The sequence below is a fragment of the Seriola dumerili genome, unplaced genomic scaffold, assembly GCF_002260705.1.
Source record: "Seriola dumerili isolate Sdu_G_001 unplaced genomic scaffold, Sdu_1.0 BDQW01000478.1, whole genome shotgun sequence".
Classification (NCBI taxonomy): domain Eukaryota; kingdom Metazoa; phylum Chordata; class Actinopteri; order Carangiformes; family Carangidae; genus Seriola; species Seriola dumerili.
The window spans coordinates 1,449,784-1,591,215 of NW_019174733.1; the positions used below are offsets into that span (position 1 = coordinate 1,449,784).

The 141,432-nt window shown below is 41.3% G+C and overlaps 11 protein-coding genes across 13 annotated transcripts; 4 read left to right on the forward strand and 7 right to left on the reverse strand.

The window, feature by feature from the left end:
- Positions 1–233: 233 nt before the first annotated feature.
- Positions 234–5,071, reverse strand: wnt8b (Wnt family member 8B). Its single transcript, XM_022763619.1, has 6 exons — positions 5,001–5,071; positions 4,260–4,293; positions 3,051–3,189; positions 2,279–2,404; positions 2,025–2,167; positions 234–803 (listed from the first exon to the last, which is right to left on the reverse strand). The coding sequence occupies exons 1-6, from the start codon at positions 5,069–5,071 to the stop codon at positions 234–236; spliced, it is 1,083 nt and encodes a 360-aa protein (XP_022619340.1).
- A 2,880-nt stretch (positions 5,072–7,951) lies between these two features.
- Positions 7,952–16,006, reverse strand: LOC111235227 (acyl-CoA desaturase-like). Its single transcript, XM_022763618.1, has 6 exons — positions 15,658–16,006; positions 13,926–14,178; positions 12,928–13,058; positions 12,320–12,525; positions 10,852–11,084; positions 7,952–9,544 (listed from the first exon to the last, which is right to left on the reverse strand). The coding sequence occupies exons 2-6, from the start codon at positions 14,158–14,160 to the stop codon at positions 9,345–9,347; spliced, it is 1,005 nt and encodes a 334-aa protein (XP_022619339.1). The 5' UTR covers positions 14,161–14,178; positions 15,658–16,006; the 3' UTR covers positions 7,952–9,344.
- An 874-nt stretch (positions 16,007–16,880) lies between these two features.
- Positions 16,881–19,153, reverse strand: trmt2b (tRNA methyltransferase 2 homolog B). Its single transcript, XM_022763729.1, has 2 exons — positions 18,183–19,153; positions 16,881–17,760 (listed from the first exon to the last, which is right to left on the reverse strand). Exons 1-2 carry the CDS (start codon positions 19,047–19,049, stop codon positions 17,140–17,142), a joined length of 1,488 nt encoding a protein of 495 aa, XP_022619450.1. The 5' UTR covers positions 19,050–19,153; the 3' UTR covers positions 16,881–17,139.
- An 86-nt stretch (positions 19,154–19,239) lies between these two features.
- On the forward strand, positions 19,240–25,149 carry LOC111235253 (dnaJ homolog subfamily B member 12-like). The gene is made up of 9 exons (XM_022763653.1): positions 19,240–19,391; positions 20,440–20,617; positions 21,395–21,540; positions 21,636–21,806; positions 22,574–22,653; positions 22,761–22,870; positions 22,967–23,139; positions 23,699–23,841; positions 24,515–25,149. Exons 1-8 carry the CDS (start codon positions 19,259–19,261, stop codon positions 23,818–23,820), a joined length of 1,113 nt encoding a protein of 370 aa, XP_022619374.1. The 5' UTR covers positions 19,240–19,258; the 3' UTR covers positions 23,821–23,841; positions 24,515–25,149.
- A 525-nt stretch (positions 25,150–25,674) lies between these two features.
- On the reverse strand, positions 25,675–26,960 carry LOC111235348 (DNA damage-inducible transcript 4 protein-like). Its single transcript, XM_022763779.1, has 2 exons — positions 26,692–26,960; positions 25,675–26,439 (listed from the first exon to the last, which is right to left on the reverse strand). The coding sequence occupies exons 1-2, from the start codon at positions 26,855–26,857 to the stop codon at positions 25,940–25,942; spliced, it is 666 nt and encodes a 221-aa protein (XP_022619500.1). The 5' UTR covers positions 26,858–26,960; the 3' UTR covers positions 25,675–25,939.
- Positions 26,961–34,430: 7,470 nt separating this feature from the next.
- LOC111235267 (testican-2-like) lies at positions 34,431–62,267 on the forward strand. 2 transcript variants are annotated; one of them, XM_022763668.1, is made up of 11 exons: positions 34,431–34,692; positions 48,282–48,290; positions 48,857–48,902; positions 55,552–55,666; positions 56,015–56,120; positions 57,840–57,948; positions 58,157–58,291; positions 58,813–59,031; positions 59,561–59,623; positions 60,580–60,711; positions 61,253–62,267. In XM_022763668.1, the coding sequence occupies exons 1-11, from the start codon at positions 34,504–34,506 to the stop codon at positions 61,396–61,398; spliced, it is 1,269 nt and encodes a 422-aa protein (XP_022619389.1). In that variant the 5' UTR covers positions 34,431–34,503; the 3' UTR covers positions 61,399–62,267. The 2 variants fall into 2 exon arrangements, with proteins under 2 accessions (XP_022619389.1, XP_022619390.1); XM_022763669.1 differs by lacking the exon at positions 48,282–48,290.
- Positions 62,268–64,044: 1,777 nt separating this feature from the next.
- tysnd1 (trypsin domain containing 1) lies at positions 64,045–67,767 on the reverse strand. Its single transcript, XM_022763728.1, has 4 exons — positions 66,457–67,767; positions 65,085–65,215; positions 64,748–64,933; positions 64,045–64,569 (listed from the first exon to the last, which is right to left on the reverse strand). The coding sequence occupies exons 1-4, from the start codon at positions 67,536–67,538 to the stop codon at positions 64,367–64,369; spliced, it is 1,602 nt and encodes a 533-aa protein (XP_022619449.1). The 5' UTR covers positions 67,539–67,767; the 3' UTR covers positions 64,045–64,366.
- A 747-nt stretch (positions 67,768–68,514) lies between these two features.
- LOC111235254 (GTP-binding protein SAR1b-like) lies at positions 68,515–73,081 on the reverse strand. The gene is made up of 7 exons (XM_022763654.1): positions 73,001–73,081; positions 71,792–71,857; positions 70,870–70,989; positions 70,704–70,769; positions 70,509–70,612; positions 70,270–70,401; positions 68,515–69,844 (listed from the first exon to the last, which is right to left on the reverse strand). Exons 2-7 carry the CDS (start codon positions 71,847–71,849, stop codon positions 69,728–69,730), a joined length of 597 nt encoding a protein of 198 aa, XP_022619375.1. The 5' UTR covers positions 71,850–71,857; positions 73,001–73,081; the 3' UTR covers positions 68,515–69,727.
- A 684-nt stretch (positions 73,082–73,765) lies between these two features.
- On the reverse strand, positions 73,766–78,337 carry LOC111235219 (inorganic pyrophosphatase-like). Its single transcript, XM_022763594.1, has 11 exons — positions 78,178–78,337; positions 77,092–77,156; positions 76,632–76,685; positions 76,206–76,325; positions 76,000–76,086; positions 75,732–75,858; positions 75,491–75,618; positions 74,976–75,061; positions 74,778–74,850; positions 74,607–74,646; positions 73,766–74,497 (listed from the first exon to the last, which is right to left on the reverse strand). Exons 1-11 carry the CDS (start codon positions 78,329–78,331, stop codon positions 74,466–74,468), a joined length of 966 nt encoding a protein of 321 aa, XP_022619315.1. The 5' UTR covers positions 78,332–78,337; the 3' UTR covers positions 73,766–74,465.
- A 1,177-nt stretch (positions 78,338–79,514) lies between these two features.
- On the forward strand, positions 79,515–82,836 carry eif4ebp2 (eukaryotic translation initiation factor 4E binding protein 2). Its single transcript, XM_022763727.1, has 3 exons — positions 79,515–79,856; positions 81,315–81,494; positions 81,703–82,836. The coding sequence occupies exons 1-3, from the start codon at positions 79,724–79,726 to the stop codon at positions 81,732–81,734; spliced, it is 345 nt and encodes a 114-aa protein (XP_022619448.1). The 5' UTR covers positions 79,515–79,723; the 3' UTR covers positions 81,735–82,836.
- Positions 82,837–86,687: 3,851 nt separating this feature from the next.
- On the forward strand, positions 86,688–90,437 carry rps24 (ribosomal protein S24). Of its 2 annotated transcripts, XM_022763712.1 has the most exons (7): positions 86,688–86,761; positions 87,453–87,518; positions 87,609–87,818; positions 88,576–88,689; positions 89,006–89,008; positions 89,708–89,728; positions 90,353–90,437. In XM_022763712.1, exons 1-6 carry the CDS (start codon positions 86,759–86,761, stop codon positions 89,711–89,713), a joined length of 402 nt encoding a protein of 133 aa, XP_022619433.1. In that variant the 5' UTR covers positions 86,688–86,758; the 3' UTR covers positions 89,714–89,728; positions 90,353–90,437. The 2 variants fall into 2 exon arrangements, with proteins under 2 accessions (XP_022619433.1, XP_022619434.1); XM_022763713.1 differs by lacking the exons at positions 89,006–89,008; positions 89,708–89,728.
- Positions 90,438–141,432: the final 50,995 nt, after the last annotated feature.

Sequence of the window (141,432 nt, forward strand, 5' to 3'; positions counted from 1 at the left end):
AAGTATAAAAAAATATATCTTAAATACATTTATACCAAAAGTACCCTTCTCATCTTCTCTATCATGTGGCTTTGTGCACATCCCACTGTCTTTAATGTTTAATACAAAATTTAAAATGAAGATGGTCTGAAATAGCTACGTTTTTGTCCAAAACACACTATCTGAACATGCCATGCAGTCTGGGTGCTGAGAGGAGCTGCAGTGGTACAGCAGGGGAGAGGTGATGAAGATGCTCAGTGCTTCTTCCTCAGCCTGAGGGTCTTTCGGCGGCTGCCGGCACTCTCATTCCTTCCCCTCTGACCTCCTTTCTTTACGCAGAAGTACTTGGTCACTGTCTTTCTGCACTGCTCACACTTCACCGCGCAGCACCAGTGGAATTTACAGTTACAGCTGGACACCATCTCGGCTTTGCGCTCCTCCACAGCCAGCCCGCACTCTCCGCACAGCCTCTTGCAGCTCCGCTTCTCCCATTTGCTCAGGTTCTTGCCCTTCTTGAGGCACTCGCGGCCCTCTGTGCCTGGCAAGCCCAGAGTGCGGTTTTCCAGGCAGTAGTCAGGGGAGTCTTCGAGGTGGACCAGCTCCTTCCGAGAGATGGAGCTAAAGGTCTCAGCGATAGCCCCCCGGCTGGCCGCGCTGTTCCCCGCTCCCCGGAGGAGATCCACTTTCAAAGCCCTGTGGTACTTCTCCTTCAAGTAGTTGCCCACCTCCCTGAACTCTGGGAGCTGCAGCCAGCAGGTCTGAGTGGTGCAGCTTCCTGACACGCCGTGGCACTTACATGTCCTCTGCATGGTCCCCTTCACAGCCTGGAGAGGCAAAGAGAGAAGATTCACTTTACTTTACAACAATGTTGAAGAATTTTATGTTTTTCTCCTGGTTTCATATGAAAAACAGGGGCAAAATATAAAGAAATAGATGCTGTGGCTGTGAGTATGCACGCGTACATATGTCTATAGGTATAAATGTGTGTGTAAAAGACAGGATGTCCATTGTCTCTTGACTGATGTGTTGTCAAATTAACCGATTGTATTCTCAAAGTTTTCCAGTTTAGTAAAAAAAAAGGGATGAATACACTGAAAGGAAGAAATGATAGCTTCAAGGTCCATTGCTGAGTTTCTTTGTCGTCCTCAGTGTTTCCTGACTTTACCCGACACAAAACAGCTGTCGGTTGAAAAGGAACGTTTTCTTTTCGTGAGGGAGGGGATGAACTCTCTGTTGAGGTGAGGCTGAATCAAAGTTTCACATTGAGTCCTATTGTCCCCTCAGAAGAAATAGGAGTATTTATTTAGCATGTTCATTATCAACATGTTTTCTAGTGTGAGAAGACCCAATGGAGAGTCCCATTGAGTGGAGAAATGAAAAAGGAGTTTTTCTCTCTTTCTGTCCCCATTTTTTTCTGTTACAATGATGCTCCAGGTGCCATGGGGATCCTAGGGCCCAACAGGAGGGAGCAAAGGCACCGTAAACAAAGAGCACTTCAGCTGCACGCCTGTGGTCCCCTCAGACTCCCTCAGGGCCAAACAAAGACCAACATAAATGTGGGATCCTTATTGCAAGAATAAAACTAAACACTTATTTTAAAAAGCAGTATAATACAGAATGCTGTGCAATGTCTGGCTCCCCAGGATCTCTAATTAAGCTTGCACCAGTGATCCTGAGATTCTTGAGTTGAGGTATTGTCATTAGGGGCATTCAGCACTGGTAAATAGGCCCTTCTGGTACACCGAACACACTGTTATTATTGGGGACGAGTGGCACCTCACTTACAGCGAAGTGAAAGGGATGCTTGGGTGGCACACTCAGTGTAATTCTGAGCAGAGAAAAATTATTCAAAAGGTGCTTTACACAGTGTAATCAGTTGGAGGGCCGGGAGAGATTCCCAAAAATTTCAACCAAGGCGCCAACCAGTTTCAATACTGTATGGTTTAAATCAAGGCATTAACATGTCATAATTGTCCTACATCTTGTTCTAGGGGTCCATCTCTCACTGCCAAGTTGATGGAGTGATTTAAAAGCACCTACTGTACCTTGCGCCCAGCCTCGTTATTGTGGAGATTCATGGCTGCTCGTGCATCCTGCCCAGTCTCCAAGGCATCGACAAACTGTTTGGAGATGGCCTCTCCAAAGCCAACGTTGTCACTGCAGCCGCCCCAGAGCCAACCGTGACCCCCTAGGAGAAAGTAAAAGAATATGATCATCTGCGCTATTTCAGTGCAATTCAAAAACTGACGCGTCAGCTCTGCTGTGGGTATTTGTGTACAGATCTGCGCATATCTCGTACCTCGTTGTCCGTTTCTGCTGTCGTCACAGCCACAGTTGTCAAAGTCTCCGAGGCTGCAGTTCCTGGTTAAAGTGTACATGACTCCAGCGGAGCTGATGGCGTGAACAAATGCTGTCTCCCGATTTGCTGTCAACAGAGAGACTCATTAACTACCACACAGAACACTCATCGTAGGTTAGAAATGTTGTACATCATATTACAATCTCCTCCTCTCAGTAAGTTGAATTACCTGCACTGGGGCTTTTCTCGTATAAAATGGCTCGAAAAATGTTTAATTGATCAGTCAATTTCCTATATTCTGTTCAAGATCTGTAAAACCAGACTCAGCAGTATCTACACTTCTAAACTGTGTCTAAATCAAGCTGACTTTCTATTGCCTAACACATTTGACTCCTTGTCTGGTGAATCTCAGTATATTCTTTCATTAGCTGCAAACAGAGGCAGTGATTCTGGGGGGATGTTGTGAAATGGATTAGTGTGTTTGTTTTGCCTCTAGCGACCATGGCCACTGTAACTATCCCAAAGGGTGATGAATGTTTTAACTAAGCAAACATCTCCATTTCACAAAAGAAAAGAAACCTCCCCTTTCTCCCCAGAGAGATATCACAGAACTTGATACAAACAGAAGCATGCAGTTACAAAATACTTTATTTAAAACATCTTTGGAAATCTATTAGCCACATTTCCCCTCCAGGGCAGGAGTCTGTCTCAGCCTCGCTGCTGTGTGGAGATGTTTGAGCTCGTGTTAGGGCAGTTGGTCGTCTGGACTCACCACTGCGCAGGCTGCTGTGCGTGGACAGCTGCAGAGCTCTCTCGGGGCAGTTCCAGCGGTCCCATGCAAACTGGTATTTGCACTCCTCTATGCCACTCTGAGCTCCTGCTGCCACACTGCTGGAGTAGATCAGGTATGCCTGCAGCAGCAGCAGCAGAGAAAGGGCAAATATTAAACTCAAACCCACATCATGCTTTAAAAAAGGAAATGGTTCTGAAGCATCTGGCATGATTTTATACCCAGATATATCGACCTTAGAAACTGGAAATTATCTTCAGCGAAGATTTACCTGATGCAAAACATGGCAGACAGACTACACACTCACAAATGATGAGAGCACTTCTGGCATTTCTACACTGACTCTGGGTTCACACAATCAAAATTAGGAACCATGATATGAATCAGTGTCAGTCTCTTTTACATTTATATCTTTGCACTAGTGTCACATGTTTTACTCTTCACCTGGAGATAATTCTTTGTCACGTGATTTTCTTGACCAGGATAAAAAGGCCACACTGAAATACTCTCAGTGGATAAAATATAAAAGTCTCTCAACGTTTTAGAGATTGAAATGAAATTTATTGTCATTGTTGTGACGAAAACAATCTGAACTGATTCAAACTGAGCTCTAACTTTATTATACTTTTTTTAAACTCTAGGGAATACAATGAATTGTAGAGCTCTCTTCAACCAGTACGCTCTGTCCTTGGCTTTCGCTCGCCGCTCTGCTGCTTGTTCAGACTGTGTGAATGATAATATAACTAATATGTCTCAAGTGGCCTTTGGGGAGATGGAGTACCACCTCTTTCACAGGGGTCTCGCTCACTAATGATGACCACCCACTACAGCCATGCCTGCCTTCGCCTCTTAACACATTCAACCCGCAGATACACAGAGCTTCTGAATAAGGTCAAGTGTACGGAGGGGGAAAGAAAATCACAAAGGGCCAAGAATATCACTGATATATCATTAGTGCTATTGTTGCATACAACAGGTACCAGAGCTTGTCTGTACACTTGAGTTAACATATCACAAGGACTGAACAGGCCTGCACTGAAGAAGAAGAAGAAGAAGAAGAAGAAGAAGAAGAAGAAGAAGAAGAAGAAGAAGAAGAAAAAAAAAAACACACACACACAGAAACCATGTTTTCTCTCCCTGGCTCTTTTGGGAAAAGGACAGGGAGACAAGATCAAAAGAAAGTTGGCTTACCTTGGGTCCAGTCATCAAGAAATTATTCACTGACCTGGAAAAGGAGACAGCTTATTCACTCAGGGAAGCTCAGTGTCCTTCACAAATTCCTCATTAGTGCGCTTCGTAACATGTTAAACCGTGACACCAGTGGGCATCCAAACCTTAGTGAACAATACTGCTGAGTTTGTTTTAAAAAAAAGTTTCCAGAAATGTAACAGTTGAAGGCCACTGTGGGCAACCTGTGTTTCATTAATTATAATTCTGGGTTGCCAGGTTGTGAAAAATCCCACTGGCTGGTCTCAATCCTTTATCTTTGGAAATAATGCAGTTACAAATGTTGGTAGTCCATTTCTAAATGCTCATGGGTTTCTCATTTTCTAATAAGCCATCCAATCCACTGTTATAACTATTAATGAGTAATTAGTCAATATTTTTAAACCATCCAGTCTGCAGTTATGAGTGTTAATAGGTTGTTCATAAATGAATTTTGGTCCAAATTGTCTGCAGCCCTTCTTTAGAAATAAAAAAACTGAATTTTAACAATCTGGCAACTACTAATGGCTAAAACTGATCTGTAACACATTAGTAAATGATTTTGTAACCATGAATATAGCCATTTGTTACAGCTTATAAACCCTTTATAAAGGCTGCCTTATTAAATTGTGGTACTGGTGTAATTGATTAAACAATCCAGTTGCCAAAGTGTGCACTTAAAAAAGAAAGGAAATTATATAGTATTTCATAATAAATCAAACTTACCAGCAGCAGCACGACCTCATGTGAGCCAGGAGAATGAAAATGTAATAAAAAACCTCCAAATGCATGAACATCCTGACAGGTGAGGGGGGGTGACGGTAACTGTGAGCCCGTCCAAAGCCTGCAGACAGTCTGGAGATGGAGAGGAAACTGAGCTACCAGAGCATCAAACTTCACCAGGGCTTCCAAGATTCAAGGAGGGGGCTCTGAAATGGAGCTGCTCTCGTCCCAACAAGAGATTATCTGCTTAATTAAAGATTTTCCCCCTTCTTACTCTCTTGGCCAATCAGAAGTATTGCACCAAGGAGAGACTGAAATGATCAAAAGGGCACCCTGGGCCTTCAGGGCCGGGCAACGGTAGGTTCCCTGCCTCCATTCAAGAGCGGAGGAAGATCTGTTTAATCCTATAGGGAAAGTGTAACACTGATCCCTTGAATTTCTGCTCAGAGTAAAAAGTTTATTTAAGATATCTAACGCGCAGATGAGTGTTGGGGATTAGTGGAGGATCGTCCTCTGGAGAAGGAATTGTTAGTTTGATAGGAGTGAGAGACAAAAAATAGGCCCATACTGTTTGTTCAAGAGGAAGTAATTCACGGTTGAACAAAAAGTGTGATTGAATCAGTGTTTATCATCCTGAATCTGAATCACAGGGACTGTTACTCAGTCGGAAGACGACAGGCAATAATAATAAACTCCAAAGTGTCATTTGACCATTTCATTTGAAATGGGGTCAAAGTGCTGCATTAAATTTACAAAATCAGCGACATAAACAGTAGCCTACAATTTAAGAGTAATTTATTTCCGCAAAGGAATCAACTGCGTGTGGATACGTGACTGTTTCTCAGCAATATCATCAGGGATTCAGTTTCCATTTTGCGCAACTATTGCATGATGATGCGATGATGTTTTTAGTTTACTAGGCTATTTCATTATATCTGCAGATAAGAAAAAGACACAAAACAGCCTCATTTTCTTTGGTATATGATTTCAAAGGTCTTTGATACACTTATGAGGACATAATAATGAGTCAATAAGTAGTCCTATAGTCCGTAGTGGGTGCGAGTGTTTTGTGGATTTTACTGGAGACATATTAGAGGGTTTCATTTTCTCATTCCCCTGCAACATTTTAATCATCTAAAATTTACCATAAGATGATTTACATTTGTTCAGGTGCGTCTGAGGAGTTAAAAAGACAGAAAATCCTCCCCGTCAGAAAATAAAATGGATTGGCCTGTAGCTATTGATCAGATGTGTGACATTTGCATCACTAATCCAGACGGTCCCTACCTAACACTGGATGAAGGGTTATTCCCCAGTAACCCCGTCTGACCCGTAGGTCCCTTTCCTTTGGCACTGGCAGCCCTTTAGCAATCTTCTTGTGTGCAAATTAGGATTAGAGAAAAGGTGATTTGGAGAGGGGGGTGGGGGGGGGACTTCTGAGGGATGTTTTTGGATTAAGATATAAAGAGGAATGCAAAGTATAAGATGAGACCAAAGAGGGATCCATGCTGTTGTTTTAGCTCTTTTTTTTATTATTATTATCTTAAATAGCTAGACTACGTGCTCTAGATGTGAAAAAAAAAAATAGCGGCACTGGACGGGAGGGAATTGATCAATAATAACAAAGTGGCAGCACAAGTTTGCAAGAGTCAGGCTAAAACTGTCTGACTGAGCACAGCCAAGTGTCTGAGCTCTAACCGGCAGTGTGACCACACTGAGGTGTTACATGCGTGAAGAGGATGGCCTGACAGGCAGCAGCCAATAGACAGAGGGCTGATGTCACTGTCGGGGGCCACAGAGATCAGCACTGGTGGGACCACTTACAGTACATTTGGACCGGCCACAGACTGGTGGCCGCTCTCTGTAGCAGTCTGCAGAGATTTTCTGCCAAAACCACCAACTGCAACAAACAAAAACACATTTACCACTTTCCCACAGAACAAAAGGACGATGCACTGCGTTGGCTGTGTTGACTTGCCATAAAGTGTTTCTCCAGCAGAGGGAGCAAAGTGCACAGAGCTTTCAAATGGTAAAAAAGATGTGTTGATAACAAACACTGAAGTCTTTTTATAGGGGATTCTGTTTTTTTGCTCACCCACCTCTGACCAAATCAGGCTCATATAGTGGGAGTTAGCAGAAATTTGCACAAGGGCAGTTCAAGAGGCCTCGCACACTGTGACGGTCCATCTGACCACCTCGCTGCCACCATCAGGACGTGACCACAGTGATAACTAAAAAAGATTTCAAGGGCCTCCTGTTTCTACATTTAAGTCTGCAGAAGTGGACACACAAAGCTGCAAGTACTGTACTGTATCTGCCCTCTAGGAATCCTCAAGGAATGTATCTGCAAATATTTTAAATATGTACATTGCTTTCACAAGTTCAACCATCTCACAGCATTGTTAGATGGAGGTGAGACAAGTAAGCAAAGCATGAAGAGCAGTGGCAGATCCCAATCAGGACAGGCATGTAGACAAGAGGCTGTCAATTAACAAGTACAAGATATCCAAAAAGGAATTGGAGATGCTGGAGTTGCTGTGGCTCCACATACGTCAGCAGTAAGATGAAGATAATAACATCCAGATTATTAAACCCTGGTTGGACCAGCTCATTAGGGAATCAGTATAGAAATCCATGTTGTACAGACAGACGGACATTAGCTATCAGTAAATGTCAAATACCATTTGTCACTATGCAGCGCTATGGGCAAACAGCTTTTCAGATGATGAATTTAGCTTTTTTTTTTTTGGACATTTCACATATGAAATATATTTTTCATACGGATCTTTATTTTCTTTGTGCTGTCACATAATTTCTGAAAATACTGTACATCACAGTTTAGTTTGTCAATATAGGTTTCTTTATAGTATAGTTAGTATAATAATAGTTCATTATCATTAGTGGTGTTATTAATGTTGTATCTAGAAGCCACTGATGAAGAATGTAACAAAAGGTACGATCATATTTTTTATTCAGCATACGAATAAGGAGTATTACAGAATTTCAACAAAAACAGCAAAACATACTTTGTCACAAGTAGAAAATTTGGTTTATTTACGGTACATACTGTGGGCAAAAACATTCTTTGAAAAAATGTGCCATTTTTTAAGGCATTCAAAATTCAAGAAGTTAACACTGTAAAAAATTGTTGCTCTGTAAAAGAGGAAGTGTGACAGATATTACAACAGCATCATTAATGATATTATTACAAGTCTGGATCTTGTTTTTCAGAGCAAAAGTATTTGTTTGATTACACAAAAGTTAAATTATATTAAATCTTTTTTTTTTTTTTAGGATTTGTTGAATGGTCCCTCTTTGTCATTATAAATAAGGGAATATAGTTTTTCAAGTTTACCTTAAAAAACAGACACCACACAACTGTGATTAGACAGAAAATTTAAGCCCTAATTTATTTCCATGACTTGCACTTTTTATTATATATATATTTTTTTTTTTTTTAAACAGGTGTGCAACCCCCATAAGGCATTTGGGCAAGAGTCCTGGCGTACGTTTCAATAATATCACACAGCACAAAAGGTAAATGCACCTCCTACACATGCCTTGTTGGCCTTATCTGAGGGAGAGGGAGAGTTTATTTCAAATGAATACAAAATAAATGCAAATAATTCTCTCTTCATATTAAGAGTGAGACATCTGGGTTCTGTGTTCCAGTCCAGAGGCTTCTACATGGGCCTTGAACACAGCAGCATCTGGTTTAGTAAGACTACTAGCTTACCAAAAATAAAGAAAACCTTAGCTTAAAACAGACAAACAAATACCAAGATTAAACTCCACTCCCTGTGGAATGAAACAAAGCACTACTGACAGAAGTTAGAGCGAAAGGCCCTCAGTCTTGCTTGTAGGAAAACCTCACTGTTACGGGTTTCAATAAAGCTTTTAAAGTGCCAAAGACTATTAATAAATAGCACATTAATAAATAAGAGATACAGTAAATTATTCTGTAATTACTGCTTTTACACACCACTCACACAGACCTGTTTGGCTGTCCTACTGCTGCCAAAAAGAGACTTAAATCCCAATTTGCCTTTTCATTGTCTTTGTGCCCGTTTGGTATTATGGTGAAAAAGCTGTGCTTGCACATGTAGCCAAGTCGCTGGCTGTGGCTAATAGTCAGTGAGGACACTTCAAAACTTATAAGAGACCCACACGATTTATGGAAAGGTCTATAACTCTGTAAAGCCAGTATTAATCTCAGGAAGAGGTTTAACTTATAATCAGAAGCTTGGTAATCACCACCCCACCACTGAAATGCTGCTATACCTGTTGCTACGTTCGGTCTTGGTTCGACACGTCGGTATCCCTTGCAGAGTTTGTAGCTAGTGTGACTCAGCCACTTTTGTCGCTGCCGTCACCCGTTCGCTGAATGCGAGCCATGATCAACTCCTTCGACACCTTCTTGCAGTCCTTGGCTAAACCCAGGAAGCACATGAGATCTATAAAGGCAGTGGTGATATTGAACTTCCAGCCAAACTCACTGGTGGCGTAGTCAAAGGGGAATGTGTGATGGTAGTTGTGGAAACCTTCCCCTGAAAGCAGAAAGAAAAAAGAAAAAAATATATGAATACTTGAGAGTTTTGCAGAATGTCAACAAGTTCACAGGCATAACTTGAATGTACAGTAGATATGCATGGCAGAGTGACAAACCAGCTACAGCATGTGACAGATGTTAACTGGAGACTTATTTTTGGATCTGAAAATCTTAAAAAGCTGACTGTCGCATGATGTAATTTAAAAGCTACCAGAATTAGATTTGCTAAATTAGCCCATGTAATCATCATGGCGCTGTGTATTTACAGGTTTTTGTTTTTTTGTTTTTTTTTTCCCCACAATAGAGTGAAAAAAATAATAAAATAAAATTGTGGTTCATGAAAGACACAACAGCTCCAGGAGATACGACAACCATGAATCCCACAAAGAACTGCAGTAACAAACATCCAATCAACATGTTTAAATCTGTAGCCCACACAGTTAATACTGCCGGTAAAGTAACAGGCAGATCTGTAGACGTTGTTGGATAAATTTTGATTTTTTTTCCCCCCAGGGCTTTTTGGGAGAAATTCTAAAACTGCAGTGCAGTGTCTTCTTCCAAAATTACAATGACAAAGCATTCTGAATATGAATGACTTTTGACGTCAACATCAGAAACTTTAAAATGGGAATTCAATTGAAAAATGCTTCTAAAAACAAGCTACAGTTTTTACTTCTCCATTTACTGTTTGTTTACTCCACCTCCTACTATGAACGAGGGAGTAACAACAAAACCAAGTAACATGACACAATAAATGAGAATTAAAAAAGGTGAAAAGAACTTCAGAACAAAATTGTTTCCAGTACCCCCCTTTGTTCTCACCATGCATTCTTATGCAATCTTTAGTTAGCTTGTGAATTTCGCTCTGTTTTGCAGCCAACAATGCTCAGTGCTGTTTGCAGCATCACACCCCCGTGGTGTCAGCCACCACAAATAAAGTCTTGACTCATCAGAAACAAATCTACCAAAAATAACAACAACATCCAACTCTAAAAACAGTGGCTAAATACACAGCTTCAGTACGGACCACCTCTTAATTTAAAAGCTAAAACTGTCACAGCCGGGACAAAACAAACATCAGGATTAGCAGGCTGCCCCACTACACATGCCAGGATAAAAATCAGCTTTGAGAGAGGCCCCACTGTGGTTGACTTGACAAGACGAGCTTTCAACAAGTGATGAAAAGATAATTGAAATATCCCTCAGGCGCACAAAGACACAAAAATGCTTATGTGGTCACAGGACAATATAGGCACATTACTGTAGGACAAATGATAGTGAATAATCAACATGGCATTTCCTTACCTATGGCACTGAAAGCAACCATTGGGTTTTCCCTCGGGTTAATGGTCTTGTCATAAGGCCTGTTGCCCCATATATGTGCAGCGCTGTTGACCAGCCAGGTGGCGTTGAGCACCACGGCGTATCTCAGGAGCCCGGGGACGAAGTATGCTACAGCCAAGGATTCACCCCAGAAGTACCAGGGCACCAAGGTGGGCACGAGGAAGCAAAGGATCAAGACAGAGAGCTTGTAGTGCCTGAAAATGAAAGAACAAAGATCCACTCTCACTTAATTCAATCTGAGACTAAATCAGAGTTAGATTTACCACCGAAGCCACTGTTATTCCTGCAACAACCAGTCAAGTTGCAGGAAATATGGTCACAATCTCCCCTTTCTGGTCCTCAGTTACAGTGCTGATAATGGCCAGAAAAGTGTTTTTGCTGAACATTATGATGTCACTGTGGAGGTTGCCCTTTGACCTTTTGGATGTAGAATGTCATCATTTTATCCTGTTGAACATTTGTGGGGAATTTTGTCAAAATTAGCATATGAACTCTTTAGTTGTGGGCAAAATTGTGTTTTGCGAGATCACAGTGAAATTGACCTTTGACCACCAAATTCTACTCAGTTCATACTTAAGTCCAAGTGAACGTTTGTGCAAAGTTTGAAGCAATTCCCTCCAGGCGTTCCTGAGATATCACGTTCACAAGAGTTGGACGGACGGAGAGCGATTATCTCCAGACAATTTGCACATGAGTTCACTGTACACAGTTGGCGGGGCCTTCTGATTGGCTCGCTCTTTGCCAGTGTTAATCCCCTTTTGCCTGAGACCACAAACGAAAATCTGGGACTACTTCCAGAAGAGTAGAAACCCTGCATGGGCACGCTGTGATTCAGCTCTTGAGTGAAAAAAACCCTTATCAGTAGATCTGTCACTAAGTGTTGTCATGGTCACTGCGACCCAGACTACCACATCCTGTACAGCTTGAGCCTGTGGGGAAGTGGCTTTTAATGATGAGACAGAGAGCTACAAACAAACGGAACTATTCTGCATTACCAATAATCAGCGGCAACAAGTGGTTTTATTTTCATAACTTAAACCACAAATGAGTTATTAAATATTAAAAAGGAGTGTCCACATGAAAAATCCCGGCAGTTTTTGCACACGTTTGTGTAAGTGTTTTTAAAAAATAAAATTAAAAAATGTATACTACCTATATGATGCCTTTCTTCAATAGGCATAATATAGGAGGTATTAATTTTTGAGTTCAATAAAAATGTCAACATAATCCAGATGGCCAAAAAAAACAAAAAAAAACAAAAAAAAACATTTATCTTACGCAAAGTAGCTGCACAGGATGCAAGATTATTGTGAAACAATAATGAAGTACCAGACCTTGTGAATCCAGTACATCTCAGCAATGACAGCATCTGATTACATGTGGACTCTCACTGTGTCTGACTAGGATGTTTAATGTAATGTTTGCTCACCGTCTCTGAAACATAACCACTTTATCTGCCCTCAGGTCCGCCAGCTCCAGTTTCTTTCCCTTTTCGATGACGTCGGGGTGTTTGCGAACCAGCAGCCAACCGATGTGGGCGAAGAAGAACCCCCGTGTGGCATTGTGGGGGTCTGCGTCTGTCTCGGAGTACTTGTGGTGGACACGGTGGTCCCTCGCCCACTCATATACGTCGTTCTGCTCACGCAGAGACAGGCAGAGAAAGAGAGGATTACCCATAGAAATGCATGGAAGTTCGAGATCATCAGATTAAGGTCAGGCATCATGTGGTAACAAAACAATAGATGCACATCACTCAGATTACATAATTTTACTGAAATCATACAGTTGTCTGAAAACTATACCTTGTCACTTTATTTTTTGATAGTTAATCTGATGAATATTAAGCATTAAGATAGCTGTAAGATCCCTTCCTGGCATGTTTTATGACATGTAAAACTGTATGTTTAAATTAGTGAAACTTTCACTCCCTTCAAAAGATGAATGTAAAACAGCCTTCTGGTGTCAAAAACCTGCACATACATCAATCTGCAAGATAAAACTGATGGAATATTTCCTCTTTTTTTCCCCCTGTGTTACCTGAAAGGCCATTGAGTTGGCGAGAGCAAGGAAGACTCGCAGGGGAAAAGAAGCCTTATAGGATCTGTGGCTCCATAATCTGTGTGCACCAGCAGTCACACCGAGGGCACTGATGAGGTAGCACACTGCAGCTGGAAGGAAGAGAGGTGGAAAGGACAGACATCTTAGGGGAAACTGTCACACCTACACTGAGATTAATTTTACACCCCTGAGAGCGGAGTCACTGGGACACCGTGTTCTTTCCATTACACCCAGGCCTCTTTGTTCAGAGAAAAGTCATCTATGTTGGGAGATGGGACGGTGGGAGCACGCAGGTCTGCCCTCACAATTTTGTTGTTCTAAAACTGCTGAATGTGTTTCTATGTGAAGCCCAGACAAGACTACCCAGGATTTGAGAACCGGGGGCTTCTGACTGGCAAAGAGCATTCTGTTGTGGTGCCACACAGCTCACAATGGGATGTCTATGGGAATGGTGATTGTGCTTTGTCTTCCCCAGTGAAATAATATGCAGCTCAGCATTGCAAAGAGAGGGGAAAATTATGCAGTGCCAGAGTGGAAACAAAGTTGAGACTGTTCAGGAATTCGAGTCATGCCTCAATAGTCTATATAAACATATATCTATAGGCCACAAATACTAATTATTCAGCAAACAGTATGGCTACTACCACTGAAATTCAAATACTTATGATTTGGGACAGTCCAACAAGTCCAAATAGTTCACAATCAGCCACAGGTTTGAGCTCATAAAAGTAGGGACAAAATAGATCTGGAGGCTTATACAAGCATGGATGTGTGTAACAAATTACAGACCATAGTGACTCATTCTCCATTATTCCCATTGGCATGACCCCTCAGGCTGCATGTACAGTAGTTAGCAACGATCACACAACATCAGCACATTCTGTTCTCTGACTGTGGCATTTGCAAGCAGGAAAAAAAAACCAACCAACTGCCGCAGGGACCCTGCCTGCCACACAGTGTTTACCAAAAATACTTACTCCATGCAAGAGTTAAAGCCGATGCGCAGGGAATGACAATCAGTCCATAAAGCGCACCGGTATGTAGGAGGGTCATCAGTATGATATTTCTCCACACCAGCATCCTCGGCGGTTTGGGACCTTCTTTCTCTTTATAAGTGTCGTCAAAAACATCCTCCACCGTCGATGTTTCTGACATGGCATCGCCATTCTGTTGCTTGTCGGCGCGATGACTCCTGGTTTCCGTTTCGGTCATTTTGCTGTGAGGGGGTTTCTGTAACAGCAGTGCGCAGCAGGGAAAAAAAAAAAAAAAGAAAAAAAAAAGAGGAGAAGTTGCTCAGTTGAATGCGCACGGCGGGATGCAGAGAGAGAGAGAGAGAAAGAGAGAGAGAGAGAGAGGGAGAGAGAGAGATACGGCGGCTGGCTGCGTAGTACATGCAGCAGTTCGCGGTTTAACATCACAGCTGAAGCGTCGTGATCGAAATAGTGTTAAAGACATGCCAGTCTTGTTCTAATGGCATATCGAGCTGGTTGATAATTCCACAGGCCTATAAGCTCTTAATGTCTTACTGTTTCTAAACAGTACACAGTAGTAGTTATACAACTTCCCACTATACTGATTCTTATCGTCATATCCCATGGTCATGATGTGCCGCTGTAGTGTGGGACTCTGTCACTTAAGTTTGACTAGATACAACATTTCACCACCAACACTTGTTATACTGTCGTGCTGATTCTCAGTGGTCAAGGCTAGATTACAAACTGGGCTAGTGGGGCATCTGTCCAGGGCCAGCAGATCCTCTGTGGCCCCTCACTCTTTATCATTGGTTCTCATAATGTAATCAGCTGCAACTTCATTAGAAATTTGCATTACTATGTTACCACTTCTTTGTCCTCCATCTTGTAGAGGGACCCAAAGTATACTTTTCAGATCTTAACTGTTTTAGATTATTTTGTTTTTTGTTGTATTTGTTGAAAAGTGTTAAATTGCTTCCATTCATTTCTGTCAGTAGTAATTTACACACAGAAATCTGACCGTTGTAAGGCTGCAAGCGACAATTATTTTCATTATCCATACTATTATTTTTTTTTTCTTTAATAAGCAATGTTTAGCCTATAAAATGTCAGAAAAGAGATTAAATGCCTTTTATTATTCCCTGAAACATTAAGTTGGCATATTCAAACAGCTTTTATTGACCAACCAACAGTCAAAAAAAAAACCTAAAGCTGCTGAATTTACTATCATATAAAACGTGGAAAACTAGACAATATTAATCTATGAGAAGCTGGTACTGGTGATCTTTTTGGCGTTTTTGCTTAGAAAAAAATGCAAACTATGTCATAAAGATTGTTGCCACTTCATTTCCTGTCCCTGGTTGGTTTCTGTGTGCTTGAGGAAATAATGAAACTACTACTACTCTAGGGTTCAATAGGGGCCCAACTGATTTTTTTCACCGAGGCCCGCTAGGCGGTTAATCCGGCCATGTTAGCATCCACAGGTACTGTGCAAAACGGTGATGTATGTAGCATGTAGGCTAGCTACCTCACAGCAGCTGTATACTAACACACACAGCACGACTCGACATTAATCGGTATGTGGCAGCGGCAGAGCAGTTTTTCATGTGCCATACACCGGCAGAACAGCAGGGACGCCACTTTATAATTCGTATACGACACTCGGCGTCTCTCTAAAAATGTCCATTCAGATTCTTTTGATTTGAAACAGCTGCTTACCATGGCTGAGCCTACTCACCGTGTGCTCTCCGACCGCGTTTCCTTACAGAGGAAGCTACCAAAGCTCCAGGGGATCCGGGTGCATGTGAGCTGTAGATAAAGATGAAAAAAGAAGGGAAGACGCGGCGTGCCGATCCCCGGTTTCTGGAGTCCTCTTAATGTCTCTTCCGATGCCGTTTTAAAGCAGCTGGTCGATGGGGAAATTGATGCCACCGTCTCTGAATGCCCCATTGGCTGTTTCCTTAACTGATGTTTACCGCCCTCCCTTTTTTTCAAACATCAGAAAGTCTGATCTGTATGCGATTCTTAATCTGATGAAACATTGCAGAAGGTAGTAAACACACAGATCACCTCTCATGACACCATGATGTCATGCGGCACTGACAGTCTCAGTCTAACATGAGGCTGTCAAGATATTTGCATTCATATGACTGCGCCCTTTACCCTGACTGGCATGAAACTCATCTCCAAACAAGTGCAGACAATGTGGAGTTCAAATCCAAATCTGCTGTTCTACAATCTTCAATTACCAATTTCAAGACAAGTCTAGTCTGGCATGGTTGTGAACAGCTGCCAAAATATCCCAACTGTGTTCAGTTAGAGTGCAACTTTCCAGTAGAATACATTAAAATTATTTTCCTCAAATGTTGAAACCAGCAACCACAATAGGTGGGAGTTTATGTGAAACTTTTTTGTTATGATGTGATAGCTAAATATAACAATTTTGATTTCACTGTCTCAAGCACATGATACCACAGAGATGTACCGCTGACTGATATGAACCCCAGCACAGTTGTTGGCAGTTGTTGTGGGGATAAAAAAGTTCATTTCCCTGTTTCACTGCTTCTAGCAAAGCCTAGATGATCTTGTGCATAAAGCATGATCATCCCATTACTTCACTCAGGAGATAAAACAACATCCGATCTTTGACCCATGTCCCAATATATGACCCCACATAAACGGTGGTAACCTCTCAGCAACAAAACTGTACCACTCATACTGTACAAAGATTATTTTATGACCTTTAGTGAACTGGAATGAATGGGATGACTGCACAGAGGTTGTGCAACAGCTGTTTTAGGGCCAATGTTTCCGAGAATGATGGAGCCAAAGAAGTTGTAATGGCACCACCTACTGCACAAGTACGGCTACTGCAGGGCAGACAAAGAAGTAGGGCAACAGGGGATGGGTACAATAAAATGACCAAGCTTAAAGTGTACAAAGACTGTGTAGCAGACTTTATAGACCAAATGATTAATCAAAAAAAAAAATTGACAGACAATAAAAATAATAATTTGTTGCAGCGTTACCACAGAGGAGGTGTAATCATGAAACTAAGTGAAAACATCTGTGTGGGTGTAAGATTATTGTAGGTGGTTACAATCATTTCCATTATCATCTAACATATGTACATCATTATTCAACTTTGTTGCTTAGCTTTCCTAAGCAACTAGCATTGTTGGTGAAGGGTTAAAGCATACCTCTAAACACAAAACATCTGCTACCTCTCAAAAAGTAGCACCAGTTCACAGTGAGGAGTATGTGGGAACATGTCCACAGGCACAGCCAGCGTTGGAGAGAATGCCTCTCCTGAGAGTTTTTTCGGCAGGTCGGGTTCACAACAAAGCTGTCTGAAGTTTCTCATAGCCTCTCCATCTGGTTTACAGGAAACATAGACCAGCCGGCGGATAGAAGGTTGGTTTCGTAAAGCTCGGACCACTCTGTAGTGCAGGCCAGCCCGAGCAGGGTTTACCACAGCTGTAAGGCCTCCAGCTGCAGAGCTCAGCTGAGACATGAGGCCAGGAAGCACCACCTCTGCCTTCCCAGGGATAAACTCGCAATTCAGTACATTGTTGAGTGCTGCATTGTGTCTTGCATCTTCCACTGCTTGTTCTATGAGCTCTATACCAATAATTCTGTCCACTCTGGGGGATATAGTAATGCCAATAGCACCAGTCCCGCAGCATACATCTAGAAGAGTACCACCGACTCTTGCTTGTCCATCACCTTTCTCAGCGTTTGGGACACAAAGGTCTCTCACTGTGCCATAGAGCACCTCAGCAGCAGCCTGGTTCACCTGGAAAAAGGAATCAGCAGAGATGCGGAACTTGAAGCCCAGGACCTGTGAATGACAAAACAACTTAGGAACAGACACTGAAAGACAAACATAATGTAGGCATACATGGATTTTGTGCTACCTGCTCCTCTCTGTCTATTATCATCATAAATTCAACACTAATAGGGACAATAAACAATTTTACATTAAGAAGTCATGTGAAACAGACTGAAATGGGCATATGTAAGTACTGCTGACATTTTACAATCTAAATTACCACATTTTTTTCTGTATATCAGATGATATAAGCTACAAAAAAATGTCATATTGTTCCAGTTTATTTTTAACTGCTGATAATTGACTGATTTTGATTAAACTTTCTTCCAATCTCAATTTCTAGGATTAGGAAGTACAATGCCAAAATGTCAAGGCTGTATAGTATGCTATGTGAAGTCCTTTAGAGATTCTCTGTAATTTTACCCCATTACCTCCTCGTATATATGTGGCTGACCATGCAGGAGCTGGTAGGGGGATTCCTCATGACTGCAGCGAGTCATGCTGCTCTCCTGGAAGAACAGTGAGTCCAACTGACAAACTGATCCAGGACCCCGTATGAAGTAATCCACCAGGTCAGCCTTATGGATGGCCACCTCATCTGGGGTTAGTGTCTGTGGATGAAAGTACACTATAGCCATGGTGCGGCCCTCTGTGTTGGTCCTCACTGTGACCTCTCTCCAGTGACCCCCAGTGTGGAACAGCAGGCAGGGCTCCAGGGAAGAGCGGCGGATGAAGTCCTGATAGCATCTGGCCACCAGTTTGTGCTTCTCCGGCATGTTGAGCAGGTGGTCTCCGTTGACGCAGACAATGTTTCTTCCCTTGCCAGTGCCCACGTAAAATCCAACTGTCTTTGGATTTCCATCTACTCCTTTGTTGACAGAAAACGTAGACTTGTTGCGGTAGCCATCCCTAACTGGGGATGGCAGAATAGGAAGGACAGGGAAGCTGAGTTTACCTTTCACAGGTGATGAGGATTGTGATTGGTAGCCACCTGCAAGATGCCCAGAGAGCTGAGACAGTATCCTTTCCTGATGATTTTGCTTGAGCTCAAGTTGCTCATCATAGCTCAGCCTACACAGAGGGGTTACTGCATCAACTAGCCTTTCCTCCCATGGCAGATGATCAGTCCAGGCAGGTTTCTTGTGACTTTTTCCCCACCGTTTCTTGGACGGTGGTTTCCCTTGGTCCGCTAAAATAGTGTCATTAGTTGAAAACAACAGACAGGTTTTCCTAAAAGAATCCCAAATCTTGCGTTTGACAAACAGGACTGACCTACTGCATGTAGTTGCCAAAGCCATTTAGACTGCCAAAGAAGTGGCTAAAAATGTATAATTAACCGCACTGACTTTAAATATCAGAGTTTACAGCGTATTTTTCAGTCTGGTGTTAATGGAGCGCATGCTGAAGGTTCAAGTCAACTGTTATGACGTATAATTAATAAGTCAGCCGTCTTCTCTACGTCATCTCCGTGCGTCCCGGGGCAAGTAAACATTTCCGCTGTATCGCGATGGACTCAAACAAGGACGAAGCGGAGCGGTGCATTAAAATAGCCCTAAATGCGATCAGCAGCGACCAGCCAGACAAAGCCAGGAAGTTTCTGGAGAAGGCACAGCGCCTGTTTCCGACAGACCGAGCCAAAAGTACGTCGAATAAACCTCTGTTTCGTCGGTGGTTGTATGTGTAACGGTGGGCCATCGCTGTGAAACCCAATCAGCTAACGTTAGCATAACCATGTTAACGTTACACCAGCTGCTCCTAGCTGACACTGGTACTTGTAGTCTTTTCCGCCCGCAGCCGCAATCTATCTGATATATTTGGTTACCCATTGTCTTAAATTTGTGCTTATTTATTCGCAGTTAGCATTTAAATTCTCTTCGTTCTTTTTAGCCGTTGCAGTGCTAACCGTTAGCTCACCGTGCTAGTGAATTAACTGACTGGTAATTATTTTTGCGGTTGGCATCCTGGTATAATATGGCCCCAGATGTGTGTTCGTATTACTTGGCTTACAGTCAGATACAGACAATCGTGGAACAGAAAATTGTCTCCGATTCCCTTTGGTATCGCCCTAAATATCATAAGCGCATCAAAAGCCATTCAACTCTGTTCACATGCGAAGTGGTTAAAGTATTACATAAATGTCTCAGATCAGAGTGAAGCTATATTGAGTCTTTCAAACTATCTCTTGCACTGTGTGAGGTTTAAAGTTACCCAGAGGAATTTGTTTAGGTTAGGTTGTTAAGGGTTTAAATCAACCCACACAAACTGTTGTAATGTTTTACATATATGAGTGTAAGGCTTTGGCAATGCCCACAGGTAAAAAGGTTTTGAGTAAATGTGAGAGATTTTTTGTGTAAAATATTGGATAAAATTTTATATCTACCCGTGGGTCTACTGGCAAGTAAGATGGATGGAGAAAGCAATTGCAGCACTTGATTGAATTAGCCCTTCTCTTAGTGAAACTGACAACTCTTATCAAATGGAGGGTCAGTTATTGAAGACAGCTGTGTTGCAGATTATTTGGATGTAGTATCTATGGAGCAAGCAGCATCCATGTTTTTTTGGAAACATGCTTTCAAATGGCTTTAACATAGGTATCATGAACCAAGCCATCACCATTGTCTATTTGCTTCTTTGTTATATCTTAAATCTGGGGAAAAAAAGAATAATATAGCATCACTTTCTTTACAGACTTACTGGAGTCGTTAGCACAGAATGGAAAGCCTCCAGAGGAGAATGGCAATCCCGTGAACGGAGATGGACCCTCTATGAGGCACCGCAGCCACAGAGAGGAGACTGAGGGGTCAGCACAGGCGGCCACAGACTCGGCCAAATCCTACACCGCAGAGCAGCTGGATGCTGTCAGAAAGTCAGTGCACATGTGGATCTGTCGTTAGTGTCAGTAGAGCTGGGCGATGCTGACAAAATTAAATGTCACTGTGTGTTTACTGTGACAGTCCATTAGTCACACAGGTGATCTACAGAAAATTTATCGACAAATCAAGTAAAAACACAGAACATGGTCAAGGGGTTGGGGATATGAAATAGTATATTTATATTATTGTGTTGACCAATCAGCGTCAAGCACAGATTGTTCATGGCACTCAGCTGGAACAGTCAGATAACTTCATTTTAGTTCGGCTTTTATCATAAAAGAAAATGCTTCTTTTGTGGTCTGATTATATGAAAACTACAATCCACCGTGATGTTTTAGACAGTAAATGTAGTTGAATGTATTGTATATCATTTTTCTAGAAGGCATTAAAGCCCAATTAAAATCAGTCTAGACAGTGTAAAAATGTTTTTGATCAGAGTATTTGAAAATGCCAAAATCATGTACACAAGATTCATCCAGATTAGTGTTTTTTCTTTTTGCTGACCGTTCACTGTGAAACTGCCCCTGTCCACTGTCTATAGAGAATAGACAACATTCTCAGAAATAAGTTAAAGGTGCAGATGAATTATGTGGTTAGCTCATACATTTAGAAGTGTCTGTTTATGTCAATACTTATAGCTTAATGTGGAGGTATCTGTGCGTTGAGGTTCCATTGTTTTAGTTGGTTTGTTTTTTCCGCAATCTGCTAACCATCTCTGGTGGGTGTTTTTCTTTTTTTTGTTGGTTTTGTTTTGTTTTTTTTTACTGCAGGATTAAGAGCTGTAAAGATTACTACCAAATTCTGGGAGTTGAAAAGACCGCCTCTGAGGAGGATCTTAAAAAGGCTTACAGAAAACTGGCTTTGAAATTTCACCCAGATAAAAATCACGCACCTGGAGCCACAGAGGCATTTAAAGGTAAATTAAAAGTATTCTCCACTGCTTTTCTATGGAGAATATGTAAATGTAAGTTAACTACATGCAAGCATATTTTTCGTGTATGTGTCTTTCAGCTATTGGTAATGCCTATGCTGTTCTGAGTAATGCTGAGAAACGAAGGCAGTATGACCAGTATGGAGAGGAAAGATCACACCCAACCAGACACAGACACCATCGTGATTTTGAAGCAGACATCTCACCAGAGGACCTCTTCAACATGTTCTTTGGTGGAGGCTTCCCGTCAAGTAAGTAGAGACCAGATGAATGAAGTCTCAGTCAGGAAGTTGTACTAATGCAGCACTATGGAGGCTCAAGAGTATTTCGTTTTTCATGTTTGGAATAACGTGTATGGCTGATTAAACCACTTGATATGACAGCAAGCCACACAAAGCCACCAGTTAGCCATCAGCAGTCTTTAGAGCTTGTTTCACCTTTACTGGTAGTTTTTGCACTTTGTCTGGAACTGCTGGTTTTACTCAGCCCTTATCAGTGATCATTCTCAGGTCGGGTCTGAGAGAGCTGTCTGACTGGCTGTTCAGCCTTGTGAATCTCCCTCCTTTTCAGTCACGCCTTTCCTTTTCTATTTGCACAAGCAAAAAGCCACGGGCTGATGCTAAGCACAAGTTCATAGTGCCGTCATCTTATCGTTAACATCTTATGAGCATATGACAAGACTGTTTTATCAGATTAACAGCAGCATGCAAATGGTTTGCTGTTTGTTTTGTTTGCCTTTCTGTGATGTTCACTCGAGTGAAAATACAGACTCTTGTTATTTCTTCTGTAATGACTACATCAGTTCTTCTGCTGTATGTCATAAATACTCTCTACTCTGGACCAGCCTAGTTAAAAATCGCCTGTAAACATTCATCCTAAATACTCGAGTCTCTCTGGTTGACGATGTGATATTTAGTGAGTTCAGTAACTGATTGGACTGAAAACCTGCGTTCTCTTAGAGTCGCAGCGATGCTGAGTGCCACATCTTATTTTTTTTATTATCTAAAATTCTTTTTAGGTAACGTACATGTTTACAGGAATGGAAGAATGCACTTTGCACATCATAATAGGCAAGAACGACGAGAACAACAGAGAGATGTAAGTCCTGTCTGTAACACTTGAATACTAATACACTTGAATTTCATACCAGCTGATGTATCGTCTGTAATAAACAGTAATCAAATGTATTTTTTCTTTCTGGACAGGGAGGTCTGGCTCTGTTTGTCCAGCTGATGCCCATCTTAATCCTCATCATTGTTTCTGCCCTCAGCCAGATGATGGTCACCCAGCCTCCCTACAGCCTTAGCTACCGCCCGTAAGTGGTTCAAACAATGTGGAGATCTTACTGGGTTTGTGTGAAAATGTCTCAACATCTGTCTCACTCTGTTGTTATACATTCTCTATGCATCAGGTCAGCTGGACATATTCACAAAAGGCATACATCCAACCTGAAGGTGCCTTTCTATGTGGGAGACCGTTTCAACGAAGAATATTCAGGGAATAACCTGAAGAATGTTGAGAGAAGTGTAGAACAGGACTACATCTCCAACCTCAGAAACAACTGTTGGAAAGAGAAGCAGCAGAGTAAGTTTTACAGTAGGGCTGCTCATAGCAATCTTAATTAGCAATTAATCACATGGTTATTTTCATGTTTAACCACTCAATTATTTGCTCTGTAAAATGGCAGAAAAGCTGCACACCAGGTGTACATATTTCAGTTGTTTGTTTTCTTTGGCCAGCGGTCGCAAACCCAAAGCATTCCGTTTTATTATCATAAAAGACCTAGGAAACCAGCAAATATTTACATTTGTAAGGCTTTAAAAGTTACATAAACAATAAATCTATTATCAACTTTGTCGCAGATTCCTTTTCCATTGATTGATTAATTATTGAACCAAAGCATTTCATTTGCTTTAGTTTACAGTACTGCAACTGCACAGTATCCCACCTGGATTTCAGCTGGTTTTCTTTTCTTAGTTTGGTGTGTTCTTATTTCCTTTTTGAAATGCAATGTCAACACTTTTTGAATTGATTCCAACAGCTTCCAAAGGAATAATGTAAAGCTTGGATTGTGTGCCTTAATGTTCATAGAGTAGTTGACTGAACCCTAGTGTGCTGACCTACTCTCCTCTTGTACTTTCAGAGGAAGGCTTACTGTATCGTGCCCGTTACTTTGGGGATTCTGAGTTATACCAAAGGGCACAGAGAATGGGCACACCCAGCTGCTCCAGACTATCTGAGATTCAGGTTATATTGGATGGATAGAAACCACTTGCACATATATGGGTAAGTTGCACAAACATCACACTACATCACACACACTTTTCAGAGCATGTTTTTGGATAGATTGCCAACCTTCCAGGCTGCTGTTGCCATTCGTTTTAATCCATTACAGCGCACATTTAGTCAGCTTTATTTTTGTCTTTTCAACTGACATCTCAAGAGTCAGATGTTGAGGTTTCCCATACGCATTTTACTGCACCAATGAGAAGAGCATTCAAAACTGGCCCGCATAACCATGTGATGACAGAACGTTGACCAATAAAAAGGCATCAGTAAAGGCCACTAATGGGTCAATGTGATAGATTATCTATATCGAGCAAGGGTCAAGTCTCTGCAAGTTGGGTTTTATACCATTCTGCAATGAACAAAAACATATGGCTCTCTGGAAGGAAGGAAATATATTTTAAAAACATGCAACAAAAAAATTAAGTGTGAATGTTTTGATTGTAGTAGTTAATTGGCTATAACATGCAAAATTGTGTATAATTAATTTTTCTGCAGTTGTTCCACTGATACTGAGTATTGCACAAGTAACAATAAGTAATAAATGATTTATGTAGATGTTTTCATGAATTTTTTTTGGTTGTATGCACATGTGAAGGAATCTAGAAAAAGTTTGTCCCATGTAAAGTAATTGCTGCACAACTGTCACTGATTCTTTTTTTTTTTTCCTTAGGTTCATCGGTACTTGAATCTAATTAGAAGAAATCGGTCGGAGCCCACTCAAATTGGAGCATATTTCTGCAGCAAACCAAGAGAATCAAAAATGCCTTACGCGCAGTGGGCAGCAGACCTCATCAGGGAACCTCTCTGCAACTCGGTGTAGATTGACTTCCTGTAGAACTGTGAGAAGCTTTGAGTTGACTGCTGACATTTTCTTACTCTAGTGTCTTCAAGTGGGTGGGAGTCCGCAGGGCATCACGGTGGAAAGTAAGAGCATATTTGAACGGTAACAAAGCTGCTAAGATTAGCTTTCTCTGTCCCAGTTTTTTTTTTTTTTTTTTTTTTTTTTTTTTTTTTTTTTTTTTTTTTTTTTTGTTTTCCTTAAATATTTTGAGAAACCTCATGGCCTTCTCATAGACAGATGTCTGAGCCACTCACAAGGAAAGTGTGTAATTTTTATAGTTCTTACCAATGTAAATATTCATTTTACTTTTAACAGTGCAGGGTTTATTGAAGTTAATATCATATACTATAATGTTATTATGTGGATTCGCTTGTAGTCTGTTGGATCATAAGTATTGAAAATGATTGCACAAATAAAAGTAAACCATATTTATTAAATTAACATGCTAAAATTGTATAGAAGTTTCTTGGAATTAAATTTGTCCAATGATTGATGGATGCATTTTTTTTCTTTTAAGACACAGAGGCACACATACACACACTATCTCTCTCTCTCTCTCTGTCTTGTGCTTTTATAACAAGTTGATCTGTGTGTCCCAAATCCATAATGCCTGCTTCTCCCTCAGTGCAGTGCACAAAGAAAATGGATGAGCTGCTCACAGCTAAAAAGCATTAAAATAAATTGTGGGTGGTGGTGAGACGGCTCCAGAGAGATAAATATTAACTTTTCAGAAAAAGCCAGTGTCACTGATATTCCAAAGTTGCAGTGAGATTGACATTGCATGTATTGTTGCATTTTTTATTTGTATCAAATGGTATGTTCATTTATTTTGTATATGCTAACTGCTAAAAGAGTATACTATGATAATTAGGATGTAGTACTTGCTGTATATGAGTATGGAAATGGGACAGTTATTGATTAATAGAAAGTTAGAAGAAAACCATGATGAAATATAATAGAAAATAATTTATTTTTATGTTATTCAAGTAGTTCAAAATACAAGACACAAGTTTCAGATGATGATTTGACTATCAAATACATAAGCCATTCCCGTAAGGGTGTGACTTTACATTCATAGGAAACAAACTTATCCATGTTCAAACATGAGTCTTCATTGTTGAGTCACCTGTTACCAGGTGAGTAGCTGCCATGAGACTGGTTCCAGGGAAACCTTGTTATTGCCATTTGACATGTTACTTCTTCTCACAGTGCACATGAATTTTATTCAGATTATGAGGGGAGAGGAGTGCTTGGTCAGCAGCACTCCTCAATCAGCAGCTCCCCTGAACAGTACAGTTTCCTTTTAATAGCCCTGAAGCTCGTACTCAGCCTCTGAGCGTGTCGGTGCCCCGGAGATGTTGCAGATGTCTGCGGAGACTTGAAGAGCTTCTGAACCTTTGGCCACAATCCATTTGACTCAAACCTCAACACCAGGGTCACATGGAAGGTTGGGACCAAGGTGGCATCCACTGCTATCTGGTCCACAGTACAGAGAGAGCCCTGTTCTCCCCTGTCTACACACAAGTCGATGAGTGCGCCCCTGAGGCCGCAGGGCTCACACACAGCCAGGTGGAGCAGCTCCTGGCTGATACTGTGCAGCAGACAGTCTGGTAAAATGAGTTTGGAGCAGCCCAGGATGTGGGACGCGTTGTTGAGACTTTGTGTGATGGTTGCTACAAGTTCTGCAGCTAAGGTTTCCTCCAGGGGATCACAGAATAAATCTGACTCTGACAGGGACATGTCTGCCACAGATCCTAAAACAAAAGAATACATATTGAGTCTTGTTTGGTGGTGCAGTATTCACCCTAAACTTTTGATTCTGTTTTCTGATTAAAAATAGGTGTAGGTTATCAGTAACAGTAAATCCCTTTGTACTTTGTGAATTCATTTTCTTTCTTTTTCCATGTTCAAGTAAACAAAACAACAACAAAAAATACTAAAATGTTATTCGTCAACCAAAACAAGAGACAATGGGGTTTGCTCAGACAAAAGCCAGCAACACTCACCAGTTTCACTCCTGCAGCACCGATCTGCTGTGACCCTCTGATTGATCCCCTTCAGCTCAGTCAGCCTATGCAGCAGGCTGCCCCAGGACAGCCGCTTTGAACCCCTGTCCTCTGCTGGGGAGGGAGGAAAGCTGCCATCCAGGGACTGATTGCAAGAAAAAGACATATTCTACAAACCAACAGAAAAGGATTGTAAAATAATAAAAAAAAAAAAATAAAGAATAAAAAAGAAGTGCAGTGGTATCCTCAAACAGCGAGTGCCCCCACCTCCAGAGCCAGACCAGCTGGAAAACACACGATAACAATGGAACAAAGCATTAAATACCCAAACCAGAACACCCCGCCCACTGCCTTTGTCAACCAATGAGGTTTCAGATCACGTCCTCAGCTCTCTACCCTGCCTGGTAACATTTCTGGTCCCTTTGATGAAGCAAAGGCCAGGACCCCCACCCCAGACCTCGCAGTCGCCTGACCTCCAGCCAAACTTAAACACAAGTTTTTGTTTTTCTAAAATAATTTGACCCTCAGATATTAAGTTAAACAGTCAAACCGACAGGCCGATAAACGACCGTCGGTTAAAACGACAAAAAGAAAACCCCCACCCTCCCACTTTCTGGAGAAATGAGACATGATGAAAGCTGTGGAAAAACTCATTCCTGTGAATGGCTGTAGGGCCCGACACGTATCGCACGTAGGCCTCGTGTGTTTTTCATTAGATGATCAGAAATGCTGAGCATGCATTCTGGAGCTTTTTTGAACCAATGCATTCAAATTAGGATTCTGTTTATAAATGCTTATAACAGTGTGCCTTTACTATCCTGGCAGAAACTCAGCTCCAGATGCTATCATGGACTATAATTGTGATCATACTTAAACACAGGTTATCATAGAATTGTAGTCATCCACCTTCAAAATAAAATTTAAAAAATGATAAAGAGCTTGATTTTCTTAAAAGAGGTTGTTGTGTTTATAGGTGTGTATTCAGATATTTAGACTGCATGTGTTAATTGTTTCACACAGAGTTAATCATTTTGTTAAATGTGTGTTTATCTTGTGTGTGAGGATGGTGGTGTTGGTGCATGTGGCCACTGTGCTCATTTAAATACGTTTAATAAAATAACCATCAACTCTGTTCTTATTATTCTTATTCGAGGAACTGAATCCCAGAGGTTTAGAGTAGCAGCCTTGCCTCTGTCCCAACTTTGGGAACAACTCCTTTGACTCCTAACATTACTCACACCATCCCCCACCCCTGAGAAACACTGCACTCTTGCTTAGTTCACATCAGAGTTGGCCCCCATGTATTTACAGTGTGTGGTTTTTGTCTTTGCATTTAAAGGTTATTTTTGAATTTATAATGTTTGTGTCTCAAGTTTGATTTACATGGGAGTATATAAGCCTATTATATGCAATTTAATGGGATGCAGGTCAAACGTAGGTGGTATAGAATGTCCAAAATGAAAGAGGATTGCTGCACACTAAAGCTCAGCTCCAGACCCTTTGAGCAAAACAAATTTATTTGATCATTTTTGTACAGAAAACTACATCCGAAACCTGTACAAAATGTTCTTTCTATAGACCTACTTAACACAACTTGTTTATGCTGGAAAAACAGGTTTACAGTAATGGGAGAATATGACATCTAGGATTTTTGGATTTAGGCCTTTACCTACTTGCTATGGTGGAACAGTCCTCTGCTGGGCCTGTCCCAAATGGTGTAATACACTGCATCTCCACATCATGGCGCCACTTCATCACCTATAAATTATATACAACGACAACACTGTGGTGTGGTGTGTGAGCATGGAAAAATGTCTATGCCTGAGTGCACCTATTATTTTGAGTGGATGTAACCATGAACACTCTTTTTGACATGCATTCATTCATGTGCAAGTGCACTTTAAAGGTGTTTCTTTTCTTTTCTTTTTTTTCTTTATGTGTGTCTTCACTCAGCATATGCACGCAAAGTTTATAATTTAACTCAGCTTCAGCTTCAACACCAAACTGTTTGGGGTAAAAGATTATTTGTGACATGTCATGGAAAAAAAGTAAACTGGAGAAGAGGAAATAAAGCATGACAGGCTCTGTGTTTTACAATTCAAACAGGCCTGAGAGAGCTGTTAGGCTGGCCAGCCTCGGGCTATGTAATTCATGTATAATAAATCTACTACCAAATGGATTGTTAAGAATTAATTCTTTTTTTTTCCTGGAACAATTTGCTTTAATCTGAGGTACATTAGATGGAATCACAAAGAAAAACCTTTGCCTTCTTATATTTTTCATTCCAAAGAACTATCTGTTACAGTAATTGGTGTGAAAATAAGTGAAGCAATTATAAGGCACTTACAAGTGGAGAATGCAATATATTAACACCTGAGCTAGCTCAGATACAACCTTCTTCTTCAGGCTTTTTTGAATATGTTCTTGTTGTTAATTAATTCAGAAACGGGTAAGATCCCCAGATTTTGTTTGCCAGGCTGTAGCTATAGCAACAACATACTGTTGAGAGCAGGATCCACCTCACTGATGCTGATCTGTTTTGCTGAAGCTATAGTGTAAAAATCTTGGATGCTTCATTGTTTTTAATCATTGTTCATGACATGAAAAATGAGTGTTAGCCAGCATGATTCTAATTAAAGAAGAAATAGAGTATCACTGCATATCACTGGTAAATATCCCTACATATAGTCTTTCATTCCTCTGTCATCTGAGCCCTGTGTTTATCTGGAAACCCTTTAGTTCTGAGCACAGGGCTCTCTGTTTGGCTCTATGTGCCTGCCTCACCTGAAGTCGGAGCTGGGACATTGTTCCATTTAGGTTTTGATTTATTGCTGGAGGAAGCAGAAGCAGACCTGCACTCTCAAGGGGCAGGCAGGAGAAACTGTGATGTTTGGCAAGTTTTGCTGAGATGCACTCTTCTTTATCAAAGCATTAACACTTTGTACACCAATTTCAAATAACCTATGATTTGAATATTAGCTTAATGGAGCGTTGGACTCTTCATTTTTGGCAGACCTTGAATTAAAAGTAAAGTCTGTGGGTTTCTTTAAGTTTTTAAAACATTTGGGAACGATCAAAAAGTGAACGATCAAAAAAAAAGAAAAAGAAAGAAAAACATGACTTAGCTTAAACCAGTTGAAATAGGCCTTTAATCCACATTATCTTTTTTTTTTTAAACAATATTTCCCAAATGATCTAATACAAACAAATTACCTATTTCACACTGTAAGCATGGGCCCACTAGAGCAAACAGCATTTGACTACAATCTGAGAAACATTATAGTCAACTGATGGTACGGAAAGTATGACATTGCCCATTGCTTTCAAAGGTACAAGCGTTATCTAAGACTATGTCTTATTTGTTTAACTTGATTCACAGAAAGTTAGCAGGGGTGCAGTGTAGCTCAGGCAAAATCTATAATAACCACACAATTAAAGAAGCTGCACAGTCATGCTACATGAATGTGAATTACATGAAATCCATATATTTTTGCACTTTCTATACACTCTTCTTCTTCTTTTGTACATATTTCAGGAGATTCATATAACGTACTTTATTTTTACATGTACTTTATTCAGTATTTAAATCTGGCTCAGTGGGGTTTTCATCATTGATTTATTCTTGTTGTCAGTCGCAGAATCCGAGCACTGAATGCAAATGTATTTCCCCTGGAAAAGGTATGATTGTTGTTTCCGTTCACCGACTTGACGCAGAACACCCAAAGGAACTGGATTATTTGTAGTTTGTATGGTCGTGCCTGTGAATGAGCCTTATTATTGATATTGATTGAACGTCATTAGGCAGAGAGGCTGCATTGCTAAGTGATAGGCACAGGAGTAAGAAAGTCAATGAATACATGATGGACTGTGACCACATGACATCAGACAGAGAAAAATATCCTGATCATTATTTATAAGTACTCTTACCGTGATCTGTCCCTGAGTGAAGCTATCTCTCATTTTAGAACTATGTGCATTATTTATCAATGCTGCCAATGTTATGCTTTTTGTGTCTGGTTTTGAATTAAACAGGACTTGTTGTTGCTGTTATGACTGTTCTTGAATCTTGTTCTTGAATTCGTGCTTATTGTTTCTATTCTTTTAGCTTAAAAGAATAGTTTGACATTTAGAAAAATATGCCTATTCACTTCTTTTTCTCATTGTCTAGTAACCACGAATGTACAAAATTTTGTGCAATCCATTCAGTGGATGTGGAGATATTTCAATGGATTAGTGAAAACTTTGCTAGTGTCATTAGATAAAAAGTCAGGGCATCAAAGTAATTACAGTTCATCCTCTGAACATCATTAATATCTATACCATGTCATAGTACAAAATCCATCCAACAACCAACTGACCAACAACCACACCACCATTCCTAACACCATGCTGCTAGTGAGGCTAAAATACAATAGAATAAAAGAAAATAAATAATACTGTAATATAAAACTTTTTCAATTGTATCAAATCTTGAAAATGTGTTTATCCATATGAACTGTAGTTATTACTCAGTTTGGATTTCTAAACACAAAGCATTTTTCTTAATTAAATGTAATATTCTTGAGGATTGCAAACTTTAATAAAAAAGTACTTGTACAAGTAAATAAAACATTTAATAGATAAAGAACTTTCTCAGACACCATGAGTGGCCCTTGGGTACAGAGCATTATCTCATGTCTATGGTGTCTGCTTTTGATGACAGTATGTTTTGTTAATGAGCATCATCTGATCTTTACATGTCTCCGTCCTGCAGCTATTCCATTAGATTCCCTCCCTTTCCTTCACAAAGCATCAGACCTGGGGAAACCACTCTCACATGACTGACAGCAGAGTGTATTTTTCTAGCTTTTATAAGGAGATTACCTGAAACCCCCTATGGCTCTGTGACTCTAGGATTACTCAGCCTTTTTTTTTCTTTAACTGGCTCCAATAAATGAGATGATCATTGTTGGCCTGTCATGTTCTGCCCTCCTCTCTCTGGAGCCCAGCTCTTTGACTGTCACATTTCATCTGTCTGTGGGTTCATGATGGGGTCTGTGTCTGACTCCCAGTGTAACATGTGCCTTGAAGGATGTGTAATTTTGATCACACACTGCTGTTTTCGCTTCATTTGACTCATTGCTCTTACTTTGATTAATGTCACTGAGAATGAAGCAGGCTGATGAGCAGTGTGTTAAAACACTTCAGTATAACCACACCTAGCATTAGTTACAAACGAAGGACAGTCCGGTTCAAACTAACTGCAGATCTGCTGTTTGCACAAATGGATATTTTTCAGTGTATAGCTGCATAAAAAAGAGTGTGCTTGGTGTATGTATCAATTTACAGGTATGTGGATTAAGACATGCTCTGTTGCTTCCAGACGCGGATTTTATCACATTCCAATTTTTGCATTATACTACGTGTACTCAGTTCAAACAACTTCCCCTCTCCCTATCTTTCCCCATAAACTTGATTGCGTTCAGCTGAGAAATTACATGACACCCCCGTCTCATGCCTGCCTTCATTAAAGACACTCTTTTCAGTATGAAATAAAGATGGCATCAGTTAACTTCAATTACAAGCTGTCATTCAGTGCATCTCTCTGGGGACTGGCTGAGTGAGACTGCAGCAGGGAGATATGCAGCAGACAGGGCAGATACAGTCAGGTGCTATAGCCATGGCACAATGCAAATGCCCTGCTTCTCAGTAATATATCAGAAACTGCCATTATCTGTGGGCCATCTGAACACAGCAGAACAGAGATCAACAGCATTTGTGTTGTCTTATTACTTTAATCAATTATGATAATAATTCTGAGGCAGGGCGGCAGCGCAGAGCTCACTTTTCAAGCTTTATGAAGCCTTATTATCCACTTCTAGTCAGGTATATTTTACTGTTATAGTGGCAGTAAGGGCAAAAGGATAAGTTTGCCAAGTGACTCTCTTTTTTATGCAGAGATAGACAGACTGTGATCAAAGTAATATGTTTAATCAATCACTCCATTAAGAATCCATTTACTTTATTCCAGACCATAGGTTCATTGTGATATCACAAGCCAATACAACAGCCCTGCAGTTAATACTAATTAATTTGTGACTCATTAATGTTCAGTTTTTGTTGATTCAGCTCAATGATATTAGACCCTTTTCACAGCACGTGAAAAACATTAATTATGGCTGCATTGCATTTAGGTGTCCCAGTTCCTGGACCCTGATATTATGTTTTCTGACTCCCTGACGTAGTTTACCAGGGCACTTAAACGAACAGACCCATTGGTGTTGGTATGAATAGCACCTGTGCTTTTCCTGCTATGACAGGTCAAAATGTCTGCTGTGCAAAATGCCTACTTCAGAGGCCATACAAAGGTCAATGATTTTGAAGTGGCCAGGGTCTGTTTGGACAGCAAATATGACATTTCAAATGTAAAGTTCTATAAATTATGTTAACATACAAAAAAGAAATATTGGACACTTTCTGTTTCTTTAATGTACAACTTTAATTATTGTGTCACTAAAAATACTAGGCTACTAGGAACCCTAAAATACATTTTAAATACATCTGCTTTTTTTTTTAACTTTCCGTCAGTTTCCTTACCTGCCTCATCAGTGTCATTTGTGCAGCCGGTCCCATTTTCTTTCCCAGTTCAATGGAACCATTACTGGTCTAGCTTTACTGCGATGGAGAGCCAAACTCCAAACCTGCTGGGGAAAAAATGGCAACCTGTAGGGCTAAACAATTACACGAACATGGAAGTATCAAAAAGTTGCAGTTCTTGGAATGGCCACTTGAGGCTCGCTCTAAAAGCAAGTCAATTTCAATAGACTCCTATGTTAAAATGCTTTACAGCAGAAATAAGTTGATAGCGTGGTACACAAAATGGTTTTGGTCTCTATAGCCTAGCTAATTTCCCCTTTCATGACAGATGTAGGCAGGGTTTATATAACTCACCCATTTAAATTAAGCCTTAAAGTTATGCATAGTTATAATTGAGGACGTGCCACCTCGAGTGACATTTGGGCGATCTTATGTTTGCCACCAACCAACATGCCCATTTTTGGATTAGCCGGGGGTCAGGTGCAGCCAGGTACTACCAAGATGGCGTCGGCGGAGCGGCTAAATCTGAGCTCCAAAACCGCTCTTCATAAACCTACCGGTTACTTAGGCTACTTCCATCTTTATTTACAGTTTATGCCCAAACCAGCTTGTCTTCTCCTCCATGTGTAAGTAACTTGACGGCTACATAATGTTACATGTCTGTTTTCAACAGTGACCGGCCATGGCAAGGGTATGATAACGTTAGCTAACTTGCTGTTACACATATTATGAATATGTTCAGCAAATGTTGCTAGCTGGCTTACTGCCTTACTGCTTTGGTCTGAGGTGCTGGTGGTCTAGCCAACATCTAGTGGCAGTGGCGACCTTATATAGAACATTCAAGTAATATGCTTCAGTACAGTTTTGAGGTACTTGTACTTTACTTGAGTAATTCCATTTCGTGCTGCTTTGTACTTCCACTCAGATATTTATGTGCTAAGTTTTGAATGCAATTCAAAGGTGCTTTATTTGCACGGAAGTTTTAGAAAAACAACGTTGCCAAAGAATTAAGATACGTACAATTTCCAAAATGTAAAATTCTCTCTCTCTCTCTCCTTCTGTTTCTCTCCCTCTCTCTCTCCTTCGTTCTCCCTCTCCCTCTCTCTCCCCCCAGCAGCAGAAGGAGCATCCTATAGGCTAATCAGTTGGTAGTTTCAATCCAGCCTCAGCATCCTCCTCCTCTCAGAAGAGAAAAGCCGACAGCCGACAGTGTGCGAGGTGTTTTTGTCCGCTACCATGGTGGAAATTACGGATATCGTGTGCCTTCTCGTCCCGCTGGTGATGCTCACGGGGTCTACCTTCCAGACCGACGTGAAGAGCGTCAAAGAGGCGGAAAAAACGGGGAATTTCATGGAGGACGAGCAGTGGCTGTCCACCATTTCACAGTACAGCCGCAAGATCAAGCACTGGAATCGCTTCAGAGACGTAAGTCCGCCGTGTTGATCGAGAGATGCGCTGTAATGCAGTAGAAGAAACACGCACGCGGCCATTTAGAAACAGTAAAAATAGTTATCACAGACTTTCTTTGCCTGATAAATAATGCACACAAACTTGGTGCTGTTGTTAAAACATGGCCCACACTGGAGAAACACACACACTTTAAATGAAGTGTTTCAGGATAAGAAATTATTGCGTGGCCAAAATATATATATTTATTCATAGAATGTAATAAGATGGAGATGTATGAGGGATTGTGTTTATACTATCCACATTGTCACCTCCATGTCCATGTTTAGCCTGATTTTGTTTTTGTTTATTGGTTATTCAAAAATATGGTGCACATTATGAGGGAAATGTATAGTTTGTGGAGATGGCAAAGGCAACTAGCTGCCACTGACTGGACATAGACTATTACTTTCTAAATGCTTTCCACAAATTAAGGTTGTCCAAAGTGATTTTTAAATGGAGAGCTTCGATGAGTGGAAACTAGCTTTACCAGGAAAGCTGGGTCAAAGTTGCACACAATCCATATGTAGGCTACTATTCTTCTTTTAGTGTATGGGCCCTTGGTTAATTATAAGCAATTAATGTCTTAGTCCCACTTGCACAGCAGGAGCAGTATAGACCTATTCCATCATACTGCCCCTAATATGGGTTACCTCAGATGTGTTTTCCAGATGTGCCCCAAGAGATTTCACAAACAAGAGAATTAAGCAATTAAAGCAGAGGGGTGGTGATTGATTGATGTGCATATTCACCTACTGAGCAGACTGAACTGGGTTGCAGGGATTGATTAAAGCCTGCAGGGTATGCACGGTGATATATTGCTGTGTCTGTGAATGTATAGACGTAGTTTTGCCTCCAGCTCTGTGCAATGATTACTAATGATCCCAACAGGATTTGGACAATAGTGCAGTTGGATTATGTTCCACATGACTCCTGTTAATTGGGTTTTAATTGATCCGGGGTGGTCACTGCAGCACGTGATAGGTATCATTATTGGATTTGAAATTTGAGCAGTTGGCTTGAGCATCTACATGAGAGCAATGCCTTGTCTTCTCAGGAGGAGAAGGCGAGCCTTTCTAAATAATAACATCACAGAGAAGCTGTGGTGTCATTTTTTGATCCACATTCATACACCTCCTTAAATTACAGGTCATGGCTCGTAATGTTTGTGAAAATTGGCAACCACCCCTCCTGGGGACGGATTAGTTTGACTGTGATTACTTAAAGAGAATGTCCTCTGGAATTGTACTTAGGGAGGTAATGAAATTGTGGGCATGGAAAGATTAAGTCAGAATTATTGTGGGATTATAACTCACTGGATGCTGCTCCATATTTACACAGCTTTGATCCAAAATGTTACTTAGAGCAGCAGCTTCACTCTCAATTCAGCACTTCATGATTGGCTTCGCTAAAAGAAAAAAAAACCCTCCTTCCAAGAGTGAACAAAAACACACCTGGAATATGTAAATATCCCGAGATTTTATCAGTTCAGGTTAAGTGGGATCATCTTCTTTACAACGCTTAAGGGTTTGCCAGTATGAAGATGTCACTTGCTCTGCTTTCCTTTTTTTCCTCGGTTTAACATCCAAGCTGCTGTGTGACACAACCAACCCCTACAGTTGTACACTGCATCTCTTTCATGATCATTATTCCCAGGAGCAATTTTCTTAATGTGTGTACGTGCGCATTTGTTTGATTGTGTCTATACTTGTGTAAGTGCTTAAGCGAGATTTTTGTTAAGGCTGTTGCGCGTGTGTGTGTTTGTGCGTTTGCGAACACATTAAAGGGCAGGAGCACTGGTGTCTCTGGTGATGATGATGATGACAGGAGAAACATCACAGAAGCAAACCACTGAACCTCCCGGGGGAATCACCGATAGAAACCTCTCTGATTTCTGCTTGCTGCCGTAGCAACAGCAGTCTGTGTGTTATGGTGCTGAAATGGAGCCTGTATCACTGGGAGTTTGATGACTCTATCCCCTCAGCAGTCCTGCTTCAGGGTGGAGGAATAAGTGGAAACATCCTTTACTAGGATTTTTTTTTCTTCTATATCATTAACACTGTAAGCCCCTTCAACTGAAATATAATTGTGCACCGTTTAGTATTTTCTTGATGATTCTTAATGAGAGTTGCTGAATATTGAATATAATGAACATTTAATTGCCGTTGCTTCATGTTGGTCTTTGATCGAGAAAAAAAAAATCGGAACTAGAAAATGAGCATTTCAGTTTCTGGGAATCATTTGGTTGATATATAAAAAAATGCCAGTGACACACTTATAGGTATTCAGATTGCATAAATTGATGTTGACTTGCACAGTCCTCTGAGAGTTGAATGTTGAATATTAACCCAACACTGGAAAGCAATAATCAAAGCTGCGCAACATGAAAGACGAGCTCTTTCAATCTCCTTCCTGCACAAACACACACACACAGATGCACACAAACCTTCACACACATAAACACACACAATACATAGGCAGCAGAATGCGCACTGTAAATATTTCATATTTATTCTCTTACGAAATGTAAAAGCAGATTCAGGATAAGAGCCTCTTTCACTTCCAATAAAAATAGCTCCCTCACTTCAATTCAATCTATTTCACAGGAAGAGAAGGCGATTAGGTTTAACAGTTACAGTCAACAAATAACAGAATGGGATACCTTCAATCCTTTAATCTGACAGGTGCACTCAACATTTCATTCCAGTAATGCACCAAATCCAGGAAAAATAAATAAATAAATAGATAAGTGAAAGAAAAAGTGGGGAACAAAGAGGGTTATTAATGGTAACTGAATGCAGAAAGACTGACATCCTTGCTTAATTCTTATAAGTGAGTCACTTTTAGTTTAAATTAAAACCGTGAACTTACTAATAATGAATCTTCAATATGGAGGTCTAAATAGAATAAGAGAGCTCTTATGGCTAAAAGTGGAGACACACAATAGCTCATATCGTAAAAATACATCTCATTGTTCATCACATGGACTCATTTTCATTTTAAGCACCATTTTTAACAGTCTCTGAATAAAGTTTGTTCAGCACACAGAAATTCAGAGACTCAATTATAGGGACAATTAGATGTCAACTGGGATCATCTCACCAGCCAAGTCGATCTTAATTTCACTATGAAATTAAATGGCTGGAGACTACAGCATTTTATGCATAGCAGATCCAATCTGGTGTGTCTACTAAAGGCAAATCAACAGTAAATTAAATTTTTTGCTCAACTTCCCTTGTAAGGACGACACTGTCCATGAAATCACCAAGCCATGAAATTGTTCTGATGTTTTATTCCTGTTGATTTAAGACAAACTCAGATATGTGCCTTAAACAGATGATTATTGTGGGCAAGCAATGCAAATTTCGCCCAGAGGAAGGATGTTTATTGTCAGCATACATCACAGAAAGAGGTCGGTGATGTGATTTTTGTTTAGTATTTTTTCTCTGCTTTCCCCTGTCCTGTTTGTGCCTTGTAAATCCTTATCTGAAAAACGCATGCCTCTACAGTCAGGCAGCTCTGGACCACCCAGCACCAATCCTGCCTGCACCTGTTATCCAGTCACTTCATTTTTAATGAGCAGAAAGCACAAAAACATCACATCCCTTGTCGATGCCAGTGGATTAAATATGCAGAATGCGCTTGCTGCAGGTTCTGGCAGTCATTATTATGATGTTCTTTTGCACCACACTGATAATCTTTAGAGAACATTTGAGGGCAGGTTTACCTGAGATACCTCTACTCGCCTGCCTGATTTTAGCCTCTCGTCTCTTAAACTGGCTACAATCCAGCAGAACTTTAACACTTTCTGATCGTGGGTGCACTTGTCACTGACGCTTTTTTTTATCATTTCATCATACTAGCATAGGAAATATAATTGTGGATAATGGCATCTGTAACACTGGAGCCAAATACTCAATTTAAGACTATCCAGACAGTAAATTATCATCACTAGCCCTGCGCTCAGTCTGGCTTCCCTATCACAGAGCCGCTCCACTGCCCTGTGCTCTCTGATATTAGAAAAGGCTGCTGCTGATGCATTAATGCTATGAATGATGATAACAGCTAATCAGAAATCCATTAGTCTATCTAATCATGCTTTGTTCTGGCATGAGTCGTTCCTTATCGTGCTCCAGTTTCTCTATGAAGCTGCAAATGTCCAAAACTCCACTGGCAATGCAGATGGAGTGGATCTCGATCACCTCCGACAGGTCAGGGAGAGGTGGTCTGGTTGTTCGGGATTTGGACGCGATACTGGCGTGCTGTGGGGTGTGTTGGCTGGTTACCAGAGGCTTAGGTGGGCTGTAATTGAGTAGAAGAAAAAAAGAACCAGCCTTTTATCATGCCCTGCTTGCACAGCTACAGCTGCTTCCCACTGCAGTACAATAGCCACAGCTGAAGGGCACAGGTGCCGCAGAGAGACAGGGAGAGGATTTGACAAGTAGCAAGGAAAAGCGATAAATATCAATTTTCTTAGCAGATGCAATTGTGTATAAAATTCAATAAATGTATCTTCACCCAGAACTCTTCATACAGGTGTGACTAATAGTTGCAGACATATACATGGGTCTTTAAGGCATCTTTTTGTACAGCATTCCCCCTTACAGGTGCCAGAAGCCCTTGTGAGCATTTCAGATGCATGACATGTTGCAGTGACCTGCTTCTGTGTTGGCTACACCTGGGAGTTGCAGTGCCAAATAGGTTGCTGGCTGCAAAACACACCTAAGATTCAGGAATCTCTATGTCAGATGCTTCAATGTCCTGCTGTAGTTACAAAACCTGTATATACAGTAAACAGCTCAGATATTAGCAGTGGTAAACAGCCCAAGATACTTTTTCTTTGAAGAGTTGTGCATCGTGATGTTAGTTTATATAAATTCAGATGTAAAACAGGACCGTTTGAAACTTAAGAGATTTGTTTCATAATTAACTCTCTTTTGCAAATGCACTACACCTCTTAAATTATTATGAGACTGTGTATGGCTTTTGAGATTCTGCAAGACAGGTTCAATAAAACAGACCTTTTTCCCCCTGTTAAAACTAACAATAACTCTAAGTGGCAGTGGTTGTCTGTACAGTAAATGCCACCCAAGTGTTATTACCTTTGGGCTTGAGCCAGTTCCAGTCACAGCCAGTGACTGTGTGTGAGATGAGCTTCTGTAGACACAGTAGCAGATGCAAGAGAATTTGATTAGAAAATATAGAGGTGGTTGAAAATAATAGAGCAAATCCATATGTTTAAGCACTAAGGAACACCAGAAAATGTTGACCGTAAAAAAGAACATGTACACATACGTACAGATATATGCACACATAAAAACCCACAGTGTATTGTGTTGAGAAGCTTGTTTTGAAAGGAGCCGGTAGCTAAGAAGATCTCATGGTCAGACTCAAGATGTAACATGACTAGAGGGATTTCATTCATTGTCCATTCATAGCTGAGCAACTGTAACTAGGCATGGCAGGTATGCCAAGCTTGTATTTCAACACATGTTGAAGCAGTGTGCAAAAGGCTGTAGAAAGAGAGATACTACACTGAAAAAAACTGCAGTGGTGGTTTCTTATTTTACCCTCTCCAAAAACCAAAACTAGATAGCTAGAGGAGCAATTTTTTTTAATGTGTGGTATCTCTATGTAAATTAGGCTTAGATTGTTTGGATGTAATCAGGTCGGTCAGTGTTTGTTTATGTTGGACAGCACAGGGAAATAATGTTCATCCTATCCTGAAAACAGTGGGCAGTCCCTGCTCTTCCTCACTTATCTCCATCTCCATCACCTTCATTCTTTATTTTATTTTTCTCTCTGTCTCCTCATCTTGTCCCGCATCTCGTCCCCTCCCAAAGCTGAGCTGTGACTGATGCAGTCTTTTAATTTTCGTCTGTGTCCGTGAAGAGAGTAAATACGGGGTCAACTGATATTTAAATGCAAATGTTCCCCCTGCAAGGATAATCTTGCAGTGAATTAAAAAACATATATAGGGTTACCCCATTTTAACATACATTTCAATGCTTTACACAAACTGAATTGAAATGGATGGATGTTTACTAGCTAGCTAGCTAATTCACTCAAGTGAAACTAAATCGCCGGCATTATAATGGACAGTCTGTCTGACTGTCCGGTTTGTTGACATAAATAAAGAACCACCATGTTGTTATTGTGATTTTTGTTATTTTGTTGTGAGGACAAGATCATTCATTCCACCCACACACAAACATTGACGCCGGTGATCAAATGAGAAAGTCTATTATCTTACAGTATCTTTGTAGCACCAAAGCAGAGTTATTTTAGACTTTTATTATACACCTTCAGAAAAAATACCAGACCTCTGTGACATCAGTGGTGGGTACGGAGATGATTCGAGGAAGCCAAGGTGGAAAGTTAGCGTGAGATCGTGTTATCTGTCAATTGCGTGAATTGGCAGCCCTCAACTAGTTTATTACATACAGTAGTAGCCTAATCTGGTCCAGAAGCATTTACACTACATTATTTTGTGGGGTTAAGCATTACGAACATTCCCCACTCTGTAGAAGCTGGTCTTGGATGCTGCTTTATCAGACACTTTTGCTCTTTATTGGTTTTGGGAAAGTTTACACTTAAGCAACCCCAGCTAAACTTATTATCGCTGCATTCAGCAAACAGGTAGTCCCCAATATAAAACCCCTTTTTCGTGTTATATTGAAACTGAAACAAAATGTTTGAAAATACAAGCAATACAGCATAACTTTCTCTCTTGCTTGTGCCTGCATTTAAGCTAAGCAGTCAAACATGGTTATGTTAGAATAAAACAATCTGATCTTACATGTTTTCTTGTAGTTATCATACATGGACTAATGAGCTCTGCTCACTGTAATACACAAACAGTGCTGTTTTTTGATGTCCATGTCTTCAATGTATTATCTGGTATGGATGCTGCCCGGGACATGCAGCTTAAGTCTCAGTCTTTTAGCACAATACCATGTAATGAAGCATTTCAACCAACTCACAGAGCTAACCTAGCTTGCTGCAACTGTAAAATCTGCCAGTGGTAGTTATCATGTCAGTCAGCAAGTAATTGTGATTTGCCAGAATGGAAAGATTGACAGGTGTAGCAACAGAAGGCTAAGGGAGTATACAATAGCATTGTGTATTCTCCAAATTTAGAAAATCAATCAGCGTTCAAAAGAATTTGTAGCTGACAAATGATAGAGAAAGAAACACAGCAACCCTGGGAATCTGTTTTTAAGAAATTTTAGCAGTATTAGATATGAGTAAGCCAAATCACTGGACTTGTTAGGCACCAGAAATTACAGCCAGTCTGCCTTTTCTACAAGACGAGCCAGGTTTTAGTCTGCTGTTGCCTCTGAACTGGTTGCGATTCTCTTATTCGATTACATTGTTCTAGAGTCCCCTGTCTCAAATCATTGGCTGATTCTTATCCTTCTTTTAGCCCCTACCAAGGAAACTTCATCGATTTTCCATTGTTGTACACGTCTGTTTTTGAGTTGAGCCCTGTGTTTTCAGTGAAGTGTGAAGGTTCTCACTGTTTGTACCAGATTCTCCAGTGAGTTGCAGACTGTTTTCTTATTCCCTCCAGGGCCCCGAGAGGCACAAGGACTGATTTTATTTATAGATAGTGAGTACAGGGCTGGCATGAGTGCACAGAGACTTTGTGGACTAAGTGTGATTTTTATAGCTGTATCTGTGTGCGTGTGTTGTATGTGTATGTTGTGTGTATTGTGAAGTGATAACAATGAAGTAAGAAGGTTTAAGAACCCAGAACCCATCAATATTTCTGCCTAATTCAATGAAAACAGCCCTTTTTTGTCCTGTACCCTTGAATATGTATGTAGTGAAATGGAAAAGGCAAGTCACTGTTTACATACTTGAGTGCAATTTTCAGCCAGGCTTTTGAATTTCATTTTTTATCAATCCTTTCCTGTCACACTATATCTGACGTCACTCGTATCTACTTGAGTGTGCAGAGTGATATAGAGCCCGTCTTGCACGAGGCAAGGAATTATTATGTATAAAGCACAATATGTATAGTCGTCACAGTAAGTGTCTTGCCATTGAGTGCAGACATAAATTAATACCTTTCGTCCACCACCTTCAGTGTGAAAGAGATTACTCATGTATGAACCGGTATTGTGAAGTGCAATGAAAACAGTGCCTATTCATCTGTCAAAGTATGTTTTGAGGTACAAATGGAAATCTCTGCAAACTGAAGTATAAGAAATATGTAAATTATTCATTCTAAATTTGATTTTCAACACTGGGTAGGTTGTAATTGCTTTTTTTTAATGAAACCTGGTGCATCTATTGTATCACACATACAAAGTACATTTGGAAGTGTTGGACGTGTGGATTGAGCATGATTGTCTGCACCCCCCTGTTAAAATGATCCCATGAGGCACACAGTGAAGAAACATGCAGGAAAACCAGCTGAGACTTTCCTGCCATGAGGTCCACAATCATTCTGTGTGTAGTGTGTTTTATTTGTGTCCTCTGGTTTAATGGCCTCATGTTCTGAAATACTATGGAAAAACCACAGGAAATACGTGTGTGTACTTCTCTTTCTGCCCTAGGAAGCCTACTTAAAGACTTGCTCTACAAATGTAAATAAGGCCTTTTCTGCCACTTTAACTTCATTATTTAATCCTTTGTTAACAGAGGTAACCTCAAACACACAATTTACATACAAATATGCACATACAAAAATATATATAGTGATTTCATATGAAAGAAAACAGCTATGAGTAGCATTCAAAATGTTTGCATATCATGTTTTTAAAGGTCCAGAAGAAATGAGAGGTTTAAATTTCTAAACTTTTTGTTACAACTTGTCAGGAGAATATTTAAAACCAGTTTGACTGTTCCCTCTGTTTGAACTGAGGGATTATTAGAAAAAGGAGCTCTGTAATAATGAAGCCAAGCTCGCAGTCACTAGACCTCGAGTGTCAGACAAATGTCAAAGCATATAATGACATAAAAAAGAGCTCATCCAGTACAGGTAGTCATGGAAAAACGAAGTTCAGAACTGTAAACCCCAGAGTCAAAATATATCAGTGGTGTACAGATACTGTATATTACAAAAAACAGGACAAATCAATACAAAAATCTATCAGAGTAATTATTCTGAAATCAAATCAAAGTCTTATGTTTAAACCCACAGGGTTTAGAGAATCTAATGTAGCACAGGGCTCTTTTTTTCTCTGTGTCTGTCTTCTTGGCAACACATGTTCAAGACCCTGCGGAGAAAGGAAACACTGAAGGTTTATTAAAATTTCAGTGTCAGTTCAATTTTATTTTAATCATTTTTAGCATTAAGAGGTAAAATATCCAGTACAACAGGAAAGAAATGAAAACAGAAAAATAAGCATAATTTGGGTTATAGAAATAATAATTTTCTGCGGGTCAACACCTCGGATTTATTTTGAGCCTACTAGTGGGGAACCACTGGTCTGTATCATTGCTCCATCCCCACCCTTATTTTGTCCATCGATCTGCTTCCCAAAAGTCCTCCCAGCTCTCTTACATAAGCTTTGTACTTGACTCCGTCCTGTAAGGGAAGCAGACCAGACTTTCAGCATTTGATGCTCCGCCTCTGCTCTGCAATCCTCAAGCATCAGCTCAGAGCCCTGTGTGCTTGCAGAAATGCAGGACTCGGTGGGCTTGCTTCCCGTGCCCTGAAGCTTAATGTGCATGAAGATAAGTGGAGGACATACAGGATGAGAATATTGTTGTGGCTGTTTTGTTTCATCTCAGGCATGTCTCATGTGATCTGTAAACCAAAGCCGAGATGCTGTGAGTCTTTATGTTAGTCTCTAGGTGGGAGGAAGCAATATGATGCTGTATGTAGCATCCCTGTTAAAGAGAACCTCAGGGAGATATCTTTTTTTTTTATCAGCTTTATTTCATCAGATTTTGGGGTTATATTTTGTACAACAGTATCCAGCAGAGTGTATTTCAGTAGTGTGCTTCCACAAGATTATCCCTGGTGTATCTATAATAAAAAATCAGTACATGAATATGTCTTGTAAAGAAACACTATTTAAAAAAAAAAAAAAAAAGAAACTGCACTTTTTGAATGCTGAACCCACTGCAAGGCTTTTTTTTCACAAATTATAAAATGAAATTAATCTTAGTGCCAGGATGATCAAGCATCCCCATACACAGGCTGCAAGCCTCAGTCACTACTTGCACTCTGTTTGTAATTCTTCAATTTACATGACTGGCAGTTAGTTTGATAATATACAAAAGGTGATCAGGTGGGAGAAGGCAAAAGCTTCTGTCAGTGTACAGCTATTTCCTGGAGGCAGTACGTTCCAGTGTAAACTCGATTTGTATCAAAGTCAGAAAAATACCAATACAAAATATCTGATCATTCATTTTGGGCCAGCATTAATCAGGATGTTTTGTTGCTTACTGATGAGCTACTTGATGCTTTCCATATCCTGATTGTACAGGGTCATCTTCCTTGTGCCCTCATCTGTCAGTGGCTCTCCTCTTTGAAGGGGTTCTTGTATTTGCATAAGGACCTTTTGGTGTCGACAGAGTTGACTGGGAAGAGAATGAAAAAGGGGACTTTAAAACCAGAAGTGGTGGGCATGCAGCCCGGTCCTCAATGAAAGTCTGGAGGGAGATTATAGGAAGCTGGACCTTCTGTGTAGAGTCTCATTGTGCAAAGCAGGTGACGGTCTGATCAAACCCTCGAACGTCAGCATCAGTCATTACAGCAAGTACCAAAAAACAACATATGTATACACTCAAGTGACAAAGCCCTCTAGAGACTGTAGTAATTGGGACTCTTGCCCGTTGGGAGCAAAGGAGGAAACACTATGACGTTCTTATGTAGCCGCAAAGTCTGGAGAGGGAGGAGATTGGGGTGGATGGATGAGTCAACAACATGTCAGAGTTTAGCACAGGAGATCGCTATCAGTTTCCTGTTTACTACCAACATTGACGATGAAGGTGTCCCAACGGTAACAAAAAAGTCCTTTGAACCCAAACCACAATGACGTATATTGTGCTTTAATTGGTTGATATTTTTACACGATCTTTGTTTAAAAAGACGAGTTTTGAGATTTCATTCTGTAGGAAACTACACACTCGGCTGCCCTCCTTTGATTGAACCAGAACCACAGTTTGGTTTCTCATCCGGGAACAGGTACACAGAAATCACTTTTTTTCAATTCAAATCACTTTGAAATATAATTTTGGAACTGGCTTACATTTACTGACCGGGATCTCCCTTGATGCTTGCATTTACTTTGCAGCAGCTCTGAGGCTTTTTCACCTCACTCATAAAAAGCTTTTGGCCAGGAAAACACTGTTATACATGAAAACCGGAGTCTGGGGTGTGTGTGGGCTGAAATCGGTTATTGCGTGAATTTCATGACCCTTGGTGCTTTTTTTTTTTTTTTTTTGCTTTTTTTTTTGATGCAGAGTACATCGTGGCTGTCTGCTGTTCTGCATGGGTTGACGAATCCACTGAAGGCAGATATTAACAGTAATTGTGAGAAAAGGTCAAGTATAAACCTTCATCCGGCAGACGAGTCGCACAGATCTCCACATGAGTGTTATTACTGTGTCCTTTGTTACTGACAAACACAGAGTGCGTCTGACAGCTGACATTTACCCAGAAACACCTGTCAGACACACACACGACCTGTCAGATAGATACACACACACCTGTACATTCATTTCAACAAGTTTTCTGTTTGTTCTTCTTTTTCTCTCCACCCCGTGAACACGACCTCTCGTCCTTCACATATTTTGTTTTTAGAGATCTCTGTGACACTGCTCAGTTCCTCTGGAGTTGAGTCCAATTCTATAGTGAAGAGTCTCATCGGGTGCACAGATATGAGGGATTGTGATCTGTCAATCAGTACTGTGGAGCTCGGCAGCAGGGTGAACAGTCTGCCTTGTTTGATGCAGATGGTAAGCTTCCTCGTTTAACAAGAGGAGATCTGATCTGATGTTATCAGGTAAATCACAGAGCTCTTGGACGCGGCTGAGCGTTTTCATCCTCTCATCCCGCTTCCTTTAATCACTCCTGTGTAAAAACCAGCAGCCTTTTCAGAACTTTGGTCTGTGAGTCATATTTTAAAGCTATGTATCTTCTTTGCTGTGTGCTAAACTTGTCACCGTGCTCCTGCGTTTCATGCTCAATTTCACTGTACACTCAGGAGAATTTATTTTCCCCGAATACATTTTCTGCAGCCTTTCTTTTATGAAATCATTGATTTCCAGTCCTGTCAGCGCAGCAGGACACGTTCCTCATCGGTCCTGGCAGAAACACAAATACAGAAAGGCTGCTAAATAATGCAGGAGCTGAAGCATCAATAAAGGAGACATGGGAGGCGTTAGATTAATGGCCAGGTCGTAAACTCTTTGAGGTCTTACCCTGCTAATGCGTGACTCCATTAGGCCCAAACAAGGTTAAACTGCATAACTGACAATCATTCATGAAGCTCAACTGGGGGGTGTTGAGTTAAAATCCAGACACGAGCCACTTTACTGGAAGTGATTTTTCTGTCATTGAGGAGGGGAAATGAGCTTGGTGCTGCAGCGAGCAGAGGATGATCAGAGCGACAGTGGTGCAGCTTGGTGAATTTCTACGCTTGAGCGAAGTGCTTGCCAGCGATGAAAATATTTACCTCTGTGAAATAAAACTGTGAGGGTCAAAGAAGAAGGTCCCAGCTTTCATGAGGGCTGCTTATTTCACGTGTTGTGTCAGGATTTATCGCCTTCCAGGGAGCTGTTTGGCACACGCTTCCAGGACAGTAAATGTTTACGGTGATGAGTAAGTCATCGCTAAGGGGGGATGCGGGGGAGGGGCTCGATTGTAAATATCTTGAAATGACTCATGTTTATTATTTCAGACCCAGCAATATGCTCAAAAAGCTTTACATCTGTATTGTCTGGTGTGGAATCCCTGTACGTTAAAAGAAAACACAATCAGAAATGTGTCAAATTTAATGCACTTACCCCTTTATGAGTTTTGGGGTTCATTAAGGATGTTCTCAGTTTCAGCATTAAAGGTCCATACTCATTGTATGATTTGTCTTCATTTTCTCTATTTTTGTTTGATATTAAAGGCCCTGGTAACATATTTCTTTATCAGCTTCTCGCTATGAGTGGTGGGATCTGATAAGAATATGCAAAAATCTGCTAAAGCTAAAAAAGTTCATCTTGTTTTTATTCTGTTTTATTTTTTGAACTTGCATTTCTCACTGATTGACATTGATGTCATGTATTTCCATGCACCAAATAAGAGTTTAGCAACATTTGAACAAAATGTGATAACAGTTGTGGGGTTGTTTTCTTATGTTACCAGGCTACTGTCAGTCAAATCTTGACAACTTCCACAAAATCATGATGAAGCACATAATCTGACATTTTTCAGAATTTGTGACTGTTGCTTAATTAGTCATGAATATTTAAGGTTGTGAAGAAGCTTTATTTAAAATGAACATAAAAGTCCTTCTTGTGTCCTTGAACGCAGCTCAATGCCCTGTATCTAAATTTACATTTTTCTTCTTCACTAATACTGGCTCTTTTCTCTCCTTTTGCTGTCATTTCACCAGGAGGTAGAGGTCAGTTCTCTCTGTTTTTTCTTCAACGCTCCTCCAGCTGCCTTTGTACAATGTCTTTTTCATTCTTGACTCATTTCCTTTTCTTTTTATGTGACTTTATCTCTACTTCTCCATCCATCTTCTCTCTTTTTCTTTTTTACAACATCTCCTTCAAGTTGGCCATTTTAATTAGAACGATTAATGTTCTAATTAAGTGTGTGTTTGGGAGGGGGGGGGCGGCAGAGCACTTAAAAGGCAGCTCACCCCCCCGATGCCATATGTCTCACATATAGGCACTGGGTGCAGATTTGTCAGACTCATTTCCATACAGATGTACAGCCACAGTTTATCCCCCCCATCTCCAATGTGTCTCACTTAGCTAATTATCATGCTGTAAGACTAATGTACACATTATAGTCAGTGTGCAATGATAATGTAAACTACTTCACTTCTCCTCTATGGAGATGACAGAGTGTTAATGTGTTATGCTATCAACAACACTATGCGCTCAGGCCTGCATTGTGAATTACCTGGATCCTCATTCCCCGAGTTGCTGATCAATTATTGTTTTCTTCATGTTTCTGCAGGATGATTATGTTCGTACCTGGGATGAAAATCAAGGTTCTAATGACAGTAAGTCTCACATCACCATCTCATCTCTTTCTCACTGTGTGGTTAGTTAAGTCCCTGAATGCCATTTAATATAAGTGTTTTGTTGAGATTTGCTAGATTAACAGGCTCATATATATGGGATTACAATTTAGCCTCAATCCTGTAACATTTCAAGCACAAAAAGAGTTTTTTTTTTTTGCAACCACATTAATTATATAATATATAATCTGTACTCCATAAAATCCAGTTTAGTTTCTTAATCTAGTTTTATTAAACATAATGAACATGCAAATAATTGGGCACAAAATCGATTTTTGTTTGCTCAGATTAGTCAGATTATTCTGTCTGCTTGATAAGAATTTCTCTGTACAAAATATACCATATTGGCCCAAGTATAAGTAACAGTGATTATAAGAAACAAAAGAGACATATTATTTGTCTTAGAATAAGATTGTCATCCTCATGACGTTTTTTTGTTTAAACAAGCCATGACGCAACACAAAAAACAAGGCCAGTGAGTTATGCTAAATCGAGAACACAAATTATGATATTGTGGCCAAGATTTATTTTTGTTCTGTTTATGTTTTCTGTCCATTCTGCCCACTTCCCCTGTATAAAACAGTAATTTATGTGATTTCAAAATGTTTCATCACATGCTCAGGATTGAGGCACAACTATAATTTCACACACAGTGGCCAAATACGAAAAAGAGCAGACTTTGGTTTAATTGCTTGGGATGCATGCTGAGGCAGTGAAAGCAAAGCCACATGATTTATTGAAACAGAGTGTCATTAGCCTGTACTGTAGCATGGAGACAGAATCTGTGGCCTGTATTTGAACTGTGATGCCTCCCAGACCGTCACTGGTTCGTCCTATTAGACGGCGTTATTCTCTGTTTATATTCTGGGGTCAGACGCTTGCTGTCCACAGTTGTAGTGGTTCCCCAGCAAAAAGGTTGAAAGATGATAGCGCTCTGTTTTATCTGCTTTCGTGGATCTGATGTGCCTCCCCCAGGAGATGCTAAACACTGGCTCAGCTTCAACCCGTCACCACGTTCTTCTGCTTCCTCCTTTTTTCCTTTCTTTCCCTGCTGCGCTTGAGCAGGAGCCATGCGAAAAGGCTGACTGTCTGAGGTCTGCAACTCCAGCCTTAATTGAGCCGCTGCAAGATGAAGTCATGACACAGAGTCGTGTCCTCAACCATTGTCGCTTGATTTGCAGCTTAAATGAAGTCAGCTGAATGGCAGAGTCGATTAGCGCAGTTTCCAAGGGCTTAATGAAGGACTAATTATGGCTTCCAATGAAAGGACCAGGGAGAGAAGTAAAAGCATGAGAAGAGAGTGAGACAGGGTTGGGGGGCTAATATGCAGCGATTTAGTGTAAAGCAACTGACATCAACATTATTCCTGCCAATTCTAAGTGATATTGTGGACTGGACGGAGAAAGCGAGCTGACTGGTGTAGGAGTGTATCATAGGATGAAAATGGAAAAAAGTGAAAGGATGTCTTTGTGCTCTGTTCATCTGTAAAGAGGTTTGTTCACTAGGAAGAATACAAAGCGGACGTCATTAGGCGAGACAAGATACAGACTCAGAAACAAGGCCACTGCACACTCAGGTGATTAATTTATATCAAACATAAATGAGCTGTGTAATCTCTGAATATGTGAGACTGTATTTTGATCTTCATTTATATTTTTGAATATAAAACAAAACAGTCTTTCAAGAACATATTCAGCCTGAAACTGTGATTTTCTGTATTTGCAATACAGAAATACTCCCTTCAGTCTAACTACACTATAAATTCCTGGTAAAAGAAATTGCATTTAAGGCAATGCTGGAATTTCAAGCTCTAAGTAGTCATTTGTTGTAAGGAGAAGTGTAAGGTGTCTTAGTAAGAGCCATGAGCCTCCAGAGCAACTTCAGTGCCCTTTGGCATAGATTCTACAAGTGTCTGAAAATATACTAGGATTAAACATTCTTCTTTCTGATTTGGTGTTTTGATGATGGTGGCATAGTATGCTTTCTAAACATCCATCTAAAAATATTAATAATGCTTTCAAATAACCACCGACCTTTATTATCCTAGGAATTAAGTCAGTATTGGACAATTCTGCACCAGATGATTAACTTCCAATGGCAACATTCCTGCTCATGTAACATAATGCTATCTGTGTGCAAATATCACAGAATTAAAAAAAGCATATTGGCATTGGATGATAAAAAATGTTTACATTGATCGTAAGCCTGGGTTTTGCAGTCTTACAATACTGACGGCAATAGAGTTGAAATAATACACCAGCTCAAGCTAACTCACATAGATTAACTTCATAAGTGGCATCTCTATAATGTAGGGGTTCAACAGTGTGTGCTCAGCTTTTATGAAACTTTACCAAAGTTTTATAGGCTTGCCTCAGGTTGTCAGATGAATGGTACTTCATTACTTTCATTTCACACAGCATAAAGCTCTTCATCTATCTATATCCCTTTCTCTCGTTTTGACATGAGGGTGCTATCTCCCGCCATTGATCTGCCTTCCTTTATGAGAGGCCTAATGAAGCGAAGGAGGAAAAAGAGGAAATTTGTCCCTCTGAGACAACACTAAATCAGTGTGATATCTTCACTCCCGAGCTTAGGCGAGCCTACAGGCCTCATTTCTCATCCCCGCCATGTAGAGCAAGACGGAGCTTTTGAACTGTCAACGCTCCTTACACACAGACAGTCAACGGCAACAACAGACTGAGGTGGAAATTTGCATTCATACACCGGAGTGGCTGACTCCACTTCAGCCAGCGCTGTTCTGTGCTAAGTGTAGAGAGAGGTCAGGTAATTTCCAATGGATCTCTACGGTCAATTCATCAGTCCACCGGCTGATTCAATCACCTCACTCTTAAGACAGTAAACACTGCAGGAGAGCATCTGTAATTTGCACTTGTAAGAACAAACAGGTGTACATGCACGGCCACACATGAACAACCGTACCAACACTACAAGCACTTGTGTAATGCACTCACAGAGGACCTGATCTTTTTTAAACATGCACTTTTAAAGAGTATCTTGGCTTTCTAGAAGCTTATCTCAGCCAGAGAGCCCCGGTGAATAGTGAATGGACACTTTCTGGCAAATCAATGGTTTGAGATCAATGGCAGATACTAAGGGGATAGGAAAACACGCTGAGTCCACACTCAGCAAGGTCTGGAGTTTAATACCTCTTGACGCTATTGATAGATATTGGTGCTAAGGCGGCCCACACACACATATGGTAGATTGCCATCAAACACCTTGTTCAAAGCTCCAGCTGGATGTCTGCCCCCCCGCCTCAATAGAACCTCAAGACGATGGTGCAGCTTTTATTTTGTGGAAGAATCCAACCCTCTGTAAGACATCTCCGAATTTATTACACGTTTTTTACTCAACAATAATCCAATAAAGCAGACTCTTCCCCCACCAGGGAGTCTGCCCAGTTCTTCTTTCACACTGTACACATCTTGTGTCTGTACATAACTCTCAACCTCCAAAAACAGCCACTTTTATCCTCCAGGGACTACTGCTGCCCTTACTCACCTTCACACACTGCAAATTCTTCCAGTGTCACCCCTTCCCGCTCTCCCTCATCTAGCCACCTGGGGCTGTGTCTATCAAATTCAAAACTCCACATATGAGGCTGTGAAGGGCTCAGTGTGTTACTCCAGTTCCAGTGCAAAGACATAAATGTAAAAGTGACAAGTTGCCAAGTCGCCTGCTGGTTCTAGCTTCATGTTTAGCTGTATTGATTTACTCATCTAACTCACAGTGAATTTGCCAATATATGGAACCATTCCTTTAACAGTGAAACCAGTTGTTGTGTGTAATGTTTTGAAAGGTTTCACTCATGGTGACACAAACACGGACAGCTATCACCTAACTCCACATTTCCTTTCAGCTTTACAGAGCTTAGCATCTTTAACCTTGTTTTGGCTTTGAAGCCCACAACTCTCATCATCCTTGTTTCCAGAAACAGTAGGCAGCTACTGTGACTTTTTGGTCAACCCACTGTATGCTACTGTAACCTGCTCAGCATCAAATTGCGTGCAGAAAAACGTTAGCAGCTAGCAGGTAAACATAGCGGAGCATTTAGCAACTAAAGAGCCAGATATTTTTCTCAGGAGTTGATGGAGACAAAAAAACAGAGTGAATATTAGACTTATGATTCACTAGGTGGCCAGAGACATGACTCCAAATGGATGCTAAATTTGTTGCGCTGTGTCTGCTGGATGTGTTAATTAACAATTTTCACCACAAGAGGTGATAATATACCAGTGTTGCGTTTTCAGCTTGTTGCACTGCCCATAAGTAGCCAAAGAATCAATTTATGCAGGTTTAAGTTTAGACCTTTACTCTCCTTTTCTTGACTTGCTGATCTTTTTTTTTTTTTTTTGTTTGTGGCTGTGAAGATTCAATCATGGACTCACATTTCCAGATTACAGAGACATGACTGGCTTCACTGCTACCTAGAAGACAAGATAGTGCTGATGATATTAGAGTCTGAGTGTGTAAATAGAAGATAAGAGGGTTGATGATGAGGATGTGGCCTAAGCTCTGCTTCCGTTATCCCCAATCTGCAGGGATAAACCTCATGCAAATCTGGATTGGATTAGACCAAAGCACAGGGAGCCTAATTAGGAGAGGTTTACTGCTGCGGGCATTAGTTTAATACCAAAGGAGAGACTTTCGAAAAGTAAAAATGGAAGTAGGTGAGTGAATAGAGGTTTGAATAGAGAAAGAGAGAATGGGATGAGGGAAATAGTCAACATGCAGTCAGAGCAAGGATGAGCATACAGAGTGGAGCTATCTGAGACCAGGAGAAGACAAAGGAAGGTAAAAAGAAGGAAGGAGGGTAGATTGATAGACATGATTGCACAACAGGGGTTTCAGAAACAGAGAGGGAGAGACTTCTCAGAAACACCAGATTGAGCTGCAAATCACAGTCAACCCAGAAATGATTCCCGGACCACGGAGAGTCTGTTGCTATGGAAACGTCATCATCTCAGGCACTGCTTTAATCTGTGGAAGCCTGTTAAATTAACATGAGGCTCAGGCAGCCACCTTATGTTTCTGTGCTCACAACACAACACTGTGCCAGCATTGTAGCCACTCACTACCGACAAGATTTATTTACAAATGTTTTGCTATTAGAAGGCAGGATTATCTACTCTGTGTTTGTATTCTGCTTCTTTTGATTTCTTTGATGCAAGTGTTGGTTAAATCTTCATAGAATGGATTGCAAAATAGATACATACTGTGCTGTATCCCCGTTACTACCTCAATCTCCTTGTTCTGTCAGAAGGTGTCCTAAGGATTGAACATGCTACTGCACCCTGATTCTGCTGATGCACTGATGTGAAGTACACAGGGAGTGAAACATCAAACCTGCGAGAAAGAAAGAGAGGCGGTGACAAAGAGGACAGAGTTGAAAAAGAGCAGGAGCAAGAAAGGCAGAGACAGGCAGAGAGAAACGCTGCGAGATGTGTGTGATACTGTACACTGAGATACACAATCAGTGCCAACTGGGATACGAGGCGACCAGAGAATAAGGCTCCACTGTTGACAGTCTAAATGGATGAGGAGTCTGCATGTGGGCATTAATGCCTCAGAGCTTCACTGTTTCTCTCCGGCAGCAGAGCAGTCAGTCAGTCAGTTATACAACCAGCTCAGCCATGACAGGGGGGTGTATTGTTTTGGATTTGCTTCTCAAATCAGATATCTGTCGGTTCGCTTTGATAATCCCATGATGTAGGCAGCATTAATGTATTCAGCCACTGGAGAGGACAAGAGAGGAGAACCTAAGCCTCCATGCTAAATGATTATAGTGCCATAAAACAGGATACAGTAAGAGCACCTCTGTCATATAGATGAAACCTGCAGTAGTAGTCTGTGGATAAGCCATATTCAGGTGTACTGTACTGATGGATAGTGTAGGTGAATAAAGGCCGGGGGAGCTGAAGAGAATAGAGTGTGGCATCCAGATCGGGCTCCAGGAGGCCTGCTAGGAACAGACAGCTGTGACATATGAGTGTGTTCGAGGTGCTGACACACGATCTAGCATTAGCTGCTAGCACAGAGTGTGATGGATGGGGTAGGGTGAGCTAGCCATGTAGGCTTTAGCCTACATTGCAAAAAAGTATTTGTCTTATCAGGTCACTTAAAGTGTATTATTAAAATCAAATTTTAGATAAGTAAATCTGCACGTGAGGTGTCACAAAAGCACTTTCCTCCAGCACAAATCAACTTTTTTATTGAATGGAATAAGATGATCTTGGGACAAGCTCCTCATTAACCCAAAGATGATTTTAAACAAACTCAAAACTCAAAAACGTGCAACTGCATTAGAAACAAACTAATCTGCTTCATTCTGTGAGAAGGTCTATTGATTTTTATGTTCAGAAATAAGATTTTTCTTTCTACCCTCAATAAGGCACAGAATGCCTCAAGATGCACATTGGTTAAGTGCAAGGCCAACAGTTCTGCACCGCTCTAATTATAGACAGACTCTCAGGTTATTCTGAGCAAATAGAGGGCAGAGATTTGGGATTTGAGTCTGGGAGCGAAAAGAAGGGTGATGGGCAGAGAAAGACAGAGAAAAGGCTAAAAAGTGAAGAACTGAATGAATCTCATTTTCTTATTTTTTTCCCAGATGTAGATACCACTAAGGATCCCTGTCAAAAGGTTAAGTGCAGCCGGCACAAGGTGTGTATTGCCCAGGGCTACCAGAGAGCTGTGTGCGTCAACCGCAAGAAACTTGAGCACAGGTGAGTGTGTAGCCCCCTCTAACTCCTAAAACACATACTAACAAATCCCCTTCATGCACAGTAACATGAGGTCAACGCAGCCAAGTTTACAGTCCGTGGCTTGTGCTGGTCTGGGATGTGTGTCCCTGTCGGCCACAGCAGTAATAACAAAGCTTGTTTGTACACCAGTGCAATACGACTGCCTGCTGTTTAATGATAAGCTAATACATTCAGACAACATGGATGAGGGCTGTTTGCTTCGTGTTCAGGTTGGTGCTGTGCGTCTGTACTCTGAGTTAGCACAGCAGTTGCTGTCTCAGCTGGAATTAGTGAGGCTGAAGTGTTTGTGTGTCCTCTGTCCTGCTGCAGGCTGAAGCAGCCTGCTCTCAGGTCTCCTGATGGAAACTGTCAGCCCTGTCCCATCTCCTCCACTGGACCTGTGTGTGGATCAGACGGACACAACTACGCCTCAAAGGTACCCTGAAACAAATATGTACCCATAGGCCTGGGATTTAATTCAGTATTATAGTTTTATGTACCACTTTCAGTGGTTTCATGTCTCAATGATACATTCTTTTCAAAATTCAGCTTTATGGTCATTTTAGAGGCTGTAGTTTGTGGTGCTGTTTTTATTATGTTGAATCATACTGAGAGGTGTTATATTATATTACGTCCTACCCATTTATATTAATGTCAACAATCCAACAGCACTACAAGCTGCAGCCTCCAAAATGACCAATAAACTGAATCAACACCTCCACACCTCCTAAAACACCTCCCTATTGCAGGACTGTTGTATTAGACTGCATTTATTTTATCTAGCTGTGTCTAATAAACTGTCAACTGAGTGTATATTGATAACATTATTAAAATTGCAATATTGATTTCAGTCATATCACCCCTTCTTACAAACATACCCACCTCATATATCTGTTTCTTTAAATCATAAAGGCTACAGCACTAGAAGTGATGGTTACACGTCACTATGTTTTCTTTGGAACAATATATTGGGAGACACTAAATCAAACCTCCCATCCCAAAATAGTAAAAAAAAAAACATAATTGTAAAAAATAATTGCATCAAACTATCTGCATGATATTTTTGATTCACTCAGCTCTATAGTTCACCTCAGCTCTGAGAAGCATTTTAATGTCTTTCAGGTCTTTTAATTCTGTTTTGATTCACTGTCACACACACTGTCTGCTCCGTCTGTTTCCAGACAGGGAATCTCTAAACCCACTCTACACCACCTGCCCAGCACCAAACAACAGACAGACAGAGTTAGCAACTAGCTGGTGGAGCATTTGGTAGCTAAACAACCAGCTATTTCCCTCAGGAGTTGATGGAGAGCAAAACAGAGCTAAGAGGAGAGTGAATATTTGACCTACATTCTCCAGGTGGCCAGGAACTCCAAATGAAAAACAATTAGTGCCGGTTAAAGTTTAAATATCTTTTCTGGGGTTTAATCAGTGTAATGAACGTGCATTTTCTCACGAAAGAAAAGAAATTAAGGTAGAAATAATGGCTGGGTGTGCTTGGAGGGTGAGAATCATTGGCAGTGGAACTATACAACATCCCCCTCAGTAAAGAAGTGATCTCAGACGTGTTCTGCACAGATTTCTTTGTACTAACATATGTGGTGCTGATAAAAATGACTAAAATAGCCTTGACACCTATTACCAACGTAGGTTTTACAAAAAGATACGAGTCAGAGTTAATACATATGTGTGCTGCCACGTGCTGGTGAATTTATTCGCATCTTAAAATTTGTGTTGTGTATGTGTTAGCATAATGTACTATGCATTGTGGGGTAAATAGTAACATACGCCTTGCACATTCAGAGCCGAGCGGTGTGAAGAGACTCTCAGGGGAAAAACTGAGAGAAAGACTCTTGATATATGGCCTCAGGAGGACCAGTTGGTGGCTCGTGCTGACTGAATCCGATGTGTTTATTGATTTATGCTTTGTCTTTTGGATCACTATTCCTGACCTTGTGTGCACGCAGAGGTTGGAAAAGTGCATTCAGGAGCAAGTCTTAGATTTGAATTAAGCCGTACAGTCGGTTATCTCATGAATATTTGATTGGTGGTGCAGCAATAAGTCATTTTACTTCACCTTTGTGTCCCCTTGTCAATGTCGCCGGCGTGTGTGTGTATGTGTATGTTAATGCATGTACGTGTGATTGCATTGTAGTGTAAGCTGGAGCAGCAGGCGTGTCTCACAGGGAAGGAGCTTACCCTGAAGTGTTCAGGTCTGTGTCCTTGTCCAACTGCAGCCCCTACACCCAAGGAGAGTAAACATGGTAAGATCAAACACACAACAGCCACTGCAAGAAGTAATCAAGCCAAATATATTTAATAAGAATTCACTGCAGCACAGTGCTTCCCGTATCTCTTTTTTTTTTTACTCCTTATCTCTGTCTCTCACACACAATAAGTACAACAATCATCATAACAACATGAATGGGTGCAACAAATATCATATTCTTCCTCTCCCTCTGGCCTCCGCAGAGAGCTGTACCGGACAGGATCTGGCTGATCTTGGGGAGCGTCTGAGGGACTGGTTCCAGCTGCTGCAGAGCAATGCCAAGCAGAACAACAACAGCAAGCCCGGGGCCAGAACCACTGCAGCAAGCAGCACATCAGGTTAGAGCTACAACTTAACGAATTCCTATCATATTCAGGGTAAGTTACAATAGTTAAATTACAGATATCATACTATAGAAATGTCTGAACAGGACTCATATCTCAGTGAAGACAATGGTTGTTGCCGCTCAGGTGCTACTGCTAACATAACAGTTGATGCTACAATTGGAAATCAAAAAGAACTCCAACAGGGAGAGTAAAATCCTCACAAATTCAGCATTATGGTTCTGCTGGTGCTGCTTCCACTTTCATGTTTTCTCCTGCTCTCTCTGGATAGATCTCCCTGGGTATCATAAGTTTTAAAATAGGTACAAGGGCAGCAACAGCAAATAAGCCTCAGGATCTAGTCGGCCACAAGTTAGTGCCTGACAAGAGACGTTTTTTTTTGGTTGAAACCTGTGCATTGGAAGCAGGAGATATTTCTGAGCACACTGGCATTGTTTCATTCTCCATTTGTGCAGCTGTCCCCTGATTTAGGAAAAAAAAAATGATTGTTTGTTTGTCTGTCTTTGTGTTTGCAGTGCTGGACAGGAGCCTGGTAGCCAGCTGTAAGGACTCCATTGGCTGGATGTTTTCCAAGCTGGACACCAATAGTGATCTGTACCTGGACCAGGCTGAGCTGGCTGCCATCAACCTGGACAAGTACGAGGTCTGCATCCGGCCTTTCTTCAACTCCTGTGACTCCTACAGGGACGGCAAAGTCTCCACTGCCGAGTGGTGCCTCTGCTTCTGGAGAGAGAGTGAGTACTCTGGGGGAGGATGTGCGTCGTGATAGGTTGTGCATACACACCGTCATGTGCCTGTGTGCTGACATATTCCCCTTGGCACATGCATTCAAACTTCAAGGCGCACAACTGTCCTCAGATGAATCCACCTCTGTGTCATGTGCTGGTCCGTCATTATTTGTCTTCCTGCTCACCCTCCTGTTCCCCTTATGGGTGAAACGGTCACTGTAAGGCACTACAAACATTCCTGCTGCTTTTTGGCGGCCTGGTTCTCCCACAGCTCTCGTAGATGGTGCCTGTCAGCCAACCAGCCAAGCAGAAACTACCACTAGGTCTCAAGCTGATACGGTTCTTTCTTTGGGAAGGAATTGATTTTAAAATTGCAAGAGGTCATTAGGAAACATTGATTACAAGAGAATTCACTGCTGATTGTTGTGGTCAGATTTTAGGTAGTCTATATCTCTGTTCCATGTCTAATTGTGCTTAGGGGTGTGCTTTTTTCCTTTATTTTTTCCCCTAAAAATCATTTTCTGTTGTTTTTTAGAGCCCCCCTGCCTGGCTGAACTCGAGAGGATTCAAGTACTAGACGGTGGCAAGAGAAAATTTGGTAGGTATCTGACTTCTGATGAAAGCGTTTCAACCCAATTGGATCTGTCTTTCTTGGTCGAGGGGCTTCATCGAGCAGATGACAAGCAGGAGGCGGGGATTAGTCCCTGATCAGTCTCGTGGATTAGAACGTTATACTGACAGACGGCAAAGGAAAGCAGCCATCAGTGTCTCTTACATCTATGTGTATGCGGCTGAATATGCGAGTGTGTGTGGAGTTGTGTGTGTGTGTGTGTGTGTGTGTGTGTGTGTGTGTGTGTGTGTGTGTACGCATGTCCACACTGCAGATTTTGGCTGGCTGACTGGGCTCTGAGTCAGGACTCTCCAAGGACACAGAGCAGTGAGCAGGGGGCAGCCTGCCAGCCCGACGCTCAGATGTTCCCTTGAAAGACTGGACAGACAGTTCTCATTTGTGTTAGACCTCTTTCCCTTCTTTTACAATATTATGAAAATAGCCTCTGAAATATTTAACGTCATAACAGATACATCCATCTCTGAAGAGTATGACAGCTTACTCTCCTTAAGCGAAGGTTACATTTTGCCTCAGTGCCCTTTTCCTGGCTTTCTCCACCCTTATGTGACAAACGTTTCATATTCATGTAACCGCTCAAAAAATGAAAACTTTCCAATCTTGTGTCCTCCCTTATTCCATGATGATTAGCCAGCCACCCTCCACACCACCCCAATATGCTGCAATATGCTGACTTGATACTTATTCACCCCCATCTTGCTCCGTGAACATATTTGTATTCATGGAATATGGAATTGGCTGCCACGTATGCTGCATGCATTACATTCTCACTTGGGCTGGGTGCCATGTGTGATGAGGCGTGATGCAGGATGTGTTTATCTGCTTTTGCCTTCGTGGGGTTTGGAGAGATTATACTGTACTGTGGGATCAGGTCACTTTACCACACCTGACTCTTGTTTGTTTCTATGTGTGCGTGTCAATGCCAGGTCGATTCATCCCCAGCTGCGACGAAGACGGCTACTACAGGAAGCAGCAGTGTGACAGGGGAGAGTGCTGGTGTGTTGACCAGAACGGAGGAGAAGTAGCTGGATCTAGGATTCGTGGCAAGCCAGACTGCGGTAAGTCCAATAGGTGTCAGCTGTCGATATATTAATAGAATTTGAACCTGAAAGCTGAATGTAGAAAGAGAAGAAAACTCTGCTGTGGATCAGCCCACTTCACCCCCACATGCCTTTCGCACAAGGCTTCCTTTATGTTAAAGGACTGAGGCCCACTGCAACATCACTCACGCAGGGACCAGTGCCACATTCATGTGTCCAAAGTCATTTGCATTCTAAAGCGCTGCTTGTCGCTGTGAGAAAAGTCTTTCAAGATAAATGAGGACTGGTTGGACTGAACCTGCGCCTGATAAGAATGGGTCCCCTGGCAAGGTTTAGAAATAGCTATTAAAATCCAGACAAAGTCAAACACATGCCCCCTTTTTGCTACTGCAGTCCTGGTTTTTAAATTGATTTCAGTATTTCTCTTTGGTATATAAGGGACTCCATCAAAGTTGAGAGGAAGATACGCCGAACAGAATTTATTGCAATATACAAGATGACCACATTGGATAATTCAATCTCTATGTGCCCCCCACCCTTGCTCTACATCTTTCTACAGATGATGAAATGGTGTATTCAGGTGATTTTGGCAGCGGGGTCGGATGGGAGGACGAGGAAGAGAAAGAAGCCGAGGAGACTGCAGAGGAGGCTGAGGAGGAAGAGGGAGAGGTGGGAGAGGTGGATGATGGGGGATATATCTGGTAAAGGGCCAACGATTAGTCCAACCTCTCTACGGGAGCATCTTGATGGTTCCAAACACAGACACACACACACACAGATCCTGCTAAGAGATGGACATGGTGAAGCTCTCACACTCAGAACAACACTGGCTTGTGAAAAAGCGAGGGAGAGGGTTGCGCGGGTTGGGAGAGGGAAGATGCATATGCTATGGGAGTATTTAATGTTACAGAATGTTCTTAAAATGGGCAAGGGAAGGGAAAATATCACTATTCAGAAATTATGGGTCTGGAGTCAAGAATTTTGTCCCTCATATTTGTGAATCTTTGTTCTCTTATGTTGTATGTCCTTTGAACTATCTTTGAGCAGTTTTAAGCTGATGCATAATGGAGCTGCAGGTGCTTCTCATGTGCTTGCATAAAAAAATGGAGAAAGATTTGGTGCATTTCAGTCGTCTAAATTGGCCTCTTTCATCTTTTCTTTTTGCAGATTAACACAATTTAGATTACCAGTTTTGGTTTGAGGCAGGAAACAGGCGATAAAGAGAGGAAGCCACATTAGAATACTGAAAAGCACCCGTCGACTTTACTGTTTACATGTCATACGCTTTGGCTCATATGTGACAGTAGTGCTCTGTCTCATTCATGACATATTAAAAAAAAAAAAAAAAAAAAAAAAAAAATTTCTCACGCATCACTCTTTAGCTTGTATATAATGTGTGTATCAGAAGAGAGATTGTCACCTATTAGTCCCGTTATCAATGCCTTGAAAGACTAGCAGAATGTACTGCTTAGTTGACAAGTGTACATCATATCATAATGTGGCTCAAATATTGTGTTTAATAAAAAAAAAATAGATTAAATAAACTGGTCTATGTGGCCCAGCAGGCCACCATACATCTGCGTCTGTGCTCTCCTTCACTCTTTGTTCCTTGTCAAGTGTTGGCAGCAATGTGATCCTCAAGCAGTGGGGTTGTGCACAGAATGGGCAAGTACATGTATATACCATATAGCTATTTTTTTTTCAGGAAGCACTAACCATTCTTAGTGGGCTGCACCAAATCGTTAAAAGAAAAATGAAGGACTCCACATTCAAAGCACACCCACTAAAGCTCAGCTGGTATTGGGTTTTTGAGACTGATACTGTGTTTGAGTTTAAACAAGACTAAGAGTGTACGGCCATGTTAGTGACTGTGAGGCTGTGTCTAGGCCCAGCAGTGGTTTGAGTTAAATCCTAATGTCAGCCTGCTAACATGCCCATGCACTTAACACAAATTCATCTGAGATTAAAAGTAATGTCATTCCTGCCATTATTTCTTGTTACATATTAACCAACATGTATACGCCATTACCAATATGTCTGTGATAAGCTAAAATTGTCAGATAATATCAGCCTAGCAGTATATTAGCTGGACTTTAATTATCAGATCTTTATCATCACTACACCACTGCCCCTGGGCAAATATTTTCCTCAAGCAATTTCTGTGATTCATGATGCACAAAGTAGGTCAGAGTTTTGTCAATACAAGTAAAATATTTATGTTTCTTTATATCTGTATTTTCTCAAAACACTGATTTTTAAATATCATGCACTTCTTATTGTTAATGAAATTAGGTAGTTGGGTGATAAGGTGGATATTTAGGTGATTATAATTTGGTTACAAACTAATCCACATAATTTCCGGACGTCAGTGTAAGAAAACTTCTCAGATTAAATAACTTCAGTTCCGTTTTTAAATTTATTTTCTGAAAACGTGTAATAAATAACATTTTATAATACACATTTTAGCAGCCTGTCTTCTAAGGCTTGTTTTAATTCTCATGAGGTACAATTTCAAAGACATAAATCTCTGTGACTTTTTCTCAGAGGAGCAGACCTTATTGTTGGCTCACTTCTCTTGCCTCACCTCATTCTGCTGTGGTGTGTAGCTTATAGCTATGGGAAACCAGCAGAAATGAGATACAGACCCAGGTCTGCATATCAGCACTAAAAGCACAATGCCTATAGAAAACTCTCTCCTCATCCTCCTCGGGACATTGCTCAAGCCTCTCCACTGTCAACTATTCAGTCTGGGAACTGTGAAATAGAAACCTTACAGTACGTTACAGTGTATGCACGTCCTCTGGAGCTCAGGCCATGAAAGCTTGTCTTAGCATTGTAAAAACTGACAGTAACCAATCCTCTGAAATGTCATTTCTCAGTTTCACATTTCTGTGATAATGGAAATCAGTAACAGCAATGTCCCAGTGGGTGAAACCTTAAATGTGTTTGCTGGGAGTGGGTATGCCTGCCAACAGATGTCTGAATACCTGATACCAACAGCCAGTCCTCTGGCTACCCAAAGGGACCAATCATTTTCAGCAACCTGTCAGCTTATTATATTGAATATTCCTCCTGCTTGGTAAAAACAAGCCATATGTATGAGAACCAGGTGTAAATCCTAACACATGCTTCCAGGAAGCGTCCACCGTCCTGCTGTAACTGTAAAATAACTAAGGCTCAGATGTGTTCGATCTGCCATCGTTTCATTTGATGCTGCTCCTTTGGTATTGTAGTTGCCATAATGTGGGTAATTTGTAACAATTGTGTACAGAAATATACACAGGTACTGAATATCACCAGAATAAACAACTTTATTCATTTTATTACAACTAAACAATCACTACATGTATTAAAGTAACTTTAATTTGGCTGTTAATATAAAGTGTTTTTTTATTTAAATATATTTCACATTATTTATTGTATGATTCTGGGTGAGAGTATCAACAAATGGAATCCATGATTCTTGTTTTACTTGCATTTACTCCATCAGCTCTGTGCCTGTGTTTGTAACTAATCGAAGTATAAAACATTAAATTACATAATTAAAAATATCAGTTTTGTTTAAAAAAGATAAGCATAATCTTAATATTATTATGTAAAGATATTTTGATTAATTCATTTCAATGTAATCATCCAACTGTTTTCTCTAACACACTGTTGCAGGGGTCCTCAGTTATAGTTTGCTTTGAGCACCTTGTAGTCTCCACACCCTTCTGACTTCTTTTTCTGTGGTGTTCAATATCTTGAATACATTAACGTCCTTTGTCTGGTGAAAGCGCTGCAACAATCTCTGGAAAACAGTCACTGGGATGCTGAAGTTGAGGTGTGGATAGGTCACTTTGGCAGCCAAGTCCCTTGTGTTGCTGGACACGATACCTGCAAAACAGGAAATAATTGTTAAAACCGCAGATACAGCAGTGCAGAAAGAGCAATCTGGAGTGTGTAGCTGCTTTTTCCTTCCTCACATATGGCGCATTGTTAGTTTTCTGTGGTCATCATATGCCCCCCACTGATCAAAAAGAGTATGTGATTTTGTAGTTGCAGGGTTTCTTACCAAGCAACTCTCCTGAGCATGCCCGCACCACAGCACCCCCGCTGGCCCCAGCTTGTACTGCACAAGTGGTCTGAAGCATGATGGGCTGGTAATTCAAACTAATGGCTTTGGAGAGGACACCACTGGTCAGGGACGGACCACAGCTCCGACCCAAACCACCATATCCCACCACAACTACAGATTCACCTGTAGGAACAGAAACCAAGCTGAACCGTCAATCTCATAACCGTTTAATTGGTGTAAAGAAACAGAGATCTCTTCTGGCACTGAATATGAAGGTGTTATTCAAAAAAAAAAAAAAAGTTATACTGTTTCCACTAAGCAAATGCAATCAAACCTGGATTGAAACTTTGAGCGATCTGAGGGACTACAGCCTCTGGGACAGAACCTCTCAGCTGCACCAAAGCCAGGTCATAGGGAGAAGACGCTTCAGTGGAAAACAGCACACCACCCACAAAATTATGGACTCTGTAAAACAGAAATTTGTTCTAAATCAGTACACCCTATGTGTAGTAAAGATCCCTATTTTCTTTCATTTACCAATTCCTTTCTTCACCTGCCTCACTTCCTTTCCTTATCACTGATTGGCTCTTTTTTTCACCCTTCGCCCCTCATTTACCTGATAGAGATCACCTGTGCATTAGAAGCTTATTTAAGGGCTTCACTCCACTCATTCACTCTTTTAGACCTTCACATGGGGTGACAGTTACTCTTTAGGTCCTATAATTTGTCTGTTAATCTCAGGGAACCTTCCTTATCCTTATTTCTTTAATTACATAATGAGACTATTTTGATTTTGTTGTGTTGAATTTACTCTTTATTGTCCTTTCAGAACCTTCAGCCCATGTGCGTCTTCCCTTTCATGTTTTAATTATTTGAGAATACCTTTGTTGGATTGGATGGATGTTTCATGACCTTCTATCTTTCATCCTGCATCCTGACCCAATGCCCATAGTGATAGTGAACCTTTTCTGAACTTCCTACTTAACACTATGATCAGAAATATTATAGCATGCTAAAAGGCCCTGAACCCAAACAGATGTTTTCAATTATTCTTTAAACCTCTGTTCAGGTTGAAGTTGGAGGATATTGCTTTTAATCAACGTGAGGTCACCTAGGTCCATGTACTAATAAAAATGGTCAATATGTAAAACCACAAGTTTTACAGACCCCCTTAAATTTTCTGGTGTGGCAGATCTTGGTCCTAATTGCACAAAATCTTAAGATTGAGGGAGGTGTGTATGTACACAGAGTCTGGAGAAGAGGCAAAATAAGTGAAAACACCTGTGGAGGTGAATCATGGGTGTGTAGCCCCTTTTTAGTGGCTAAAGCAACCAAATGAGGTTTGAGTTTTGAGGTTTACAGAAAATATCTCAAGATTTTTTTCAAAAGTCATAGCAGGAAGAATACATTAATATTAGTGATAGCTGAATTCATTCAGGTGTTCCAGTGCTAGGCCCCTGGTGCAGTCCACAATGGCTTACCCGCATGATTTACTGGGACACTGACAATAGAACAGACCCTTTATTAATATTAGTTCCACCTGTGCTTTTCCTGCTAGGAATAGTCAGTGTTTGTTGTGGAAATTATCTATTAAATATGTTTTAACATGGTTTTTTGATTTTAATTTTCATTATCCCTTCCTTTCAAATCAAATCCCTTCCTGTTCAGAAAAGGATGGACATGAAAACCATGTGTCATGTTGTCACCTGTCCCTGTGATGGAACTTCAGGGTGACTGTAGACTTCCCGTTGACAACATGCCGGCAGGTTAAAATGAGCTGAGAGGCAATAACAACCCCTGAGCCCCAGAACAGCCCACTGTCCACAAAGCACACAGTGGGGTATTTAACAGCTTTTGACTCATGGGCTGTGGAGGACATGTGGAGGCCTGCCTCTTCCGGATGTAGCCAAACATCCCGGAGTGGATCTTGAGTGCTCATGCAGCGGATGACATTCCTGAAGATCAAGTGGACTGAGCAGACTAGAGTGAGGCCTATCCACTCGTTCGCCTTCCAACCAAATGGAGACACGATGAGCCCAGTAAGACGCACACTGTCTGCCCCTTCCACCACAAACAACCCTCCACCCTCTGTGCCTGGCAGACAGCGGGCATCTGTGAGGATGACAGCGTTGTCCTCTCCGGCAAGGTTACTGATGATACCTTTGCTGAGGGTGCTGATGAAGAGGTCTAAGCAAAGGGAGCCGAAAGGTGAACCACATGCAACAACTGGGCAGCCCTTCCGGAGAGATGAGCTCCTCTGCCACGGGATGCTCCCTGAATCTGTGCCTCTTTCGACCACCACACGTGTCTTGAGCACAGCGAACCAGCTGAGGAATTGGGCATCTCTCAATAGCTCCTCATCCTCTTCATCACCATGGAAACGCCACTGGTCAGCCTCCTGGAAAACTGCCTTGAAAGCCTCTTTGAACTCCAGGCAGTTCACCAGCATCAGCAACTGGGCTGCAACTTCCCGCTGCCGTGTTGTTTTGGCTCTGGAGGGTGTGAATGCTTCTCCCCGTGCAGGCCGGCTTCTGTCCAGATCTCGCTGAGTAGAAAAGCTGACGCGGATTTTAAGTTTTTCACTGAAGCTGCGCGGTGGCAGGAACTCACGGTCCGAGGAGAAGGGCTCATTATCGGTAATAAAACGTGAAAACGGAAGGCCGGTACATATCACTGTTCCAGTTTGAGGATGAACGATGACTCCGCTGCAGCTCACGGGTTTCTTTGTTGAAAAAGCCTCTGACACCTTGACTACACAGCAGCACCTCTCTACCTCCTTTACCTCCATGCTTAGCAATGCACATTCAGTTTAGCCATATGTCGATAACGGTTTAGCGAATTGAAGACACGGATAAACTACTGAAAAGCATTACATTTCAAACAGCTAGAGAGCGGCAGTGAAACAAGAAAACAAACTTCCACACTGGGCTGACGCAGTAAACCAATACCGACGACTTTAAACTACAGTATTCCTCGTTTAATCAGCGTTTTTTAAGAACTTAAATTTTGTTTCTAGCTTCCTGGTTGTGTCTCATTGGTCCACGAAAAGACACGACACGTACCGATTAGTATGATTGGTCAGAGTAAACATACGAACCTCTCCCAGCCAATGGGAAACGAGAAGGTGGGACTATCGTTTGTTTTCCTTCACAGCGTCTCCAATAGGACTTTAGTTTCCACAGGTTCCTTGTGATATTCCTTGTGACAATTAAATGTCAGTGTTTATTTTTTACCTTAACGTACACTTGTTATGTCAGTACAATACATCCATGGCTACACTTTTCAGGATCTGACTCACCTGCCCTCTGATTGGACTTTGTGAGTGGATGTCATTGTCCAATCAAATTCATGTGTAAAACAGGGTCAAAATCTGGTCAAAATCCATCCTTGTAACTTCACTGTCACATACATTGTGGAAACTGTGAGTGCTGAGTTTTACTCGCAGATTTCTGCTCTGTATTTCTACACAGATCACAGCATCTTTGTGTAACCTCACCACTATCATTTGTTCCTCTACAAAGCACAGCTTTCATGCACAAACTTCAAATTTGTCATGCAGATTTATTTTTATAAATTTACAGATTGATTTACAACTACAAACCTTTGTAATTATTTATGAACATCACTTTACAGGTTCAAACTTGTTTTGTCTGTGGCTAAGTCTAGAACTAATAATGTGTGTAATTGCTTGTATTAAACCTTCTCCCATTGAAAAATAAAATGAAAATGAGTCAGACAAGAAAGATTTAAAGGTTTGTCAAAAATATTTATTATGCTCAAACTGCACACGTTTAATAACAATATGACCTACTTTTTGTAACAGGTATATTACTTCAGAGCTCAGTGCTTGATGTAACAAGGCAAGCCAATCTTAATGCAAAATATAAATAACAGTTTATATACAAAATAATGTATAATATTGCACTAACGGGTAATTTCATGCATATATTTGCATGCCATTTTTTAAAGCACCACTCAAGTACTCTCATAATATCACTGCATTGTGAGCAGCGACTAATCACAAAGTACTCAAGTCATTTCACAGCAAGTAACCATCATGAAAACAGGTAGTTTAGCATCCTCACTCTGGACAAGTACGAGCTTGTTACATCACCTGGCTGTGCTGATGCAGTTAACATGTACTGCAATTATTTAACACGGTTCTGTGGTATTAAATAAAACTCCTCACAGCAAAATGTAAGTTAATGCACTTGTGGTCACATTCATGTAATTGGCCTGTAGTGGTAAACCCTTCATTGATTAAAAAAAAACAAAAAAAAAAACATGCAATCAGAAAAAATGTCAGTATCCTTGGAGGTAGCACTCTACTGTGTTAATGCTTTTCCCATTAAAAAAATATGGCACTAAATCACTGCAGCACTTTCTAGAAAAAACTGTTTTGTTCTTGGAAAAAAATTGATGGAACTTCAAATTTCCCACTCATTTGAAAGAAATTGTATAAATATACAGATATAATGTCTTATCTGTGCCAACAGAGTTTTGTTCATCCTCAGTCAAGGAAGAGTAATTCCAAGCACAGAATGTTAACCCAAATGACCTTCACTGTAAGTCAACACCAACACCTAAAAATAAACCCGGGTCAGAAACTGGTTCACAGCGATGACATGTTCTATATGGCAGACAGAATTTCCTTCAGGCTTTAAGTGAAGGTAGAAACCACAACATGAAGATTATTCCTCCAAACTCAATCTGAATAATACAGTCTGTTGATTAATAACTTATGTCTGACTCGCTGTAGTATGATTGATATGACATTGAGATTTCTTTGAGCGCATGAAGAAGACACAGGATATATTAACACAAAACAACTACCTGAAACACATTTCCTACTGGCACAGTCAAAGTCCTAAATACAGTATATTCTATCTCCCTATGGCAGGTAGCTTTGTGTGGAACATGTTTCTGTGTACACAGACAGCATGGTAAATCTGGTTACGGTTACTAAAAGAACGTGAATCAGTCAATATACTGAGAGAGCCAGCGGAAACCGTCTCCATATCCTTGTCTCTTCAGCACGCTACACATGAAAACCTCCATTGGCCTCAAATTCAGCTCCTTCAGTGACACTTTGCCCTGAAAAGAAACACAACCACAAATGTTAAAGTCCCGACTTTAATTCACAAACAAAACATTTAATCATCCTTTCCCATGGACCCTGAATGTGTGCGATTATCATCTTAAACCTGTAACTCTCTGCGTGTTGTACAACAGAGGGCGGAGCATAGTGTGACATCTGTAGAGCTGTGGTCTGTCTATCTAATGGCTCACTATTTACACCCTGCTTCTTCTGTGTTGAGAAGTAGGTAGGTCTGGCTTTGTGAGATTTGTGAAGCTCACTGTTGCTGTTATGCAGTGAAAATATCCTTGAACAACAAGGCAACACGGACAAAAATGTACTATTTATTAGTCTTAGAAAGGAGACTGTCTCGAACTATAGCAGTGCACAGAATAAAAAAAATTACAGACTTCAGCTTTCAATGACGTCGTGTGTGCAGTACCTTTCCAGTTGTATTCCCATGAAGACCAAACATTCCCCTCAGTGCATCCTCACTGATGGCCTCTGGACGGTCTATCTTATTCCCCAGGATGAGAACAGGTACGTTGGAGATGGTTTCATCTGTTAACAGGGCCTACACACAAGAGGTCCGATATGTTCGGCAAACAGATCATTCCTATCAGTGAAAGCTTCGAACAAGTCTGATGTGTGTCGATATCTAAGTAAAATCAATATACTTACATCCAGTTCAATCTTAGCCTCCACCAGTCGCTCATGATCAGCGCAGTCCACCATGTAGACTATACCGTTTATGGCTGGGAGGTAGTTCTTCCAGATCCTTCGTGCTGTGAGAGCAACACAGTTTCAGGATTTATGTAACACACAAGTTGTAAAGTAGCTGCCAGTGCCTCGAAAAAACATTTGCCTCAGTGCTACCTTGTGTATGACCTCCGAGGTCAAACGTCGTAAATGTCATTCCAGCTATGGTCAGCTCCTCGGATGCTGAGGACAAAAGGGAAGCACCGAGTTTAGATAAGTAATGAAGCAAGAAACACACAAGGCTGATTGCTGAACCGACAACATGTCAAATGGCAGGATGTACTCGGATGTAGTGTTGGCACGTGCTGTCCTAGTCTGTCATCTCTGAGCATGTGCAGGAGTGTTGTTTTCCCAGCATTGTCTAGTCCAAGGAACACCAGCTTGCCAGTCTTCTTGTACAACCCTGATGAGAAAAAGACAAGAAAATGAAATGATGAGAATTTAATATAAGCTAACTGTAAACTTGTATTCCTTCTCTGTTTACCCTATAGTCATCACAAACACCAAAGATTTTTATTTTTTCATATTCAGGAATGTCAGTGAACTTATAATAAATCTGTATTATTACACAGTATACACATTGATAGGTATATAGTATAATACCAAATTCAAATAGAAAATCTGCACAGTTGTGATTATTTGGGCTGGAATTGGTAAATGTACCAAAATGTAAACAGAAATACACAACATTTGGCTTTTGTCCATGTAGAGCCTCCAAGTGTCCTTTCTGGAGATGCCTAGACTTATTTGTAAAAAAAAAAAACATTGCATACATGTTCAGTCAGGTATTGATCAGTAGTTTGTCTGTAGCCCTATAGTGTCCTTTTGCCTGCACTGAAAAAGATTCCGATTTTTGTTTGTGGCAGACCATAAATTTACATTTTTACAGATTCAAAGGCCTCCACCTTTGTTTCTGTAACACATATAGTGTTTGTACATGTATGTAACAAACTTCAGGGGTTTCCTCTCTGGCAACAAGTTATTTATGCATAAAATCAGTGTGGTTTGTGAGCTACATCCATCTTAATTTGGGTATGTCATTTTAGGTAGTTTTGTTCCAAAACTGGGGTGGAGTCGGGAAAGATAATGTCAAATAGCACACTGTTGTTAGGACGGACTGTATGCCAAATTGAAATTTATGTCGGATTTTAAAAAAGTTGTGGTGGTTAAGGTTGTACAGTGCTGATGATAATTATGTGCATTACCTAATAGTTGTAAGACGCTGCTGAAGCTCCTGTAGATCCAGTCAAATATAAAAGACATGTCTCTGCCTGAAATACAGAAAACGTAAAGTTCCAGATAACAACACAGCACATACTGGCAAAGAAAGTATAGAATTTAATATACTATTGCAAAAGGACATGGTTGCAATACAGCATCTAGCACTGAAGCCCATTGTTGATCATTATTCCTGACCCGGGATTACTCTGCTGGTATGTGTAAGCTCTGTGTAATCACACAAGCTTTAAAGCATGAAAGAAAGGAGGGCAGACTAAGCAACAAACAGGCTTTAGATGATTTTTTTGATGCTAGTTTGTTCTGCCAGCTGCCTCACTGAGTCACACTGATCTATCGTCTGACTATTTTTATGACAGGTTGTGGCAAGGACACTTGATCTGGGCAGTCACCCCCTGCTTCCCTCTCTCTCTCTCTCTTAAACACAGACAGACAGACACACACACACACACACACACACACACACACACACACACACACACACACACACACACACACACACACACACACACACACACACACACACACACACACACACACACACACACACACACACACACACACGCCTGTCACTCTCTGTGGAACTTGATGTGCTTGTTACAGTGAATAGTGAGGCCTATCGGTGACTAAGGCTTCGGGAAATTAATCAGTTGCTGAGTACTTTATCATACATTTGTTTCACCTGGGTCATTTGTTAACACCAAACTCCATGTATAAAGTACGGCATTTAATTCATATTTAGTGTATGAGTTAAATGCTATGACACAACAGACACTGTGTGCTCGGTGTGCCCTCAAAAATGTCTGTAGTCATGTAGTAAGTAGCAGCAGGTTTCCATGCAAATCTCAAACCAGTACTCCAAAACAAATATACATGAATAAGACCAGAAAACTCGCCAGGCCGCTGAACTCATGACCGAGCTCCTCAGAAACGACTATTCCTGTGATTTCATGATTACTGCCGCACCTCGGCTTGTATCACATGTATCTGGTGGTAACGACATCAGCTGTCACAGAGCAAACCATGACCAATTTAGTAAACAACATGCGCAGAGAGGTCCACAGTGACAACTACACCTGTAACTTTATAATGTCGGGGAGGTGGGGTCCACAAGCAGAAAACAAGACAGGAACACCAAAGTGGAAACTGGAAACTTAATACATAATTTGTTGTATTACCTTGTTCTGCTGAACTTGTGAACCGCCGTCCGTTGGTTTTTGGTCCAAGCTTGTCCCGTCGACTGACATGTAGCCTGCAACTTTGACAGTTAACCGGAAACCACGTCACTCTGGCTAATAACGCGGGAGGAGCCGGGGCACATGCCAGTAATGTTTTTATTAAAAATGAATGTAAGCTCGCTCTGATCTGTTTTATATATGTAGTTTTATATGTAATTTATATTTTGAAAAATACATATACAATAATATATTTATATATATATATATATACATATGTAAAAATAATAACGTTCAAGTCATGAGGGAAAATTATTGGCTCAAGAGAAAAACCTTTAGACTTTTGAATTTTCTTCTCGCCCCTATTATCCCACACTATACGTTTATTTCTAGCACTAGGCATCCACAAACTCACAAATAAGCTAAACTAGAGCTAAAGATTTTTTTTCTAAATCACCTTTATTAGCTTAAATGTGACAATTTGTTTATTTTCTATAACACAGTATATATTTAATTCAACCATAAATGAAACTGGTCACTGTTTATCCTGTATGGATAACTCATTACTTTTGCTTTGAAGTTGCATAAAACAGAATTAAATGTTAGAGCTCAATAAAAATCTAAAATTTAATTAATTAATTAAACTTTTTCCCTTTTTTCCCCCCTCTATTGCTCTTTTTTCTTTGTCTCTATATAAACTTTGATTGTCCTTCCCATTTTTACTGTTTACTTATATTATTATAGGAAAGTAAAAGAAGCCACACACACTCGATAGTCCACATTTATGGAAAACAGTCAAGACAAAGGAATGACCTAACAACAGTCATGTGAAAACACTGGGCATTTATGTGAACATGTTAAATTGCAAATAGAAAGGTAATGTAGAACACTGGCCACTAGGCAGCAGTATTGTAACTATGAGAAGTTAGTTCAAAGCCTGGGATAAAAAAATCTCAGCTTGTTTCTCATACCTCTTATTAACTGCTCCGCTCATTAAACTTGTGACTCACATGGACAGGGAAACTAAACTTCTCTTCTCCTAATTTAGAGTCAAATCCGTAACTAACAAGTGCTGTGCAATTATTTTATTTTCCAGTAGCTGGGGGAAGAATAATAACACTTTGTTGATAATTTAACCAGAGAAGCTTTATTAAAGCAGTTCAGAGTCTCACACAGGATGCAAGTATCTATGAGGCACAGTACCTGTTACTTTGTTCATGGTAGCACATCTCCAAAGAGATTTTTTCATAAGTAAGTGAAAATCCATTGGTCAAGACATGAGAGATTTTTTTTGGACTTTCTCTATTGAATCTAACCACTATCTCTCCATCTACAGTAAAACAGCTGACCCAGACCCAATCATCCATGTCCCCATCCTGCCATCCCATTGGTTCCTAATATAAGACCATCTTCATGTATTCCTGAGAGATGAGCCTTTCCCTCTGCTCCAATCCAAACAGCTCCCGGATTACTTCTTCTCATAGTAGAACCATTTATCTACTGTAAATGGAAAAAAAAACCCCATAACAGTCAGTATCACAACATAAGAAATGAGAGCCACGTTTAATGATCTGGACATTACTGACACAAATATATATAGAAATTCTACCTGATGAGGGGATATCTTCATCTTTTCCACAAGGACACGCCTAAAAAAAAAAAGAAAAAAAAGAGTGAAACATCAAGTTATGAAATAATATTCAAGAAGGAATGAGGCGCGGTGTTGAAATTTTAGATGCTGTTATGTTTCTAAAAGGGAAAAAAATGAAAGGTCACTTACTTCAACAACAGCTTTAGCCTCATCTGCTGAGCAGCAGAAAGGGCTGTCGCTGGCCGAGACACACGTGTTTTTGCTGTATTGCGTGATAAGATACAGTCATTTATAATCAAGAAGCCACATATATACACAGTGTTTCAGTGCATATTTGTTCTATAAGCACTGTTTTTTAAGAGAAAGTAAGAGAAATGCAGTGTGTACCAGTTCAGTTCACCAGCTTTGGCCTTTTGGGAAATGAGGGCTTTCCAGAAGTTGTGAGTGGCCTTGATTACTTCAATGGCAAAGTCCTGAAACACAAGAAACAGGAATTGCTTAGTTGAAAGTAAGGTTTAACGTTAACTATAGCATTCATGCACATATAATGTGCATAAATAAATGAGGTGCTGGACACATGAATTTCCCCTAGGGGATAAATAAAGCATCTATCTATCTATCTATCTATCTATCTATCTATCTATCTATCTATAATACTAATTTAATTCTAGTGCAAGTGAAGTTTTCTGAGACTTGCACGGACCTGTGTGACTGTAAAATGACACCATCATATCTTATTTAATGCTTTGCACATGTTCGACAAAACTGCAATTCCTTGAACGCATACTTGTAGACCTAGTTAACCATTAGAAAGGGTAGAAGATGACTGACAAAGCAGACAAGTGATTAAGATGAATCTAAATCCATGAAACAATAATAAATAAGGTGTGTTAGCTGGAGACCTTGTCTTTGAACTCCTCATTGAAAGCAAACCGGTTCTCTGGTTTCCCATCTGGCACTTTGTACCTCCTGAACCAGTCGACTGTGGCCTCCAAATAGCCTGGTTTCAGGCGCTGGACGTCACTGATGTCTGACAAAAGACAGGGACGAACAAAACGAGTTCAGTGTGACTGATGCAGGACTGCTCAAAAACTCAGGCAGAGAGGAAGAAAGGGGGAGGCTTAAATAAATTGAGGCGCTTACTGTTTAAGTCGTTGGCTTCAGGATCTTCTACATTGATTGCAATCACCTTCCAATCAGTCTCACCCTCATCGATCATGGCCAGGATCCCGAGCACCTTCACTTTGATTACCTCCCCACGGGAACACACCTGGAGAGGACAATTCCTTTTTCCATGAAATTAATGTACACAACAAACAACGACATGGACAATCACTGTGACTTAATAACCCAGTGAGAGATGAACAACATTTGTGTAAGGCTGTGAAATCATCATCAGCCGGTGTTGTACCTTACTGCCGATTTCACAGACATCGATGGGGTCGTTGTCACCACAGCAGTCGGTGTCTCCATCTTTGTGTGCGGGATCTTCCCATGTCTGAAACATTACAAAACAAGGAAACGGCAGCTGAATGAAGGTAAATTATCAACCATTTGCTGTTGTACAATTTAAACGCTGCAGGATTTGACACATCAGTATCAGGAATGTTTACTAACCTGAGGAATGGCTCCGTAGTTCCATATGTAGCCTTTATGTGGGAAAACATTGGCAACATAGCGCAACTTGCCCTTCTTCACATCTTGCTTTATCGGGTTTAAGAGGTCTTTTGTAGCGATCTGAAAATAAATGGGGTCGCTGTTACTTTTAAAAGACACAAAAAGTATAAGAGTATAATCGAGGAACTTCATATTTGAACCCAGTTGCAATGAAATTATTCACATGACTAAATTCACTTGTAACAGCTACATTATTTAAATAATAAGAAGGCTAGAGATGATCTCTCTCAACATGTTCCCCTGTGGGTTGAGGACATTATATGAGCTGTGAAAACACACTGATAACTGCACTGTGGCCAAGCTAAAGCCAAACCTGCTAAAATCTGATCCAAATGTGGATGACTGAAGATGAGTTTTGATTCGTACCTCCATCTTTGCATTCGTCCATCTTGGTACTTCAACAACCATGTGAAAGATGTTCTGGAAGAGACAAGAAACTTTCAGTTATTATGAAATAGTATATGACACAACTGAAGATGGCACAACTTTGAAGTAAATCATCCTTACATAATGTGCTTTTACTTAATCATTGCCATCGTTGAAACTTCTACATAAAGAGAATGAATTGTTTCAGAGAATAAGATAATAGACAAATTCCTGAAATCACAAGAGATATTGACACAGCACTGAGAAAATAAAGAGTAAAGGCCACTGACTTCACAAATAAGACTATGACCTTGCTGTTCTGGAGAGCATTACATTCAGTTTGCTACAAAACTACATATTCATGGCAGCACCATAGGTGGGGTTTAACCAGTGGGTAGATTTAAAGCGTAAACACAAATTTATAAATTTACTGGTGGAAAGGTGACAGACTGTACATTACCTGACTCTCATCAGCATATATCGGTATGTCATGGAATGGTGAGATGTACTTTCCTTCTGCATTTTCTGTAAAACAGTAAGATATATTAATATGGCAGGCAGATAGAAGCTGATTTTTTATATATTTCTTTCTTAACGTCAGCAACTGAGTGCCCTACACCAGGGAAATTATGTCATCACATCCCATGGGGTGGCAAGAGAGTACACAGGGTTTCATTATGGTTTACATTCACTTTTATCTGAAGGTGTGTCCTTAAGTTTATTGTTGATCTTGACCACAAAAAAACACACTTATCACAGTTAATGCATTCTTGTCTGTACAGCAAGAGTTGGAATCAAGATATGAGAGTCAGTCATGTAACAGTCATTACAAATTACATCCTGGTAGGAAAAGAGGCCACTGCTTACAGTTAGTATCCATACTCAACCTCCTTGGCCCACAGGCCTATTTTGGCAATATGCCATTGTTGCAATGAGTATGGTTTGGCGTCATGATTAAGACGTGAACTTATTTTTGACTTGTCTTTAAAAACTATGAACATGGACGTCAAAACAAATGAAAGACCTACTAGATATTATGAAACTGTGAAATGCGGATATTCAAATATCAACTCGCTGCCCTGTCCTTTCAGTATCAATGGGATTATTAACTTGTTATAATCAAAGAGGGCGTTGTCCAACCAGATACGAGCCTTTATGATTTTATGCTAGATGACGTGTTGAGCACCTTGGGAGATTTCTCGAAATAACCAACATCCTTTTGCCAAATTCAGGCAGGTGGACGTCTTTCTTATCTATTTTTGAAATCATGACATGTCACTTGCGACCGGCGGACCTGGCTAAACCGGCACAACTAGTTAAATGGCTCTAACCGAGCCATTACGATTGTCTAGACAACGTGGAAATCTGCTTGTAATTTCCAATCAACTCTGTTATTGATCTGGTAAATAACCCAGCGCCAATAAATGAATAAACGACACGTGGGAGGTTGCGGCTGGCTGGCTGGCTGGCCTGTGGGGTTTGTGCGGAGTCCACAAAGTAGCAAACAAAGGCAGAACTTCATTATTTGTATTGGAGCTCTACTTACTGAAGAACAGGCGGAAGCTCAGGGCGTTGAGGGATCCCCTCTGTTCCACTGTGAAGCTCATGTTTACCTGCAGGCTCGTGTTTTCTGTCTGGGACTGGGATGGAGGATGGCGGCGGAAGGAAACGTCTGCGCTAGGTGATGTGGTGTGTAGCATTGAGACAGAAAGGGCACAGCGCCTGCGCACTTTATGTGTGATGCCTTCAGGTACTATCGGAAATATTGAATTTCACGCTTGATACAATTAAGACAAAAAAGATGTCATAAATTCTACATGAAAAAGTAAAGTGTGCATTTTGTATAAAAACAGAACTGAAGTGAAAATCTGGTAATCTCGTTATTGAAGTATTAAATAGACATTCTTTTAAGGTGAATACAGTTTGCTGATTTGAACCTTTGCTTGTATTTCATATTGTTGTATTCTATCTATCTATCTATCTATCTATCTATCTATCTATCTATCTATCTATCTATCTATCTATCTCTAGTAGTTCTCCCAGAACTGATCTGGTTAAATACTGTAATATAATCAGTCTGAAAGTTGTCCTTTTACCTGTGTAGAAAATACAAGAAGCACTAAAACGCAGCACCGACGCAGCGAATGATTGTCCTTTCTGTTAATTGTTACACTTGTTTATTTATTTGTGTCAAGCCATTTTGTTAGACCCACGCACACAATTGTAAGCATGTGAAGAATACTCAGGCTTTGGAACCTAAATTTAGGTTTATTACGAGGCCAATTGTGAAAGTTTTAGGTGCATTTACTTTGAGTTAAGGAGAAATCAGCTAACCAATGTTCGTTGACGGTAGTTCAACGGTAGAACCACATATTTTACCAAAAATGAACCTTCGCGGTTCGTTTAGAAAACTTTCCTGAATTACATCTGGGGAACCGAAAATTATTAGCTGGGCTGACATTAAATTTAAGCAAAGAAAAAAAACAATCAATTAATTAATTAAAAAGCATTTTGGGAAGTTATACAATTAATATACCTAATGCAATTTCTAAATTCAGTTATAGTGACTTTTACAAAAGTTGAACTTATATATATGAAATTTACCTCATGAGATTAATAGGTTAGGGGTCTATTGCATTTTTGAGTTCCTGTTTTCATGATATACATCTTTGGTTTCCAAAAATAATTGTAGGCTAAAGTTCGCTTAATTGATCAAATATTCCTTTAATTTTCCCCTAAAATACTCTTGGAAATAGACATTCTTTCTTTTTTCTTTTTTTTTCATTGAACAAATTGTCTTTACAAACTCAAGTGGGGAAAACAGCAACTTAGAAGTAGCCAATAGAGAGCACGCTGGCAGCCGCTGCTGATGACGCTCCGCACCGCTGACTTCATATCCGCCCGCAGCCTGTCGTGCTTCCTGCCTTGCTGAGGGAGGGGACGGTGCTGACGGCTGGGAGGACGAAAGGAGAAAGAAAGCTTTTGGGAAGATAAAAGAGAGAGGGGAACGGCCCGGGTTTCCACCGTCCGTCGGGAAATAAACACCCCAGATTCCTGTAGCTGCTGGATTCGTCACCAAATCAGCGCTGAAAATGTCGACCAGTCGTCAGCTTAGCGAGAGCAGGGCCATCCCGACCAGGACGGTGTTGATCAACGACACAACGCAGCTACCTCATGACTATTGTACCACCCCTGGAGGCACTTTATTCTCTACCACTCCTGGAGGTAAAGGGATATCCCGCCTACTTTATCATATATTTTTTTTAAAAACAGATAGATGATAATCAGCTTTTATTGTGGTGTTTGTGCTCTCACCAAACCTCTGTGTTGCTGTCACTGTGGCCTAGGCTGCCTTGTCATTCTGATCAAAACAAAAACAAAGCTAAGCCCCGCCCCCGGGCTCTCTAGCAGCTGTCTGATTGGCTGGTTTGCAGCGCAGCGATTCTGATGAATGCATTGTTGACTATAACAGTTATTATAATTAAAGAAAGCTAACATGTTTTGTTTTTCACCCGTGGCAAATAGTATTATCTGCAGTTTAAAGCAAATACTCAAAGCCAGCTATGTATCATATTGCTTGTAGCACAGCCAGCCGGCAATGTATGATTCATTAGAGTGATAAGACCCTTCCACATAAGGAAGTACATTAAATCTAGCAAGTATACTGTACACATACCATTACAGGGTAATGAGTTTATCTTATATACTTTAAATCTTTACAGAAACTGTCATGGCATTTTGTTTGCTTTCTTCATCTTCAATTAATCGATTGATTGCTTTGCCTGTGAAATGCCAGGAAATAGTAAAAACTGATCAACAGTCCAGACCTTCTAAAATACTCAGTTTACAATAATCTGATATTTTTGTTTAAAAAATTGCCTCAATTTATTAATGGTAAATGGACTGCATTCATATAGCGCTTTTCCAATCTTAACGACCACTCAGAGTGCTTTACACTACAGGTCACATTCAGGCACATCTTCATGCAGCGCTTGTTGTAATAAATAGCACTTGTCTAACACACACACACTCACACACATAAAATCTATGTGGTATCTCACACAACAGAGGAGGATGCATGTAAACCAAGGACAAAAAAACAGAAGTGAAACTTAAGTTGAAAAAAGACCTTACTTACAGCAGACACAGGTGTTGCTTTGCAGTAACTGCTGGAACTGAGCCATTGATAATGTTATTAGTTTGGCCTGTGCTTTCCTGCTATGAAAAGTCAAAATGTCTGCTGTGGAAAAGGTCAGTGAACATAATTCATTTGGGAACAATCAATAAACAGAGTTCTGTGATGCCAGCAAAACTTTCGGGATTGGGATTAACCAGATTTTTAACCAGAACAAGTGACAGACAAATTTGGGGATGTTTTCTGGGCTTCCTGAGAAGGGTGTGGCAGAAAAAGTTTGGGAACCACCTACTAAGACTAAGTGCAGTCATGCTTGGCTCATGTTCTTGATGATTCACATTTAGCTTTTTTATCTTTTGTGTTTTTGCCATGTTTGGGTTGGAAATCTGATTTCTAGTTAAACTGGGGGTTGTATTTTCATCGTCAAAGCCCAGACCAGGGCTGATAATGATTGCTGTAAGACAGGAAGATGCTTGCAGAAAGGCTGGATGAAGGCCAGCCTTATTTCTTCAGTAACTGTGAGTAACTGAAGCGCTGTGTTATTGCAGGAACCCGGATCATCTATGACCGCAAGTTCCTACTGGATAGGCGTAATTCTCCCATTGCCCAGACTCCCCCAGCTCACCTGCCTGTCATCCCCGGGGTGACCAGCCAAAACGTCCTGAGTGAGAACCAGAAGAATGAAGCCAACAACCACATCAACAACCATGATGGCAAGCCCACAACCGGTAAGACTTACAATATGAGGAGCCAACTCATGTAATAGGAATTGTTTTATTGGTATAGTCACCAATTTGTCTCCTGTCAGACATGTGACACACATACACACACACCCTGTATAGTTCTTAATAACCATTACTATAATAAAACAACAACCCAGCCTGTTCCTCTCACACCTTGTTATCCTCTCTTTTTGTTTGTTTGTTTGTCTTCAAGGTGATGACGCGCAGTTTGAAATGGATATCTAACTGTCTGGAACCACACCAGCAAAAGAAAATGACCTGGCATCAACGTGCCAGTGGCTTGGCTTGTAGAAACCAATGTTGTGAGCCCTCATGGCAGCCATCTTCTTTAGCTCTCTGTCTCGCTGCTGGATGTAATGTGTGTAAACCATGGGGATTCAGTATATCATACATACAGGTACAGTGTGACCAACTCTGGAAGCTAGGTTTATTTGAATAGATTTCCATGGTTACCAAATGCTGTACAAATCAACAACCACACAACACAGGGAGCGGGCCTGCATATGAAATACCAAGAAACATTGTCCAATTAGTAGATTGCAGTGCTCATTTTACAGCTTTCTGAGTCAGGATCCTTAACAGAGCACACTGTAAAACTGATCATATTCCAAATTAATTGGGGGAGGAAGTGGTAATTTTCAGTACTGGCCTTAGAATCAGTCAAAAGTTTTGATATTCATCACAGTCTTTGGTTTTGAAGGCGCTTGTAAGCATGTTATTTAAGTGATTTTTTTTTCTTTTGGAACTACTTGAAAAGCTCCACAATCTATTCGCGGTTGTTTGGTCAGTTTAGTTTCCCCTGATGCTACGTAAAGGGATGCTGTTTTGTTTTTATTTTCCAATTAGGTGAAAATTTCATGCCATTCCAAGATTTTACTTTCCATAAGCAACACGAGCCTGTGTGAGTTTCCAATTTTCAGGGGAAATCATTTTTTCAAAAATAATTTTAGGCTGTGATTTAATTGTTTCATAATCAAATGATTGTATTTCCCACTATGATATAAAGCTAATTGTAAATCTAGCAACTGCGGACAAGATTTTCATTTAGAATTAAATTTCAGTATAACAATATCAGGTCACTTGGTTCATCTTCATTCTGTCGAGATCTTGCAATAAATGTTATCTACACATTTCTTTCCTGCTAAGAAAAGTGAATACACCTTTAAAACCTACTTTAACTTAACTGGTTTTGTTGTGCTGGCAAGATCTTTGTGTTTATAATTTGGCAACATCTGTCAGATGTTTTTCAATATTCAAACCAGGTAAACATTTAGAAATATATGGAAATGGTTAATATCCCAGTGTTCGTTCAATAAAAAAAAAAAAACTTGAAATAACCCAGATGTTTTATATGCATTTTATTTTTTAATACAGTTTCTTAGTATTGAGGGTATTTGTTTAGGAATAAGCACTGTCAAGCCTTTGGATTTGTAAGATATGTCAAGGAACCAGAAAACATTGTTTGCATTAGGCTTGATAGATGCCGTCCCTTAATCTACAAATCTGTCCCCAGTGTCCTTAATCCGTTTTACATTACCTTATTCTCTTCATGTGTCATGTCTGCCCATGCCTTACTTTACATGAAATGCAGTAACTAAAACTAGGTTCCTTGTCATCAATTTGTACTTTCCAACAGATGTTTATTTTTTCACTGTAACACTGAACAGGTAATGTTGTACCTAGCAATTGAGCAAAACAAATACTTTTTATGTTGTGTGTTTTTTTTTTTTTTTTTACATAATTTCCTTCCTCAAGCTGCTGTGAAGTTTGAAAGTGTGAGGGCATAAATGTCATTTTGGGATTCTGAAGTTCAGATGGTGATGTGGTTAAAAGAGTGCCACATGCTCATTTAGTCCCAGATCTCTTTTTTTTTTTTTTTTTTTTTTTTTTTTTTTTTACTCCAGTCATCATAGCATCATAGCAGCTCTGTTTTCATTCAAGATGCATGAATTCAAGTTTGTTTCTCTGTGTGACTGGAACCACTGAATGGCTGAAATGATATTTATCAAAGATTTTAGTTTGTTTCTTTTTGGCTGTGTAATTAACTCTGGCCAAATTTGGTGACAAATACGTCAAGGGGTTGCTTGAACCCAATTTGCGTTACACATTTTTGGCGATAAAACTCTTTCTATTACAGCATCATAATTCAGATTGCAAATTTATATCAAATCAGTTTGGTTTGACGATGAGGGCTTAACATTGTGTGTTGAAAGAGATGTGAAACAAACTTACTGTAACTTTCTGTTCTGATTTTCAACAACTTTATTTTAATTGAAACTCCAATGGCAGTGGACACCATTGCTGCGAGATCAATAAAGTTCCGTAACAAAGAAAATGAGATGTTGTGTTTTTAATTGTCTCTGTTTTCCGTAGTTGTGTGGTTATTCTTACGGTGACAGAAAACGGGGGTGGAATCATTAAACATGTCTTCCTTTCCTATGTTCACCATGTTTTTACCACAGTGTTCCTCAGCCTCAGTAACACTGATTCACGCTGTGCAGAGTTGAGCTCTCCAAATGTCACATCACACATACTCATTAACAAACTAAAAATAAAATCTCTTTGTAGCCATTTTGTGTTATTTCTCCCACTCATTTGCTCCTTCATAGGACACTGTTTCCTCAGGCCATTAACTGTTGATATCTCTCTTACAGACTAATGCATGTCAATTAGTAAATGCCTTCTATGAAGAAAGGTAAATGATTATGACCCAGTCTCCTACACAAAGGCAACATAACTGGGTATGAAGATAAGGTCAGGGAGGTCGTTTTCAAACGACTTCTGAAAACTTTTATCCTGGAATCGACATTTTGCCCCTCTTGTTAATCACATGATGTTGTAAACAGCCTCTCTTCCATGTGTGCGTCAAGACTGGATTCCCAACGCAGGCTCCAGGGAGCCGCAAGCCAACCTGGGTTCACTACATGTCAACCGGTTTTAGTAATTTGATTCATTTCAAATTTATAAGGGAATTTACACCAGTTAAGTACAAAATCAGCTGTCTTGTGGAAAGGCCTTGTATCAAAATTTAGTTTTAAGCCCTTTAGTTTAGATTTATAACTGGTGCATAATCATACATAGTGTAAAATTGTGTTTAATCAAATTAACACAAACCAACATGGAAAACCTGGGACCAGACAGTGTTAATCCAGCATTCTAGTACTGGTTAGTTTGTGAGTGTCTGGGCAAATTAAGAAAATGCTATTTATAGTCTGCTGTGCACAATGTACCAAATAGAAACTTAAAAGTGACAGGGTGCATAAACAAGGTACAGAAAGTGGTAGGTGAGGGGAGGGTATAGGGGTCAATAGGGGCCTAACAGCAAATTTTGGCCCCAAGTTCCCTACCCCAACAGGTTAATCTGGCCATGAGCACATCCAAAATACTGTGCACTATCTATATTTGTAAATTTCTCATGCTTTCTGTTCACTTTTTACATTTTGTTATTAATGTCATTTATTGCAATAGTGCTCCAGAAATTACTGTGGCTCTGGCAATACTGCCGCCCTGTGGATGTAAGAAAAACTGCAGCTGGTGTTAACCTGGTGTCAGTTATATGTACTGTCAGGTTTACCCTCATGTTTTCTAATTTACACGTGCCCATGATTTTACCTCAAACTTCTTTTTTTCACAAAGATGTGAAAGCTGAATAAAATGAATGTTTTGGTGGAGGAAAAGGAGCACCAAGCTTTCCCTAAATACGTTATAGGTCCTATTTCTTCACCCTGCATTTATGATAAGAAATTGTTACACTTATTTGCTTTCAGTTAGATGAGAAAATCTGATACCACTGTAATATCTGTATACAGAAAATATGTAGATGGAGCCAGAAGGCGGTTAACTTAGCTTAGCATAAAGGTAGGGTCTATGTGTCCTTCTGCTCTCAGATGCGGTGTTTCCTCCTGTTCCAAGTCTTTATTGTAAGTTAACTGGCTGGTGGCTGTAGAGTTATAATTATAGCATACATTATAGTGGAATTTATTTTCTCATTTTAGTCACAGCAAGAAAGCAAATATACGCATTTCCCGATGTTAAACCAATCTTTTAAGTTCGGGGAGCCATTGATATTGAGAGCAAACCAAGAGAAAGAGCCATATTCATGACTTGTCACAGGGCAGGACTCTTTCTGCATCTCTGGCATTCATGGGGCCCCTGAGAGCTGATGTCAATCAAAAAACACAGAACCAGCGTAACACAACCATTTCCATGTGAGGAAGCCTCACACTAGATTCAATAAAAAACAAAACACATACATCTAAAATAATTCTGTGTTCTGTCAGATCCTTTACCCTCAGTGATGATGTTGAATTAACGTGAAGTTTGTTCAATAGTCAATCAGTTGAAGATTCCATAAAATGTGTAGCAGCTAAACTGCTTTCCAAAATAACTCTCCCACCAGCAGCTTTTTTCAACAAGTAGGTTTGAGTTATCTGGATGACATAAAGCCACAATAGGGGATTAGCATAACAATTCCAATGTGATATTGCACAGGGCACAGCAACAGTGTTGTCTGTAGTCAAAGTTCTTATTTTGTTGCTAATTGTTCCTAAATCCTTTTTTTTTTTTACTAATATTTGAAGAAAACATTTTATTTTTGACTAAGATATAGCATTATTCCAGATGTAGAAGTTGTGAGGTGAGAAACGTCTGCTGAATGTCTAAGGAGCACCACAACACATTTTATCAGTTAAATGTTCATCTATGAGCAATGAGAGTTTGAGAGGGAGTTTACTAACCATGCAGTGATATACATTGTAGACTTGTGAGAAATCATGGTGAGAACAATACAATTTCATATTGATGTGGGGTTTTTAATGTCATTTTTACTTTAAAGTTTAAAGTCAGTTTAAAGTTTCTTATACATACAACTTAAAGATCCATAATGAATGCGGTTTTAAACTGATGTAGCCTACTATATGGATTTCACTTGCAGATTTGCCTTTGTATTGAGTTTGTTCTTCCATAGGTGCGCGTATTATCAATAGACTTACATGTTGAACCGTCTACAAACAAAGTATAAGACGGAGCAGAACTCTGTCTCTCAGGAAGAAATGTCATAATGGGCTATAAATATATTTGTTTACCGAGTCAAAAATAAACCGTCCCTCGCAGTTTATTTTATTTTGTTTTTTTAAGTTTTTACATCAGGCAACAAAAGCGGATGCCCAACGAATTTTCTGCAGGCATTAATCCGGCCGCCTGCTGGTCCTTCCTCCTTTTCTACGTCCCTGAGCGAGGCCGGCGTAAAGATGGTGAGTCTTGTGGCAAAAATTACGAGTAAAATCCGTTCATCATCGAGGCCATCCGTCTATCGATACATACATACCGCAGACTAAGTGATCGTTAATATCTGCTTTATAACAAAATGTCAATATTGACGCGGTAGGAAATTATAGGAGAGGAAATTCAGCAGATGCTATCCTGACTCTTGTCGGTCCTGTTACACACACACTATTTACCCGCTCTGGGACGGCGTGTATAGTCTCCACTCTGTGTTTTCACAACTTTTAAGTCATAGCATAATTTCTTTCACGTACACAGCTGCTCAACAACACAAACTGAAGTATATTTAGACTTGTATTAGTTATCAATGTAGGGACGTGGAGTCCTAGCTCCCAGCTGCTAACGTTAGCACACACTACCCTGACAGCCATAGGCAGGCCCTCACTTCAGGCGAACAGGGATATTACTAAAATATTACAGTATTACTTAGCTTGATCCACTGGAAGCTTATTGTTCAAAACAGGGTGCATTGCGGCTGTGGAATCATTTAAGATCCCAGGTAATCAAGGTATCTAGGCTAGCAATGTAGCCGAGAAGCACAGGCAATTTTGCTACTTGGCAAAGTAGTTTTTTGGGAGTTGCAGCCAAACTGAGCGAAAGTACATGATTTCTGAAAAATCTGACAATGAGTGTGATATTTCCCTCTTCCCCTACCTTTAGAATGACACAGTGACAGTCAGGACCCGCAAGTTCATGACGAACCGGCTGCTTCAGAGGAAGCAAATGGTAAGGTTTCAAAATCCCCCTCCATACTTAGTCTTGTCCTTCACATCATCTGCCGCTGATTAAAATGTATCTGGTCTGTCCTGTCTGCAGGTCGTCGATGTCCTGCATCCTGGCAAGGCCACAGTCCCCAAGACTGAAATCAGGGAGAAACTTGCCAAGATGTACAAGACCACTCCTGATGTCGTGTTCGTCTTTGGCTTCAGGACTCAGTTTGGTGGCGGCAAGACAACAGGCTTTGCCATGGTGTACGATTCCCTAGACTATGCCAAGAAGAATGAGCCCAAACACAGACTGGCCAGGGTGAGTTTTGAACCATTTGCTACATGTCAAAATGAATGCTTTGATAGTTTATGGACAGACAATTTGACATGCTGTTAATTAAGAGTTAATATTTAAGCAGAAGGCATCCTTTTTCCCACCAATCTTATACATTCTGCAACAGTGAGCAGCTGCATTGTCAATGTTCTGGACCTCAAATGCAGCATTGAGTGGGTGGTCTTTGCTTATGTTGTAGAGGCTCTTAACTCCCCTCAGAATTGTCAGCCACTGAGTGTACCCATTTTTAATGCACGTCAAGTAGCTTGCAGGTGTCAGTGGAGCAGCACTTGACAGTTAAAATGGTTGGATGACAAGGATAGTGAGAAAATATGAGAAGCACCAGTGAAATGCAAGTTGATTATCCATAATTTACATTAGGCACTGTTGGTGGGTAAAGTTGGAGGCAGCTTAGTTTATCTTTTGTAATGTAGACAATTGCACTGTTTTAATTTTTACTGATATCAAAGCTAATCATTCAAGGACCATTGTGCACCTGTAATAGTTTTAAAGCATGCCATTCTGCACTTTTCATACAACTTTTCCAAGTACTATAACATTGTTACATTTGTTCATACTCTTGATGCAGCACAGAAATGATTATCACATATGTCTGAAAGGCTGCCAATATAATCATGATGGGCCAGTAATGGGTGACCGTTGTGGCAACATGATCAGTATCACTAAGTTATGATTAAGTTGATATAAAATAATGAAATCCTTGTTTGTTTGTGTTCCTCAGCATGGTCTCTATGAGAAAAAGAAGACCTCAAGGAAACAGCGCAAGGAACGCAAGAACAGAATGAAAAAAGTACGAGGCATCAAGAAGGCCAGTGTGGGTGCTGCTGGCAAAAAGGTAATGTTACGGTTTTATATACTTTGTGCCAAACAGTCACTGACCACATTTGCAGTCTCACACAAAATTGACATAAGTATTCCTGTGATGATAATATGCTGCAGGGAAATACAAATTGTCCTTCTCAACCAAAGCAAAGACAATAGAAAAAGCTAGGGAAGACATTGTTAAATTCAGTACACTTGATTCTTTCTTGATTTTCATTGCACACTTATTCTTTTCCTACCCTGCTAATCTTTGTTTTTCCACAACATTTACTGTTTTAATTTCCTTTGTCATCTTTCCAATCGTATCAAATGTTCTTCGGGAACTGTAGAAGGTAAATGTTGTTCACACATAGACTAACTGCAGTGTGCAGATAATCCAGGAGTGATAGATATTAGCTAACTCCTCCCTTTACACCCTCACCCATCATCAGGCCAAAGCCTAACTGCTTTTTCCCCTTGGATGTACATGATGCATCCAACTTAAAATTATATGACACTCTAGTTAATACTGACCTGGCCATTCCCACTCCTAATACTAATGATTATTAGTTTAAACAGAATGTTAATAGTGCTGTAGACCCTGTTTTGGAAACCTAATGGTAGTGTGAGGAGATCCTACAGCTAATAAGGAAGATACTAAAAAAATGCAGTACTAATCAGTCAAATTTCCTGGTGTAGTTTTGTTTCAATGAAACCCTGCATACCCCTGTACCCTCTGCGACACCAACCACTGGCCTTAAGTCACCTGGAATAGGTCTCTGAATAAGAAAACCCAGCTGTGTATAATACCTGACAGTTCCATCTGTAATGGCTATAGCACAGCTGGCTTGTAAAAATATTGATTCTGTTCAGACATGTCTATTGTGGTTTTCATTGGCTTGGTTCTGAATGTGCTACATAATCTATGGAGTACAGCCATTAAAACCCATTCAGAGATCTTTTCTATTCCATTTTTCAATTTTCAACATGTTAACATTATTTTGTTCCATCTTTTTGTTCTTGATTTTGCTTCCCATGGATTTCTTTTGCAGAAATGAAGTGTCAGTGTGCAGGTATAGAAGCAGAACAAGCATGGTGTGCCATTGTGTTGCACATCAAAAGCTGTTAGACTTAAGCTGTGCCATGCATGTCACATCTTACTTTCCCCTGCAGTTTTCCTTTTTAGTGTTTTTCCCTCTTTCCCATGTTGTTTCATAGGTTTCCCTCTATCCCATCCCTTTTTACCTCCGTCTCTGCTATAATATAATAACCTTGAGGTTTTGCCCTATGGCTTACATTTAAATAGACATGTGCTTTGACATTGCTTCAGATTGCTAGTTTATAGAAGCAGAACTTGAGTGTAGCATGTGGATCTTTAGTGGGGGTTTTTTGTTTGTTTGTTTTTTTTGTGTGAGTGTGGTGCAGCTTAACTAAAAGCCTCTCAGTGTGTGAATATCTCACTGAAATTTGGTCTTCCTTAAAGTGCCTTACTCAGGCATAAGTGTGTGGTTTTTATATACTGTATATGAAGTTTTTAACTATGGTGATGGGGTTAAAATGTTTTTTTTCTCCCCTGAAATACTACTTGTCAACATTTGCTGTTTCAATTTGCACTCCTTAACTTAAGATTACTCACCTTGTTTTGTTGTAGAAATGAAGTTGGCTCTTGTACTAATTTTGCTGTTCTCTCCCCACAGTGAGCCCGGACAGCCAGGGAGGGTCTTCGTGCTCAATATGTTCTTGTATATTGTCATCAAATAAAATTTGGAAAAAATTTGAAAATGTTTGGTCCTTTTGGTATATTAATTTTAACAATCACTCTCTGAGGTCCTGATTTGAGTTGAGCTCGTTTAAACTCATGATTGTAAAAATAAATCAGGAAGTGCTGGTAGTTTCTGTAAAGATCTGAATCCCTGTTTGTTTACAGCAGACTGCAGCCAGGATTCACTACCTAATGCGACTTGCTATTTTTTGCTGAACAACAGCTATCCACAAGAAGCTTACATGACTGTTATATTAAATTTCGAAGGGTGGTTAAGTGGTCTTTCAGTACAAATTACTTAAGTACTTTGTTTTTGATTCATATTTAACTCAAATTGTACAAACTTGAACTTTGGTGATAGTGACATCCAGTGGTTTTGCAGTGACATTACTTCAAATCAACCAAATAACTTGTCTTTTTTTCAGCTGTTCACTGTTGTGCTACTTAAAAAGGGTTTGGGACTGTCAAAATTAATGACATAGCAGTGTAATACATTTTGTAATTTTATTTTACAATTTTGTAGACATCCTTAGAACATGCTGGCCACTTTGAGGCACATTTTTGCTTTGAATTTGATCATTTTTAATTTTCTTTATCAGTCGCTTTTTCTCCCTAATGCGCCAGTTAGATTTTGGAAATATGTCAGTGTTACAGTAATAGTTTTGAATTTATTTAAAAACTCACCTGTAGTAACACATATGGCCACATGAGGACCCCCTTCATTGAAAAAAAATATGTAACTGGTTAAATACACTGAAGCCATTACTAAAAGTATTTACCTGTTGGGATAAAGTATTCACCACTAATTAATCCTAGAAGCAAAGCCCCTGGTGACTAAATTGTACTAATATGCAGATAAACCTGTCTGTGTGTGGACTATTGCCTTTTTCCTGTTTATAAACACCATTTGGAACAGAATAGATATCCCTCTTTGCAGCGTGACCTTTTCAGATAATTTGCATAGAAATACCCTGAGAGAGTGTGTAAATGAAGTGATTAAAATGCCAGGGAATGGTCTGTCCTCAGGGTAACCCCTCCACCACCCCCCCAAGCCTGCCTCCCAATGTCTCCCAGTCTTTTATGGATATCAACATTTCCTCCTGTAGTGTATGCAGGAGCAGCAACCAAATGGAATTTTGCTTTTGGTTTCAGAGCAGGAGAAATGTATCAGAGGAGAGCAAAGATGTCAATGTACAATACAGTGTTTATGTTACTAATTATGAATAATAGCAGCATGCAACAAAAAAAGTACTTGCACTCATGCACCGAAATGTTAAAAAATTATAACTTTCATCGCCCGTGGACCTTCACTTTCTTCCAGATAACACTCTTCCCATGATCATAGTTCAAAGTGCTGCCCGACTTAATGCAACAGCAGCACATTAGGGACTGCACTCAAAGTCTATTTTATACATATTATATATAATTGTCTTCAACCCTGCAATTTGACTTTTTTTTTTTTGCCTGCCTCTACAAACTTGAATATAGGCCAGGCGTTTCTGCACCACAGTCCTCAGTGCCTACACCACCAGGAAAAAAAGGGAAAAACAGTGGCTTGGAGGCACTTCCGTTGACACATTTTGAGTCGTGGGCTCTTCTTTCCCAGTAGAAAGGCCTATATATACCCAGCATCCCCTGTGGTCTTTGCTTCAATCGATGCCACCCGGCTAAGATTTAACACTGACAGTTTATCAAGTTAATTTGGAGTCTAAGTCTAGAAAAGTGACTAAATATATTAAGACCCCATTGGTTAAGTGGACAGTGAACTGGTGTACAGGTGAATATTTTAAAGGAAAATCCTTTTTCCTCCAGAGCACTGGGACATTAAACAAGTTGGTGCCCAAATAAGTACACTTTATATTTTCCTCAGCAGAACCATAAGCCCACTGCGACCCAGAAAAAAGCAGACAAGATTCATTTATCTCAGCTAAGGTGTGTGTTATAGTGCCACTGTAGAGGATGAGGGTGGGTGGGTGACTGTTGCAAAGCAGAAAAAGGTGCAGGGGACAGACAAGGAAAAGGCAACAGGGTCTCTCACGGCTCTGCGGTGCTTTACTGGTGTGTGGTTGTGGGAGGTTTGACATAAGTGGAGCTTTCAACCCAGGGACTGGTAACAGATGGTGTTGGGAAATTAAGCTCCTCTCTCCACAGCCCTGTCGGTCCGTCCCGGGAGTCTCTGCCTCTCTGTCTTTGTCTCTGCAAGAAGAGAATGAGAAAGCTCTCTCTCTTCTCGCAGCCCCCGTTTTCAGTGTCTCACTCATTTCTCTTGCTGCCATTTCTTATCTTCTTGCCCCCTCCTTTGTTTCAGTTGTTGGATGAGTGACATCAGTTTCCCTCCACAATCCTTCTGTGTGTTTGTTATAACAGGAAAGCAGGATGACATCAGTAGAATAGTTAACAGGGTAATGCAATAAACAGGATATTATTGAGAGAGGAGCGGGAAGAAATAAACTGAGAGGAGGATAAAAAAAAAATGGGTTGGTGATGTGATGGGTGATAAGCAAAAGGGTTGAGAGGAGATGAGAGATAAACGAGCGGACAGTGTTAAGACAGTGATGTATGTCGAGCTGCAAAGCAAATGCGATGCGTGCTGGTATGTTTGCAAGGCACACTGCATGGTAGCTGCGTTCTCTACATCAGGAGTCTGTGTGAAGGGCCTCCAGGGACCCGCATACATACCAAATAAAGCCAGATAAAGGACTACATTCACCTCTGCTTGCCTTTAGGGCAGGAGGAGTTTTGTAATGAGAATATGCCTCTGCCTGCTTGTACTACAAAGGTGTTTTTGCCGACAGGTTTATGATAGATGGTTATGAGGAACACATGTTTATGCCCTCACAACAGGTGCAATTTTAATGGCCTGCCTCTCTCCATGCAGAGAGTTGAGTTCTGGTATTGTAAGGAGAAAATGGACAGAATTCCTGATGAATCATTGTGTGTTTTTGCCAGCACGTCCATGCAGATATCAATAGTTGCAATAGATGTCAAAGATAATGGTCTAGCTGTTTTCCCTGTCAAAATAGTGTGTGTACCAGTCTGCTAATGTGTATCAATGTGGTTCTCAACTAAATATTATACAATAGTTTAGTTTATATTTCTCTTATATTTGATGTTTGTAATTACCAGGCTGGCTTGTGTTTGTTTTGCATTCATCGGTGACAAACAGTATGTTTTCAGTGGCACTGTGAACATTTTTGCAAAGGGGCAACTTGGTGCTGTAAAGTGTGGCCGTGCATTCGAGGATGCTATGCATCTTAATGAGGTATGTCTCTCTTGTTGGCCTCAGCAGGGGAATCATCACAGCTCATTTTGCAGTCCTGCAGTGTCCTATCAGCTTTGGCAGCCTGCACTAAGTTCACTCCATCTGCCAGTTGCTAGGTGCTGATATATAAAATGATCTGTGCCTTGGTAGCACCTGAGCACCGGGGAAGTGATTTGCTTTTGAGGACAAACTGTGTTTCGTGAATCCTAATTATCCTCTTTGCATCACCAGCCTGACATGGTTTTGTCATTTATCCCTCTTTGGAAGTGGCAGAGGGGAAAAAACCTGCAGAGACTGCAGCAAACTACATCTGCCCAAACAGACAGAGCCCTCATGGATACACTGTATAGTCGCGGAAATGCAACAATGGTATTTTCCATCAATCCATTTTCAAAGGTTCAGTGAGAGGTGAAAAAAAAACGATACCTGCTGTCTTATTCTGGCACTCCAACCAGTGTGCACATGTGAAAAATCACTTCTCTGTTTCAATCATGTGAGGCGTATTGAAACCACTCTGTGGCCCTTTTTTTTCAGACTGCGAACATGCTATCTGAGGCTCAGAGGACATCAGACTGGTGTAAAAGCATGTCAGCCCACCTGCCTCCCCATCAAGCCACCTACGTCCTGAGGAATTCTGTTAATTTTTGTTGGCATAGAAGGATAGACTGTAGAGCAGGAAGAAAAGGGAGCGGGGGAATAAGGAGGAGGAGAGAGGGAAAAAGGGGTTTGGCTGAAGGGGGGGCGTAAAGGAGAGGGAGAATTGGGGGGGTTGCGGTAATGAGAGAGGGCAGCAGGATGATCTGTGCCTTGTGAGTGACAGTATGATGGAATGCTCTGTGTGATAACCACGCTGTACTCTCCAGACTGAGAGGTGTGTGTTTTTGTGTGCAGTCAATGAGGAATCATGTGTGCATCTGCAAGTGTGTGTCCTTGGGTTTTAGAAACTATGCTTGATAAAAAAAAAAAATATATATATATACTGTAGTTCTAAGCCCTGCACATAATTTTTCAGACAATTCATCACAGTTCATCAATTTGCTAATTAAATTATACCAAAACGCTATAAAATGCAACATTAATGGCCACCAGTTGTAATGTCACACAGTGATATTTGTGGTGCCATGCTCTGTTCTTGACATAATGTTAATGTTGGTAATGACTGGCTTCTTATTCACATTCTTGCCAAGAGTTAGATGAGAAGAACAATACCACCCCAGCCTGTATGCTAAATATAAAGCTACAGCTAGCAGCTGACTAAATTAGCTTAGCACAAATACTGGAAACGGGGGAAACAGCTCTGTCCAAAGGTGACAACATCCACCTACCAGCACCTCTAAAGCTCTAAGACACAGAAAAAAAAATCCAGGACATAATTAAAGCACAATGCAATGTTTTTACACTTTAGATTTTGTATGGATTAAAAAAACGAAATACTGCTAGGAGATTTTGTTGCCTTTGGACAGAGCCAAGATAGCTGTTTCCCCTTATCTCCATCTCTTTGTGCTAAGCTAACTACCTACTGGCTGTAGCCTTACATTTACCAGACTCACTAATTGACACATTATACGTGAAAAACTACAGATAAATGAAACTTGACCAGCATCGGAAGTCTATTATCTTAGCTTAGTAAAAGCTGTAAAATGACGAGTTTAATAGGTTTCCAGTCTTTTTCTTGGTTTCCCATCTTTATGCTTAGCTAAGCTAACAGACTCATTGCAGTGGTGGTAGCTTCATATTTAACAGACTGATGGCAAGAAAGCAAGTAACTGCATTTTCCAAAATATCACATTACTCCTTAAATATCTCAGCCTAGGGTGACCAGACCTCCCAATTTTCCAGGAACAGTGGCCTGTCCACGGAAATGTCCCCATTTTTAACTGTTAATTAAAAACAGACCAGAGAAACAGATGAAGCCAACAGGGAGGCGTCTAGTGTTGTGCTTGTTTTAGCCAATAGAGGGTTCTGGCTGCTAGCTATAGCAGCTTCAGAAATAAACTAAAACCATCAAAATAGAGTTATCCAATCAGATTTATCTTTTTTGTCTCTAGGCAGAAAAAGGTTAGTTGGCTCATTCATTGGTGAGGAGTTCAAAACCGGGCAGAAAACTAATGAAAACAAACATACCCAAAGCCCCCCAGCCGGAACTTGAAAAAATGCTTTCATGTTGAAAGAAGTAAAGAAGAAGAAGTTGCCCTATTGTCTGCAGTGGATATACACAACCTGGAATACCTTCATGAAAAACCCCTTGGATTTTCTTTTTTTAATCTGTTGACCCTTGTGGACTAAAGAAATATTTATAATCGAAACAGACTGTTGAACTTCACATCGCTTAAAAAGTAGGGACTGAGTCACATTGGTTTCCTGATGGTTTATGATGGTGGTAAATCTGAGTGATTTAGACTTTTATACTTGTGGTTTCTAGTTGTATTTTTTTTCTCCCACTCTTTAAGCTTAGTGTGGAAAAATGGTATAAAATAATAATAAAACAAAATTGTGGCAGAGATACATTGGTTGTGAGTTAGGACCACAATGCACTTTGCACAAGGGCTGGAAACAGGGGAAACAGCTAGCAGCTGGCTCTGCACAAAGGTAACAATATCCACCCACTAGCACCTCTAAAACTCTGTCCAAAACACAGACAAGAAATGGTCCAGGACACAATCAAACCACAATGTGATGTTTTTACACTTCAGATTTTGTATGGATTAAAGAAAATAAATACATCTTATTAATTATGAGCTTTAGAGGTGTTCATAGACAGATTTGGTTTCCTTTGGACAGAGATAGGCTAGCTGTTTCCCCTTTTCTCCAGTCATTCTGCTAAGCTAAGTTTACCACTTCCTGGCTGTAAGCTTACATTTACCAATCTCACTAACTGACAAATTATATCTCAAAAAGTGGATATATGTGAAACTATGACTAACACTACAAGTCTGTTAGCTTAGCTTAGTAAAAGCTATTAAACTAAAAGTTGTGGTCAAATGGGAGCTAACATGCCAGACTTTTTCTTGGTTTCCAGTCTTTATGCTAAGCTAAGCTAATAGACTCACGGCACTGGCTCTGTCTTTACATTTAACAGACTGATGGCAAGAAAGTTAAATTATGAAAATACTCCTTTCAATATCTTGGCCCCACTCTTCAAATGTCAATTGTAGTTACTTGCAAAGGCTTTAGTTTGCCGTTTATGTGAATCCAGTGGGGATTCAAAAAGAAACAAAATATGAAAAGAAAAATTACATCCTACAAACCCAAATGGTGTCTAACTTATCCTTATTCAAGAGACATTAACTGCATATGGACAAATTTATAGATTCAATTTATGAACAAAATGCTCCCTTGAGCACAAGCCTGGTCCAGTTTTCTTCAATCAATGAAACAAATTTGTGTTTGGGACTTAACATAGCATCATGTAGCTTCCAAAGTACCAATATGACTGTGGTACATGGTTTTCCAATAGCAGTCTAAAAGCAAATTGTCTCAGTCTCTTGTGGGTGCACAGCAGTCTGATATAGTCACTCTATATCATCAGAAAACGTGGTAAAATTGTAATGGACTTTATTCCTTGTGAGGACGGGACAAGGTTGTGTTTGGACTTCACACAGCACTTGGCTGTCTGTATGGCTGAGTTATTCTGCCATTTTTCAGCCCGTGCACATTCCCCCACTCATTGGTATTCCTGTTCATATTACCCTCTTCAATCAGCAGCAGAGAAGCTCTGATTAATGGCAACAGTGAGAGCAATCTCCCAGTGATTCATTAAACAGTACTGGCATGAATAAAAAGGGAGATTTGCTCATATTGCCTCTCAGATCCCATAATATGTTCTGTCGCTGGAGAGATGTATAATTCATGGTGTTGTTAGTGACTCCCAACATATCCCCATATACAGAACATGGAGCTATATGCAATGAATGAGAAAGCCAAGTTAGTCATCATCATTATATCAGGTCACAGTTGGAATAATTGATGTTCCCTGTATAAGTTTGGGATTCTCAATTTACTCATCTTTTAACACTTGCCCAAGTAATTAAAATGTAATATATCTTATTATTGCTGTTTGAGTGATCAACTCATCACTGGTACATTTTGTATTAATCCATAGTCTTGAGTTTTTTCTGAGAGTTTTTTTTGAAACAGCAAGAAGCTCACCCAGCAGTGGAGACTATTAAACTAAATATTTATCTGTAGTAAAAGTGACAGTAAATAATGTAGAAGCCTTACTTTGCCACTGGGAAACATTTTTCTGAAATTAAGACGTATTTTAACTCATGGTAGTCTTGGGAGAGATCTTTGTTTTTTGCTATGCAGCCATATCTTTAACCCATGGCTGCCAGCCTCACTATAATATACTTTTCCTGCAGAAACTTGCTGGTTGTCTGTTGTACTAGATAATGAGTATTGAGTAATCTGTTACTATTAATTTGGATTTGTTCAACTATAATACTGTAATATATTTCTGTTTTTGCGAACTCAAAAATAATGGGATAATTGTGTACTATTTTGTGTTAGTTTTATAGTTTTACTTTTATGGTTCAGTGAGCCCCTTAATTTAACAGACTATGCAAGATCATCAATATGATTTCAATTTATAAAAAGCATTTTGTAATTTTGCTGGTTTTATTTGCAATGATATAAATGTAAAATGTAAAAGACCAATTCCAATGACAACTATAACAAGTAGAGCTAAACAAATTGAGCCAAAACACCATAATCTCTCTAATTTTGCATTTATGAGTTATAGGTTAAAAACTCTTAAAAATATTGCTTGGCTTGCAAGCTGATTTGGAAGTCTTAAGAGACATCCCCAGAGCCTGAACCATTCACTAGACAAAACCCATCTCTGGAAAATCACCTCAGTGCTCCCATCCACCATATTATCACGGATTGATTTCTATCAAACATTACCCCTGCAAATGTGCATGAGCATGGGCCATCAGGCGAGTGTCATTACTGCTGCTCATTTGCGAGGTAAGAGACGATCGGATGTGACAGGGGCGGAATTAGCTTTGTGTTGGCTCTCTGTCACTCTCATCCTAAACTGCTGCTGGGTGGGGGAGCATGATTAAAAGGATATATAATACCACCCTGCACATTAAAGACCCCGTGCCCCACTTTCCCTCCCGTCTATACGGTATAGCACACAAAGGCCGTAGCCCTTGCTGCTCCTCTGTAGTGCATGATGCCGTGATGGAAGCCTCCCTTATTTCTGCTGCCTTTCTTCTTCAAGGTGATTGCTGATCTGAGAGATAGAATGGATGAAAGCATCCAGGTGGAAAGCCAATCATATAGAGATCCCCTGTATTGCTTTTTCATTATAGTACACCTACATGAAATGGATGTAGCAGCCAGTGTAACTGAGCTGAGGCCATGTTTCTTTACACTGGCTCTATAGTGGTATCTTTTGCACTGAACAGCCTGCTGTCTTATTGAGCAGTGTTAAAAATCAATAGGCTCTGACCTTACCTCTGTCAGAGGCTGTGTTGGAGACCCCATCAGAACACAGTATGTCCTCCACTGTCTCAGCAGAAGCACTCGTCGACTACTAAAGCCACTAGTCAACACCGTGGGCGGCAGTTGAGTGCTTGTGGACAATACGATTTAGCCAGTATCACAGCAGTATCTCAGCCGTTAATTTGTAAAACATAACTGTTTAAAATTCATATGTGTTTAAAAATGCACAGATATTAAATGTTGCACAGAATATCTATCTTTTCATGTTTCATGCCATGCCAACAGCGTGGCTCTATGGATCGCATTCTTGATCTAACTAACAGAAGGGCCACCTCTTTGGTCCAGACTGAAATATGTCAACAACAATTAGATGGTTTGCCTTGAAATTTTGAACAGACCTTAATGGTCCCCAGGTGTTGAACCCTACTCATTTTGTTGATTCCTTAACTTTTCATCTAGTGCCATTTTCATTTTGTTTGTAATCAAGGCATCATGATGCCTGCAGCCCAGCATTCATGAGCCACAAATCCATTTCATATGCCCATGTCCATCACAGCTCCAACAAAGAAGTCAACAGTAATTACTGTGCATCCAAGTAGTGGAATTTAAATTTTTTACATTATAACCATATGTGAAATGGATGAACCTGAAGAAAATGTAGCCCTACAATAAATATTAAATGATTTTTTACTGATTTGAATATGTTGCCAGCCTAACACCATAATTCCAGATGTTCCTGTATTCACTGTTAAACCAGGTGAAAGTGGGTCAGCTCCTAATCTCATAAGGAAAGTTACACCTCAGAAAGAGTGATTTCTCCCAGTGTCAGTATTTCAAGTTGTGTAGATGGATTAGACTACGTGTTGAGAAGCCCATTAATAATTAAGAGGAACCCAGAATATAAGCTGCTCCCTGTTGTGCAGTCAACTGCACTGGCACGAAAAAGAGCCGGGATAGAGGAGAAGGCGATGAATGGTGAGAAGTGCTAATGAAATATGGATACCAGGAAGAAAGCAGCCTAGGACAGTTAACAGGGAAATGCTCATTCGTTGGTTTAATGATGCTATGTAGGACTCAAATCACCTGGCTTTTCCTCAGATAGTTTGCATATCTAAATCAGAGATTGTGAATTTTGTGAGTAAAATCATCTTGCTTTGGTAGTCTGAAAGCCTGTTGGTCAAAACTACTGAAGGTCAGGTGTAAATACCATTACAGTGACTACCACAGACTTATGCTCTTGCTCCGTGGCATCATATTCATATAAGACAGCAGTAGACCATTATCTGTCTTATATATCAATACAGGGCTCATCATCATTCACTTCAAGAGGAACGATTACTTTAAGTACTTCCCTCTGTGTGTTTGCTGGGGGAAGTAGAACACCTAGGTAATCCCTAATGGCTGCTGTAACGTATGCATGATTTCATGCCTGCTGGCACAGCTATTCCAAGAGCAACAGCTATGATTAGCGTCCCAGTGGTGATGTTTATTCCCAGTGAGGTTCAACCCACAATCTAAGACATCTGATGCAAAGACTTAACATAAAACCTGATTAAATAAAATGAAAAGAAATGACATTGCGAGTGCGCTACTGCCATGGTGGAATTCATGTTCACTGCCAGGGTGACATTAGTCACCGAATGGTAATATTGCTTTGGGCTTAATGGGATAGATCTGCTTTCTTCAGTGTTTTAGTGCACTGAAAAAAAGAACAAGCATGATCTTGATTGTGAACCCGTGCCACTGTGAATATTTACTTGATACTTGAGAAGGCTAAAGGCACCAGGATACTCTTTGACTTTGGTTACATTAAATTGAGATGAGGATTATGAGCTACTTGAGTTGCTTTTTACACCAAATGTTACATGCTCTGTTGAGCAAATGACAGCGAGATTTTCACTAGCCTCTGCTGAAACCCAGACCACAATATTAAGATTTAACATCACTGCTGACATAGGTTGGAGAAAAAAAAGCTGTTTTGTATTCCCTCTAGCCTGGCTGAAGACCAGCATCATATAAACTAGTGGGGAGAGTAGCACGCTATCAATGGGCTGACTGGCCGACTGGCTCTGGCGTTCAGCTTCAAAGAACCGCCTGCAGGCATTGTTTCTAATATTGTCTCAGAGTCTGTGTTTTTCACAAAACTACTGATGCATGAGTGGCCTGGAAAAACAGAGGGGAAACATCAAAAGTGCTTTTGAAGTGCGGGGGTTTTGTCAGACCACAACTAAACGTTTCCATCTGAATCCTGATTGGTATACGGCATCATCTGAAGGAGATGAACATCTTTTTGGAATTATGCTTCTGTCCAGATATTATTTACATGGACTGATTGAAACATATCCTCAGAAACAAGACGATTATACACTTTCTCTACACATGCTGGCAGAGCTGTACAATGTGTATGAGTGGGCCGAGCACCTCCTTTATTGGCGGGATGAACAGCTGTGTTTGCCTATGCACGGTTCATGTCTGGCATGTTAATCCGCAACCAAAACAACAGTAAAAAGTGGAGGATATGTGTAATTGTATCATCATTCTGCCTGAGTACACAGCTTGAGCAGTGTGTAGATACCCCCCTCCCTCTCACCCCCTCCACCCGCCACCCTTTCTTTCTCACATACAACCCACATGCACGTACGTAGAATTATGTAACTCAGGGGCTGGGTGTTGCAAAGAGAGTGGTCCTCAGTAGGGGATGTGTAAACAGCTGCAATGTCAGTGCTGGGCATACTTTTTCATCACAGCACAACACAAGACCACAGGCATCTTGTGTAGCTGAGACAGTGTGAGTGTGAGCAGGACTTGCATGGAAAATCACAGTGGCCCTTAGTTATTAAGACCTTTTCTGGCGGACTTCCTGTCACTGCTTCTTTTTTTATTTCCCCACATTATCACAGAGTTTAGTTGATGTATCCATCGACGTATAATCCATGGCTTTGTGATTAAAATAACTGCAGCAAATCACTGTTACAGTGGGGTTTTTTTCTTTTGGCCCAACACTCACCGAGAGAAGCAGACATGAGTGTCAGTGCTGTACTCTGGGAAATGACTGGTCTGTCACGCTCCGGTTGACTTCCATCTTTCATCCCCTCAATCCCCACCATGTTGTTTTCTGACTGTCACTTTAGATTGGCCTCACAGTACAGTAAGCCTCTGCTCATATCTAATTAGAGAGACGAGAGAGGCCCATCTCGAGCCCTGTGGTGTCTCCGAATGTGGCTACTTAAGCACTTAGAAACTCATTAAACTCATTAAACTCGCCAACATGGTCCTTTAGCTCCACCTGACATTTTTATGTGAAGTATCATAGACAAGTATCATTAACATACTGTAGCTAAACTGACCTGATGACAGTCATTTGTGTCTATTGTTTTAAAGACAATTCTTCATTTAAATGAAATCATAGCTGCCGCAATCAAACTATGAGCTATAAACTACCAAATGTAATTGCATTGTTTGTAATGACAGTGATAATAACTGACCCACTCAAGTGACGATTTTCAGCTTGTTTGCTTGCTGCAGTTATGTGGCCAAAAGAATGTGGACAACTGTGTCTGCATAGCTTTGTGCAACTTTGTATTTCATGATTTGGGCTAAGCCTCTTAGTTCCAATTGAGGGAAATGTTAATGATACAGAATGCAATAATATTTTAGACAACAGTGTGTTACCAACTTTGTGGCAACTGTTGGGGAAAGGCCCTTTTTTTAAAAAAAAAATCATCATCACAATGCTCCAGTGCACAAAGCCAGGTCCATAAAGTGGTTTTCCAAGTCTTAGCGTCTTAGCGTATCCATAAAAACAGCATGCAACAAAGTGCAATGAAAACTTATAAATCATGACGTACGTGAAGCGTAGGACTTAAATGTCACTCGAGCTTCCGCTCCACTGAAGAGATGAAAAATGGTGGCAGATTGAAAACATCAGACATGTGTTGAGTGACGGGGAGATTGAAATGTTCCTCAGATTAATACGAGAAACAAACATAAATTTCATATTTTACATCGGTTTGCAGTTCAACTGGCGCTGTTCTAATTACGTCATCCTGTTGTCTGCAGTCTTTATGAAGGCAGGTGTAGGTGCTTTTGCAGATAGATTAATAGAGGTATCGGGCTTTTCTTGGGTCACTGCCATGTCTCAGAGGGATCAGTGGGATGGACACTCTTTGATGACCTGTCTGTAATGGTTCACAGCACCTCACACTGGTTGTGTACTGTGCCATTCAAGTTCACTCTCAACTGTGTATATCGGCTCTGTTTACAATGCTACAGTGAAGCTCAGATAATAGTAGATGACATCAGTGTATACACTTGAAAACCAGGTTGATTTCACTATATTAAGGTCACATATATAGATATATTATTTGCCAAGTTGCTTTATTTTGAGCCCTGGAGCACCTTTTACCCTTTATTTGTCATGTCACACAGGGGCGTACCCACACACACCATTCACACAAGAGGAGGCAGTTAGCGGGCTCCGGACACATTTGTCACTCTGGCAGGCAGGCTTCCCATTCTGTGGGTTGGTGGCCTGGTTTCTGCACGGGGGCTGGGCATCTCCCCGCCTGTGCTGCCTAGTAACTGTCAGATCTAGACTGTGATTTATGCAAATTGGCAGGCAAGGGCTTGTGGGTCAGCCAAGATATGTGGTAAGACCATCACTGGGACAGTGTACAAAGGCAAGTCAACAGAAGCCAGGAACACTGTATGCCACTACTGGCTGAAAGATAAGTAATGAAACTGAAATGATGTATGAAATGAAATTTTTGGCATTAAATCATAAATTACACTGAAAACCACACTTCAATATGATATATTTATAATGTAATAATACATAAAGTCACATAAACTTAATCTCAGACTTCAGATTTTAGGAACTTGGCATGCTGATGTGCTGAAGATTTGCAAATAATTCAAAAAATTCCTTGAAAAACTACTAAGTTAGAGTATCTAATAAGTGGTTGAAATAATAGTCATCCAATCTGGAATTTAAAATGACTACATCTTCATGAAGCTCACAACATCCTAAAATCAGTTTTAGCACCATGCAAATACAATGCAATATGAAAAAAACAAACCGAATACTTGTTTAACAAAATAAAACAAAACAAAAAGGCAAACATGACTCTCATGTGACGTAAAATAACTGGTCCAGAAATCTGGCTTAGGTACCCGGTCAAATTTATCGTAAGATCAAATGTCATTCTAAAATATCACAATCTCCAAGCATCCATAACTGCAGAATAAATTCAGAATATTACGAGCTAAACCCACTCAACAACACAGACAGACCCTAACACTTCTCTCCGGAGCATAAAATGGGAGAAATATCAATAAATCACGCCTGCTGCCAACTTCTGGACTTGAATCTGTCCCAAATGGGTCTCTCACAATCAAACACCTGCTCACTTTGTCTCTCACACTTTAGATGATTACTTGTGTGCAATCTGGCCCTTTCCAACTGTACAACACTTCTGGAAGGAGATCACTAATAAGCAATTTAACATATTGGGCTGCTACATTCAGCTCTCCACATCTCTGTGTTTACCAGGCAACCACACAACAACTGTTCTCAATCACCATAGTCACACCGATTGTTTTAACTGTTACCAGGAAGTGCATCCTCCCTGACTAAGTGGTGCATGTTGGGGCAGCTGGTTGGTGCTCCCTAGTCTTTGTCTCCTGTCATGCGGGCATGGAGAGTCTGCATTCTGCGCTGGCAATATAACAAGTCAAGAGAGAGCTTGCAGGACAAAAATACATAGTAGCAGACAGAGACTCCCTCAGCCCTCTCCATCACTCCTTCTCTCACCCTACAATTACCCGTCATGTGCTTCCTCACAGCCGTGGCCGGGATTAAACAGCTGGGTTCTCACTGCCACTGCTCAGGTCTGCAACTGCTCTGTGTCCGCCTTCCCATCCAACCTCCCTTGCTATTCATCTCTTACTACCACTGCCACTATCACTCCTTTCTCATCCTGCTCAGATACCTTAAATCATTACTCCTGATTGTGTCATTTGCTCATTACTGCCACAACCTTGTGATCAATGAAAAAGTGTCTCACACACTGTGTTCACACCTACGTATATCAACCAAATGGGGACCCACATGTAAAAACATTGCCCCATAGCACTACTAGCGGTCAAAAACTCCACAGGGTACCTTTTAATGTTATTTTTTGTGTGAAGATAAATATTATAATTTTTCATGTAAATGTTAAATTCATAATTACCTTTTTGATATTTGACGTTCTGTGTCTAAAATTCATGTAAGGAAGGAACATTTTTATGGAAAGTGTCCTGGTGGCCCAGAGGCTACAGCGCCCCTGGTTAAATTATGGCTAGCTTCCTTTGTTGCATGTCATCCCTCATCTCTCTCCCCTCTCTTCCTGTCAGCTCCCTGCTGTCTTTAATATCTAATTAAGGCAAAAAACTCCAGGAAAATATTTTAATGGGAAAATGTTTGTAGATATTTAAAAGGATATCGCCACTCTCTCAGATCTGGATGATCCAGGTGGTATTGGGTGTAAGAATATGACATTGCCATCCTGTAATACAAACAGTTGGTCTTTCTATTTTAACGGCTGGGCGCTTGTGCTGCCTGGCACAGTTTAATTAGTGTGAATACATTAGGTCTGTGTGAGATCTTGCTACCTGGCAGGGGTTGGAGCCGGGCAGGGACTGCAGAAGAGCAAGCTGCACCACCAACACACCCAGGCCCTGCTGTAATGACCCTGCCAGGCTGACACAACGCTCCCACCTGGGGGACCGCTGCAGCCTTCCAATGACAGATGGAAGGCTGCAGAGACAGGGGAGCTGGGCTGGATTACTGCAGGCTAACAGAGCAACCATTAGACCAGCCAGTCTGCCAGCAAGCCAACATGCTTTTGTTTTGGCTCCACCTTTGCCTAGTAATGTAATGGTGTGACCACACAGACTGCCAAAACACTAAGTGCATGTTTACTCTGTCATCATATAGCATCAGTTTTTAAAGGTCCCATGAAATGTTTTGTGGTTGAATTTTTTTTTTGAATGGTTTGAAGAATTTCTGCGATAAGCTCGAAGAAGTATAGTTTCAATTTGAAAGATCAAACATAGGTGGGACAAACATTGTAAAATGGACACTGACAGGCAAAACAAGGGCGCCTCCATCATGTGCACTCTGGAAATTAGCTTTCATAGCAAAGGCAAAAGCAAAAAAATATGGAAGACAAATAAATAAAAATTACAATTCAGAAATGGTCAGATTTCACATTTGGTTCATCTTTACAGTCAACCAGATTATATTATCAGCTTTAAAAAACAATAGCCTACTGCCTTAAAAGTCATACATGTTAGGTCAAAATTAAGTTAAGACCAGAATCTGACTTTTTAAATTTTTACCTCAAAAAATATTAAGAAATTAAAAGGTTTCGGGGAAAATTTGCAAAAGAAAAAAGGCAAGTTGGAGTTCTCACAGCTAGTTTTAGCCAAAGCTAATGTGCCTACTTTTTCTGACCTGCTTCCTAAAGAATTAATTCTGATGCCCTGCAGTAGCTAAATGTAATCATCCATCCATCCTTTAGCTATACATCTTATCTATTGAGAGGCGCACAGGTGGGGACAGAATTTTATCTAACAATTACTTTTTTTTTCTTTTTGCGTAGGGGAGGAGAGAGGATTATCCATACTCAAAAGTCATGCTTTTAAGGAGGAGGACAATGAGAGGTAAACACAAACCTGTAGCCTAAACCTGTTACTGCTTTTCTGGCTTAATAGCTTCATACACCCACATGATGGGAGAGTGGGATTTTGTTGCGAAGAAAATACATGAAAATGTTTTTTTGGTGTATAATTAGCATAACTATACAACCATGCAGTGCAACATGGTAACAGCACAAGAAAAACATCGTATCACTGTGTGTCAGTTAACCTGTGACTTTTGACTTTGGACACAAGCGTGCATGCCTGAATATGACGACTCTTTCTTTTATTCTGACACGTGGATCAGAGAATTTATTTGAAGCCATCAGATCTCAACCATGTGGGGACTTCCACTGTTTTCTCTGATGACCAGAGCTGCTCCTGTGTTTCAGCAAAAAAAAGGAGCTCTCTGGTCTGGTTTGTGTTAGTGATATAATCGTTAATAAATGAAAGCTCTTCTATCGCACACCCCAAGGCAAAGACTGGCGGCTGGCTGGGACTTCACTTGCGGCAAGAGAGCAAGGGGAATGAATGTGACAGTTCTCATAAAAAGAGAGAGGGATGGAGAGATTGGAAAGAGAGATTAAAGGCAGAGTGAAGGAGGAGAGAGGAATAGACACCGCCCTTAATGTGCACTGTCCATGTGCTGCCCAGAAATGCTTGAATCTAATGGGGGACAAGCATGCTCAACCTCCTGAAGGTTGTACAAGCAATTATGCCACTTAGGAGTCTTTGACAGGCAAGGTCGTATTGGCAAACAGACATGAGAAGCATTATAATATGTATTCTGTATTCTATGGACCATAGACCCTTTTAGTTAAGACAGTATCAATCTTTTGAGTGTCACTCACCGCCCTGTGTCCACAATGACCTAAAATCCTCTGTAATTCTAACTGTGCTGGAACTGCCGTGGTACCAAAAATGGTAAGATTGGTTTGACTTCTACTCCTTTAAAGTATATATTCTATGTCAGCGGCACCATCCGTGTCCATAGCATCGCAACTGCTTTATTTATCCCTGAGGATGAGGGAAAGCAAAAAGAAGCGTGAGAGACGGATTTCACTCGAACCCTAACCCAACAGAAGGGAGAGCTCCTATGAGCCGATAACAAAAGCAGATGTGATGGGAGGACTGTGCCAGAAAGGGTTGATGTAACAGTTTGCTGGGTGTTTCTGGTGTTCATTTCATTCACTCCATGCAAGCTGTGCTCTGTTGTCAGGGGAGCCGTTAGCTTGTGTGTGTGTGTGTGTGTGTGTGTGTGTGTGTGTGTGTGTGTGTGTGTGTGTGTGTGTGTGTGTGTGTATGTGTGTGTGTTTGCAGAATGTGTGGAGGAACAGTGTGCACCTGAGCTCCTTGGTACCAGAAGAAACATGGTTGCCATGGACACAGCAGATTATTATAGGATGCAAATAGTTTCATCTGTGAGCATGTTGGAAACGACTAAGTTAACATTAGTGGGAAGGAAAACTATATTTAAATTTAAGCCATTTTAGACATGTTCTGCTTGATTTAGTCAAAATGCACTGGCACATTGCAAATGTCAAAGTGTTCCCCTGAGCTGCATTTTCTCAAATATACTTTTATTTTCCTATATGAGCTGGGTTTTGTGAGAAGAGTTAGACCTTTAGTGTCTATGATGCTAATAGATTGTAAGAACGAGATAAGGTCATACATGTGAACCTCATTTTCAGTCAAAGTCATACAATTTAACGTGCAGCATGTTGCATGGTTTCTTGGGTGAGGCATAAATCCACAAACCGTTTTTAGATAGCGCGCTACTGTAGTAATAACATGAATGGGAACAGGTTTGAATATGACAGAAGGGAGATTAAAAGTCTCAAATCACAGTCAGATCACATGTTTACACTAATAAAGCCTCCTTCTGGCATATGCTTGGTTGTTCTCCGAGGATACAGTGTGTTAGTCTGTGCTGCTGGCTCTTGGAGCTCGATACCATTTTGTTACACTTGGAGCACACAACCTGCTCCTCCTCCATAGCCACAGTCAGCTTTAAATGTTCAGAGAGGTGACAAACTATCCAGCTTGGCGCCAGAGTACAGAGTGTGTTCAGACACTTTGCACCAGGGGACAGATATATTAAAGTTAATGGCGTCAAAACTGGAAGCTCTCCACTCTCCATATGGGCCATTGACTCCGAGTAGACACTTAGCAAGAAGTAGAGGTTCTTCCAGCCAACAGAGGGCGCTGTGTGATGCATTTGGAGAACACACTGTGTAGCTCTGAGGTCTGGAGGTCGGAGATACAGAGAGAGGGATAATTATATCTAATTAAACTTGATGCCATCTTCAACCCCTGCCTCCTACACAATTCGGTGATGACAACCACACAACGCATTTGGTTGGGAGGAATAATAGAAAATGCAGAATTAAATCATCACAGGTGTATGTTCCTTCAAGATTGCTATATTGCTATATTGTCTTTTCGGGGCTGTTCTCCACTGTGAATTAAGGAGAAACTTGTTGAGATGGAAAGCATTAATGGGTCATCTCAGCCCCTCTCTAGAAACCTCCTGTATCCTCTATGTGGTTTTACCTCTGTGCAGTCACTCCACTCAGTCATCAGCCGCTGGTTTCTAACAACCTTCCTCTTTCTCTCTGTGCCTCCATCCATCTCCTGCATCCTTCCCTTCAACCCCACCACCACCTCCTCCCTCTTTATACACCTCCCATCCTCCTCCCCCTACCTCCTTCCCTCTTTCTATCCCTGAACCTTCTCTCTGCTGGTAGACACAGTGTCAGCGTGGGATGAGATTAGCCCAGTGTGTCGGACTCATGGGAAAACCTCTGAATATGCAGCAAAAGACCTTTTTCTCTACTCTTTCTTTTTCATTCTTTCTTTCTGACACTAAAACCTGTGAGGACATTGTATGCTGCAAAAACTACATTTTAATTGGTTGTTTCTGTCTGTTTTTTTTTGAGTCCTAGGGAGTTTTATTTAAAGAACTGCTTGTACAATAAGATCCAAACCCCATTTGTTTCAAGAATTTTAGACGTGAGTGTCAGCACCTTATTAGATGGCAGATGGCTACACTACAGCAAGCTTGATTTTGAGGTTGACATCATCTTACCTCAATCACAGATTTATTTTTACTTGAAAATAAATAGAAAAACAAAAGTAAGTGCATTGACATACATTGATTCCCTTATGGGTGTATATTCTAACTGTAACCATAACGACACAAGCCAAACCCTTAACCTTAACCTCAACTTTAACTTTGTTATAATACCGATCTTACACCTTAAACTAAACTTTAACACTTAAGTCATTGGTTAACCTTGTGGGGACCATGCTTGGATCCCAGATGTGAGTCCCCCTGTGACATGTGAACACATTTGATAAATAAATCACACACATGCACATTCCAGCCACAGCGCAGATGAGTTATCGTACTTCCTGTAGGTTGCCAGACGCATACTGTATCTTCAGTGTAAGTGTGTGTGTGTGTGTGTTCCCCAGAGGCCACTTTGATTATTTGGATTCATTTTTCTGTTTATTGTGAGTGCTGTCTCATCCCTACACAATGTTTACACTCTTAAGCTCAATATCTTAACCCGCTGAGGTCTCACTACATACAGCCAGGGCTCAAGTACAACAGCTAGAGGAAGGACAACAAGCTATCGCATATACCTTCAGGGAATTATCCATCTGTGGTTGCTTTGGTATCACACTGTTTGCCCCAGCCCTATGCACATTAATCGCCTGCTCTTCGTGAGTCTACTGGTTTCATATTGTGTAGATCCTGCCTGCGTGCTTGTCCTGTTGTCTCCCTGCCCTCGAGACGTCCTTGGCTGGAAGTGTCTACTCTGTGTGGATGTAATCCTGGTGATACATGGTAAACTCCTGACCCGACTGCGCTGTGGCCTCTCTGTTAGATGCTATTACGCGGGCCTCTAATTGCTACTGACATTCATTTACCCACTAAGGCTATCACCTTCCCCATTACAGGACTGACTTCTGTCTCTGGGTTTTAGCCTGCGCTGCAGAGGGTTGTGTGTTTGTGCATGTGTGGTGTACCAGAATCCATTCACTACAATTTAATCTAAGCTAAGGTAAATTGTGGTTACTATTCTGCTGCTGTAACCAGCAAGACTATTGCTACACAAATACTGTTCATATACAAAGTGGCTTTTCAGCTCTCATCCACTTTACACACAAAACACTCCAGCTCTGTCCCCTGTTTGTAGTAAGCAGGCACTGTCGTAGAAAGCAATCGCTCTGAATGACACTATTCTCTATATGTGCAACTGTGCCACAGCTTGATTACACAGGGACTTGTCATCCCAGAGCATGCCATAGACCCACCTGCATTCTGCTGCATAGCACATTGATTTAAGCTTCGGTGTAATATTGTTGTGTGCATTCTGAGGCCACAGAGCTACTAGAAACACAGCTATCACTGTGATGGGCTGTTGATTCTTCATTATTTCTGATGCATTCCAAACACATTTTTTCCACCGTGAGTCCGTGAGTCCATATTTTTTCCCTTTGGAGGATAATCAAATCATAATAGGATGCAGAAGTATTATGGTTCCAGCATCTCCCACCTCGCCTGTGTACTCACTGTTTTGTTTTTGTGTGTTTTTTTGGGGGGGTGGGGTGGGGTGGTGGTGGAATTCTTCTTAATGTTTGTTGGATATTAGAAAATGAAAATAAGAGCTGCTATCCGTGCAGGGTCAGTCTGTGCCTGTTTGTGATTAAGGAAGGGGATGATCTGCACAGCTTATCTGATGCTCTGATAAGGTGGCATGCAGGATGCATGAACAAAAGAAAGTAAGAATCAAAGGAAGAAAGGATGCTAAACCTACACATACACCTCTTTGTTATTTAAGTTATTTCTATATCCTCTGAATAATGGTTCCCCCTCTAATAGACACAACTTTTTTATGATATGAGTTTATTTAGGTTGCAACTAATTCCTATACTAATTGTTACTAAATCATTTACTGGTTCCCATAGATAAGCTTTAAGCCTTTATTCAGACTAATGTTTGGGTTGCAAGGTTGTGAAAAATCTCTCTGGCTAATGTAGCGCTGCACATTCCCAGCCCACAATCAAACAGCAGTCAGACAAAATTAGCAGCTAGCTGGTGAACACGGTGGCACTGTTAGTCCCTTAACAGCCAGATATTTCCCTCAGGAGTTGGTGGAGACCAAAACAGAGCTAAAAGGAAACTAAACACACCTCCATGAATGTTTGCAAGTTCACTGTATCAACTGAAAGCTTATATGTTAATAGCTATAATGTTTATAGCTTGTATTCAGTGCCCCAAAGTAAAGCCAAAAAAAATCAGTTCATGCAGGTTCAAATAAAATCCTTTATCAACAGCTTATTAATAAGTATAATTGCAGATGATATTCAAGCTTTTGCTGTCAGGCCATTAGAAAGTGAGACCCCCTGAATTAATCAATTAATTTTGACTAACCAACCATTTTTTTTCTTGACATTACAGCCCAGATGTTGCTTTTCTTAATGGTTTATAACTGATTTATCGAGTATTAGTAAATGATTTATCATCCATTAATAAAACCATAAGTTACAGGTTATAAAGCCTTTGTAAAAGTGCCGCATGAGAAAGTGGTACCTCTCTGATATACAGGCTGCAGTTTAAAGAAAGCCGCCATCACAGCACCTCTTCGTGTGTCAGTATTTGATGCAATACTCCACACATGAGAGCCTATGTATGTGCACTTCTCTAAGAGGGCCATTTGGAGAGCAGCAGGTCAATACACATTCATAGAGAGTGCATTTCCCTGAATGCTTCAACAGTCCGTAAAGCCTCACTGCCACTTTCCACCATATTCTGTTTACCGCATTAATCCATTCTACGAAAGCGTCATTCTGTGCTTGGAGAGAGGACACTCACACACAAGCTCACACACACATGCACAGCAGAGGCCCACGTAGACACACATTTTCACAGCTTCAATGGCAGAAAATCTATAGCCCTTTCTGGGAGGAGGAATTCCATTAGATAATAGATATGGAATCCATCTCGATTCCCCACCTTATCTTCTCCCAGGGTGAGGGATCAATACTGGGGCTTCAGCTCAACTGCCAACAATAGCAGGAAATTGATGGGAGAGAGTAAACAGCGTGCAGGACCAGTAATGGCACTTTCTTGGCCACCCCTGTAATGCAAATAAGAGAGGGAGTTAATTGGTGAAAGGCTGCTTATAGTAATGAGGAGGAATGGGAGCTGATGTTGGGAGTTCATGAACCAACAAACAGAGATTAGATCGTTGATTGTTTGGAAAATCACAGCAGTTGTAGGAAATATACGCAATTACAAGGCACGTATTGTTTTACAGTAGAAACAAAAGAATGGAGATTGACAGAGAAAGAGTTCACTCACAGATATCTAGTTATCTGAACAAATGGGTGTGCACTCAGTAATGGCATCTCATTTTCCACAGAGCTGTGGAGGTTTCCTGTCAGAGTTGCCAGGTGCTGTGTTTATGGAGACCGTTGCCTGGCAATGCATTCCAAACAGCATTAGGATGTGAGGACAACGGAGCAGCGGTGAGGTGAGCGCAGGGTCAGGTGCTACACGGGCTATATAGATAAACTGCGCGACATGGGTGGTTCCTTTCCTACACAGGGATGAGTCATTTTGTGTTTGTGTACAGTACGTCCGATATGTGGCAACATGTGGGTGGGTGGTGGTTGGGAGGTTTACAGTTCGCTGATCGTCGAGGTCCAGAGTCCGTACTGAGATGTTTGCGCAGCTAAAACAACCACTCATTGCGTCATATCACAGAGGGGTGTCAGTGACTGAATGAGAGCATGGAGCGCATGAATGAAACGGCAAATGTTTTCAACCTGTGTTCGTCCGGGAAAGTTGGGCTGAACATGAGCACCCTCCTGCTTTTGTTGCCTCTGGCCACTGAGCATCTCCACTGGACTGTTTGGGATCTTGGTTCTCTTTTTTTTTTTTTTTTTTTTTCCTCACTGCAAGACACAACATCTACAGCCTTTAGGCTCTATGACTGTGATTACTCATTCACTCACAGTGCACTTACAGTAACTGTGAGTGAGACGGTGTTGAACAGCATCATGGACGTCCCTGGCCTCATTCCATAACTCATCGTGTTCAGTGATCACACCTGTATGTGCACAGATAACATAACCCCCAACCCTCCTAACCCCCCCTCCCCCCACACCAGTAACCAGGCACAACCAGCAGGTGGTGCTGTCTTCTGTGGTATCACAATGTTTTCTTTGGTTTAAATATTTTGGCTTTTTTTTTTTTTTTTTTTTTTTGCCTTCTTTTACCATTAAACCCATCCATCAACAGCGGGCACATCACTGTCTGTCCAGCATGGAGATTTAAAATGAAATTCTCGCACATTTCTGCTCTCAGTAAACCTCTATGATTCTGTGCCGCTCTAGATCCAGTGAAGATGAAGTAGATGAATAGATGAGGCCATTTTAGATAATTGTGATACACATGATTACAAGTTGTGAGCAACACGCTTTTCTCTCTGATCTCTGTGGTTGTCTAGTGGAGCATTATCTGTGGTAATAGAGTCAGATCTTCACGGACAAATCCCTTTAATGTCATCCACAGCGCCCAGGGGAGACCACCCTCATTGGGAACAGGGTGGTGGGAGCTAATTTCAACCCACACAATAGACTCATCTCTAAGGCTGCCTTGTTAGATCACACTATTTCTTCATCTAATAGACTGTGTGTATGTGGGCACATATTAAATGGAGAAGTGCACCCTCTGAGCATCGCCACCCTGGGGAATTAAGGTCATGTTGTCGTGCCTCTCGAATACTAATAACTCAAGATTGAAGTTTTCCTCTTCATGGACACATAACAGTCTAATCAGGGTCCGGATCAGTCAGAGATGCAGCCAAACCTTCGGAGAGAAGACAGAATGTTCTCACAGATAACATCATGCAATAAAACTTGTTGGGAGAAAAAGATCAGGACGTGATCTTAGGTTTTGATTGAGTATTGAGCCTTTGTGGCGGAGCCGTTCCTGGCTCACTCTGTGCCTCGCTCTCCCGCACAATGATGTCATCTGTGGGAAGGTATTTCTCTCAGACACAACCTGTCTGCTCCTGTCAGGGGCCACAGTAACTCGAGCCGCCTTGAAAGTCTGGGAGTGAGCACCGGTCACTTGCAGACAAGGGCGTTATTTATTTTTCCTGGAGGAGATTCAATACCTCCTCCTGCTGCTCTGCGGCTCCGTGCTCCATCCTGAACTCTGAGGCACAAAACACTTGCCCTCCAGAGACACACGAGAGTTTGTGATCTCAGTCACAGAGTGCTTTGGAGAACTGGAGAGTTGTAGGTTGTATAACCTGATTAGTCATTGTTAATGTATATAATCACAGAGATTTAAGATGGCTAAAGCTCTTAAGAAGGCTACAGGCTGTGTTTCTGTTGTTAAAATGCTAAGTAGACATTGTTAGCGTTCCCTTGCAGTGCTGGTGTGATGGACGTCCCCTTCCATTCTAGTCCCTTTAATTTCCACAATACTCCCCATGAAAGAAGTTAACTAATATCACACATGCTCTAAATTTCATAGATAAACATGCAGTGTTTTATCCAACATGATTATGATGATTTCTTGACTATGTGTACCATATGTTTTGATTATGTACATTTAGTACAACAGTGTATTTCAATGGTTAATTTGTCATGTTACAGATTCCAATCATATACAAAACATGGTAAAGTATATTTTTGAATGCAATATATATGAAAAGTGACATAATAATTTAAGCCCAAATGCACAAGCACTGAATGTACGTTTGTTTACGACATGCAGTTCAGTATATGATTCTAATTTATGTTTTTCATACGAGTGTAGTCAACTGGATCAGAGGGTCTAAAATATGAAAAGCAGTGAAATGGCTTTCAGCCAAGATTTGCTTTCAAAATCTCCCCAGCCGCACTGCACAAAGTGTTTCTCTGATTGACTGAAAGACTCTGTTTTTTTTTGGAAAACAGGAGGACACTTTAAACCCCCATAAATGCCCTTCTAACAGCTATAGTTTAATAAAAGGAACCGAGTGCTTCAGCACAAGCAACAACAAATAAGTGGTGGCTATTACGATGTCATGTTCAGTGCAAGCATAGTTTCCATGTGCACTGAAAATGTTTTGCAGGTACACATGAAAGGCTGAACCCCTGTGAGTACTAAAAAAAAATCTGGTTGCCTTGACACCTGCAGCCACACTTCAGTAGAAACTGCAGTGAGCTTGCCATACAATTACAATCAACCTCAGTGTCTTTGGCCATTCAGCTTTCTCATGAACTCCCTCCAGGATCAGCAAATACTAAATGGATCTCAAGAATGTGTTTAAGGATGAGTCACCATGACTAGCAGGTTGGGAAGCAATAGGACTATTGAAAACCATGGGAGCATGAATCACCATGGCAAGGATGAAAGCACATTACAACAGATGTCATAACAAAGTATTCATATCTTAAAAAAGTCTAAACTTTTAGGGGCTTGTGATACTAAGACACCCATAACAGAAAAAATGCTTTTAAGATAAAATGATCAATCACAGAGGAGATTAATGACATTTAAAAAAAAAAACATATTTGACACATCTTTATATGAATGAGCATGTGGAAAAAAGGCTGATTGAAGATGAATTAAACACACATCAGCAGAAATGACTTCACAAGACACAATATTTAACATGCAACACTGCAACAAATGCTTGCTTGAAAACATGCCCATGCCAAAGCGTTCTGAGTTAGAGTGCAGCAATCGATTGGCTTAAAAGGTTATGCGAATCAATACAAAGTTGTTTTGGGCACCAGCACTATTATATTAATGTCATCCTGAGAAATAGGCACTAGCTTAGGTGGCTTGTCTGCCAGCCCGTTTTCCTTTTTAACTCCAGTCCGGAGATCCTTGTTACGATGCAAAGATTGTTACAGAAAGCTCTTTTAAATGGCAGGTTGTGAGTGCATGTTTTTTTAAATAGGAATTTGGTGGTTTTAACTTGCAAAAATGAGAATATTAACTATAGTAATATAAGTAATACAAAAAGTGGCCTGTTTTTTTATTTTTTTTTTATTTTTATCTCCTTGCACCAGGCTTTGGTATCAGTGTAACACAACGAGCTGGCAACCTATGGAAGTGAATAAGCTGAATTAATAATGCTCCAAGTCCTCATGAGAGCTGCTCTGTGACTAGTGAGGTAGCTAGTTGTGCAGTCAAGGATGACACAGAGGTTGAAGTGGTCACACATTTACTCAGCTCTCTGCCTATCCCTCTGGTACACGCTCTTCCCAAGGTCAGATACTGCATTGCATAATAATATAAAAAAAAAAAAAACAAGGCTCACACATATGCATGCATACAAACACGCAAACCATGCTACAATGAGGGCAAGAAGAAGCCAACTAAAAATAGCACTATCACTACAGCCATCACCCCAAGCATTAGAACACCACTCCACACTTCACATCTCATAACTGGAGAGTCCTGCTTCAGTTGCAGTCAAGAGTTCGTGACCTCGAGTTACACATGCTTTACTGAGCTTAAACAACCTCGAAGGAATATGTGCTTTAGTGCTTCGTACATGTTCTTTATTTCTACCAGTGGTGTGGAAACAACCCATGACACCCATGTGTTAAAGCACAAAAATCACTTCACCCACCTTCCCCTGACTTTTCTCTCCTCTTTTCCCCTTCCTTGTATCATCCCCCTCTTCTCCACCTCCCTCCCGTGGCCTCGGGGAGCTGTTAGCTATCTGAATGCTGGCACTCTATTGTGAGCACTCATTGATTGCCTCTGTGCTCCCCACAGCCAGTCGGGCCAGTCAGCATGGGGCCCCGGCTGTCTGCCTTATCTGCCACTGCTCAGTCGACATACAGTGCGAAAAAACAGAAGAGAAAGAACATTTGAGAAAGAGAGAGAGAGAGAGAGAGAGAGAGCATCTATAAAAGGCTGTCCAAGCTTCCACAAGCCAGCAGTCGTATCATCTGTTTTCTGTCTCTCTCTCTCTCTCGCTCTCTCTCAGCTCCTTCTTCTTCTCGCAGCCAGAGACAATCAATGGTGTACTCAACCAGACTTCTCTTGTCTTGTTTTAAAATAGTGCTCCTCTGACTTTTCTCTGCAGGAGATGATCCATTTACTGCCCCACATCTTCTCGACTTGTCCTAAATATTAACTCCTCTGTCAGTCACTCGGTCAATCAGTCATATCACTTTCACACACAGAAATCTCTCTTTTTTTTTTTTTTGTAATGGAATATTCAACATGGGTTCAATCCTCATTTAAACAGGTTTAAACATGCTATTGATCATGTGTTCAGGCCGCGTTGTTGCCATCAACTTGAAGTTAGTGCTGGAATAATGTCGAATATATGATTAGACAATCTAGAGAAAAATAAGTGAAAACTAATTTGGTAATTGCTTTATTGTTTAAGTCATTTATCAATGAAACATGTCACTGGCAGTCAGACAAAACAAGCAATTTGAAGAAGATCACACGCTGGACTGCGGAAAATAGTTTTAGGACACAATTACCCTGCTGAAGAGCTTGAATGCAGGAATGTGGAATGTCACCATTAGAGATTCAGAAACAGATTCACTGCAGCATTGTTTTTACAGATTCAACATGGTGGGTAGTATGCAGGTGTAACTTTTTAGGACTTTATTTTCTTTCTTTGGTCACTGTATGAAAGGTTAATGCAATGACTTACACCATACAGACATGTCATGGGGAATTTATTGCAGAAATGGCTTGAGATTGCTGCTAATATACTGTAGTAGGGTTATTGTTATTATTATTGTTATTATTGCATATTTCATATTGCATTATTATATTGCAGTTGTGTGGTTACCATAGTAATCCTTCTTGACTTTTTTTTATATACCAAAGCAACAGTGCTGGAGCTTTGTTAAAACCTGGGCAGAGGCAGTGTTGTTGACAATTTACACCAGAGGCAAACGTGTTTTTTGTAGTTGTTGTTGTTTTTTGGTCCTTGCTTCAGTGTGAAGGAGGAACCACTGTGTCATTCAGTCGGTCTACCTTACGAAATGCCAAGATCTGCTACTGGCTACTGGCATTCCTCATAGATTGTCGTTAAACGACAAAATTATCATTACAAAGATATTTTTAAATGTCATTAAAGGTGGTGGCTGCAGCAACATTTATAGATTCAGTATGATGGGTGGTATAGACCATCTGATGTGATGTAATAAGATTTATTTTTTTCTTTGGTCAGGTTAACGACATATCTTACACTGTACAATCATGTGTCTGGGAAATAGCTTACAATGGCTGCCAATTAACTGTATAGGGTTATTATTATCATCATTTTATAACAGTTTCTATATAGCAATCAAGAGGGTCTTTGTTCACCCTTTTATATACCACAGAAACAGCGCTAGACCTTTGTAAAAACCTGGTCAGGAGCAGTGTTGCTGGCCAGGGTCGGAAAACCCATTTACACCACAGGAAAATGTCTCTTTGCTTTAGTGTGAAAATGGAATCAGTCATTCAGTCAGTCACTCAGTCACTCTGCACTTGATGATAGAACTTGTTTATTAGTATTTCAGTGTAGTGTTTTCAGCAGCAAGAGCCTCATGGCGGTGACAGCAGGGTGGCACTGTAAACAACCATCACACCTCAGTGTGAATGGGAGAGCTTATGTCAGCACAACTGAAAGTCTCCCTCCATCATGTAGCTACATGAAGCCTGAGCAGCATCCATCACTCCCCCTGCTGCCTCCTTGCCACCAGCAGAAAGCCTACAGCAAGGTGGCCAAGAGAAATGTACAACATTTCATGTCTGAACACAACTGGGAAGCCAAGTCGGGCCTTGATCGTCACTAATGTTCTATGGTCTAAACAGTTTTCATATGTTAATTTGATACACTCCAACACAATGCAATATGTATTAACCTTGTCGGAGCATGCTTCACCGAGAGTTCTCTTTGTTCTCCTTTGATGCATTCACTCAGCCCTTTGAAATACTGCTCGTATGAAATTATACACAGAGCCAAGTCAAGCTGAAGTCACCCCACCTATAATCCATCCATCTTGTTGGCAGCCATCTGGCCATATTATTTGGGGAGGTTGGGGCGCACGCCTTGCTATGAAAACGAGGACTTCTGATAACAAGCCATTCTTTGAACTGGTGAGTGTCACTGGAGAGTGACCCGACCAGCTGCGAGCCCCCTGACACCCATAACTGACCTTGTCGCCTTAAAATGGTATTAAACAAAAACTTGATGGATGATCCAGAACAGATAATATTATGATCAGACTAAAACCTAAATGGCAAAAGCCAACAATAGATCTGTCAGTTTTTGATCCCAAGCTCTGGGGAAACAGAAACCTATACTTGTCTCCTATTAAACTGAAAAAAGGCTCAAATTGTCTGACAACAAGAAGCCCTGAGGATTTTAGGAAAAACCCCCGCATATAGGAAGTGTCTTATGTGAATCATAGTGTCAACATCAATATTTCTGTTGCAACATGACAGATGAAAAACATCAATAACAGAAGCAGCGTCAGAACAAAGGCATGGGTCATCTCAACAAGCCATTTCCAGAGAAAAAAAAATCTGATCATGAGCTCACAGCTACAGCATTGTGACATTGACTGCTCACCCAATCTCCGTCTAAGAAACAGGCCCCCCGAAATAAAAATGAGTGACTGTCAGAGCCAGTGATGTCACTGGCCGCATTTGTCCCCATCAGTGTGGATAGCTGCTTCGACCAGGGGGCTGGGGTGTCCTTGAGACACAGTGATAGAGACTCCCACCCACCACCCCACCCCCATCCCCACCCCCTTGCTGCTGATACCCTGTTCAGGCCCTCACTGCATCAGTGTCAGTAGCCCTGCAGGCAGGAAACTAAAAGGATGGCAGCGCCTTCCTTCCCTTCAAATAGGAGAGAAGCCTGGGCCAGGAGCTGCTGACAGGAATTTGGGCCCTGAACTGATGACATTGTGTGAAGGGAAATTGTGAATTACCTTTCAGCAAACCTAATCTTGTCACCTTTATTGATGATCCTGTACCTGAATTTATCAGCCACAGGAAATAAGGCGTTTGTAAAGTGCACACACAGGCCTACTTTTGTTGTTTTCTTTCAGGGTGGTTTATTTGCAGTGACTGATCTGCCACCCCATTGTTGTTTTTTTTCAGCAAAAAATAAATAAATAAATAAATAAATAGAAAAAAAAAACACTGAAGAAATCCTGTGTGCAGGCACAGCATGAGGAGTGAGTGATTCTATCTGATGCACTGCGAACTGAGCGGCCCTCCCTCTGGGCAGTTCAGCCTTGCCTGACTAGCAAGAGAGGGAAGAGCTTGTGTGCTGGCGTGCGCGCATGTATGTGTGTGAGCCCTACGTGCGTGCGTGTGTGCGTGTCGGGAGGAGAGACATTGTTCCTTGACGTCACCGCTCAGCCCAGCCTGCCGCTGCTCTCAAACACGTCTTTGTTATTCCGAGGCTTCCACCGGAGACCGGCAATCCGCAAAACACGGAGCCCCGCCTGCGGATCTACTGGAGCGGGGCGCAGGTTGCAAAGGTTCACACACACATATGGGAAGTGGGAAGTGAAACGTAAAACAAGTCAGGGCAAAGATAAAGAGTTTTACAGTTTAATATTAACCTAGTACTTACTGCAACCAATAGTCCTATTATAACTACATGTTTTTTATTCCTCCTAAAGTAACGATATTTTGAATGAAGAAATAATAATAATCATCATAACATTATAATTATTATTATTTAGTTATTTGTTGATAATAAAATAACAACATTTTAGTAAATACATTTTACTAAAAATAAAATCCATCAATTATAAGGGCTATTATATTATTTAGACCGTAATCGAATTGAATAGAAAACTATCCCGTAACACTTTTTGCCTAATCAATTAATTGTCTCACAAAAAAGAAAAGAAAGAGGATCTGGGAACTTGGGATGGGCATTTGTCACTATTTTCTGACATTATTAACATTATTATTAATGAATAATAACATAATATTTTTGAAGCCGCATATAATCATTGTTGTTGTCAGTGGTGTTAATCTATTGCCCTTGATGTATTTGCTAAACATATTTACTGAAGTGTTAGATTATTTTACTTTATTTTTAACTAACAGCTAATAAACTCAATATTAAGCTAGCTAACATTAAGCAATATTAACTAACTACTGGTGTGATTACAGCAGGCATGAGTGAAGTAACACCGCTGTAATGACACAGAACCAGACAATAGCTGGAGCTGTGAGCTGCAGTCCGCTCCAGTGTGAAATGTGCCGTTAGCAGCCTATTAGCGTGTAGTTACACTTTTACACTCGGTGTCCTTCCGCGGGAATCTAGGTCGCATTTTCGTAACGACCGCTGAGCACGGCTCTCGCTGGTAACTGAATAGCCAGTGTAATCTGACACTTCAACTTGCCGTGCTCTACGGTAGTTGATTCAGTCACTCACTCACACCGTCTCCGGGGCTCTCACGTCGTCTTTGTGAAGTGGAGAGACCGAGAGAGAGGAGCACCGTAAACACGAGGGCTGGAGGAACAATACGCGGATTTGCCACCGAGGTCCGAGCTGAAAGTAAGTTTCGCGACTGGCTGTGTTTTTTTGTTGCAGAGCGGGGGTTTGAATGTGCCTGTGTGTTGCTCAAGATGGGGTTTGCCTCCCGCTGGACAGATACTACCTGCTAACAATAGGGTGACCTCTTAGAAACCTTTAACAGCCGCTGATGAACTCGTGTCGGGGGTGAGGGGGCTGGAGTCGGGTGGCAGATTTCCTCGGCGGTAACAGAGCGGGTTAACGCAGCGTAATATTCAGGCTTGTGTGTGCGGTATATCCCACGGCTCTGCCTTGTGTAGACGAGTTGTTGTAGCTGGAGCGAAAGTCAGCGCGTGTCTGCAGGATTACTTCAAGATAGGTGTATGCATTTTTTTGAAGACACTAGACAGGAATGTGTTAGGAACTCAATGATTGTAGGTCTGTGTGTGTCTCGTCTTGGTCGATCAGCTGATGGCTTGGTTGGGGCTAAACTGAGAATGTATGTCATTTAGCTAACAGTCAGCAGTGTGTCTGGGCTTGTTGACTCCCTTCAAGGCTATTATCGGCTACCTGTTGTAATGCAACTAGCAGGCATGTCCATATGTTACTCTGCTATGTTCTGTTAGACAACACCATGTAACGCAGCTTCACTGACTTTTGCCATTATGATTGATGACTGATAACACTGATTGGATCCTGTCAGGGATCATTCAAAGATCAGTGGCTCCCAATGTGAGGTCATTGGGACCCTCTGGGGCCCCTAATGGGACCCTAGTAAAGTGAGAAATAGTTTACTTTCACAATAAATTTGATTTGATTGATATTTCAGCTCAGGTGTCAGTGCATGCACCCTTGAAAACATTTCAGTACAAATAACATCTGGTTTCCTTGACATGGAACTCTCAGAATCCTTGATAGAGACAAGTAGTACCACATTTTCTGAGCCTTTCTGCAGCGGAGTGTGGATGGGCTGCTTGACTCAGCAGCGCAGCCTTTTCGCCTTTAGTCTGGCGGACCCTCCCCATTAAATTCCTCCCGTCTGGATGTGAGGCCAGCCGGGGCAGAGCGCAGCAGAGAGGGGGCTCCCGGCGGGACGTGGAGGAGGAGGAGGAGACTGTCACTCTTTCATTACCCGTGCACCCTGCTACAGGACAGCTAAACTTTGGGAGGGGTGGCCAAAAAGAGCCTTTACCCTCATTAATAAGGTGCTGAAGTGGAAGAGAGAGTGATCAGGTACAGCCCAGCAATCCTATGCTTTTGTTGTGAAGTTGTGGATACCAAATCGTACAACAGTATCCAATCTACAACCACCCATATCTTACTGCATGTGCTGCCATTCTGTTATCATCAGGTAAGATAACAAGTGGATGTTCTGTCATCACCAGCATCAAATCAGTCATCCCAAAAGCCCTGTTTCCTAAGAAATCTGACACAGTCTCAACTGCAATTAAACATTACAGGCTTAGCTCAGTCAGTATTTATTGCAGGAGTATTGCATTGGATTGCAGGTGTTCATTTTATTGTGTCCACTCCCTACATGTCTAAGACAGTGGGTTAAACAGATTTTGAATGGGTGCACCCTCCAGTGTCTCCTTCCTCGGTAATTTAAATTGGTGATGTAATGAAATTGTTTCAGCAGCAACACTTGTCAGCCGCACCACATTAATTAGTGCTGTTCGACTTTCTTTTTTCTTTTTTTTTCCATCTCTTTCTGACGAACCGAAGCAACGTTAAGTCATCTCAGCAAGGCATGAAAAGAAGGCACGCTTGTTCAGAGTAGCTTACCTGATAAAATGTGAAAGAAAGAGGGCAAGGAATTAAAGCCATCTGCAACTGTTTGAAACTTGGAAGTGTGTGTTGTTTGTGTGTGTGTGTATGTGTGAGTTTTCTTTCCTTCTGTTGTCCCTCCTGGGGCCTCTGTGCAAAAAGCCAGCCAGCCAGCCAGCCAGCCGGCCAGCCGGCCAGGCTGTGAGACAAGACAGAAGAGTGTCTGATTCACTAAGCAAGCTAAAGGCTGTGGTAGACTCACTTTGAAATCAAATTTGGGTGTTTTCAAAGGCCATCTAATATGGTGCTGGGTGCAAATGCAAGTATGCTCACTGACACTGGGTTGTCTGGCCCTTTATGCCGTAATGTGGAAGGGATGATGCCGGAAATGTGCTGCGAAAATAGTGAAAGACAACAATGCACTGGCAGTGGTAGAAGTTGCAGCTAAACATGAGGAAGACGACACAAAGACGAGACAAGGAAACAAGTTTGTTTCTTAAACCAATTATTGAGAGAATGGAAATAAGACTTTCCAATGTGACTGTTTTGAAAATATCAGATATTTGAATTTGTTTTATAAAATCAGAGCGCTCATGAGTTTTAACAACATTTCTTTATCACCATTTAATCATTTTTCAAAAGGATCAGGCTGCAACAAGTTTTATAACAAATTCAGCTTCAAACACCTGCAGCTATTCTTCGATCTCGCGCGCTGATTATTCACAGAAAGCAGAAACGTAGTGATTGCACCTTACTCCATATCTTTGAACCTCCGTGAAGCAGCGAGCTAATACTGATTAGAAGTATGTACAGGAAAAACAACTAATTACTTGTGTCTGAGTAATTAGCTTTTTGTTACTCAGCAATTTAACAAGTTGCTGCTGTTTACTGTTTGTTGGCACAGCTGCAGCCTGCTAAGTGCTTAAAACCTGGTGAACGCTAATCAATGTTTTGACAGCCTGACATTTCATCTAACTGCTCATGTTGGTTCGAGGAGTGCTGTGAAATACTTGCTGCCTGTTCGCTTGACTTGGATTCTTGTAGTCTGGTGTCTCGACATCAGCCCAAACCCACCTACTCATGTCCCGAGCAGAAGTCAGCCTTTGTTTCTGTCTGTCTCCCTCTCCCTCTCTCTGTCTCACTTGTGGTTCGACTTGGCAGTATTCTTCATCTAGACTGAGCCTTTGTTTTCAATGTGCCCATATGGCTTTTAATAAGGAAAAACTTGTGTTGCCTCGGTGCATTTTAAAGACTAATTTTGAGCACAAGGGCTTAGAGGGAGTTACAACTTGAAATGTTCAGTTGGAGCTGAGGTTGTGCCCTCGTGTCAGACACTTAACTACTTCCTAAACGCCATTGTAATTCTACCCATAAGTCTGCAGTCAAGCTCTCTACAAGTTAAAACCTGATAATTGCAGTGTCACTAATACATAGAAAATGAAGCACCCGGCAGATGTAACTCATCCATGGCTGACTGACTGTGATGACATCAGGTTGGTGTAGGGAGCCAAAAAGCGGACCAACATGAGGCACGGGGATAAGTAAAACCTCAATGCCACATGCCTGTCACCGCTGCCCTTCAAGCTGCAAACCTTGGCACAGTGGTGCGGTCTGTGGCTTAAGCATGGCTGGTTTAAACGCCTGAGGTGGCTGAGAAAGTCAGGACAGTCACTGCTGAGTCTTTGAGCAAGGCGTATAACCTCAAGTAAAAACAAACGGTGTTGTTCGGCGACCAACCGTAGAAGTAGCGGTAGCCGTGCTGCGCTGTTCCCAGGTGTGTGAAGAGCGGTGCTGTTAAGGAAGCTCCTCCGTATTAAAAACCAGCATAATGTGATTGTGCCTTGAAATTGAGCTGCTGTGTCTTTTTGCATTGTCTGTCAGTTGTTGTGTGGTTAGACAGATATCTGGTTAAGTGGTGTAATATAGGCGAAACATCAGCTTAACTCCTGTTTCTGAAGAGCTGTCGCTTCAACCTTGAACTCTCCCAACGTCATGGAGACACAGTCTTCTACTAAGTGTTTTTTTTTTTCTGAGACAAGAGAGTGAAACAGAGTGCAGAGAGGGAGGGAGTGAAGAGAGAAGTTGCTGGCCCACCCCTGTCCCCGTCTCATGCATGTTTGATTTGATGTTCTTTGAGAAACGAGCGCATGGGACGTCACAATGGCCATGTCCTGTTCCCATCCGCCGAGAGGCTGGGGCCCTTGAATCATAAATGACACCCGGCCTCACCGGGAACAATATGAGAGTCAGAGCCCGCACAGGAGGAACAAAATGTTCCCTCCATCCATCCATCCATTCGCCCACCGCTGCCGCCTGCACTCAAGATTTCTCACCATCGCAAGCAATTACCCTCACTTTTTTTTTTTTTTTTTTTTTTTTTTTTACTGCTGATGAAATCCTCACAGAGCCTGTCTCAGCTGTGTGTCTGTGTTGGTGAGACGGTGAGAGAACGGGGTAGCGATAGAGAGAAAAAGAGATAGTATGTGTCTGAGTGAGTGGCGTTGGCGTGTGTCTGTTTGGCTTATAAATCCTGTTTAAGCTAAACAAACTCATTGTCCTCATCCTCCAACTGCGTGTTCTGTGTGTGTGTGTGTGTGTGTGTTTGTGCGTGTGTGTTGTGTGTGCTTTCCCCCCACTCCCTCCTTTCTCCTCGTCTCTCTCTCTCTCCCTCTCCTTTGAGTTGTGAGTACAGTCACTAATTATTCCCCTTTCCCTCTTCATGCTGGGTCAGTGGGTTTACGGTTTCAGTACCGATCTGCTGTGTTTGCCTTGTCTCTCCTGATACCGGAGCATGCCTGCAAGCCAGCGCAGACTGCAGCCTCCTCCAAGAGGTCTTCACACCTTACACAGTGTCCCACATGGGTTCATTTGCCAGACAGCCACTCAGGACTGTGCTCGGGCTTGCTCTCATGCAGCCGGAGTTCATGCCAGGTATTAGACTAACCAGTCCAGCCAAAGAAGAGTGCCTGCTGGGTTGAGTCAGTAAGTTCAAACCTGTTATGTTTTCAGCAATGCGTTTTGAAGAGGACTCCAGATTATGCAAATTAATTTTACATACACTTTAGTTACCCTCTCCACAGCATGTCGCAAATCTTTCTAGCTTATAGCCTATAATGAATCTTTTTCTAAAGACAATACGCCACATGCTGTGTTTATAATATCATTTGTGCTATAAACAGGCTCTTGTCTAGTCGGCACTGTTGTCTCTCAGAGTGCACGGTGATGCTGATTTTCTGGTGGAGGTTGCGTGGGAGATGGAGAGAGCGATGGCAGAGATTCTCTGAAGGCGGTCGAATTGTCTCCAACATGGCCTCCAGGGATACATACTTCCTTGTTTTCTGACAAAGTAAATTAACTAGGATTTACTAATGCAAAGGGACAGCATTTATTCTTTGCCTGCGATGTCAGTTATGAGGGAGAGAGGGAGTCATGCAATATCTGCTCTCAGATAATGCTAATTCTTACACATGCAAGTGCAAAGGTTGAAATCTGGTCAATATTGAACAGTGGTTTTCATATTTAGTTTTAACAAGCAAACCATAAAAAGGTATTTTTGTGGAAGAGGATTCAGTTTTAAGGCAGGGGGAAGGTCGTACACTGGATGTTGATTTTCCAGTCGTGCTTCTGTTCTGTTAATAAAGCCAGTTGTGGTTGTTATGGAGAGCCTCCAAATCATAAAGCCATAAAATCTTGAGCTCCATTGCCCTACTAAGACCGTTTTCTTACCGCTTCCCGACATTGCTCACTGACAGAAAAAGTCTATTACTGTGTGCAGTGTGTTTGCCCGCTTGGTGCCCTCCCCTCGGTTTTGACACTGGCGGTTGAGCCAGGCGCTTTCCCAGGGTTCTAAGGACTGACATCCCTTTCATTTTCCCGCCTGGGCGGCTCAGATAAAGGGGCATATTTTAAACCTCTGTGTGGATACACCAACTGTAAAGAGAGACGGGCTGGTGGGCTGGGGCTGAGCTACAGCATTAACTTCACAGAGAGAGAGAGAGAGGGAGAGGGAGAGAGAGAGAGAGAGAGAGAGGGATGGAGGAGCAGGTAGGGGTTGACACAGAGTGAAACAAATAAAGGAAGCAAAGAATGTAAAAGTCCACTTTATTAAACTGTGATCTCAGCAATTTAAAATATATGGTTGGAAGTACTATAACTGGCTGCAGACCTGACTTGGCAAATATCACAAACATTATCTGCAGTCACACTGCAGATAACCCATCTCTCTTTTTATCCCAGGTCTATTAAAGAGGAGACGTGTTTCACCACTTTTTCTAATCTGCCCCTGTTGCAAGTACGTCCTCCCTGCAAACCAAAGCCACGTCGTTTATTATATCAGTAATGAGACCAGGCTAATCGTGTGTATTCCGGAGACAGCAATGATACACTGCTTGGCGCTTGCCAGGGATCAGCCTCTAAACAATGTTTATCATTGTCTCCCAGGGCTCTTTAATTATCTGGCAAACATTATTGACAAAACAGCAAGGGCCCATGTGTTTTATGATTTTAAAGGCTGCTGGGTTACTATTCACAAGTATGTGTGCTGGAGAAAATACAATTTTTAAGTATTTATTGTGAACACATAGTTTTACTTTAACTTAAATATGTTTTGATGGAAGTTGTTTTGTGTATCTAGCATCCTTTACAGTATGCGTTTGGCAGAAATGATCAAATTATGAGAGATGATTGAGGAACACAAGATGAGGGAGAGGCTGTGGATTTAATCACTTCCTACATTTATTTTTTTTTAATTCATGTTGCCTCAGTCAATTTGCAAGTAAAATACACAGTGGAAATAACTAATGGGAGCTCCTCTGTGTCTGCTCCCATCCCAACAACCACCCATTACTCCGGATTACTTACACTAGTTACTACACATCTCAGTCATATTGCTTTCACAGCCATCCTGTAACCTTTACTTGGCCGCCCGGTGGGAGCTGAGTGGAAGCTGAATGGCATGTGTTGACATTGTTAAAGACACACGTGAGGGGACATCACACGTTTCATGTCTGGCTCGTATATTTGGAGGAGTGGTTGTAATGGGTGGGTGGGGAGGTGGAGGGGCAGTGTTCATACCACAGCCCCAACCCACCACTTCTTGAGGCTGTTGCTCAATATCCCGCTAATTTGTGTAGCTGCAGTCTGAATGGAGCGCGCTGATGTGTAACTGTGTGCTACTTACCGATGGTCAGCAACAACGGCAGACAGACGTGGCTCTGAAATATGAATTAGGGCCAAAACAGCCCCCCCCCACACACACACACACACACACACACACACACACACACACACACATTTACACACACACAACCCCACATCCTCTCCCCCTTGTCATATCCCTGTAACCTTGTCATGTCTCCCCTGATGTCAAATCAACATGATTGTATAACAAGATAGGGGGTGTGTCTCAATGATGGTTGCATGAAATCACCTTTGCTGTGCTCTGTGTTTGTGTGTGTGCATGTAGCCATGAAATGTGTGTGTGTGTTTGTGTGTGAGAGAGAGAGAGCAAGGAGAGAGGGAGGTGGGGGTAGTAGCAGCGGCGGTGGCTTGGGGTGAGGTCCTGCCCTGATTTTCTCTGGAATTCCTTTGTTTTTGGAAGCCAGAAAGGGGGAAACTGAATCTGCGTAGCCCGAGGGTCTCTGCTTCTTGAGAATTCTCCACACACATCCCTCTGCCGCCAGCTCTGATGGTTTTAGGGGTGGCTCTGTTTTCAAAGCTCAGAACAGCCAAGGTGTTTTTCACCTTCCAGAAAAAGGAGAAAAAAATAATGACTGCACCAGGCAGAGCGTCTCAGGCCTGAAGGGACTGATGCTACTCAAACATAAATTTGCTCCATATTTCAGGGCGATGGAAATGAAAGTCAAATGTAGATCCTGTCACTCAGGGCACAAAAGATACCTTCCGATGAATATGGAAGGAAAAGACGAGCAGCAAGAGCACTCTATTTATTCAAAAACTACTAATAATGAAAAGTGTGGTGCAATGGTTGCCTAATGTTTTCCATTTTTTAATGATCCTCCTTTGCAGTTTAATAAGTGTTTTAATAGAGTTTCATGGCCAGTGAAAGGGCCAAGGCTGCTGTAGAAACGTTGTCAGCTGCTCCTGCAAGCTGAAAATTTCACCTCACATTCATGGCTCATTAAATCTGATAAACCTTGGGTAATGGTGTTAAAATTGTACAAAGGTATCTCCGTTTACTCTGTGCCACAAGTTTTCCGTGACCAGATCCTTATCGGGGGGACTGTCGCTTTAAGTAACTAACTTCCACAAAGCAGAGCTTTTCCCTCTTATTTGAAGGGGGCTCGTGTTGAGCGAGGGGGGAATTGAATAGGCTTGTTGCCTGCCTCTATTGAGGCAGCTTTATTCTTCGCTGTCCCCTGGAACAGGCAGAAAGGGGTGGTGAGGGGAGGGGGTGGGGGGGTGTAGGAGAAGGGGAATAGGAGAAGGGTTAGGAGGTCTGGTCACGTGAGCAATAATAGTCTTCGTGCTGGTCCCTTTCAGGCTGTCACAGTAAATCTGTTTGACTTGTCACTTTCTAAATCATTACGAAGGCTAAAAGCCTCTCTATTGGATTGTGGTGGAAGGGGGGAGGCAGCAGGTTTCCTTTGTGCCTTCTTGACGATGATGATAATCAAGTTTGTTTCTGGGCATCCTGCTGGGAGGCTATAATTAGCTCCTTTCTTCTCTCCTCTCATCTTCTTTTTTGCATGTTGCTCCTCAAAGTAGAGTGGCGGAGTCGTTGTGCGGAGGTCATATGTAGAGTTTTGTGCAGAGGCATCAGTGGCTACTGAACTCTCTTCCTTAGTTTTATCAGCCCCTCTACCGTGGATTCAGACTTGTGTGTTTTTCTGCCTCATTATTCAGTGTGGAACAGCCTCCTGGTTTGAAAGAAAAGAGCACTAATGGGGATTTAGTGCATGCAAGGTCTCCTGTTCCTCCCCCAGGTCAGTCAGGGTGAGAGTCACAGCTCGAGGTATGTCTTAACTCGCGGTGTCACTTTCTGACCAAACTGGTTCGTGTCTGACAGAAACATGACAGAGCAGATCTCGTCCCGCCGACGAAGCCTGTGTGGTGTGACGGCTGATTTCCGAGGGCAAACTCTCCTCATCCACCTCTCCTCTTTCTGTTTGTCCTCTTCCTCTTTCGCTCTTTCGTCTCTGTTTTTTTTTTTCCCTCCTCTGCTTTTCCATTCCATCTACCCCCCCCCCCCCCCCCCCCCCCCCCCCCCCCCCTCCCCCCCCTCCTCTTTGGTGTGTGTGCCAGCAGCACTCATGCCTGGAACAGAGCGCCGGGGCAGACATCTGTCGCACAGTGTCCCTGATCTGATCTGTGGCTCGAAGCATCGGGGTCACAAAGAGTAGCAGCCGCCAGTCCAGACACCGTGGGAGACAATCTGAGAGCTCTATCTGTGTTTTGGTCCTCTTGTGTCTCTATGTTTCTCTGTCTTCCTCATTAAAATTCACACTGCACACAGCCGCTCACACACCAGGGTATTAAGCTACTTGTTGTCTCTTTGTGGAGCGTCTGTCGCTTGGACTGTGTAAGTCAAATTGGGCTGGCAGTGTCCCATGTCTTCCAGATAAAGCTCTTTCTTAGACTCACAGGTGCAGAGAGCAGAGCGAAATGTGGGTTTTATCAGGCTGTTCATCAGCTGCAATGATGTGCAGTTGATCTGAAAGGAGGATTTTGACAGTTAAACTGGATTCTTGTGCCTGGGGCATTGCCATTAATGACAAAACCGATGACAGAATGAATAAAAGGTTGTTAATTGCGGCTGTTCGGTCGTGTTAACGTGAGTTTGTCGGAGTGAAACTGTGGGTTGACATACACAGTGTCTGCCAAGTTTGATACTTCACATACCTTCTTGAGAGATTAAAGTCTGTGTATTGATCCTGCTCGTTGTTCTGACGTGTATCGGTGTTGCAGTGGTACGTTTTCCCTCAAAACAGGTGAGTTCATGCCAAGTGACAAGGCTGCTAGATGCTCAGCTCAGATGTTCATGGGAAAATGTGAAATGCTGAAGAGGGACTGCCACAATTAAAGGAGCGTACCAGCGTTTTCGTTTTAGTAGCCCATTAACTACAAATCTCTTACATTGTATCGTACACACTCATATATTTTCTGACATTTTCAGACTAATTCCCTCCCTTCTAGGCTGCCATTTGTCTTTGTTCATTCCACTAAATTATGAAATTTAGCTTGCAGAGACGTGAAACTTGATTGAGACAGCTAATCCATCACAGCACATAGAGTGTTTAGTTACCCTTAAGGTATGTAATCTAAACGTAGTGATGCAGGTGACAGCAGAGACTAGAAATTTCTGCCGGTGCGTTTGAAGATGCTCTAACATCTGAGATTTGAGAGCAACCTTTACAAAGCAAGAAACAACTAAATTCACATGCTCCTTTTTCACATCAGTGTTTACTCACCTGCCGTAGTGATGTGATTTCCTGACAGTACAGCTTGTCAAAGCAGTGTGTGTTTTTTTTTTTTTCAGCTCTTGACTGTCAGTTTTCTGGTACTGGAGAGTTTTGAAAATTGTTCCTGCTTGCTTACTTACATTAGTAACATTGCACATTGCAAATTGTGATGGAGTATTGATCTTAAATAAACTTCAGCTCTCTATGAGTTGATTTAAATGTTGAATTTAATGGAAACCAAAGGGAGTCTGAAAGCTTGGAAATCAGTCTGCAAACCTATGATGTTCTTTTGAAAACACCTGATAATAATGTGAAGTATTAGTTGTATGTAAGGGGATCACTCAAAACCACTAGTCTGATAATCAGACTGAATTGGCGTTTTCTTTTCACTTCTTCATGTTTTCTCTTAGCGAGAGGAAGGAGTTACTTTGTCCTAACACAACAGTGTCTGACATATCTGTTAACGTAATATTGCCTCAAGGAATATGCAGATTTAAAATTTCCAAAAGGTGACTTACGACAACCGGTTTAGCTGCATCACTCTCATTCACACTTGTTGCCATTCTTGTGCCAATTTTTCTTTAACCGTCTTTCTGGCCCTGGCACCGCAAAATGATATCCGCGTACTTAGTGCACAAACAGCCAATGAGCGCAACGCCTTTGAATCACTGAATAAAATCAAGAGTTGTGGGCAGCGATTCAGAGATCTACAAATGCACAGGTATGGTCCTTTAAGATAAAGCACTAGGCCCTTTTGATTAAGTCAAAGCTTTGGGAGTCCTCAGCTTTACAAAGCTCCTGAGTCACTGAATCAGAAGCTGCTTTGATTCAACTCATCTCGTGTGAGTCAGCAGAGTCACAAAGTAAAAAGGCTAGCATGTGTGACAAGCAGATTAGTCCCCTTTACGACGCCCGTCCGCTTTCAAAATGAATATCTTGACGTCTTGTTTACCTGTATAAATCCCTGAGATGAAAATCAGGCCGAGATTAGATAAATGGGAGACACGGCTGTTATCTTTTGAAAGGTAATTGAACCTGTGACACTTTGTTGGCAGGAGCCCAAGCCCATGATGGCTCCATGATATGAATGTAAATGCTCTCACAAATGCAGGTAAGAGTGAGATCGAAAATACATGTTTACATACGGTCATTACGAAGATATAATACTATGTGAGTCAATATAGTGTACAGTATAGACCAGCCCTTTCTGCGTGGGTTTAGGATTAAACAGCTGTTATAACCAGACAAACTCCTGGCCAATGTACACTGAGTTTAAAGACATTAAAAAAGAAACTAGCTGCGTTGCATATTTCAGATAACATTCACCAAGCAAATATTAGCTGGCTGACTCTGTGCATTAATTCTGTTCGCTTACAGTTCCATAGCCAAGGCTCACAGTGTGCTTACACTGTATAAATCACTCTTTCATAGATTCATGTTGGTCCTCACTAACACCCATTCACCTTGATACAGCTCATTTTGCACTGTCATAATGCATCTCATTAGTGACTACACATCTTCCACTCATACCTTTTTATAGCTTTCATAGATTCTTATTAATATCTCATAAATCCAGATGCATCCCGCTCCCCCTCTTATTTTTTTATTTTTTTTATTTATTTATTTTTTACCTGAACTCCTCAAGCTAGAAGTTTCTCCAGCAGAATCCTCTTAGTGTCCTCTCTGTGCGGCAGTTATGCAGCAGCCTGGAAAAGGTGTTTTATACCTGATGACAGGCAAGGTCGGGCCAGCGAAACAGGACAGTGCGAGTGTGTATATATATGTGTGTGTGTGTCGCTGGGGGATGGAGGGGGGTTGTGAGAGTATGGGGGATGGATGGAGGGGAGTGGTGGGGGAGCAGGAGGAGAAAGGGAGAGAGACAGGGAGAAAGCGAAAGAGAGTTGCACTGCAGCTTTGATGGTGTAAGACCTGCTACTCAGCTGCAGACTACAAATCAAACAAAACCGAGTCGCTACTGGCACTGCGCCATGACACTGATTACTGGCACACAGAACACTGTCAAAACCATCTTGATGGGTAATTAGGAATACTCTATCATTTCAGCTATCACTTAGCTGCTAGGTGCATGCTGGGTATGTGGCATCTGTGGCTGTGGGTTTGTCAGAGAAGATGCTGCAGTGATTAAAAGTACATTTTACACAATGTAACCCCTAGCTGGGTGGTGGACTTTGATATTGGAAGATTTTAGCTGATCCCTTAAAGTCAGTCCAAAGCTGTAAACTCTAGCTGACTCTGGTGTGTGCATGTGTGCGTGTGTGTGTGTGTGTGTTTGTGTGTGTGTGTGTGTGTTTGTGCATCTTTACGTGCACATGCAGCGCTGTGTGTAACCTTGTGGTTGTTTTAAAGGGTAGCGGCGGTGTTACGGCTCTTTGTGAGTGTCGCTGATGCACATCGCGTCCTGTATGACTTTGACCAGGCAGGCCTTGCAGCTTTACAGAGCAGAGCGAGCTGGATGGATATGTCGAGCTTTAAACAGCTCTGCATATATATACGGCACAAGAGAGAAAGAAAGTTTAAAAAAAAAAAAAAAACCCTGGTAGCAGGCTGTTTCCCCCTCTGTGATTTCAACATTTAGAATTTTCCCATTAACCCTCATCACTCACAAGAAGACCTCAGCTAAAATGCCTACTTTTACACTTACGCTGTGAACAATTTTGCAATTTGTGCTGTTATTATCCTAATTTGCGCAAGCGAAAATGAGAGAAAGGGAGAGCACATTGTGTGCCCTTTGATTAAGTGGGATGTTTGAATGTGGGCCCTCCACCTTCAAGAGAGATTTGATACTTGAGGGGTTGAAGTGTTTTTGATGGAAACTCCATTAATGATTGATAACAGGAGGAGAGCGGTTAAAAATCTCCCTGCTCCAGCACCATCAATTATTAAACGCTCTCTCCTTGCATTTTGGTGGCACATAAAATATCAGTCACCATGTTGAAATCTTGAGTTGATAATATCTGTCAAAGGAATTAGGGCTTTGTATTGACTTTCTCTTCCTGTATGTTGGGTATTGTTGCAAGGTGATGGTTGCAACAGATTGCAACAAATGGTACTGGTTTGTTGCTGTTATCTGCTCTCACCAAAAGAAAGTCTTTCTAGTCTTCTAAGACGTCGTTTTTAACATTATTACTTCTTTATGTTTTATTAATTGAATGAAAATATGTCTAGAACTGAAATTTCTTGGCTCAGATATAAGGTTTACACCACAGAAAACTGAAACAAATTGATGATTAAATGTTTCGTGCCAATAAAACTTAATGTAACCTTTTAACAATTCTTCCCTGCAGCCTCCGGTCCGGCTGGATTCATGCGCTCCTACATATCTGGACTTGATCTTGAGATGATCGTGTGCCACACAATATCTAATTTAATAGCTGGAATGATTCAGCCCGGGCTTGTGGTGAGAATGTCACACACACGCCACATGTCGAGTATGATGTTGAGGGACTGAGTGGATGTTTGAAGTGATGCTGGAGATTCGTGTCAGCCGGCGTGTGAGTGCGTGTCAGTGCGGCAGTAGAAGTTCTCTGAGAGCTGAGTGCTGATTTGAGCTGCATGGAGACAAGCTGACAGGCCTGCAGGCTTCTCTGCGTCATCGCCAAGGTTCCCATCAGTCCGTGCAGAGGGAATTCTCTCAGAAGGCACGGCTGCATTTCCACACAGGAGACCTGATTAAGCCTTTATTCTTGCATGTGGCAGCCACAGAGCAGAGCGTCCGGCAACTCTGCTCAAAGTGCTCCAAGGCTCCTTCGAGGCACGCGAGACTAGATGTTTTCACGACACTTCAAGTAAGCCTTTCTGAAGGTAATGATTACTGGCTCACATACACGCGCAGAACGCCTGGAAGCGTTTCTATTTGAAGATGCTGCTCTGTTTTCGCGTCACCCTCATTTACTGGTGTCAATTTTCAAGTTATTCATTGACTACAAATGGAGCCCTTACTGCACTGTCTGCATTTTTTTTTTTTTCGGTTCCTCTCAGTAACAACAACCTCAGTCTCTTAAGAAGAGCCGAGAAAAATGCTCCTGGAGATATGAAAAGTATATCGAGATGGACGGATGTAGAGATAGCGGTGAACAGTGACAGTAAATGAAGAGAAACAACAATAAAGTGATAGCTCTTCCTATCTGTACCCTGATCAGTGTGTCTCATCATAGCAGCGAGGCACCGTGTGCTGCCCATCTTGTGTCAACAGTGGTGTATTTACATAAGCTGTTTCCTGTCGGCTGCGGCTTCTGTCCTGAGAGCGCCAGGAGCTGCGATGGTGAGGCGGCGTGATTAGATTTACAGATGGAGATTAATGTGAACAGAAGTAATAGCACAAAGGCATAAATCACAAAGAAGAGGGTGGAAGCACTGTGCTTGACCTTTTGAATGGTGATAATGATGCTGGAGTCAGATATGCTCCGGCTGGGGCTGCAGTGCCAGTGTGCCTCAGTTTAGACAACGCTGTCATAAATGCAAAATGTGTCTGTGTGTGTATGTGTGCGCGTACATGTGAAGGGTTAAGAGGTGGGGCGGTCAACACTGGAGTGCATTTAGATGAAAGAGGCAGAATGTGTGAAGCTGTGTAAGAACATTACATGCAACAAAGTGAGGGAAATGAGTAATTGCACTCAGTGTGTGCGCACACGCAGCGACAGGCTGATACCTGGCGCTCGGGCTCTTTCTTTAAGTGGGAAGTGAAACCCGTCTGCCTGTCTGTCTGCGTCTCTGTCTGTTTGTCCGTCTCCCTGTCTGTCCTTGCACCACAGAGCATCAGCAGGGTTATTAGAAGAGCCCTATGGCTGCCACTGATAAGGCCTGTATAGGTGCTGCCACTGACAGCGCTGCCTGCCTGCGTGGCAAACACAAGTGGCCCTGGCCGGGGGATTACTGCCTGCTGCCATTTCTGCTGATGCCTTTCTTTATGTTATCCTCTCCAGTCAGATGTGCTGCATTTGAATAACTTGGCTGATGTTGTAGAAATGGAACTCCTCGAAATCTCCACCTGCATACAAATGAAGACGCACGGATGAAACGCTCACATAACACACATTCAGACTCTTTGGTTTATTAGTCTCCCCCCTTTTCTCTCCTCCTAATAGTGGCCACAACTGGTTATTTACATGCTCTGTCACTTACTGGGAGGAGTGATGCTGATGGGTTATGAGGCTCACTAATCCACTCTGCTGCTGTCATTAGAGAGAAGCAAACAGACTATTACCACCACCTCCTCCTCCTCTTTCTGCTCGTCATAAGCCTTCTTGAACCTCACACGCGCACGCACGCACGCACACACACACACACACACACACACACACACACACATGCTCACACACACACACACACACAACTGTGATAGAGAGTGCCTCTTGTTTCTTTAGCGCTGCTAGCGAGTGGAGCCCTGCTTTGGTAATTGATCCTGTTTGGTACATGGGGAGGGGGAGAGAGGGGAAGAAAGAGAGAGAGAGAGAGGGAGGCCCTAAGTGTTGTTAGTTTGCTGCATTAATTTTTCAACCGTGGCCAGTGAGGCTGGAGGGACGGAGGAGGGGCCCACCGCAGAGCTCTCTCAGAGGAACCATACTAATACCCAGTGCTGCTGTTGCTGCTTTGTGCTCTCCCCGTCCGCACTCACGTCGCTGTTTATCGCAGCTCATTCTAAAATAAGTTCCTTTCTGTGAGACTCAATTATGAATCAACTGATTTGTCTACTCAGTCCCAGCCTCCTGTCGTTGACAGATTTGTTTTCCTCCGTCTCCTCTTCCTCTGTGGCTCAAAAATAGCCTTCTGGTGGTTGTGTGACTTGTCCCTCTGTGTCTGGGTGTTTGTGCCTTCTCATGGCGTACAGTATACGCGGCTGATCATAGACAGACCTCACTCTGTGCTTTTTGATCCCTGCTCTGGGGTCTGGTCGCTGACTCACTCATGATGTCATCAAGCCAGCTGAGAAAGAGGACGGGGCAGAAAAGGAAGCATGAAGGCTCAGTTTTTGCCTGCTAGTTCGCTGTAGTAGAACTTGCTATTATTACGTCTGTGCTCTTCACAGTTCTCCCCTGTGCACTGTGTCAAAATACTCTTGTCCTATAATTAGTACCAATGTTATCACAGTGCCAGTCAGCGGCTGGAAATGGTACTGTCTAAGTCCGTCAGAGCCCACGTTCGCAAGCGCTTCAATGAGTCATTAAGAGATGCTCACAGCTACAGAGGACGTCACTGCTGACATTTGTTGCAAATATGAGTCATAATTTTTTGCTTTTATTGAATAGTTCTGAAGCAATCTGAGTGTGACACATTTCATTAAGTATCTCTGATGCTTATCTTTTTGCTCAGAGATGTAAAGTAGCCAGGCAGCTCATCACAGATGTCATGCAAAGTCTATAAAAAAAATGCTTTGTGATGATGCAGTATGTATAGCTCACTGTGGGAGTGAAATGCCTGGAGGCTATGCAGGAGTTAAGTCATGATCACTGGAGTTACAGCACAGCACAGCACAGCGCCCAGGGAGCAGGAAGTTCCTAAGTCCTAAATAGTCAGGATGGGTCACATGCAAAGGACAAATCTTCCCTCGGGGATTAATGGACTCAAACTTCACTTTACTTGGCAAACATCACACTTTGTCACATTTTGATCCAAAAGATGACTTTAATGACCTGGAAATCTGTGTCAAAAGCTCTATGTCCATACTAGCACACAGCAGCATACATTCCAAGATTGTTTTCTCAAAGTTTGCCTCCTGCACTGAAATAACAAACAATAGAAATGTACTCAACTTATTTAGTATTGGTCTTAAATAAAGTTGGGAATCGGAATTGTTGAGATATCTCACTGTAAAGGTCAAACTCCAAAAACGCTGGATCCTCCACAATGGTACCACAGACTTCCCCTGGATGGTTAATTCCCACACCTTTCAAACGCCAAGCGTTTGTAGCCCTCAAGCCCAAACAGATTACCCCAATGACATCATCAGGGTTATTTTTTTCAGAAAACATAAACCTGCGATAATGTCAATGAGAATTCTAACTAATAAGAAATTGCTAGAAATTAAAGATATATTTAGGTAATTCAGAAATGGTGGAGCTTTATGATAGTTTGTCATAGTTTGTGTGTATTTTACCCTCTAAACCTGACCATTTAACCTCAAAATGCCAGCATACCAGACATTATAAAAGGCAGGGCTGGGCCAGAGATGAACCGCGAGATTTACAACCTTTTGTCAGGTCACACAGGTGAGAGTCCTCTCTTTACCTCCCTCTGTTTTGTCCTGTCCAACAGGTGTGTTTTCTCTCTCAGGTCTGATTCCTCTCTACCACCCTCCCGCCAGCTTAGCTAGCCAGGACAGGCCTTCTTCCACTCCAAAACCATGATTGCATTCTTGAGCTATTCCACCCCCTCCTTCAGAACAAGAGCCCTCCACATCTCTCTCCCTTTCAAGTAGAGGCTGCCGGCCGCGTTTCCCCTTTGAAGATGTAATCTTGGAAAACACAGAGACATCTCCGGGATTATCTTAAATGTCTTCAGTATGTCAACAGCCTAGCCCTGTTGCAGAGCAACGCTGGCTGTTTAAAGGGGTCGGCTGTGATGACAGCCAAGGAAAATGCCGCACCGCAGAGGTAATCACAGGGTCAACTCTGCCGACTCCATTCAGGGCCAAACTCCCACTTTTCAAACTGGATGATAACAGACACAATGAAATGATGTATTTCCCCATGTGGCGAGACTGTGTTTACAATCAAAGGTAATAGCAGGCAGCGGAGGGTTCAGTAGCAGCCGGTGGGTGAGGTTCATTTATGTCATGGCATTCTGCAACATGTGATGAAAATCTGAATGGTGCAACATCTTAGCTAACCATACACAATAAGCTGAGACCCATTATTGTGTAGTCACAAGAGGGAGAGTTACTATACGCCAAACTAGAGGCACATAAGTGGGCACTCCTTGAAAGGGATCTTGACTTTGTAATCATATCAGATGTTATCAGGAGGAGATTTTAGGAAGGGTAAGTGCTCGGAAACGAAATCAGAGAGAGGCTGCCCAGGGAACACGTTGTTATCATAATTACCTGCTGAGCGATGACTGCAGAACCAGTGTTGATGTTGACGCCGAGCTGCCCTCTCCTCTCTCCGACAAGGCTGCCTTGTGTGGGCTGCTGCCTGCTTCGACATCTCTTTGTGCTCTGTTCTCTGTGTGTTTTCTTTCTTTCTATTCCTCCCCCCCCCCCCTCTCTTTTCAGCCGGGAACACAGACTGCAGGCCAAAAAACGCAAATATTGTTTTGGTGAGATCTGGCTGGGAGATTCAGGACGGACTTGCGTCAGTGTGTACGTGCGGGTGCTGGCAGGCTCTGGGGTTGCTCCCGGGAGCCGAGGCGAACCGGAGACCTCATCTTCTTCGTTTCAAACAACCGCCTGCTCCAGCCCAGCGCACGGGGGCCTGCCTGCATGGGTTTTTTTTTATTACAGATGATCTGTTTGAATGAAACGCAGCGCCGGCCTCCTCACTGTTGGCATTTAAACGGGAGGAAATAACAGATGATGATATCAGAGCGGGAGAGAATGAAGGAGAGGGAGAGACCACTCGAGGAGGAGAAACACTTGACCTGTTTGTTTTGGGAAAATGGTATTCCTCTGCTAATTTCCTCCTGATAAGTATCTGACAGCTCATAGTAAAGTGTTTTATCTTGGCTAGAGGGAAATGGCTTCTCTCGCTCACAGTGCCAATCGATTTCAGAGACTCTGCTGCTTTAAATTGCATTCTCTGGTTTTAAGAGTTCTTCTATTTGCATAGAGGTAATCAATTACATATATTAGCCTACCCTTTTAGTTTAACATGGACTTTCTCCTTCCTTCCCTCCCTCCTTCTCTTTACCCCTCCAGACGCTGCTGCAAATTCTCGCTCTTTCCTCT

Excerpts from the sequence above, each read along its gene's own strand:
- LOC111235348 (XM_022763779.1), bottom strand. The coding sequence starts at position 26,857 with ATGTCTTTTTCTTGCAATCAGTCCCTGGATGGCAGCTTTCCTCCCTCC. Across the intron at positions 26,440-26,691 it reads GTGCTGCAGGAGTGAAACTG|GATCTGTGGCAGACATGTCC; the intron begins GTGAGTGTTGCT and ends CTTTTGTTTTAG.
- rps24 (XM_022763712.1), top strand. Across the intron at positions 87,519-87,608 it reads TGCTTCAGAGGAAGCAAATG|GTCGTCGATGTCCTGCATCC; the intron begins GTAAGGTTTCAA and ends TCCTGTCTGCAG. Across the intron at positions 87,819-88,575 it reads CCAAACACAGACTGGCCAGG|CATGGTCTCTATGAGAAAAA; the intron begins GTGAGTTTTGAA and ends TGTGTTCCTCAG.
- tysnd1 (XM_022763728.1), bottom strand. The coding sequence starts at position 67,538 with ATGGAGGTAAAGGAGGTAGAGAGGTGCTGCTGTGTAGTCAAGGTGTCA. Across the intron at positions 65,216-66,456 it reads AAGTTCCATCACAGGGACAG|AGTCCATAATTTTGTGGGTG; the intron begins GTGACAACATGA and ends TCTGTTTTACAG. Across the intron at positions 64,934-65,084 it reads CGCTCAAAGTTTCAATCCAG|GTGAATCTGTAGTTGTGGTG; the intron begins GTTTGATTGCAT and ends CTGTTCCTACAG.
- trmt2b (XM_022763729.1), bottom strand. The coding sequence starts at position 19,049 with ATGGCTTTGGCAACTACATGCAGTAGGTCAGTCCTGTTTGTCAAACGC. Across the intron at positions 17,761-18,182 it reads AGCCACATATATACGAGGAG|GTCCTGGGCTTCAAGTTCCG; the intron begins GTAATGGGGTAA and ends TGTCATTCACAG.
- LOC111235227 (XM_022763618.1), bottom strand. The coding sequence starts at position 14,160 with ATGACCGAAACGGAAACCAGGAGTCATCGCGCCGACAAGCAACAGAAT. Across the intron at positions 13,059-13,925 it reads GGCTTTAACTCTTGCATGGA|CTGCAGTGTGCTACCTCATC; the intron begins GTAAGTATTTTT and ends TCTTCCTTCCAG. Across the intron at positions 9,545-10,851 it reads GGTTGCTTTCAGTGCCATAG|GGGAAGGTTTCCACAACTAC; the intron begins GTAAGGAAATGC and ends TTCTGCTTTCAG.
- LOC111235219 (XM_022763594.1), bottom strand. The coding sequence starts at position 78,331 with ATGCTACACACCACATCACCTAGCGCAGACGTTTCCTTCCGCCGCCAT. Across the intron at positions 76,087-76,205 it reads ACTACGGAGCCATTCCTCAG|ACATGGGAAGATCCCGCACA; the intron begins GTTAGTAAACAT and ends GTAATGTTTCAG. Across the intron at positions 74,851-74,975 it reads AAAGCTGGTGAACTGAACTG|CAAAAACACGTGTGTCTCGG; the intron begins GTACACACTGCA and ends CACGCAATACAG.
- LOC111235267 (XM_022763668.1), top strand. The coding sequence starts at position 34,504 with ATGGTGGAAATTACGGATATCGTGTGCCTTCTCGTCCCGCTGGTGATG. Across the intron at positions 55,667-56,014 it reads CGCAAGAAACTTGAGCACAG|GCTGAAGCAGCCTGCTCTCA; the intron begins GTGAGTGTGTAG and ends GTCCTGCTGCAG. Across the intron at positions 59,624-60,579 it reads CGGTGGCAAGAGAAAATTTG|GTCGATTCATCCCCAGCTGC; the intron begins GTAGGTATCTGA and ends TGTCAATGCCAG.
- LOC111235254 (XM_022763654.1), bottom strand. The coding sequence starts at position 71,849 with ATGTCTTTTATATTTGACTGGATCTACAGGAGCTTCAGCAGCGTCTTA. Across the intron at positions 70,770-70,869 it reads CGTGCCAACACTACATCCGA|CATCCGAGGAGCTGACCATA; the intron begins GTACATCCTGCC and ends TTTTGTCCTCAG. Across the intron at positions 69,845-70,269 it reads ATGGGAATACAACTGGAAAG|GGCAAAGTGTCACTGAAGGA; the intron begins GTACTGCACACA and ends GTTTCTTTTCAG.
- LOC111235253 (XM_022763653.1), top strand. The coding sequence starts at position 19,259 with ATGGACTCAAACAAGGACGAAGCGGAGCGGTGCATTAAAATAGCCCTA. Across the intron at positions 21,807-22,573 it reads TGGTGGAGGCTTCCCGTCAA|GTAACGTACATGTTTACAGG; the intron begins GTAAGTAGAGAC and ends AATTCTTTTTAG. Across the intron at positions 22,654-22,760 it reads GACGAGAACAACAGAGAGAT|GGAGGTCTGGCTCTGTTTGT; the intron begins GTAAGTCCTGTC and ends CTTTCTGGACAG.
- wnt8b (XM_022763619.1), bottom strand. The coding sequence starts at position 5,071 with ATGTTCATGCATTTGGAGGTTTTTTATTACATTTTCATTCTCCTGGCT. Across the intron at positions 4,294-5,000 it reads ATGAGGTCGTGCTGCTGCTG|GTCAGTGAATAATTTCTTGA; the intron begins GTAAGTTTGATT and ends CTCCTTTTCCAG. Across the intron at positions 3,190-4,259 it reads TCTTGATGACTGGACCCAAG|GCATACCTGATCTACTCCAG; the intron begins GTAAGCCAACTT and ends CTGCTGCTGCAG.
- eif4ebp2 (XM_022763727.1), top strand. The coding sequence starts at position 79,724 with ATGTCGACCAGTCGTCAGCTTAGCGAGAGCAGGGCCATCCCGACCAGG. Across the intron at positions 79,857-81,314 it reads ATTCTCTACCACTCCTGGAG|GAACCCGGATCATCTATGAC; the intron begins GTAAAGGGATAT and ends GTGTTATTGCAG. Across the intron at positions 81,495-81,702 it reads TGATGGCAAGCCCACAACCG|GTGATGACGCGCAGTTTGAA; the intron begins GTAAGACTTACA and ends TTTGTCTTCAAG.